This window comes from Aphelocoma coerulescens, chromosome 3, assembly GCF_041296385.1.
Source record: "Aphelocoma coerulescens isolate FSJ_1873_10779 chromosome 3, UR_Acoe_1.0, whole genome shotgun sequence".
NCBI lineage: Eukaryota > Metazoa > Chordata > Aves > Passeriformes > Corvidae > Aphelocoma > Aphelocoma coerulescens.
In genome coordinates this window covers 18,067,666-18,200,455 of record NC_091016.1, presented here as the reverse complement: position 1 = coordinate 18,200,455, position 132,790 = coordinate 18,067,666, and the positions used below count along the sequence as shown (strand labels likewise).

The 132,790-nt window shown below is 44.6% G+C and overlaps 4 protein-coding genes and 1 long non-coding RNA gene across 5 annotated transcripts; 2 read left to right on the top strand and 3 right to left on the bottom strand.

The window, feature by feature from the left end:
• Positions 1-5,458: 5,458 nt before the first annotated feature.
• Positions 5,459-44,576, top strand: LIN9 (lin-9 DREAM MuvB core complex component). Its single transcript, XM_069009280.1, has 15 exons — positions 5,459-5,525; positions 15,251-15,283; positions 16,305-16,399; positions 19,109-19,213; positions 21,088-21,221; positions 25,238-25,363; positions 30,208-30,365; positions 31,462-31,595; positions 32,562-32,681; positions 32,855-32,956; positions 37,733-37,813; positions 41,103-41,228; positions 41,553-41,735; positions 41,855-41,952; positions 43,226-44,576. Exons 1-15 carry the CDS (start codon positions 5,495-5,497, stop codon positions 43,329-43,331), a joined length of 1,632 nt encoding a protein of 543 aa, XP_068865381.1. The 5' UTR covers positions 5,459-5,494; the 3' UTR covers positions 43,332-44,576.
• A 1,984-nt stretch (positions 44,577-46,560) lies between these two features.
• MIXL1 (Mix paired-like homeobox) lies at positions 46,561-47,896 on the bottom strand. The gene is made up of 2 exons (XM_069009282.1): positions 47,609-47,896; positions 46,561-47,532 (listed from the first exon to the last, which is right to left on the bottom strand). Exons 1-2 carry the CDS (start codon positions 47,894-47,896, stop codon positions 47,116-47,118), a joined length of 705 nt encoding a protein of 234 aa, XP_068865383.1. The 3' UTR covers positions 46,561-47,115.
• A 22,477-nt stretch (positions 47,897-70,373) lies between these two features.
• Positions 70,374-87,804, top strand: ACBD3 (acyl-CoA binding domain containing 3). The gene is made up of 8 exons (XM_069009281.1): positions 70,374-70,654; positions 77,575-77,716; positions 78,726-78,866; positions 79,574-79,732; positions 81,167-81,341; positions 83,791-83,983; positions 84,645-84,929; positions 85,703-87,804. The coding sequence occupies exons 1-8, from the start codon at positions 70,396-70,398 to the stop codon at positions 85,912-85,914; spliced, it is 1,566 nt and encodes a 521-aa protein (XP_068865382.1). The 5' UTR covers positions 70,374-70,395; the 3' UTR covers positions 85,915-87,804.
• Positions 87,805-102,862: 15,058 nt separating this feature from the next.
• On the bottom strand, positions 102,863-104,578 carry LOC138107156 (uncharacterized). Its single transcript, XR_011149262.1, has 2 exons — positions 104,134-104,578; positions 102,863-103,143 (listed from the first exon to the last, which is right to left on the bottom strand). It is a non-coding gene; the product is annotated as an uncharacterized lncRNA (long non-coding RNA).
• Positions 104,579-111,544: 6,966 nt separating this feature from the next.
• H3-3A (H3.3 histone A) lies at positions 111,545-118,325 on the bottom strand. Its single transcript, XM_069009279.1, has 4 exons — positions 118,257-118,325; positions 116,675-116,829; positions 114,727-114,880; positions 111,545-112,194 (listed from the first exon to the last, which is right to left on the bottom strand). The coding sequence occupies exons 2-4, from the start codon at positions 116,800-116,802 to the stop codon at positions 112,066-112,068; spliced, it is 411 nt and encodes a 136-aa protein (XP_068865380.1). The 5' UTR covers positions 116,803-116,829; positions 118,257-118,325; the 3' UTR covers positions 111,545-112,065.
• Positions 118,326-132,790: the final 14,465 nt, after the last annotated feature.

The following is a 132,790-nucleotide window of genomic DNA, read 5'->3' as shown; positions in this document are numbered from 1 at the left end:
TTTCCAGGACCCTTGAAGGAGAGGAGGATGAAGAGTGATAGATGGAAAACAAAGCTGCTGTCAGGGAGAGAAGGAAATGTGGAAGCACTGGGTAAGTTGTATGGCTTGAGGACAGCTCAACAGAAAAAACTGATTGAGGTTGGTGATAATGGATTTTAAGAGGAAGTAAGGAGAGTGGCCTGTCTTCTGCCTCTTAAGTAGCTTAACCAGTGGCTAATCATTGTTTTGCTTCCAAAAAACCCTTTTGGTCAGGCTCTTAAGTATGATCTTGTCAGTCTCTGAAAGAGAACGTGAGAACTTGTTCAATTTAGTTATGAGATAGATAATTATTTTTCCCCCTCAAAAGAGGCAGTTAACAGTTCCGTTTGGGACCAGGAGTAGAAGGCAGCTGATTTTGATGCTCCCTCTGTTGCCTGTACTAGAGGTGGCTGAAAGTTCCCTGTTGCTCCAACCCAAGCAGCAGCAGGAGTGCTTTGTGCTGTGTATGTAGTGCTCAGTTATAATTGCAGCACAAGCACGTACATCCCAAGCTGTCCCTAACCTCACAAATATGGCAGGAAAAGATACAGGTCTTTTTGAAGAGGCAGCAGGTGCCCTTTGGGGGCTGTAGGAGAGCCCTATGACCGTCCTGCTGTGAAATCTGATGTGAATTCAGGCACTGCTTCTGCTGCCAGCTTGTCTGACCGTGGAGCAGATCCGCTCTCCTGGAAGCGGGCACTGGTGCTGCCAGAGCCAGCGGATGGACAGCCTCTCCCTGGGGCCAGGCTGGGAAGAGCAGCACGGTGACAAGCACTGAAGGCACTGCTTTGGGAATACGAGCACACAGCAGAGCTGGATGAATAGGTAGCCCCATTTCTGTCAAAAGCACTTGAATGGAATGAGTTGTCAAGACATTAGGTCCCATGACATCCTCTGCTTTTTTCAGGGGGGGCATGTTGAGGAATGGCTTCTGATCTAAATGTTAAACTACCAAAAGCAGCAATTTATAAATATTTAACCATTTTATCTTTATTTAGCATGGCTGCAGGCCCTGTTGTACAACGGCTCACAAACATTAAGACAGTCCATGCAGTTAACTGAAGGAAGCCAGCCTAGGCTTACTGGTTGGCAGTCAGTGTAAATTCTTAGTGACTTGCCTGAGTTCATGCAGGAAAGAAGTGGCTGAGAAAAAAAATTAGAGCACAAGTATTAGAGCACAACCAACCTAGTATTTAGGCCATAAAATGATGACATTCTGCCCCTGTCCCCTTTCAGTTTCTAATCAGAGGAAAGGCAGGGAGGGAGGAACCCCCAAACAAATAATTTCTATACAAAAAAGACCTCTGGACACATCAAAGTTTCTCAGTACCATAAATAATTGTACTCCTGTTCTTAAATGAGGCCTGTAGTGTTTGTAACTACTGAGGTCTCTGCTTCAGCTTGCTTTCTGGAAGACTCTTACAGACCTCAGTCTGTGAATTTTGGGAATATAATGATGTAATTGTCTGCTGAAATGTTACTGTAGCCAATTTATATCCCACTTAGTGTTTTGCCCGAATTGCTTTTATGTACGTGTTGAGGCCCCTAACTTAGTCCATTATACTTCGGCTCCTGTTATGCCCATAAAAATAGTTTCCACTGTTGTGGAGTACATGTATCTGAACAAGATGTGTGCTTGTGTGTGCTTTGACTTTCAAGTTAATGCCAGGCTGCTTCTCCAGAAATAGTCATTTTGGAGATGAGGTGGCACCTATGAGAAGAAATGCAGATGTAGGTCCCAGCCACGTTGCTGTGATGATTTTCATTTGTTCTGGTGTGAAGGTAGCTTGTGGGCCTGTGGGCCTTGCAGGTCACTTCCTCAGAAGTGAGATACACAGGGACAGGCAAGGTGAGAAGAAGGAATGACTTCCCAACAGCTCAAAGGGGAAACTACTGCTTCCCTTGCCCCCTCGTTACAAAGTCTAATTTCATAATGTGATTAATGCAGCAGGACTCAGACTTCACAAGAGGGTGCTTCAGTGACTAAAGAGCACACTCTTCTGCCAGCTCTCTGTGCTTTTCTTCCTACTGCCAGGGCCTGGTTAGGGGAGATGAGAAAATGACAGCGTAGCTGTCTCCCGCCCCCTGGACGCAGCACTACCTGCTCCATGCTGACAGGACTCTGAATGCATCGGTCAGTAGGTGGTGTAGCCCATTTCTTAATATCATCTGCAGCAACTGAGCAGCAATGGGAGCATGGAAGCGCTCTCTGCAGCATTTTGGCACACACCATTAGGAGCAGTTGCCTAACGTGACCCTGGTGAGAGCAAATGGCAGCAGTGCAGCCAGTTTAGGGACCTCCCTCCAGCCGTGTCAGGCAGGTGAGTCAGCAGCATCTAGGGCACGTTGTTGGCAGCGAGCACGGATGTTTTCAGTCACCCTGCCTGTCTGTCAGAAGAGTTGTGTCATTTCCGTGTTGCCCAAGTGCAAACTGCAAATTTGCCAGAATGGTAAAGGGATGCACTGAAAATGTTGTGTATTTGTGTGCACACTGACAAATGGCCCTGGCTGGGGTTTGTCCAGTGGGGGTCATGTTTGTGTGACTTGGAAACAGCAAGCACAGGACAAACGAAAAACCAGAACACAGAGATACTGCAGCATTCATTGAAGGCCAAGATGTAAAAGATCCTTTATCCAGGAATCGTAATAAGTGTTGATTGTTACCCTTTCAAAACAGTGAGTGCTACTGGCTTCTGTTAAATATTTTCCAAATGCAGCTGTTGGAATGAAATGAAGGAATAATCATCATCATGCTGTTGGGAGCTGAATTCTTCCTTCACACCTGTTAATTTGTGAGATGATTGGCAACAGGCATTTGGGAGGGGGCAAATCTCTCTTACCTTTTCATCTAGTTTTATCACAGTTTACAAAGACTCCCTGAAAGGCATTGAGTTTCTTTGATTCCTTCTTCCTCTTTCCCTTGTAGAAATTCACTCTTGAGGGCTGTTGTGAAATGTGATCGTGTTGTAGAAAACTTCTCATCCCTCCCCTGCAAAGCCCTTGCTCAGGGAAAGCTGTAGCGTCAGAGTCGCTCTGGGCAACGCTGCTTTCAGTGCAGCCAGACCTGATGACAAGGTTTACAAAGCACAGCAGCAAAAACCTCACTGGTGATCAGTGTCTTCTGTCAACTGTGGAAGTCTCAGTGTCGCCAGTCTTAGCTGAGCACTAACATACAGCCCTTGGAACAAGGGGAGTGTAGCTGAAATACAGAGAAATATTAGTGTCATTAACATGTTGTTTAACTGGGCCTGGAAGGCCTGGTCCATGTCAGGCCTTTTGGGTGGTGGAGGTGTTTTATTAAAAGGGGAAAACTGTGCAGGGTTTAATGTTTGGGGGGGAGGGGGAGAAGTTGGTGTTTGAAATAGCACAGATTACTGTTTAGTTGTGTTTTGTTATTAGTTTCTTTAGTTGTGCCTACAGTGCTTTATATTTGTCTACCGTAGCAGCTTTCTTTGGAGCTGTGCAGTATGGAAAGCTCTGACTGAAGTGTCTTAGGCCCTCTGGGGGCTATGGGGAGGGAAGGCTGTTTAAATAGCCTTTTAAAATGACCTGAAAAGGGGGCTGGAAGTGCAAGCTAGGCTTTGTATTTTCTTTTTTTTCTTTTTTTTTTTTTTTCTTTTTTTTTTTTTCTTTTTCTTTTTTTTTAGCTCTGCTACAATGTACATAGAAAGCCCTGGGGGGAATTTCTAAAGCATTTCACTCCGTTTGTTTCTTCACTTAGAAACTGGCTTTTTTCCCCTTGAACACAAGGGCAGCATTGATTTTATTTATTTATGTATTTAAAATTGTTTAATAACATGACCTATATCCTGCCCCTCTCAACCTGCCAGAGTGCCTAGTCGTCTGAGTTCATTAGCAAATTAAGAACACAAACTCTATTCCGCCCAGGATATGCATATTCTGTATTTTGTAGAATCTTTGGTTTCACCTAGGTGCTTTCAAAGAGTAGCATGCAACCAGGCATAGCATCCATTTTGCATTACTGTGCACTGTGCTCTTGGCAATATGTTTAAGATGTGACACAAACGTAGCCTTGACTAAAATACACTGTTTATTTATTTTGAAGCTCAATGTGCAATTTCATATTTATTTATATATATAAAAAAGGAATTTTGTTTGGTATAAGTAGTAGTAGATACTGTTATCAAAGCCAAACCTACGTAAAGAGTCTGGTCCATGAGCAATTAATGTGCTTGTGGTTCATGATAATATCTCCATGCTTACAGTTCTTGATGCAGAAGCTTTAAAATTCACTGTGGTCCAGAGATCTAAGAAAACTACACCAAAAAACCCACTGCCGCTGCTTGAAGAAAGCTTTCAGGGCTGAGATGGTGGAGGGCAGGACAAGACAAGGAGCTTGTTAGGCAACAGCCACCCACTGTCAGGGGTTTGTCGGCTTTCCCTGGCACTGGGTGAGAACAAGTGAGACCTTGACCTTCAGGCCTTGGGCTCGGTGAGCATTTCAGCTGCCTCCTGGGAGGAGTGCCATGGACCGTAACAGCAGGGCCAGGGCTGGCTGTGGTGGGATTGTTGTGATCCCTTACTCCTCCTGAAGCCTCACCTTTGCAGTCGTTTATCAAAAGCGACGACAGGGAAAATAGGCACAGTTTAGCAAAAGGCTGTTATTTAATGAAGGAGGATGGATATAATATAATGGGATTGTTTAAAGACTCCAAGCTAGCACAGCTACTTTGGGGTGGCCCTTTGTGCCAGCCAGCACTTCCACCCCTTCCCCCCACCCTGAATTGCCAGTCACCCATTCCCCCTCATCCCACATCATAAGGACAGGGAACTGTTGGGGCAAGTCCAGAGGAGGATCGTGGCAGTGATAAGAGGACTGGAGCACCTACCCTACGATGACAGGCTGAGAAAGTTGGGGCTCTTCAGGCCTGGAGACCTCATAGCAACCTTCTAGCACCTGAAGGGGAGCTGTAAGGAAGCCGGAGAGGGACTCTGTCAGGAACTGTAGTAGTGATGGGACAAGGAGTAATGGGTACAAACTGAAAGAGGGGGAAATTAGGTTAGATATTAGGAACAAAGTCTTTACTGGGAGGGTGGTGAGACACTGGGACGGATTGGCCAGAGCAGCTGTGGCTAGCCCAGCCCTGGAGGCGTTCAAAGCCAGTTTGGATGGGGGCTGAGCAACCCGGGCTAGTGGAAGGTGCCCCGGCCAGTGGCAGGGAATTGGAACGAGACTGGAACAAGTATGATGTCCACTCCAGCTCTTTAACTGTGGCTGTGCGGTCCCGCCAGGCTGCGGGCGGCCCCGCGGCAGCGCTGGGTTCCCGTGACGGCGCCGTTCCCGTTCCTGCCCCGTTCCCGTTCCTGCCCCCGGCAGCGCCGCGCCAGCCCCGCCGCCCGGCCCCTCACGGCGCGCGGGGGGAGGCCCCGCCCCGCGCGCGCGCCCGCGCCCGTCTCCTCCCCCAGAATGCCCCGCGCCAGGCAGCCTTTGAAAAAGCGGCGCGGCTCGTTCAAGATGGCGGAGCTGGATCAGCTGCCTGACGAGAGTGAGTAGGGACCGGTGCCCCCGCTCCCGCCGCCCCGTCGTCCCGTCGTGACACCCGCGCCGCGCCCCGCCGTCCGCCCGCCTCCCTTATTCGCTCCCTCCCTCCCGCCGCGGGCGCTGTGCGGGGCCGGAGCCCGCGCCTCCTCCCTGGCAACCGGGCCGGCCCGGCCCCCCCCCCCACCCCCCCGCCGCCGCTGCCGCCGCCCCTCCCGGGCGAGGCCCCGGCCCGAGCGGCGGGCGGGGAGCTCCGTCCCGAGGGTGCGACCCCCGCTGCCCTCGGGGGTGCCGGGGCTGGGCCCCCCGCCCCGCCCGGGCGGCACCTGCCGGGCGGGCGGGGCGGGAAGCGGGAGCCGGGCGGGGCGCAGTGACAGCCCGCCCTGCCCGCGGGGGTCGGGGCAGTGCGGGGGAAGGAGCGTCCTGTCCTGGGGAAGGGGTGAGCTGCCCGGCGCTCCGGACCCGGCTGTCGCCCGTGGGGGCAAGGAGGGCTCGTGTATTCGTATCCCGTACTGTGCACGGTGTGAGCAGCTCCGCAGGGCTGGGGGTCAGGGCGTGCACACAGGGTGCCTAGGGGGCACTGATAAATGCGCAGGGAAGAGCTCAGAGACCCTATGTTGTGTGTCGGCAGCAGAAACCTGGTTGTACAGGAAGACAGTATGTAAACATGTGTTCTCATGCATACGGATCTGTATATCTGCACCTCGAGTGCTGTGTCCAGTTCTGGGCCCCTCGCTGCTAGGAGGACATGGAGGTGCTGGAGCATGTCCAGGAAAAGGCAATAGAACTGGGGAAGGGACTGGAGCATGAGTCTTTTGAAGAGCAGCTGAGGGGGCTGCGGGTGGTTGTCCTGCAGAAGGGGAGGCTCAGGAGTGACCTTATCACACTCTACAGCTTCCTGAAAGGAGAGTGTAGCCAGGTCGGGATTGGCCTCTTCTCCCAGGCAACAAACGAGAGGGCATAATCTCAAGATTCAGCAGGGGAAGTTTAGATTGAATGTTAGGAGGAATTTCTTCACTGGAGGGGTGATTGGGCATTGGAATGGACTGCCCAGGGAGGTGGTGGAGTCACTGTCCCTGGAGGTGTTTAAGGAAAGGCTGGATGTGGCACTTAGTGCCACGGTCTAGTTGATGTGATGGTGTTTTTTTAAAGGCTGGACTCTATGGTCTCAGGTCTTCTTTAACCTCGGTGATTCTGTGATCTCCATAGGGCTTGGGTGGATGTTGTTTTCAATGAGCACAAGGATTAGATAAAAACTTAGTGTAGATAAAAAACAGACGTGTTGCTGTATATGTGGATTCATGCACAAAGTACTTGAATGTTACAGAAGAGGAAATTATTCAATGTAAAATGTGTCTAGATTCCATCTTGATATGTCCTCTTACAAACTGTGAACTCCTGCCAAGCTAAAACTAGGGCATTTACTAGTTTCAATAGATGTGCACAGAATGGAGTAGACATCTTTTGGTGACACTGTTTTGTCCAGTGCCGTGCAATTTCATCAAGATACCAACTCTTTCTGTATCCAAAGACTCTCAGAGAGAGGTGACTCAGAGTAGAAATCTTGCTTCTGGCTACTCAGTGTGGCTCTTTGTTACAGCTCCAACAACTGTCAGGAGAAAAATTGGTTAATGTGCCCACATGGCCAGTGTCATTATGTTAACTGAACAGATTTATGGAGGATCGTCATAAATTATGGATGGAGCTGACACTCCCGACTTGGTGCAGCTCAGTCGCACAGTGGACGCTGTGCTGCATTTAGAGACTGATTAATACAAGTCATGGACCAATTGACACGACTGTAATTAATAATTAGCAGCGGTTTATTGCTTATTAAATGAACTTTCCCTGTTCACTAGAATGGATGATGTTTAAGTTACTGTTCCTCCATTTGCCTTGCCCATTTTCCAGAGAAAGTACTGTGTGTTTCAAGAAGTTAATGTGAAGTATGAAAAATAACTTTTTCTTCTCTGTCTCCTTTATATTGCCTGTGGTGACATCAGGAAGGTTTGACAGGTCTGTCACTTCACCTGTAGCAGATACCATAGTAGAGTGTGTGACTCAGTTTCCCTTAGGATTGGGCTATGCTGGAGACCCTTGCCAGCACTGCCAGTGTTACAGCCTCTGTTTGGCACGTGAAGCAGACAGTGTGGTTGGTTATGAAGGCAGTAAGCTTCTGCTGTGCTGATCTTGACCTTAAGGTTTGTATTTACCTAAGTTTGGTGCAAGTTGGGGGTGTTTTCCATCAGATAGGGAGCTTCATGTTTTCTGTAGCATTGCTGAGCTGCTAGAACTGTGAATGTTTCAGTGAGTGTTTGCCTGGTGGTTCCATTCCTCTTCTATCCAGTTTTGGTGATCTGGATGTTTTCAAATTATGCTAATTACTGCCACACATAGTTCTTTCATTTCCAGTCCTATACTTAAAGTGAAGATGTAAACTTAGTCCTGACTAATTTAACACTGACTTAATGCAGCTCTCAGTCTGCAGCTTAATATATAAAGGATAATAACAGTAAGCATTGCAAAATTGGTTTTGGAATATTCCTTATGGTATAAAAATAAGTTCCTAAAAAAGTTGAAATAGTTCATGATTAAGAGACTTTGCGATTTATGTATCACCCCTGTGAATTTTCTCCAACTTAGTTTATAGTAAAGTAGTAGACCATAACTGAGTTTTCACATAAAAAGAATTACAGGTAAACACACCATAGCTGGGTGACAAGAAAACTGACATTTTGCTGTATGGTAAGAACCACACAGTTTTACTTTCAGATTGGATGTCTGATGAAGTGGAATTTGTCCCAGAGTACTCTAATAGCACCTGCTTGCCCTCTGGCAGGTTCTGTATGGCAGCTGGGCAGTGACTGTTCCTTAACCCAGGAGTGAGGTGCATGTAATGCACATGGTTCTCTCTTGTGATATGTGCTTGTTTTATCTGATAAAGTTACTATGCTGTTCCTCTCTAAAGCTGGAATTCCATCCATATAAAACAGTAAGAGGGTTCATGCTGACAGCCTGAAATGGTGCATACGTTTACGTGCATTTCTTGTAGTTTGGGGCCTTTCCTGTGCTGCCAGGGAAGAGGCATATATTAATTTGGGATGCAGGTGAAAAAAAGAACAAATCTATGGCAAATCCTTTTGCTGAAAAAGTCCAGAATATTAAAGGTCCCAATTGCAGAAGTGCTTCAAATACTAATAGTTTGATTTGTATTTTGAAGACAAAAAATTTGTTTCTGCAGACTGTTGGGTTGGTGCCCAGTGAGTGACTAATTTTAGTCAGTGCCTTTTTTTCCCTCTTCTTATCTCCTGGTAACTTTGCAGTGGAGGTAAGTGGTGGGCAGCCTTACTGCTGCAGACCAGATGGCTTTTTCTCTCTGTCTCAGAAGAGGGAAACAGTGGATTGTATTGGAGCATACATAATGCTGCCCTGTCTCCTGCTACTGGTAATAGCAATCTGATCTGTGGGCTGTGTGGTTCTAAAGCTTGTGCAGTGAAGCTGAGGGGAGGCTCTGATGTGAAATGAACTTTCTGCTGAGGCTCTGCTAAAACAGGCAGCACGTGCAGGTGTGACTAGAGATTGTCCTGGTCCTTCTGGAGGCAGAGCTCTGCAGAGAACAGCACCAGCAAAGCCACATCTTGGTGCATCCTTTGGCACAAGCCAGTCTGAGGGAGGAGGATGCTGGAACCTGCTCTGTAAAAGGGAGAGAGAGATGCCATTTCTGAAAGCCGGGTGCTTTGGTAACTCAGGGATCATGGGCACAGGGCCGCTGCCAGCAGCCAGGCACTGGAGTGTGGTGTTGCTCTGTGTAGGCAAACTCCAACAAGTGGCAGGTGAATCAAGAAGGCAGGCAGACTGTAGGGGTGATGGGTGTCAGGGTTCAACTTTTACAATACAAATTCTGAAATCAGTGTTTTGCCAAATACCATGTGTTGGTAGACATGGTTGGTACTGTTCATAGGGGCTTTTGTTTTAGGACAGGTGGAAGGGAAAGTGGATAAGGATTTTCTGCATGGGTTTTTATCACATGAGGGGAGGCTGCAGCATAAGGGCAGCACTTCAAGCAGAAATGGTCATCTTTACTCCCAGCACAACCTTTTGCTGTGGTTCGTGGGTCCTCTGCTGCTTTCCTAGACAGCTGCAGGGGGATGTGGCACACCTCTGGCACCTCCATTTTCTAGCCCCAAGGGGCCGTGAGCCCAGTACCGCTGTGGCCTGGATGTTTGAGGCAAAAAAAACTTAGCAGAACTGTGTGAGATTGCAGTATTTGGGAGAAGGCTCAGGGTTAGTTTTGTGGCTGCTATGCAGTACTGACAACTAATAATTTTTGGGATTATTTGTACTGCCTACCTTTCAGATTTTATGTTACCATGATATCAGTGTATTGTCCATTATGAGAACACAGTTTCAAAAAGAGGGCTTTGTTATTGTGGTTATTGTCTACAAAAGTCCTGTAGAAGGGTTCACATGGCTGGAAAACCTACTTCCATTCAGTAGTTAAATTAGGATTTGGAAATACACGTATGCCAGGTTATTAGTGGGCTCATAACATGAGGGAAATACTGACTCATGCTTGAAGTGAAAAGTTAGTGTTTATTTACTTGTTTGCTTGCCTCTTCAGCGAGCCCAAAGTTTGGGGGAAGCTTTAAAAACTCCCCAAAGCCACTTTTCCCTCTGATGTGTGTTTTTTACTTTCAGAATTTTCCTGAATAAGGTTTCCTTGCAGTGGCCAATTGTTTGAGATGCTTCCTCTGCTGAAACAACTTGTGTCGTGCTTGTGTAGATGAATGATCTCTTGGAGGATTAATGACTCAGTCTATAATAAAGGCTCATGTTTCTCCCTTCTTCTCCATGAGTTTCTTCTGTCACATCATTTTTAGTGCCAGCAATGTAGATTAATTACATAGGTTTTTGAGGTAGTCATGCAACCAGTGTTAAAATAACTGCTCACCTGTGCAAATTTAGACAAAATAGCATAACAATCTGGAGAGGAAAGGCTTTACATCATGTAATTGCTGATCTGGATCCTAGAATTTTCTATATTGGTTTAGATATGCCCCTTTATGGCCACACATTAGTGAAATCAGTAGCTATGGAACATCCCTGTGGTTCCTTGTAACATTTATTTTCAAGATTATCAGCTGTTATAAATTCATTGTTAAAAAAACTGAAGACACTTTCACAAACATAATATGCTTGTGTGCATTCCTGTTTAGATTTTCAAATCAGCAGTTGAGAAGCTGCATTTAAACTGCTTTACTTCATCTTAATACTGAGAATGTTCTTCAGGTCATTCACAGCTGCCCATATTGAATTGTGGTCAAACTCCTCCTCTTTTGTTCAGTTACAGTGTTTTCAAATGAGGAGAGGCAGTAGGTGCTTGGTTTTAAACTTAAACCTGTCTTTTGTTTTCGAAAAGGGTAAAAGCTTTTGCGCTCCCACGCCTCAAAGCCTATCTCCACATCAGAAATACTTCAGTACTTTTTGTAGGGTTCATATGGCTTCTAGAGCAGATGGAGGAATTCTTTAAAGTTCTCTTTATTGCAATGCTGTATGTCCTCCCATGAGGTGGGAGCAGGAGGCTGGGACTACAGGAAGGATTCGGGGTGACTGTGTGCTCAGAGGGAGCAGCAGTTCAGGACTGGCGGAGCTGTCCATGCACAGGGACCCGTGCCGGCCGCTGCTGCAGCCTGTGGATTTCTAAGCCAGCCAGGCGTGAAAACATCAGGGCCCTTGTCACGCCAGGCTTGGCACACTTGGGATGATTTTAACCTTGGTGGCTTTTTACCAATTTGGTTTTATCTGGCCTTCCTGAAAATCATTTCTTGCAAGTGTTACAAAACACATAGATACACTTACTCCCGACTCCTAGTTACTGATGAGCTTCCTGTTATGATACTATTTAATACCTCATAATCTAGAACGTGGTTATTTTTATTGCACATCTGTGGTGCACGTATTTTATGGACTCATTGGGGTTTGGTTTTTTTCAGAGCCAGGAAAGGCCATTATAATCATCTTAGATTCTTCATTAAGCATGCTGATATACTTGTGTTTGGAATTTCTGTGCATCAGTTTCAACCTTCCTTTTTAGCTACAGTTTTCTCTTTAAAAATATATTGAACTTGGTTTAAGATTTTGAGTTATAGAGAGCTCAACATGCCTTTTCTTGGTATAGTTACATAAAATCTGTTAAACTGTGCATTCATTGCTAACCTGAATTATCCAATGTAATCTTTCACAAAATAAGTCTAGTTATGCCTTTCCTGAAAAAAAAAAAAAGGGCTGCAGAGCTATTTACCCATCTGAATTATCTTCCTTTGTAGATACTTTGATCAGTGCAGATCTTGACCTTCTTTGGGAAGAACAAGTTTGGAGTGTCTTAACTTTCTCACAATAAGGCACGTCTTTAGATCTTGAAATTTATCTCCTAGATCTCTGCTGAATCTTTTCCTAATTTCACAGACTTAGTCAAGTGTGAACACTGTGTTCAGGTAATTAATTTACTAACAACATATGCAGATCAGTGCTCAGTAGGATACTAGGACATGGCTAAGGTAGTTTACAGTTTGCACTGGAACAGTGTGCCAGTGTAGCCTCCTGAAAGCAGGCCTCCTAATTCCTGAGCCACTGCTGTGCTGAGCTGCCTGTACTTCCTCCCTAGGTTAAGGGTTTTTTTACTCTCAGTATTAAGAAAGTCACCTCCAAAATCCTCTGAACTTGGAGGAGCTGGAAGTAGATTTTGGTTGTAATAACCTGTATGATTCATAGGCCTTATTTCTTCCTTTCTGCTTGTTTGTTTTTTAAGTGTTTCTGGAAATGGAATCTGTGTCATTGTCTTAATAGGTATTTACGTTCAAGTGTGTGTGTGTATTCTACTTTAATCTCTGTTTATAATTAAAACACAGGTTAAAAAGACTGTCTGTGATTATATATTTGTTACTCAGAACAGGAGTATACAAGATTACTGGCATTTAGTGTGAGGACGGTACAAGTCTAATCATTATTTTAAGTAAAGCTTTGTATGGTTTTAATAAACTTAACCTAGCCTGCATCACTTTGCTGTTTTTGTAGTTTTTGAAATGCTTCTATCTGTATTAAATGTTGGTTGTTTTTTATTATAACACATTGTTGCTTAGATCATCATCCTAGTTTCTGGTTTTGTGGCCCTGGTAGTATTGCCCAACTAAATGGAAAAAAGTAGGGAAGTTTACCATATTCCTTGGAGTTTGGTGTTGTTGTAGGTAGCCCCTAAAATCAGTATAGAAGAACTTGATAAGAAAAGCCATATTGTGTCATATTGTTTACCTCTGAGGTAAAATGAAGCTTATGGACATGTCCATTGTCATTTCGGTATCCTACATGTATTCTAAAGCTTTAAGCTACAGAAGTGTTGGTGTCAATTTTCTGCACTTCGTTTAACTTTTGGACTTCCATAGATCAGGAATATTTTATTTGGACACTTGCATTCCTAAATAAGGATGCCCTGGATATATTAATTACAGGTCAAGTGAAAACAAATGAGCAGCCCTATTCTAACATGCATTTATGGAAGATTAACTATCCCATGTGGAAAACTCCTTGGCAACTAATGCTGTTTTGGAGTGCTAATCTTGTAAAGCTAGGAAGTAGAGCAGTAACCTTCTGCTGGCCCATCATCACCTTCAGGGGTGAAGCAAAACCCTTAGAGATTAGCAAAGCATCTCAGGCACTTCAGCTGTGAGATTGACACCACCCAGATAAAGCTTTGCTGCCCTTTGCTGAGTGTTTCTTTTCCATTGTTAAGTGTTAATGCTCACCCTGGACTGGGTTGATTGAACTCGGTTCTCATCAAAGATAGTGAGAGAAAGAGGAAAATTATTGTATGTTCAGATGAAGTCCCCGAGATCTTTCAGAATAGTGATCCCTTCTGGAAAGGCAGCATCTCCTCCATTTGACAGTCCTGATGACCGTGCTCCTGCCTCTCCATCCCCAGTGACATGCTCTTAAACTGCGTGTACTTCCCCCTGCACACATTTCCCACCATCCCTTATGTAACTTTGGGGGACACAGTAGTTCTTCACTGTTCTTCATGTTATCATTCAGAGCTGTTCATTCTTGGCTGATAGCAGGCTACCCATGTATTTATGCAAGCAGTATATGGTACTGGATTTTTAGTATAAAATGTTAAAAAAAAATTGTGGTACCTTTAATGTACAGCTTAGTTTCAGGAGCTGAATTCCCTGTGAAACAGATCATTGTAGAATTGTGTTCCTGTCCCAGTCACTGGCAGGTCTCCAACCCAACAAAGGTGATACATCAGAAAAGAAATGTTCAGGAGGGGTGACAGTATAGCCCAGGTGTGTCACTGTGGTTTTGACATGTAATCCCAAATGCTGTAGCTGTTGTAGGTTTGAACATCTTGGGAGATACTGGGGTGGAGGCTCTCTAAACCCCAGTGAGTCAAAGCTAGTTCTGTTTCATATCTTAAACTCTTTTTTTTAATCTTTTAGGGAAAAAGAAACTTTGTTTCCTTTTCTTTTTTTTTAAATTGAAATTTGGTTTTTTAACAGATGGCAGCAAACAAAATACTATGGTGAAAACATAAGAGATTAGGGGTTTTATTGCTGTTGCTGCACCTGTATTCTCTTCAATGGCCCAGCCCGATCCAGAATGCTCAGTACCCTGGAAAGTGACAGTAACTCTTTTGACTCTGTGATACTCTCTGGAATGTATTCTCTTAGAGGCAAGTACTCCTGGCAATGTGAAGTTAGTGGGGTAAGGAGCTAGGTAAAAGGCAGCCTCAATGAGTTTCTGGACCTTTGGACTCAGAAAGTTCTTGGAGCAGCAGTTTCAAAGAGAAAAGATGAAGCTGAGGGTGGAGAAAGTGAGAGGGAAAAGTGGTTGTCACCCAGGAACATAACTAGAAAGATAAAGTTGATTTGAGAGAAAGTCATGAATCTGGGGAGGCACTGTCATGCAGAAATATCTTCCTCTATGCTAATGCAGTTGCTTCGAACAGCTCATTCTTAGAAACACATTTGAAAATTCCCGAGGATGAAGGCCCAGTGTAGTCAGGCCCAGTTTTGTTTTTCCTGGCCCAGGAGCATTGCAGAGGTTCTACAGATACAGTGGAAGGGGAGCAGTGAAATTTTCATGTGTTCATGAAAAGTTTGAGCCAAGTAACAATCCTGTCTGCATTTATGAGATCTGAATCTGCTGCCTTTCTGAATAAAGAGGTACCACCAGGGGGCAACTAGCTATCCATCGTCTTCCTTTTGAGCATAAGCTACTCCTTTCCTGGAAATCCTGGGCAATGAAGGATTCTGAACTGGTAGAAGTCATTAAAAAAAAAAGAAAAAAAAGGTGTTCATTAGTTTTCTTGTCAGTTGTAAAATACATTTGCAACTGCATCAAACAAGCAGCCACATGGGAGAATGTAGTTTGGACATAAAGCTTGTTCAGATTTTGCTGTGTTAAACATAAACATTTAACATCTGAAGTTGTTTTGTAGGTGTGAAACTAAAGGAAAAAACAAAATGTGAATATGCTTTCAAGATTTATTGGTAATAAGCATATAATGCTATGCTTAGTGCCATGAAGGGTGTGCTGGGTTCACTCATTCAGCTGTGAAAGATTTTAATATTAAATTCCACTTTCTGCCTGAGAATTAATTAAGAATGAGTAGACTCTGCATAGGTTGTATGGTTTGAAATAGCTTGTGATTTATGTGGACTTTTTGATCTATTGTAGGTTCTTCAGCAAAAGCACTTGTGAGCTTAAAAGGTAAGAAATTAATATGTTATTTACTTGTACCCCATCTGACTTTCAGGTGTACTTAGTTTCTGGCTTCAGAAAGTTCAAGAAAATCACAGGGTTTTTTGTTGAAATGTGATTGGATTTATTGTAGGTGTTTGTAATTCTGTAGAATAATAATCCTTGGCAGTTGAAACTACATATATTGTGGTGTATTTAGACATTGCTCTTCTGGGTGAAATTCCTGAAATGTGTTTTTTCTTCAAAAGTACTGCCTAGGCATCAAGTTTGATGAGAAGATAGGGGGTAATCTTTCATCTCTTGGGGATGAGATATGGGAAAGATTCTTAGTGAGAACTGTACATGACAAAATTTACATTAGGAAGGCATTTCACAATTTCATTGTGTTCTCTGTCAGCAAGTTGTGGGCTAAATAAAAAACCTGCTGCTAATGTTTTTTCTTTGAAATTGTCTTCATGATCATTCATACAAATTTTCAGTACTTCTAATTTGCCCAGTAATTAAAGCTTCTTTATGTATTACAAGGCTTTTGTTACACAAGGAAGAAGGCATGGTCTGTTGAATATATTGTAACTAATGCAGATTTGTTGCCATAAAATTTTATTTACTTAGTGTACACCCACTTAATAATTGTCTAGAACTAGAAGGTGTCTGTGTCTTGTAGAGCTTTGTTTTGTCCAGGTTTCAGTTACAGCCACAGTACAACTGTTGATGTTTGTCAATCTGACAGTGGAAGTAACTGATTCCAGCAAAGGAGGTTTCAAGAAACACAGACATTGTCACAAGTGAAAAATATGTTTATGTTTCTCCTTGTACTGAAAACCTCCTTCAGTTTTTTTTTTAATTAGTGTTAAGAACAATTTAATAAAAATACTGAAATCTAAAATGTGTTTTTTACTGAATTCAAAGATGTTGCCAGTAAAAAAATATTTTAGTAGTCAATGATGTTATATTTGCTTTTTGGACAGTAGTTATGTTAAAACATACACATACATATATGTATATTAACGATGTATTTTCTTCACAACAGAGGGAAGTTTATCCAGTTCGTGGAATGAAAAATATAATTCTCTGCAGAAAACACACATTTGGAAAAGCAAGAATGCTGGTTCTGCAGTGGAAATGGTAAGAAGCAATAAAAAGCTTCAGGATTAGTAAAATATCATACAGTGAAACAAATGCAAAGATCAGAAAAAAAGGCTGAGATTTATAGTTTTGTAATGTCCAAATGTGAAACTATGTCCTTCACAAGCACTTTGCACAGTTTGCATATGAGATGAAAACGTATTTTATAAATGAATAATCAAACAAATTAAATTGCTGACCTCGTTCAAGATAGGTCAGAATAATTTCCTCTCTGTTTTTTGTAAAGTAAGTGCTGTGTGAGTTATTTGTACTGTATCTGCCACATTGAGCTTAGGAATCACCAGTTTTGGTCAAGTATTTTTGTATGTCATGAAATATCTGACTTCTAATTATGGCTGAGAACTGATGCACAAAGGAAAGGAAAGGAAAATGCCATAATGCACTTCCATCATTGTGCCTTCTGGGGGGCAGATTTTAATAAAAGTAAAGGACTCTCAGTGAAATTTGTGTATTCTTAGAACTTCCATAGGAGGCCTTACATTAAAGAACAACCTTGGGATGGGGATATGAAATGAGCCTGCAGCTTCCAATGGGATGTCTGGTGTTGGGGTTGACCATTTCACTCTTGTGGTTTGGTTTTGCTTAACTGTTTGTTTCTTGTTCTGTGATCTTCTCCTTGGTATTTATTATGGTAGGATTCATACAGATGCACATATACACACATGTTGCTATGTGCTTATGCTAGAGAACATAAGGTCTACAAAATGCAGTTCTAGACAGAGACCAGAACTTTGTGAAGACCTTAATTCCTGCAGTTCATGTCACAGTTTTCAGCTGCTCCCCAGGAATGCCCATCATCTCACAGAAGCAAGCTTTACTGCTAACTTAGAAGATCACATGTGCTAAAGACCCAAAGTGACTGGCTGTAACATCTCTATAAAAACTTTGTCAATCTTTAGGTATGGTGGCTGTAGGATGTAAAAATACACTGTCAAACTCTGAATGTAGCTCAGTATTCTGTAGAAAGCTGGGGGAAAGATCAGAGCATAGTCTGACATCTTGGCAGTGACCCATGTTGCTGAGATGTGATGGAGTAGTTTGAGTTTACTGAATGCTGAAAGTTTTGATGACATGTTGTACACGTGGTTGAAAAAATCTTTCCAAAAATGCCTGACCTGTTTAGCTACCGTGGATGATGCCTCTTTGCAACACTTGTTATTTCGCTCTGGTGTGAGGCACAGCCTCATTTTGGATAGTTCTTTGGAGCAGAATTTGGCAGTTTCTGTTGAGAGTTGTAAAACAGTGTGCTTGGTCTGGATCATGATGATTTGGTTACCTTGTCAATATATAGTCCCTGTGTCCAGTGTGTGTCTCTCCCAGTTTGTAACATCTACCAGGAATGAGTGTCTTCTTCTGTGTGCTGCATATGCTTAGATGTCTATCACATACAGAGCACTTCTGTTACTTAAATACCCTTGTGTAGTTCTTTTTATAAAATAGATATACTTTGGAGTAAGAGAGGCACATGTCCTGGGAAAGCCCCATGTTCAGATGGCATGGGGCAGACAGATCTTTAGCTACCACTGATTAATTTAATAGAAAATCTCTTTTCAAGCAGTTAACCAGTCATAAATGTATTAAATATCTTTCTTAAGTGTAAATGCTTGTTAATTTTATTTAACAGTGTTGGTTTATTTTGTCTCTGACTCCTATGAAGGGCTCATATTTGTCATTGGTATTCTTCATGTTGTGAGTGTTACAGATCTCATACCTGTATCAATTTGTAGCATTTTCATCATTGCACTGAAAGAAGTCAAATCTGCATTTATTCCGCCTTTGCTCATCACCTTTGTAAGAAGTATGAAGTATGAGGGGTGTGGTCTTGGGGTTCTGTAAAAGAGCCCCATATCAGTCATGGCTGGCTCCTGTGCTGGGCCACAGAACCTTCATGGAAGGAAAAGGAAAAGCTGCTTCCCCTCAGCACTGACAGCCAGTCACAGGTTGCTCTTTCGTCCTCACTGAAAGCAGGAGTCTTTTGTCATAAGGTCAGATGTTGAGGAATAACTAAATGAATTTTTTTCATTACACATTTGCAATATCATTTCTTGTTTTTAGTCAGCCTTCTAATTCTTTCTGAGCTATAGCAGTACACAAGTAAATTTCACTTAGCATAAATTCTAAATTCTTTTTTTTGAGATTGTCACATAACTTATTCAAGATTTAGTTTCTTCAGACTCAAGCTTAGCATTTTGCTATGTAGATACTTCCAGTGAGTTAAAAAAACAACACACATCACTTTATTAGAAAATTCTTGCTAAAATTCTGTGCAGCTGAGAACATACAAAACAAATACAGTGTTTGAATAAACCTTTTTTGATCCAAAATTCAAAACAAATTGTTTAAGAGATGTACTACTTATAACCAAGGCAAGCTAGGATACACGAATGTTTAGACACCTAACTCTAATGGAAACACGTGGGAGTTAGGCTCTAAATACTTCTGTGAAACTGGGCCAGCACTATAGTAATGGTTATACTTAGAATTGGAAAAGCCTGGAATCTTGAACTCCTTCTTCTCTGTCCTTAGATCTCTAAGTGCTAGGAGGCACTACTGATTGTGGACTGTGTGCCTGAAAACCAACAGGTGGCAAGAGGAGAGGCATTTCATTCCTCTCACTGTGTATTCTCTGCATGATCAGAGAAATCGGGGTTTTTTCTTGTAATTCATTCCTAATTTTGTTTCTTACAGCCCTTCAGAAATTCAAAGCGAAGTCGACTCTTCAGTGAAGAAGATGACAGACAAATAAACACAAGGTCACCCAAAAGAAATCAGAAGGTTGCAATTGTTCCACAGGTACCTACATACATGTATGGAGATATTTTTACCAAAAAGGGGAACAAGCCTATCTGTTTTAGTTGAAAATTGGAATATATTTGCTTTCCAAGTTGCATTTTTGGTTTATGAATCTTCTTGTGGGGAAAACTGTTGCTAAAAGTAAGCCACAATTCAATCCTTACAACTGGTTTCCTCAGTTTGTTTGTGGGAGTACCTGTCCTTTGTGATCCTGGTCATGAACACCCAGAGCTAGAAAGAGTTCCAGACTAATTTCCCATCATGCTCCTGGAAACAATCCTCTCCTGTAGTCAGCATAAATTTATTCAGCTTCAGTTTAAAACTGCCTAAGTTTCTTGCACTGATTACATAATGGAGAAGGCTCCTATAGAATTTAATGTATCCCAGCAAGTTAGGCACTTGCTCTAGATTTGTAGCCTGTGTTCATGGCCAGCTTTACCTTCTTGATTCTGTAATGCTGAAGTCCTCAGTTCAAAGAGCTTGTTTTACTATCCTCCCCTTGATTGTCAACTCCTTGATACAGCACGAAAGAGCAGCTGTAATTTGTCAGCCTTTATTTGCTATGATAGAAAGGGCAACATCTCTTAGTCTCAGTGAATTGGCTCTGTAGTACCTCTGTCATCCACATCACTTCTCTGTGCCATCACCATATGAGCCTGAATTTACTTCATTGAAAAAGTACTATTTGAATACTGGTCTGATTTACCTTCTGAGCTGTGCTGTGCAGTGTCTGATGTGAAAAGCTTGGCACTTGCCATTTAGCTGGGTCCATTTTGCCAGAGCTGAGAACCATGACATTTCTCTTCATTACCATGATTTCTTAAGAGTACAAACACTTGGTAATGTTCTAAGCCCAGTTGTTTTGTGCTTAAATGTCTGATTCAGGAGGTCCAATGATTGATAGATAAATATTTGTGAGGGACTGCAGCTGTTGTAGTTCACAGATCTTGCTGTCCCACAGGCTTTGTTTCCCGGAGTTCCCGTGGGAGAAAGGGGACTTGTATCTAGTGCAGCAGGAGCCAGCAAGGTGCCTACCTTATGCTTTATCCTACTGTAGTAGGATAAAGTAGTAGTAGTATTGCTGCTACTAAAGTCCAAAATACTTTGAATGGTTGGGGAAGGATAACAATTGATGATGGCATGGGGACCCAGTTAAACTAATAGTCTGAAAAAGCTGTTATTTTTTGTAGAAACATTTTTCTTTCTGTCTGGTAAGACAGCCATCCTTGGAACAAAATTACAGAATTATTTTTTTATTTATAGTCTTGTTTAAACACAGGTCTCTGTATTATGTAAGCAGTCTAAGACAGTGTCTTTTCTGTGATTTATCAAATAGCTTTCAAAATGTAGTTAAAACTTGATTGCTTCTGTCCATTCTAGTTTCTCTTGCAGTTTTCTAAGCAGACACTCTGCTCAAAGCTTTGGTTGTTACATTCCTCTGCTGGCTTCATCCTCATCTTAAGAAGAGTAAGCAAGAGTAGAAGCTCTAGTGCAAATGAGACAGGTGCTGTTGCTGGCGTCTGAGCTGCAACACCAATTATGCTCACCTGAGACAGTCAGTGGGGCCTCAGAGTTTTGAAGTGTGTATGTATTTTAGTGCTATGCTGTTGTTACCAATAATGTAATTTTCAGTGCTGGAAAATATTTCTGTTGAAAGAGCTTTGTATGGAGATAATTGTATTGATCCTGTTAAAATTTGCAGTCTGTTCTGTTTGATTGCGTTGCTGATATAATGCAGTAAGGGCTGTTATAGATCTGTAAGAAAAAAATTGTCATGAAACAATATGTGCAGAATTTTATCAGAAAAATCTATTTTATCTGAATACTGACAAATACTAGACCGTGTTTAACTGTTTCTTCTTTTTACTACATAGAAGTTTAGTACAACAATGTCCACACCAGAAAAGAAAGTATCACAGAAGATTGGTTTACGGCTTCGTAACCTGCTCAAACTTCCCAAAGCTCACAAGTGGTGCATATATGAATGGTTCTATTCAAATATAGATAAGTATGTTTGCTTTGTATAATTGCCTCTTATTAGTATAGAAACAAGTAATTTTCTGAAATTGAGCTGCGTAGTTCCATACATTGGTTAGGTACTCCAAAGTTCATTCTTAAATTATTAGTAACTGAAAACTATCTTGTTTATTGGTGATAGGTTTTTTTCTTCTTTCTAGTGAGCAATATATGTGCTCTTTGTTCTTTGCAACTAGCAACTTTAGAAAGTCTTCTATGGAAAGCCTTCCTTCATGGATATAATTTTCTTTTTATCACTTCTGCCTACCAGATATCAGATTTTATTCATAATGCTCTTAGCATCTGAAGCAGGAAGTAATCAGAACACTTAGACTTTTCTGAACCCTTGGATCAGTGTTATACAGAGGAGATAGGAAGGACACGGCTTCTTCATAAAGTGCTGCTTTCCTAAAAGGTGTAAATGTTGGTATGAAATATTTTTTCCCCATCATCCTGTTTTTATTGTGATCACTAACAGGGCTTCAGGCTGTGACTGTTCCGCTGTTGTCCAGATATCAGCATCTTTCTTGGATCTTCTAATGTATTTCCTAGACTGTTTCTGCAGTTTGTGCCTTGGAGTTTTTGGCACTTGTTCTCTTAATGCCACTAGCACAGGGGTGTGAATTGTTTAAAAGAACCAATTTAATTTCTAAAATGTAAAAAACATTATTGATGAATGGAGTCTTAAAATCTACTCTGGCTGACTAACAGATGAAACATGACTATTTAATATTCTAAAGAATGGCTTCAGAATTAACAAGCATTATTTTGCAGAATGCACAAACAAAATAATTACTGTTTTTCCTTCCTATTTTAATCACAATTGCTGTAGCTTTTTTTCCTTAACTAGGAAGGCAGTCATAGCAATAGAAAAACATTTTGGCATATATTCATCAGAAGTGGAAAAATGAGATGTCCATTTTAGTTAGTTTTCAATTCATCATCTCTAGGATTTAATTCCTTTGAAAGAAGGAATTTCATGCCTTTCCCCCCCCCCCCCTTACTTGAAAAAAAAAATGAACAAAACAAAAAGCCCAAACCCTACTTACTTCTAGGAGTAATTTTATTGTGGTACATTTTTAATGATGATTTTTACAACAGTCCAAGAATTTTTAGTTTATTCTCAAAGAATTGTCTGTGAAACTTTAGGTCTGTCGGTAGACTAGAATTTGAGTTTAGCAGGTAATTCTGAAAACCTCTTTGATAGTTATCAGTGTGTGCGGTTGTGGTGGGTTGACCTTGGCCAGACACCAGGTGCTCATCAAAGCCACTCTCATCTGAACATGGTACAGAAAACGTAACAAGAGGGTCAAAGGCTGAGATAAGCACAGGGAGAGACCACACCAGTTACTCTCATGGGCAAAACAGACTTGATTTTGGGAAAACAGTTTAATTTATTACCATTGAAATCAGAGTAGGGTAATGAGAAGTAAAACCAAATCTTAAAAACACCTTCCCTCCTCGCTTCCCTTCTCAAGTTTTATTCCCAGTTCTCTGTTCTCTACATCCTACACCCCATAAGCACAGGGAGACAGAGAGTGGGGGTTCTGATAAGTTCATCACACACTGTCTCTGCTGCTCCCTCCTCCTCTGGGAAAGGAATCCTCACACTCCCATGGGAACCAGTCCTTTACAAATTTCTCCAACGTGAGTCCTTCCCATGGGCTGCAGTTCTTCAGAAACTGCTCCAGTGTGGGGCCCTTACAGGAGATGAACTCTTCAGGAATAGACTGCTTCAGTGTGGGTCCCCCACGGAGTTACAAGTCCTGCCAGAAAACCTGCTCCAGTATGGGCTCTTCTCCATGGGTCCACAGGTCCTGCCAGGAGCCTGCCCCAGCATGGGCTTCCCATGGGTTCACAGCCTCCTTTGGGCACCCACCTGCTCCAGCATGGGGCCCTCCATGGGCTGCAGGGGCACAGCTGCTTCACCATGGCTCCATGAGGAGTCTCTACTCTGGTGCCTGGAGCACTCCTTCCCTGACCTTGGTTTGGTGTCTGCAGAGCTGTTTCTCTCAGCTACTCTTACTTCTCTGTCCTGCTGCAATTGCACAGGGTTTTTTTCTCCCTTCCTAACTATGTTATTGCAGAGGCTCGACCACCATCGCTGAGTGGTTCAGCCTTGGCCAAGGGTGGGTCCACCTTGGAGCCAACTGGCATTGGTTCTGCTGGATATAGGAGAAGCTTCCAGCAGCTTCTCAAAGAAGCCACCCCTGCAGCCCTCCTCTGCCAAAACCTTGCCTTATTTGCCTTGCAAATTAAAAACAGCTTGTAATGCTCATAAGATATGACCACATTAAGATATTATAATATGGTTTACTAAGAAACTGTATATCTTTGGAAGAAAAACTTTGATATCTCTTGTTTGGAGTGATATGATTCAGACTTAATGAGAAGCTTAAAAAAGTTTAAAGTGTAGAGTTGTCGACAAAATATGGCTCACTGTACAAGTCTCTGAATATTTTAGTTAAATTATTGCATCCAAAATTGAAATAATCAAATAAAATGCCATGTCTGCTGTAAGTTTTTGAAATATTTTTATTTCTACAACTGTCATCTGCGGTTATTAGATTACTGAAGCTGTTTCATTTGGATTCTCTGTACACTGCTGCAGAGGACTGGTTTTTGTGAAGTCCCCTTGATTTTGGACATGCAGAGACTTCTGAAGTGCTACTTACTACTACAGTGATCACAGGCCCTGAGCAGGTGCACCTGTAACTTGCTTACATCATTTTCCAGAGCTTCTAAGCTTGTGGATGCTGTGGGTTTAGAGTTTGTCTCCTTAAGGACAAGTTTTAGTAAGAACAATCCAATACAGGTTATCTTTCTCAAAAAAAAAAACAAAAAAACCCAAGCAAAATAGTTGTTCTCTATACAGATATCTTACGTTAACAATAGTAAATATGGATAAAATGAAACTGTTGTATGCTCTTCCTTGTCTGTTTCCTGGGCCTCACTGATCATTCTTTGTGTTTTCCTTTCACTTCATGCCACAGTTGCAGATCCTCCGGCTGCAAAACTGTTCTCTTCCATTCTTGCCCGAGTCTCCTCATATCTGTGCACCTTTCCCCTCTCCTGCCACCCCAGACACTCAGTTGAAAGCAGTGTTGCTTCCAAGACCCTCTTTGTTCTGTGCTTGGGTACATTCTTCTCCAAACCCCAGTGCCCTGCAGAGGGTGGAAAAAAGCAGCTTTATCCAGGATGCAGTTATCCTTTTGTTCTCGCCAGGAGGGATCTTTTCAGTTGCACGTAGTCTTTAATGATTAACCTTCTATTAGATGGCATATCTGTTGCTGCTCCCTTGTCTCCTGAGCCTAAGAAGGATGTGGTACTACAAAGACAAATGCAGTCATAGAACAGAGATAGAGATGGGTCATAGCATCAGAGAGAAATTCCTGAGTTGTGTAGGTGTGTTCTCTGAACTGTCACTTCTCTCATACTGATCCTCTGCTTCACCATGGGGTCATACAATAGAAGTCTCACCTGTACAGCTGTAGAGAATGAGTTGGTTCAGTTTCCTGTATTTTGGAACCCTCTGTTGAGAATCTGAGTTACAATTGAGTGAATTGATGAAAAAAGGTACTGTCTGTCTATTTCTCAGTACCCCATTGTCCTTCCCTTTATTCTCAGTATTTCACTCTCTGGTTTCCTTCAGTGTGTTGCAGTATCCCCCTGACACTGAGCTGGCTGTGCTGAAATTCCATTTGGTGCCTTTATATACATTACAGAGCAGGATGAATTACATGCGTTTCTCTGTAGTGACTAGAGAGAGGAACATTTTTAAATGTCAGTGATAGTAAGGTTCAAAGAACAATAGTCCTGGAAACTTCCTGATTTTGTTTTTGCCTGAATTTATTTCAGGTTAAAATTGTTCTTTGAATAGGAATGTCTCATTTATGTGACTAATTTATTCTATTTTCTCAGTATATTTCTTATGACGGATGTTTTTTGAAATCTCGTGACAGAAGTTTACCAAGTGTGGTTAACATAGGACTAATTATGTTTCAACAGGCCACTGTTTGAAGGAGATAATGATTTCTGTATATGCCTGAAGGAATCTTTTCCAACTTTGAAAACCAGAAAGTTGACAAGAGTAGAATGGGGGAAAATCAGGCGATTAATGGGAAAACCACGGAGGTAATTTTATCTTTCTTTTCTTTCAGCTAATACCTGGATGTAGTTTTGATGTTACTGGAATTGTTTCTTTTAAAATAATTTTGCATTCAAATAGTAGAACAAAACAATATCTTAAGAGTAGTAAAACTCATTTTATTAGGTGTTCTCTGAGCACCTCTCTTCCCTCACACACCCTATTCCTTAAATGCATGTGTCCATGTAGTTCTCATGAGTCTATGCTTGAAATGTTCTCTTCCCACTCCTGATAACTGGGTGTCCAAGCTAGGATGTGTTGAAGTTGTTATTGTATCTTCTATACTGCAGTGCTTCCTGGCCTGGAAGAACTGGCCAATTATTCACTCTGGGGTTTTTTTTTCAGTCTATAACTAGCTCTTCATGGGGAAAACAAGTGCACATTTTCACCTCATTTATTTTATTATTGTTTTTAAACCATTTTCTAGATCTTCAGTTTTTCCTAGATTAGCTATCAAAACAGAGAAAAGATAAAGTCACCCATAAAATATTGTCCATCTTAGAGAAGTAGCCAGAATTTAATGAAGGACATAGGGTTTTTTTCTAATTTAGAATTTTTAATTCTTAAACCCTCCGATTCAGCTCAGCCTTTTACAAAACCTACACAATTTAGCCTAGAGAAGGCTAAGGGAGGATCTCATTTTTATGCATAACTATTTGAAGGGAAGACAGAGAGAAGATAGGGCCAGGTTTTTTTCCAGCATTATCTGGAGACAGGAAAAGAGGGAATGGGCACAAATGAGGTGGTAGAATCTCCATCCTTAGATGTAGTCAAAGGTTCTCTGGACATGGTCCTGGGAAGCCTCCTGGAGGTGATTCTGCTGGAGGGGTTGGAGGAGATAACCTTCAGAGGTCCTTCCAAACTCAACCACCCTGTCATTGTGTAAGTAGTGTTTCATAAATAAATCAGCCTTTTATTTCTGTAAATGCAAATACTAAAGCACTGGATCCATTTCTTCATAGATTGCTGAGTCAGATTATATTTTGCATGATGGAGACCATTTCACCTTCTGTATCTGCAAACACCATAAGTAAAAACCATCAGTCAAAGGAAGGCAGCAGAGCCAGCTTGAAAATAGCTCCTCTTAGAAAGATGTTCATGTAGTTTGAGCTCAACTTAGATAGCTTCTCATTCCTTTGTTGTCATGCTTCCCACTGAGAGAGAAATGGTGTGTTTGGAGGTTAAGTCATCAGTTTCTCATTTGACTTTTGCCAAAAGTGGTTACCTCTCTAAAAGATCAGCTTGCCTCATTCAGCAGTCTGGTGGACCATTGGTAAAACTTCAGAGAGTCTTAGAATGGTTTGGGTTGGAAGAGACCTTAAAGATTGTTTGGTTCCAGTGGGGGTTGGGGTCAGGGGATGCCCTGAGCAGGGAACCTTGTCTGGATCAGATTGCAAAACCCCATCCAACCTGGTGGGTTGCAAACTTCCTTCTGGTTTTCAGGGGTTCTTTGGGTTGGTTTTTTGCTTTTTTTTTTTTTTTTTGCCATGGGGAGAGTGGTTTGGGGTTTGATTTGGGGGTTTTTGTTCAGCTATCATAGAGTTCTTTTTTTAAAAAAGAGAGATTCATGCCAAAGGAACCAAAGGTCTAAATGGGCAGGAAATAGTTTTATCTGAATTTTGAAGTAGAAATGTTTGACTGCATAAAGAGTCTGATTGTTTGTTAATGAAAACTTTGAGTTACTGCTTTATAGCAAAATAAAATAAGCATTCCTGTTTGCTTTTTATTTCTTTACTAATTTTTTTTTTAATTAGTGGTAGTCTTCTTCAAGATGTCAGAAGTGGTCTTTGGCCTTAGTTTTAAAAGACTTTGAAGTATTCTAAATAATTTAAATGCTTTTTCAAGACAATTTTGATCTACTTCTAGAGCAAAGATTATTTTTTTTTTATTTTACCATTGTGTTGGAAATTTCTTCTGTCTGTCCTCATCGTATGGAGGTAAGCTGTATACCATGTCAACACTGATATCTCCCCATGAGAGATTTAAAAAAAATAATTAAGACATTTTGCACCCACAGTGTTGATGGCAGAGGGTAATAATGTCTCTGTGTGATAGTTCTCCACATGGTTGTCATCTTTTTTTTTGTTTAAATATATTGTAGTATTCTCTTATGTCTGCTGCTACCTTAAATGTCCTATCACACATCAACAGTGTGTTTGATTGGCACAGCAGTATTCTTCATGAGAGCCTGCAAAGCTTGTAAGATTCCAGTAGACTGTGGGGAAAGATATGCTCCAAGAAAAGGAAGAGGTAATAGTTTTGTGTACTCTGTGTGAACTTAATTGGGCCTGTGGAATAGCAGTGGATATGAATTAAGCTTAGATATGCTTGTCCTGCCACTACATGATGGTGGTGATTCCTCTGTGATTCAAATTCTCATGAGCAACATAAAAACTGAGAAGAATGTTCAGCATCTTAAGAAGTCTCTACAGAAAACTAATGAGATTGCAATTTTGATCTGTACCATAGTTTTAATCTTCATTTTTTCTTAGGAGGCATGAAGATGGGTTAACCTTTATTAAATGCATTTGGGGAACGTTGGGTTGGAGGTTTCCTTTAACAGAAACCAGAAACATATTGCAAATACTTTCTCCATCCATAGTTACAGCATTTGGGACAGAGACTTTTTAAGACCATCTGAGCTGTCAGTAAAACAGTAGTTGCTGTTGTAGGGACCTTTGAAGGTCAGTGATTAGTATGTCAGCATTTGAATTGGTATTTCTAAGGGCATGAGTCAAAAAACATCAGGTGATATTTGCCATTCCTGATGCAAGACCCTGGACGGGATTAGAAGGACTAATATGAAGTCTATATTGCTTTATTTCTTTTTTCTTTTTTCCCCTATTTTGTTGTCTTGCTGTGGTTAGCCACCCTTCTCCTCAATGGAGTTGAAAAGGTCTGACCTGCATTTTGCAACTTGATATTCACAGCCCACTGCAAACATTATTTCACACCTGTTCCTCCCAGTAGTAAATATGAAGTCAATAGCATCAATAAATGACAATATCCAAGGAAGCTCTGCATAAGTGTCCCAACCACCATCCCTCTCTATCTCTGCCATATCCCTTTGCAGATGCTTTAAATTCCTAATGAGGACCACTGGAATAATACATAATTGTGGGTAAACACATTCTGCTCTTCGGTGGTGAACTGGTGAGTGGGACACACACCTGCAGCCTCAATCTACAACAGAATTTCTAGGCTATACAAAGACTAGTGGTGATTTTTGTGGTGATAGTGATTGGAAGCCTCAAATGGGAACCTTCAGTGCAGTGCATTACTGCATTACCTGACAAAAGTACCTCACAGCTTCAGTTCATTCTTGCTTCTGTTTTTTTCCCGTGTCTTGCTTAGGACTAGGATCTCATTATGTTAACACCAGGACAAAGCAGGTGGCCTGTGCCCCATATAGCTTAGAAAACACGTATAAGATAAAAGGCAAATGATCTGTGCATATGGAGTGTGAAACTGCTGGTCAGTGTGAAAGAAAATGGTCTCAGCATCCTGGCCAGCTTAGTGCTTACAGTCTTCTTGTACATAATGCCAGGAAGAGAAATTGTGGAGAAAAGTGAAAGGGCTTTGTGGAACTCTCCCAGTGAGGGGTATACAGAAGAAAACATAAGAATGTTTGTTTCTGCATATAATAAGAGAGTAGTAGTAGATGCAGACTTGGAAAGAGGAGCTGACTGCTTAGTACTGAGTGAGAGGTGACTGAGGAACATCTTGAAGGAATTGAAATCAGAAAATAATTTGTAGTGTAGAAAAGGGAACCAGCAGCAGAATTGACAATGTCTTCTAAAATAACTTCATAAAATAGAACTTCTTATTGATCAGTAATCAATATATAACAGAATGAGTTCCACAGAAAATGTTTAATTTGCATTTGACTGCAGTAAAGCAATTAACAAAGGTGGCAAATTATTTGATAAATAACTTTCTGCAGTCAGACAGACTTAAAATACCATTTGTGCACCTTTTTAAATTACTTCTTTCATTGATACAAGAATGAAGAAACTTTTTTTTAGGAAGGAGTGAGAGAGAGGATTGAGTCCTTAATGTCTTTGTGCATTCAGTATCTCCCTCATGAGTCTTGACTATTCAGTAGGTTAGAAGTGAAAATTAATAAAAAGTAAGCACTTTGGGAATGAGCCTTCCATCCTTTAGATTGCATTTTAAGAGTGACCTACCCCCCAAAATGGGGAGGGGGACTACTACAGATGATCTGATTTTACACAGTAGCCCAAGATCAAACAAAGCTGTACTTCTCAGAACAGTTCATCTGCATAATAGAGATTTTTTGGCTGAGCTGTGCTCTGCACAGGTGCAAGGAGATTAGAGAGAGAAGTGCCCTTTTATGTGCTGAGTCTGGTGCCCTTTCACACTAAGTTAGTTTAACTGAGCTCATAAGCACACGTGAAAGGGATCTGTGTTATCAGTAAGTGCTGGCAGCCAGGGCTCTCACAGGACTCTCTCTCACGTGCATTGAACTGGCATCCTGACTAGGCTGGGGCCAGCTTTAGCTTTGTTCTGACACCAGGTGGACCCTCATAAGAAAAGTCCTCAAAAGTTGTACTCTTTGGATATACTAATGCAACAGCTGGTGTTCCTGAGTATTATTTTAAAATAGACTCTTATCTTAAGAGTGAGAATTTTGAGGAGTAAGATTGTCTAAATGCGTTAAACGAAATTTTTTTCTCTTGAACACATCACCCCAAACCTTTTCATTTTCTCTCACTGATTTTTTAAACTGTGCCAATTTATTTGATGTGCCTTCACGTATATATGTTTTCAGTGATGAATTTAAGTATAATTTTATCTAATTATATTGTAGGTGTTCCTCTGCATTCTTTGAGGAAGAGAGGTCAGCATTAAAACAGAAACGGCAGAAAATCAGACTTTTGCAGCAGAGGAAAGTTGCGGATCTTTCACAGTTCAAAGATCTTCCAGAAGATATTCCATTACCACTTGTAATAGGAACAAAAGTCACAGGTAATTTCTTAAAAATAAACAAAAAAGCAGCCAAGTGTGTTTTGCAAAGATTTTAGTAAGTCATAATACACTTAAAGCACATAATTATTATAAACGTAAAACATCAAAAATTGTATGGTTTTTTGTTAGTTCATTGAGAAGGTGCTTGTGAAGATTAGGTAGTATTTTTAAAACAGTGATAAGGTTTTGAGGTGCAAACTTAGTATGGCTTATTATTTCTGCTGTTCAAATTGTAGGGTTTTTTACATGCCTAGTATATCTAACAAATTTTGGAGAGAGAGAGAGATGCTTATTTTCAAAATATTGAGTGTTGTCTGAGTTTAAAACCTGACCTAATATAAAACTTCTTCCCATAAATATAAAACTGTCTGTTTTGAAACAGATATACAATTGATATTGCATTGTAGTTAGACATGTATGCTAAACATGACATTGCCTTACTAAAAAAGCTTAACCATAACTGAGGAGGGAATATTGTTGAAAACATTCCACAGGTTTTGTCTAGTTTTTTGAAATTTTTAATTCCTCCCTACTGTCTGATTTTGGTCCAGGTGCTTTTCACTTCAGTGTCCTATTCTGGCCACTACTGTTTGTTACATTTTTTGTGTTCAACACCACTGCCCTTAGTTCTTGCTGAGGAGTAGGCATGCACCACACTGCCTCTCCTCACTCTTCTAAACCTGTATCCTTGAGCTGCCTTCCACACTGTCTTTTGCTAAATACACAGTCATCAGAGGATGTGTTCAGAGAGAAATGCTGTGCAAAATCATCTGGAAATTGATTTTTGCCTGCAAAATCTGTCTGTCAGAAGGTATTGGGTATGAAATAAAGGGAGTTACTTAGACAAAAGTGTAGTGCTAAGGATTAGATTTGGGAAATATTTGACCTGCAAACTTAAATTTTGTAAAAATTTGGTAATGTTTCTATTACCTACTTTTTTTTCTGAGTTTGCTTTTTTTTTTTTTTCCATTTAATCCGTGGGCTTTAAGTATACATATAAAGAATTGCTTGCAAAAGATGTGATAAATCTGTTTTTGTTATTTGTATCATAGCATTGCAATATTTGGTTTCTTGGTTCTTTTGTTGTTTTTTTAAGCACGTTTGCGAGGTGTCCATGATGGTCTGTTCACTGGACAGATAGATGCTGTAGACACTCTTAATGCTACCTACAGAGTGACTTTTGACAGGGCAGGTCTTGGAACACACACAGTCCCAGATTATGAAGTTCTTGTAAGTATTAATGACACATTCTAAAAGTAGCTGTAATAAGAAAATTAAATAAAAAATTCCACAATTATACGCTTTAATTAAAAATAAGAAAATAGAACATATTTCACCCAGGTGGTATTGTGATAAAGTGGAAACAAGCATAACAGATGCATGGGAAGTTCCAGGATAATGAACTTTTACTGTTTATGATTTTACAGAACAGGATAACCCTCTGTGATTAAAGCATAATGGCTCAGGGTGGAATAATTTAGACCAACCTATAATAGACCAACTATTATAGGCTCTTATAATAGCCTGAGTTCAATATGAAGAAATACAATGAGTAGTATAAGATCCCAAAGAAAATTCTGCAATGGGATTCTGCCAGGATTTGCAGAAATTTTTTAAGAGACCTTGGCCCTTTGTAATGTGGTAAAGCCAGGAAAGGCTTATGGAAGTTGCAAACAAGTATTATGAGTTGATTGAACTTGATTTTGAAATTTCTTGTGCTAATGAACGTACCTGGGAGGAATTTTTTTTGGTCAAACAATTGGAGATTATTTCCCAGCTCCTAGGCTTTGTTCCTGCCAGACAGTCTAGCATAGACTGCAAGATTTCTGGAGGACCTCACTTTCTTTTGTATCTTATGTGGTGTTGGATCTACGTAATTCCTCTAGTCACTGTCATGGTCTGAGTTTGGAGCCTCTGCTGAACTCCTGTACAGTGGTTTGTCTGCCAAAAGTATTTTTGGAAATCTTCATGCAGGTTTTATTTGCTGGGATGCCAGAACACTTTGAAAACTCCAGCAATACATTAGGATTTTGAAGCTCCTGCCTAAACCAAAAGCAAAATGTTAATCTTTTCATGCTGTTGGGTTGGGGTATGGATGGGCACGGCTAGTCCAGATTCCAGAAATAAATTATGTGTTCCAAAAGGGTAAAAATTAATCAGACACTGAAGTATAGCCTTCCTTTCCCTGTCTGGCAGAGTAATGAGCCTCATGAAACCATGCCAATCGCTGCCTTCGGACAGAAACAACGGCCTTCGCGCTTCTTCATGACTCCTCCCCGACTGCCATACACACCTTCACTCCAGTCTCCAATCACAGTAAGTTACTTTTTTTCATGTGGTATTAATCACTGAAGTATTTCTAATACGTGTTGAAGCTGTTACCTTAAACAGTTTTTGAGATTAATTTTCTGAAGTTACTTAGCAAGATCAAGATTTTAGCAAAGCCCTCTAAAAAGAAGCTATTAATTTAAATGTTTTATCCTTTATAGGACAGTGATCCTTTATTAGGACAATCTTCATGGAAAAACAAAATTTCAGGCACAGATAGTGAAACACTAGGAGGTTTTCCAGTAGAATTCCTCATTCAAGTGGTAAGTGTTAACTGCAGCTCTTAGTTTTGTTCTTTATTGTCCTTTTGTGTTTATTCTGCCAATTCTTCTGCAGTTGAATGGCCTTCTGTTAGTTTATGACAGATACGGTAATATCCAAATTAACTTTTGAAGAGATGTTAATTGTTTTTATTCTCCCCTTCTTAATTTTCACACTTGTTCATAACCTTTGAAATATTGTGCTTTTCAGACCACAGAGGTCTTCGAAAGTGTCTTATTTTCCGAGCTCTACCATTTAGTCTTAAAAAAAAAGTATTATTTCTACGTGCAAACCTTAAGACTTTTTTATTTATTTAAAATATACTTGCATTGTGCAAAGTACATTTGCCTATATGCATTATTATACATATTTTATGTTATGTAATGTCCTACCCTCTCAGAGAAGAAAAGCAGCTCTCATTTCCATGCAAGCAAACCTTCATGTTATAGATAGCATAACTACTATAGATAGCATAACTACACTTTTTTGTCTTCACCTTTATGAAATAATTCCTCAGTGGTTTTGGTACACCAGTTCAGAAGAGCACAGACAAGTAATGTTAGGAAGCTGAGCTTCACTGAATATTAAAACACACTGAAGCGTTTTCCAGAATGATGGAAGAGTGTAATTGCTCATGTTGGCTTAGCTTAAGATCAGTGATTGGAGTCTTTAACAAGGAAAGCAGTTTTGAACATGCCAAAGGAGATTGGAATGATTCATGTTTAAAATATTAAGAACTGAGAAATAATATTACTGAATGCCTCTCAGATTTTAAAGTCTGTGTAATTGGTCAAAAGAATAAATTTGTGTCTGCAGCTCACATGACACTAACATTTGGGCCATTCAGCATAATGCATTTTATTTGACAGAATCATCTATTCAGCTTTTTTTAGAGGAAACTTGTATGAAGCTCATTTTGAAAATGGTGGCTTGGCATCTAGCTTAGCTAAGAAAATTTAAAATAGACATAGTTGCTATAACATGAATTATGGTAAAATTGAATACACAAAAGATACAGTCTTCATGCAGCTAAACAGTATCTGCTGCTGTCCTCCTAGACGAGTCACAGAGTATGATCAGTGAAACTAGGTAACTAAGGTGTATTGAGCTTTACAACTACTTGGTGATCTGTTTATGATACTGTTTCTGTATTTTAAATATGAAAACGTGATTTGTCAGTCATGTTGGGTTGTATATTACTGCTGAGTGTAAGGAAATCTGAGTTTTACAAGTATAGGTCTCTTGCTTGTATTACAAATGGTGGCATTTTACAAGGATACCACATTAATATGTATTTTTGCTTGAAGATTTTCAAAATACTTTGAACAAAATCAGTCCACAGATTTTTGGCATTGTGTCTATTTGAGCAACAACAAAGAATCACAGGGCTTAAGCATTTATGGAAGGACTGGAAGCATTATTTTTAAGAATCAATTTTTTAATTAGAAGTTTGAGGAGGTACTGGAATTTGGTGTTGTGAAATACATGAGAGTGGTGAATGCTGATTATTGATTGTGCTGTATTCACCAGTCCAGATGTATTTCTATGTTAAAGCTCACTGCTCAGGATGTTCTAGCTTTTCTGATACATTGGTACTCTAAAAAATCAAAACCCTGTTTTGATTTAATGGTTATTCAGGAAGTAAATGGTCAAAAAACAATTGATTCCAAGAAAACTTTCTGGAAAACCATTGCCAGGCAGTTATTTATAAGACCACAAAGAAACAATTTTATGGGAAGAATTTTGGACAGAACACACCTTGAATTAGGTTTCAACCCAGCCCCTTATTTCCCTTCTCTGAAATTAATTTGGTAGAAGAGGAAGTGTATCCAAAACCATGACAAGTAAATGTTAGGGGTTTATAGGTCTTTACCTATAACTTTCAGTTGCAAACATCAGGACTTGTAATAAGTATTTTAATCATTGTTCTACACTTAGTTTTTTAAAATCTTTATATTAATTACTACTTGCTACATTTTGACATCTGAGACTGTGGACTAACAGGTATTAGAAACAGACTGGCTCAAAAATTAACATGATATTAAGAATAAAGTCAGCAATAAATGAGTCATAAATTTAAAAAAACCCTTTCATGCTTAATTCATTATGTAATGCATCCTTAAATATTTCATACACTTACGGCAGGTCAAAATCGATAGATTGCATTCTTACATTCTAGTCGGTATTAAAATTTAGAGGGTGTTTTTTCAAGCACTGAGCTACAGCTTTTTTATTTTCCTTCCTCCCTGCTTCCTTTTTTGTTTTGGGGTGAAATACTCGATTAGAAGGCAGCACTGTAGGACAAAGCAGATGTTGGCAGGGTCGCTGCATGCCCGGTAGAGGGAGTGTGGTGATGCAGCACGGGCACAGCAGTGACCTGGTGTCTGCATGTGAGGAAAGGAGGGATCTTCCCGACTTAAATGCAGGAGGAACAATCTGAAAACGGGTACTCGATTTTCGACTGTTTTCTCCTTATGAAAATTTTGAAAATATTCCATAGTAAGTTATCACACATTTCATTTTGAAAGGCTCATTTTATGTCTAACAAATGAAATCAGAACTGAAAATCTAAACATTCTCATTGAGTTTTTCCTTCATTTCTTTTAACGTGAAAAAGCATTGTACTAAAAACTTGTTTCCAGTTTATTGAGAAATATAAATTACAACAGTAAACAGGATGAGTTATGCTGAAAATAGAGCTGTTAGGCAAGAATTTCTCAAGACAAATAGGGCTAGACTGAATTACAGCATTCACTGATGATACTGGCAAATGAAAATGGAGGTCTATGTAATAAAGTGTACCCTTGAGAGAAAGTTGGTGGGCATGCCAGATTCAGTGAAAGTTACAGTTTTCTTAGAATCAGATTATCCTGATCCCTGGAATGTATCTTGGAATAGGATGAATATAATAGAAAATCCAAGCTCATCAAATGGAGAACTAGCACTCTGCATCCTCACATATGTCTGCATGTCAAAGTAGAAGTTAAGAATCAAATGCCTTGAAAATTCAGGGAATAAATTATATATTCTGCATTGATTTGGGGACTCATCAACTTCATGAAGGAGAAGAATGTGTTAGGCCACTGCTGGATAGTGATGACAGCAGAGTTTGACAGGTAACTTTTTGGCAGCAGTGGCAGATGGTGTACAGTGCTTTTCTTCCTCCCAGGTGTTTTATTGGCAACATGAACACTTGTGTGGTGTGTTAGAAGCAAGATCAGAGAGAGAATCCAGCTCACAAGTAACAATTTTAAACCTTTTCGTTCTTGTCCCTTCTAAATTTATTTCTTTGTCATTATCTCTTCTGTGATTGGGTTCTTCATGCAAAATGCAAAGAGCAAAAATGCAAGTGCTGGCTCAGCACAGGCACTGGGGGACAGCACAAGGACAGAAATGAGCAGCTGGAACTGGGAGGCTGATAACCCATGCAGTGTTGCCTCTGCAACATGCCTCTGACCATGGCTCACCATCAGCTCATAAGATGCATCTGGCAGAATATTTGGAGTAGAAAGAGAGAAGTATTGATGCCATTTTACAGGTTTAGTTTACAGATGTGTCATTCAGAATACTGTTACAGGCTTCCTGTGCTCAAACACAGGAAAGATGTTGGTGAATGGAAAAAAGATACAAAAAGGGCCACAAAAGTTTAAGAGATGAAGATCCCTTTTTGGAAATAGAGTCTGGAAAGGCTCAAGTTGCAATTAGTCCAGTGGAAAAACAGTGGGGACGAGATGCTTCTATTGTCTCTGAATAAACAGGGATAAATACAAGGAGAGAACACTATATTTAGCTGAGAAACAGGTTTGGCTGTTTGGCAATATGGAACAAATTGCTATGAAGTGAAAAAGAATGCATTTAGCATGGAAATTCCCAGAATATTCCTCATTAGCTGAAAGAGATCCTGGAACAATTTTCTGATTAGAATTTCTGAGAGCAAGCAACCTGGCTGCATTAAGACTGAACTTAAAAATCACAAAAGGGATTATATATAAATCAGATGTATGTTGAACTAGGAGTTCCTATTTCTCCCAGTCACATATTTCACTACTAGGATGGAGTTAACCCCTCTGGAATTCATAAAACCTGAAAATTTTGCTCTGTTTATTCCAGTAGTAAAAGTGCTGCTGGTTGTAGTGAAGCTAGGATTTCTCTCAGGGCCCTAGAGTATGAATAGTTTTAGGAGTGATGTGTGTGTTGAGAATGCTCCCAGTGATTTCCACTTCAGCCTACTAGGTCCCCAGGGCAGGAGACACAGGGTATTCCCATTACAAAAGAGGGAAATGGAAAGCCCAGAGTTGTTCTGTATAACAGATCCAATCTCTATACCAGGTTTTACTGCAGGAGTTTACACAAAGGGCTGGTGCTCAGTCGAGGGCACAGGTGAGAACTGTGTGGAAAAAAAGATGTAGTAAGGTGAGTGATACTAATTGTAGTATCATGACCGTAACACCCTTTGCTCTCCTTCAGCCTGTAAAAAAAAAAGGTTCTTCAGCCTCTAGCTGGCCATAAATTATATTGGGCTCTTCCTATAGGGAATTTCAGCTGGTGGATTTTAGCACTCATCAATTTAGGGCACTTGAAAACGCTTTAAAAATCTCTGGAAAATCTATCATTTAATTTTAATTAATTTTTATTTCTGCATCTTAACTTGATCAACAGCTGCGAAATACGTTTTTAAATTATGAAAGAAACAGGTATGGTTTTTTATCTTGAAGTTCTGTGGCATTTCAAAACTGCTTAAGGACCTATTCTTTCTAAAAATAGTTCCTTTGTTTTAGACCAGGTTATCGAAAATCCTTATGATCAAGAAGGAACACATCAAACAATTGAGAGAGATGAATACGGAAGCAGAAAAGCTGGTGAGAATGTTCTCTTGTTGGTTCTTAAAACAGGATATGCTTTAGCAGCTAATGCAAATAAATACAATTAGGAGTGTAATCTAAATAAAATCTGTATTTAATACTTTCTATGACATGAAATGTCTTACTGTTTTTAAAGGCAAGTCAGAGAGGTCATTGCTTCAAATATGATTCTCCTTTGAAAGCATTGTGCTTTGGAGACTGATTAATGTTAACATTGGGATAGCACATGTCAGTTAACACGTAAAGTAAGGAAATACTATGTACTTTGAGAATTTGGAGTACAAGTTTATATGGTAAGACATTTATGATAATACTGTTTTGCAGATGGTACGGGCTTATTATCTCAGCTTTCTGGTTAAAGCAGTTACTCATTTCAGAGATTTTCTGTGTGAAGTTCTGAGTGCCCTTGACTGGCATTTAGAGTTACAGTACCACAGCAGCTACTGCATAGTTAGCAGCAGCAGCAGAATGGTTTTTCTTGCTAACTTTATCTAATCAGCAGTCAGTAAATCAAAATTATAAGAGTGGCTCTTCTACCACCCATGGCTATAAATTGAGAGCAAAAAGCTCTCAGTCTCAACCTTCTGCCAGCATCCATCCAGGCTGTTGTCTCTGCAACATCCAGAAGGTTTGTGGAGAGGAAAAGGGGTCTCTTTTATTTCTTGAAACAAAGCAGTTGATTTTTTTTTTCATGTGAAAGATTAGAGTGTTGAAGGATGTGATTTATTGTGGTGAGATGTCTCTCTGTGCCTTCAAAGATCGTGTGCATTCTGTTACTCTGCTTCCTACTGCCCCATCCCTGTCTCTCTGTAATTTTCTTCTATGCCATGATGTTGTTCTTCAAACCTTGTTATCATTTCAGTTACTACATTATTTTTCCTGCATATCAAATATTTTGTCTTTTAATTTTATGTGTTAGTAATAAACTAGATGCAAAGAGAAGTAACTTTAAAACATGTCATTGCAACCTGTAACTCTGATAATGAAATTTACAAACTCTTCTTAAAACAAACAATTTTTTTTGGAGATATTTGTACTTTTGCATAGATGAGGAGATCCAAAGGAGTGACAGTAGCCTTCCTCTAGCAAGAACCCAGATGTTAGCTCAGCTACCAAGTCCTAAATAAACTGTGCTGTTACTTTTCTTGCTCTTCTTGTTCCACAAACTTGAAAGAGCAAAAAAGCAGTGGGAAGGGAATCTAGAAATAGATGCTAAATTTGAAAAATGTTAGCTCAATTGTAACCTGGATAAGGACTTTGAGATACTTTGAAATTCTTTGCTGCTCTATTTCCTTTGTAAACCAGCAATCATAAAGCACCATTACTATTCAAGGCTGTCCTGATAAAAATAGAGGATGTGATACCTTCCTATTGGGCCATATTCTTAGCCTGTCTTCTAATCCTCTTTGTCCCTTGGCAATCCCATCTATGTTTGTGCCACTGAGTATGTGTTGCTTCTTTAAAATATATTTTCTTTGAATGAGAATCTTTTTCTGGCCTCACTTCACTTCAGCATCAATAACATACCAGAACATGAATAAAATTGAATCTTTTGAGCTTACTCAGGTGTACTTTAATTGTCAGACTTTGGTAATAATTCATACAATTGTCATTTGATAATTGTTAGAGTAACACTGCTGTTTGGTTTAAAGTAATCCTTTTATGAAGACTTCTGTTTAATGATTGATTCAATATAGAAATAAATGGAACTGACAAAAATCAGAAATGGTACTGAATGTAGGCCATTATTATCTGGCAATAATAATAAATTTAAATTTACACAAGTCAGGAGATGCCTTCAGAGGAGATATTAATATATGCAACTGCACTTTTTCTGTCTCATTTTTCTTGGCATCGCTATATCAGTCTGGGTTGCAGGCTATAAACAAATTACTGTGTACATAAAACAGTAAACATTTGGATAAACAAATATGAATTAAAAGGACCTGCAATAAAAACAAGGTAAGGGTAATGCTGGTTGTCTCAGAGAAGCATTTAGATCCTTGGTGACAGAGGTGTTACCTGCTTCCATCTACTGAAAGCCGTCCATCTTTTGTCTGCCAGTTTAGCTGTTCATCGGTGTTTCCAGGTCTTGGGTTGTGCCCAGGTCAGAAATAGTCCTGGTGCTGAGAAATACTTCTTTTGTCATCACTAGCATGGAATGCCCTTAGCCTTTCCTCTCCAATACAGAATTCACAATTGTCTGCAGCTTTCACAGCTAACCTGGAGTAATTCAGTCTGCTCTAGGGGAACTGGTCACTGGAGAAGGTCTGAAAGATTGGATTTTGGATGTTCAGAGCTGCAGAAAGTATGCCAAATTTATACTACTTTCCAGTGCATTCTGAAATTATGGTGTTAGTTTAAAGCCCTGTTAAGTTGGTATTCAGATTTGTAAGTCCCTGGAGATCATTTCAGTGATTAAGTTTAATGGGGAGCTTTAAACTGAACTCCTAACTGAAACCTTTTGAGTTTTTGACTGGAATCCTCCTGATGAAGGCTCTCTTGACTTGCAATTTACTTTATCTTGTGGTATAAAAACTACAGCTACAAGTTTTGATTGTAAGAGGTACCTGTATCTCAGTCTTGTGGCTGGGACTACGTCAAGCTTCTCTTGCAAGAGGCAACTTGTAGAGGAAGTTTTGTAATATATTACATGTTTTGTTTCAATTTCATAAATATCACCCAAACAACATCAAGCTGTATTCTGAAGAGTGTAAGAAAAATGGTACTGTATTTTGGTATTTATTCTTTTTGTGGAAAATTGTGCTTACAAAATACTGTTACCAAATATAAGCTCTAGTAACTTTCTTTTTTGGCAGAACTTTTAGCTGTAACAGAAGGTATGTAGCACTGAGTCATCCTCAAGTGACCAATAACTTACTAACCAAATGTGCCTCCCATCCTGCAGCAGAGGTGGTCGAGGCCATATTGTCCTGTACTGTTCCTCTGCTGGCAGGATAGTTTTCTGCTCAACCAGTAGAGAGAAGCCATGCCCAGCTACTGGAGAAATCAGCAGGTCAGACCACAGTCATCTTCTGTAGCATTTACCACCATAGATTATTGTAGCACTTCAAGAAGGGAATAAAAGTATGGTTGTTACCTACACAGTTTCCCTTGGAGTTATAAGTAATAATACTGTGTTTTAATATTTTGTATGTTAATGTTTTTCTATTTGACGCTGGGATTTCAAATATCTCAATATAATTTTCAAGTAAAAACTCCTTTTGCTGAGTTCAAAATCTGTAACTGTATAGTATTGCATTAATATGCTTTGTGTTTTCCACAGAAATCCTATTCCATGCCAATAGGCATTGAGTTTCAGAGGAGATATGCAACTATTGTGCTAGATCTAGAACAACTCAACAAAGACTTGAATAAAGTTTTGCATAAAGTTCAACAGTATTGCTATGAGGTAAGATTTTGCTGGAATCTCTGTGTACTTGGAGGTTTTGCTCAACCTAAGTAGAAAATAGAATTTCCTGGGAGTAGGGCATTAGGTGGGGGTCACACTGAAATGAAACTTTTGGTAGCTGTACTGGATTCCTTCTCTGTGTCTGCCTTTGAGCAACAGGCACTTTTCCTGATACTTGTGGCCTGTTCTTAAGTAGACATATCTAAAGAACAAACACTGTGTACTGTGTACACATGAACTGTCTTTGAAATCATCTCATTTCACACATCCACCAGATGCAAAGGACATCTTCACTCTTAATTTCTCCACACCGTATCTCTGCAGCTTGCTCCTGACCAGGGCCTCCAGCCTGCTGACCAGCCCACGGATCTGAGGCGCAGATGTGAAGAGGAAGCTCAGGAGGTCGTCAGACAAGCAAATACCTCATCAACAGGACAACTCTGTGTTGAGAGTGAAAATTTAACTGATCTTATCTCTAGACTTACAGCAATATTACTGCAAATTAAGGTAAAAAGTTTGCACAAAGCAGCTTCTCCCATACAATACACAGTATTAAAGCTTTGCCAGTTTTTGTGCTCAACTGTGAGAAATACCAACTGTGAGATTTTTGTTTTCTTCTCCTACAGTGTCTAGCAGAAGGAGGTGATCTGAATTCTTTTGAATTTAAATCACTAACAGATTCATTAAACGACATTAAGAATTCAATAGACTCCTCAAATATCAGGTATTACTTTTGGAATATTTAATTCTTAATTAAATACTTCGTGATAGTAGGCAGTTCTTATTGTATTTTAGAGGTGAACATTGATTATAATTAAGGTGTTTAATCTGCTAACTTCTGCTTATAGGAAGGGTTCCATCTAAAAGGGGGGCTTCTTATAGGGAATGTGAAATGAGCAGTTTTCTGTTTGAACCTATCAGTGAAATAATATGTTAAAAAGTGATAAATTGATGCAGCAATAACTAGACTTTCTTGTACTTTAGTAATTTGTGACAGCCAAAAACTTTTTTTAGAACACTGTCAGATTTTGAAATCCCACTAGTAATACAAGTATCTTACACCAGAGAACAGCACCATTTCATTATTCTTTTGGCATACTCAACCTCTTGTCTATAAATGTCAAAAGGTGGCATATGAGACAATTAGAGGTTCTGAGCAGCTTTCATTGGCAAGATTTTAAGCCAAGAAACAGAAAAGTGGCCATGTTGTGCCGGATCAAAGGCCAATCTAGTCTAGATGGGCCATTTTTCAACAGTTGTCACAAGCAGGTGCCTGAGGAGGCATCATAAAAATAGCAAGAATGTGGTAGCAAGAGCATAGTGATACTTGTCTGGAGTACCCTCCAGCCTCCAACAATTTGTGACCAGCATTTTATGCTGCTAAATTAAGTCATTTAGAAAATAAACCTAAATGCAAAGTATTTTTTTATATCCTTACTACTTGTACTACATAATAATGGGAGGCTGTACACATGAATTTTTAAAATTTTTTTCCAAAGGTAGTAAGATGGCCTTTTGATTTTAAAATAGTTATTGAGAAATGCTGTTTTATAGCATTTTTCATTAGGAAAAACAAAACCAAACCTCAAGCATTAGTGAAATTACTTTATAATCAACCCTGCAAATTGCGTATTGGAATTGATTCAAGTCAAGGTTGATGTACCCAGCAAAGAAAGTGATGATGTTTCCATTTCATGGTACTTATTTTGGCCATTTTAGCATCTCTTCATAATACTTTAATTTCACTAGCTCTGGTCATGTTAAAACCTTACTTTAAGTGCCCAAGTCAATAACTCTTGATTTCATGCAGCTGTTTGTGCAAGTTCTGTTTTCCCTTATTTCTCTGTCAAGTTGCATTTGTGTGTTCTGCTCTCCGATTCATCTGAATTTTTGTACTGGCTGTGTTCACCTCTTGATTTTTTACTGTAGAGATATTCAGACACAACTCTTACATATGGGCTTTAACACTTCTTTCTTTCCTTCTTTTCTTCCCATAGTTGTTTTCAGAATAATGTTGAGATCCATGTTGCACATATTCAGAGTGGTCTGAGCCAGATGGGAAATTTACATGCTTTTGCAGCTAATAACACCAACAGAGACTGAAAACTTCCTTTCAAGTGTACAGCAAGTAGTTCTGGAAAATCATCTTCCTTTCTATAGGCTTCACCAAATACCCTAACTGCCAGAAGAAAAGGGAAGAGAAAACCTCTCATAAAGGACCCTTTTAAATATATTGTATCTGCTTCTTAAGGAAACCAGCACTACTGGCCAGCGTTACGTTAGATTTCTCCATTTGTTATTCACATGCAGTAGTTTTGCTGACTGGTAATCTCTTAGTAATTGCATTGATTAGAATAAACTTGAAAGCATATTTTCGTATAATTTGAACTTCGTTTTTAAAAGTTCAGATTAGTTCTGCACACCTCTTGCTGTTGGATCTCCTGGTATGTTAGAAGTGGTGAAGAGGAAATGGCTCGAGTTAGTAGCCACATGGCAGGTCTTTGTTGTGTAAAGCTCCACCTCTGTGTAGGTCTTGAGAGCTGCCAGGTCAGCCCTTGGGAAGGCGAGTGTTCCTGATCTAAGGAAGCAGCAGCAGGGTACAGCCAGCAAACATAAGCTGTAAACTGGAGGATATTGGGCAGGTCTATCAATCAGTCAATGTCTTGTTGGAACTCTTAATTTATCATAACTTATAGAAGGAGTCTAATGAAGGAATATAAAATGTAACTTTACAGAAAGAGATTGGTTATGGCTTTTTCCTTTCACACAGGGCAAAAGAAGTGCTTTAGGTGGTATTTTATATAAGTGACTGGTTAAACGTATTTCCAAATTCTTGTTTGTTTTGCACAAGTTTTAAATTAGATTACTGGTTATTCAACAATACTCAGCATATATAAATATGAAGATTTTTATAATTAAAGATAACCAGTGAGGTAAACTGCAAAAATAAGAAGTGATAACCTGCCTATACCTTTTGGAATGTTAATCTTGTAAAAAGTGTGTATTGGTTTGTTTAAATAGTCTTGTAAAGCTTCTGTGTAATGAATTGTTTCCAGATATCAATTTTCAGAGATAGCTGTAGAGATGTTTTTGATTCTTTTAGATGCCTCATTAAATAAGGTCTTTTATATGTTAATGTATAAAGAATATGTAAACAGGATTATTTTCAATTTTAAAATTTTGTATAGTTTAAAGATGCTTCTGTATTCTGTGTTGGTATTGTGCCACTGCAAAACTTTAGTGCAGAGTTTATATTTAGCTAAATTTGTTCTGTTAATTAAGAGAAATGCATAAATCTTTTATTCTCAATGAAATTTGTAACTGAATAAATTGACCTATGAGAGTTGATATATTTCACAAAAATGCAAACTTTTTTGCAGATGGTCTCAGGTCATTTTTTTAAGAGAAGCTAATTGCTGAAAATGAAATGTTATGAGGACAAGGTGAGTAGCTGTTTCAAAAGGTATTAAAAATTTTACAAGGGATACTATAAAATAATGATAAACAGTAATTTAGCTGAGTTACCCAGGAAAATTTACCTCTCAGAATGCAATAGAACATCATAGTGGTCCCTGCAATTGCTTTTGTAATTATGTCACTCATTATTTTGTGGTGTTACCATCTGTTTGATACAGAAGACAGAAAGGAGTCCTCTCTCACCACCCTTTTCATGTAAACGGAGAAAGGTGCCAAAGCCTTATTTAAGGTACATAAGTTTAGTCAGACAGGAACTAATCTGATCTACAGCTAACTCAGGAAGAAGGAGCCATCTCCTTGCACCCCTATACTCATGTGCCTGCTGCTCCCTCTGCACATCTCTGCTGTGATCCCATCCTGCTCTGATGGGACTCAAGCTCAGCATATGCACTGAATGCTTTTGAGGGGCAGGACTTCCCAGTACTAAACACCAGGAGGGTAATTTGGCCCTGTAGATAGCAAACATCCCAAACTGAGGGAGAGAGAAGTTGTGAATGCTAGTAGATACCAAAGGGTTTGGGAACCTGCTTTACATGACAACCTTATTTCTTACTGGACACAGAATACATTGCAGTAACCACCACACTCCAATCTCAACTCTGATTCCTTAGGTGTGATGGTTTTTACATGTGGATACCTAAGTGTGCTCTCCAACATGTTTTCTGTTGATGTAGGGTTTTTTTAATTTTTGCAGGGTAATAGATCATAGAAAGATCTGTCATTTGTGATAAGTGTCTCTATGTACTTTCACATGTCACTTGTGCCACTCATGTAGGCAATGTGAATATGCACATCTTTTCTTTGAGAGGCTGCATTTCTCCTTGGGTACTGATGTGTTGGATCAGAGTTAATGTTGAATTTTGGTGACAGTAACAAATACAACTGCTTTTGCTGAATGTGCCCTAAGCGTAGCTGGAGTCTCAAGAGCACACTGCAACCACTGTACCTGAAGTCTGCAGGAGCAGAACAAGTTCCTTTGATTTATTATAATCAGTAAACTTGAATTTACCCTGAGCCCCCAAGAAACCTCATTTTCTGTCTCTTCCTGCAAGTGCTTGCGGTTTTCCTGACCCCCAACATAGCACCCAAGTCCACTTGGGACAGATGGTGTTTGAGGTAATTGGTTGGGTTTTGGTTCGTGTTTTTTTCAAGGGTAGCTCTGGGGTTTTTTTGATGGAGAATACTAAGCAGCAGCCACTATGCTACTTCACCTTACAAGCTTGCAGTCCAACCAGCATTCAGCTGTCCCAGATCTCACAAGCACAGGTATGTTATGGGGTGGCACTGAGAGATTTTGTGCGTTAGTAACCTTATTCTGTGGGCTGTGATTCGTGTTACAGAATATTTCTGCCACCAGTACATGGGTCATTTTTCCTGTGCTTGTGGCATTCGGGTGCTCTTCCATAACTGATGTCTTACAGCTTGCTCTGCTAGGCTCTAAAGTACTATTTTATAAGGAAGAATTTGGGTTATCCTCAAAATACGTACAGAGTAATATATCCTTCCTCAATGAATTGAATTACAGGAGAGACTTCTGTTATTACTAATTTTGCAGTACAGAGCCATTTAGCCCACGACCAGTCATGTGAACAGCTTCTGTGTAGTCCCTACCTAAAGCTAAAGCACCCTTAGAGTGTCCACAAAATATTGCCATTTCTCTTAGTTTAACATTAACCTTGGCTGAAATGGCAGACTGGAGGCTTTTGTCCAAGCACTTGAGATTTGGGGGTTTATATTCCTTAGGCCATAAATTTCCATTTAGGGATGGGGGTGTTTGCTTAGGGTATATTTAAGACAAATGCTGACACAGGAGGTTTAAGGCAGCTTCTGTAACCTGTCCTTCAGGCCCCTTAGGTCTCTTATTGATGTCTACACTGCAGCCGTGGCTCTCCAGGACCTGAGAAGAGAACCTGCAGCTGGGATATCTAACACTTCTCTACCCCACTGTCAGCCAAGGTAAGAAACCTTGCCCCTGCACCAGGTACACACACAAGCAGAGCAAAAATTTAAACTTTTATTTTCCTTGGTCAAAAAATCACAACAGACCATCACACTCTTTTCTAAGACCAGCCCCCACCCCCAAAACACAGTGGATTGGGTTAGCTTTTTGGCTAAAAAAGGTTAAATAGATACACAAAACATGGTAAAAGAAACCTTTAAATACAGTGTAAAAAGATGCCCTCAGCTGATGGAGCCGACCCGTATCTTTCTTAAATAAATAGGTAAAATCAGTTACTACCGGATAAAGTGCAACAGTGGCAGAGCAGCAGTGGTGAGGTAGCGCGGTGTGTGACTGCTCCCCGCCCGAGCAGCGCACCGCGGGACGGGGTCCGGCGGGAGGGCTTCGCAGCGCGGCCGGGAACGCGCCCTTAACCTGTCCCCGCCCGGCCGCGGCCCGCCGCGGCGGCGCTCAGAGGGCGCGGAATGCGCCGAGCGCGTTCTCCTCCCACTCCGAGCCCGACTCCGAGTAGCCGCTGGTGTCCTCGGCGTCCGACACGGGCGAATACTGCTCGCAGAAGGCGCGGGCCGGCGGGAAGGGGCCGGCGGCGCTCCCCGCGAACGGGGCGGGTTCGGCCCCGCCGGGCTGGCCGGGCGGGAAGCCCTCGAAGCCGGGGCCGGGGGGGAAACCGGCGGCCGGCGGCCACGGGTAGGGAGCCGAGCCGTCCTCCGTCCGGGCCACCCCGGAGAGGGCGCAGCGGGGCCGCTCCGGAGCGCGCAGGGCGGCGACGCGGGGCGGCCGCGGGCAGCCCGGCGGCGGCGCGGCGGGGCCGGGGCGGGGCGGGCCCCGCTGGCGGCGGGACTTGGCGCGGCGGTTCTGGAACCAGACCTGGGGAGAGAGGGCGGCGGTGAGCGCGGCGGGGCGGCCCCGGCGCGGCGGGCGCGGCACAGCTGGCGCCCCTCACCTGGATGCGGGACTCGGGGATCTGCGTGGCGTCGGCCAGTTTCTCCCGCAGGTAGATGTCGGGGTACATGGTGTCCTGGAACACCAGCTCCAGCGTCTCCAGCTGCGCCGCCGTAAAGCTGGTCCGCTTCCGACGCTGCGAGGCCGCCGGCGCCCCCTCCGACGGCTCCGCCGGGGGAAGCGCCCTGAGGGCGGGCGAGGCCGCGCCGGGCCCGCCGCCCCCCGCCCACCTGCCTGCGGGGAAGGCGGGCGGCTCCGCCGGGGGCTCCCCGAAGCGCAGCGCGGCCATGGCAGCGGCGAGGAGGGGGCCCGGACGGCCCACCGCCCTTTATAGCCGGGGAGGGGGGCTCGGCAGGGGCGGGGGCTCGAGGGGGCGGCGCGGCCCCGCGGGGAAGGTGAGCTCCGGGCACCCCGCCGGGCCCCGCGCCCCAGGCTGCCGGTGGGGAGCCCGGCTGGGGCGGCCCCTGCCTTGCTCAGCCCAGAGGACTCAGCCGTGGCCGGGCACCGCAGCCCTACGCGTGCCCGACGGGGATGGGTGATGGCTGGCAGCCCTCGACTCCCCGCACGAAACATGGACAGCAGGAGGGAGAGGGGAGCGGGCTTTGCATCCGCTCGCCGTGGGCAAGACACCTGGGTGTTGGGAGTTTGGCACCCCAGCAAGGACCCAGTGCGGCGGCTGCGTTATTTCTGGTACAACATCTGGGCCGATAGGGTTATGGAGTTCACTCCCTTCAGCTATTGGTGCGGAGGTAGATGTCCTCAAGCAGCTGTCGGCTTGGGCAAGTAATGGATCGTGCATGGTGTGAGACATAAAGCAAACAGAAGTTATCTCCTCCCGTGGCCGCAACTGCTCCACTTGCAGTGCTTCAAGTGCCAGCTGTGAGGGCGGTGTACGGCTTCCTGCTGTGCCTGCTGCTGCAAAAACATCTCTTTCTTTTTAAGATGCAAGTTAAATGCACCTGGAGAGTCACAGCAGCTCAGACAGGGCAGAGGCAGACGTTGGTGTCATCACCTTTTCCACAACCTGCTAATGCCTTTACACATCACATTTGCACATCCCGTGTGCTTCTGCCATAACTGATTTCCAGACAGAGAGGCCTCGTGCTGAAATATTGCCTGCACACCCCAACACCACCAAGGCACTTAAAATGGTTTGTCCTTATTTTACTTTTTACAACTGTCTCCCAAGAAAAGTGACTTTGTACAGAAAATCGTGTTAAAATTGTTAAAAGCTTGTTTTGGAAGTTTTGTTCCTAAAACATTTGTACCTTTGTCCTTTTACATGTGGAGCAGTCCAGATGCTTTCATGACTGAAGTTTCTAGGTTGTTCCAAAAATCATGGACTGTAGTCTGCAGCCAGCAGTCAGAAACATGAGACTTGTACAATGTTCTCAATTAGCAGTGTAACAAGAGGGCACGATGGTGAGAAAGGGCACAGGTGAGTGGTGATCCAGAAAGCACAGACAGCATAATTTAAAGTTTTCTGTGAAAGACTTGTGGAGGGTTGAATTACTCTGCAGATTCCGTGCAGATTTAGAAGATGCCACAGGTGGCAGCAAAAGAGAATTATTCCAGATTATATTTACATGATGAATGTTTTACTGTATTTTGCATCAAATAAAATTCCTGAAAAACATAGCAGAGGTTTCTTTCCTGTGCAATGAAGAATAGAGATGTGGCATCCTTTAGGTTTCTGAAGGATTTAATCCTGCTTGGAATTATGCCATTATAGGAATATTGACTTCAGTTTCTAGGATTTGGTTAAGGTTGAGTAAGTCCATCAGACAGAGAGAGCAGGTTTTTGAGGAAATGTGTTTTTTCACACACATACATGTGGTTTTCTTTCAGCAGCAGCCCAGGCTTAAGGAGCTGCTGGCACCACAGGCCCCCCACTGTTCACCTCTGTCCTGATGCCTTCCTTTTAGCTAAACGTGTCAGTCCACACAGTGTGATGAGGGAATTAACCCCAGTTAAATTAAGTGCACAGTAACAACAGTTGTTGTTTGTTGGTTGGGGTTTTTTTTATCCAGATCTGGGATTCCTACCTGTTGGTTACCAGCAGGCCCTGGGATGGCTGTAAAAGCGAGAGGATGCTGCCAGATGGAGCAGAAGGGAAATGAGAGGATCCCATCAGGGACTGCCTTCCAGGACTGCCGCCACCTGGATCTGATGCTGAGCTAGCAGAGACCAAAACTGAGACAGGCTGCCCAGGAGCATGGTGGTTTTCAGTGTCAGACTTCCCATTAAGACAACTGTCAATGTATATTGAATAGATACTCAGGAAAAAGTGAGTACTGGGAGCTAATAGACCTGTTCCCAACTCATAGATCTGGAAATGGGCTGACTCTTTGATCTCTGGCTGCTGTGACATCCTTCAGGCCAAAAGCCTCCTCAGTTCCCTTGCCCTTTATTGTTCCAGAGGTGTTCCAATAGCTGTCTTGTGACAGCAGCTGACATGCTTCCCTTGGTGAAGGAAAGAATGGTGAGGCTTCCCACCATAAAGCTTCTGGAAGCTTTCATTGGGAGACACAGATGTAACAATTGTAGACTTTTTTAAAATCTACATTGTTACAATGGCAGAAAAATAACTTCCCCACACTGCATTTTGTTGCAATCGATGTTGCCCATGAGTGCAGCGTGACCGGTGGCTCTGCCATGTGGAGTAGAAATCCCGTGTGTCTGAACTGTGCAGCCCAGGATTACACACACGGGCTCCAAGGTGTGGGATTCACGCTCAGTCTCTTCATTACCTGGCTGCAGACAATTGCATTTTCTAGCAGACATGCCTGTGAGTGGATGAGGCTGCTGTGAGCAGGTCAGGCTGTGCTGCCTGCCTGCAGGTGCTGACTTCTGTTTACTTCTAGTCTGCCTCAGTTTCCCTGTCTGGGCTGGCTGGCTGTTACCAGCATGTTCAGCTATCTTGGTGATGAGTCCTTTTCTGCTTACCAGTGGTATGTGCCTTTGCAAAAGCAAAGCAATTCTGGAGCAAAACCAGAGCCCAGGAATCATATTTTCCCTTTCCCAATGCTCAGAACATCACACACTAATTTAGTCCATGGGATCCTCGTGGCCACTCTTCTGTATTGGCTTGGTTTGAAACAGATCTAAGGCTGAATAAAAGCAAGGGGGATAGTGCTCTGATTGTAAAGGAGTGTGCTGTTAAGTGGAGATCACAATAGGAGGCTTTTGCCTCCTCCCAGGCAAGCAGGATGCCATGAAAGACAGTTCCTTGCTTCCTTCTGACAGTTCTCTTCCAATGCTGGCACACTTCTCCACAGCTCCCACAGAGTATCATCCCGCTGATGTTCTAAAAGCCGTGCCTGTGGGGTAGTGCAATGTGCCTCCTGCAGCAAGGACAAAGTGCTGTGTCTGGATTCAGCAGTTTCCTTTCCCTGACAAGTAGTTTTCCATGCTCCTGTGCCCCTCATAGTCTGACAAGGAAGTTTCTGATGCCTTGTAGGTGCCAGCATCTGCATGGAGTCATACCCAGGTAAGGGCTGGAGGCATTCAGAAGACATTCAGTTTTGTCCCTTCCTGTTCTACAGACTTGTTTTTATTTGTGTCCCACCAAGGCACAAAGGGGGATTTTGTGTCTTCCCTCAAGAAGCAGAAGCTACAACAAAAATCCAGAAGTGGCTTGTTTTTTGAAATTAAGATGGCTAAAACTGAGAGAGCTATCTCTAAGGGAAAAGCAGACTGCCTTGTGTTGATATCAAAAATTACAGGCTGCTTCAGACACTGTTCATTTACACTGACCTTCACTCTATTTGTCAAGAGAGAAACTTCTTGTGCTTTTGTCGGTGTTGGGAGTGCCTCAGCACTGAGGAACCTGTGCCAGGAGGGCTCACAATACAAAATGTGCCTGTTCCTGCAGTAAAATGGTTTTAAGCTTCAGCTGGAAAACATGCTCTCACATCATTGCTGCCAGCTCTGAGCACCCAGCAAGGGCAAGACAGGCTATGAAGCACAGAGATTGAGGAGGAGCAGGGGGAGATAGGCCCTGTGGCAAGTTTTCCAGCTAGCTGGTTCTTCAACCTTTTGCATGTCAAGCTGAGGAGGTTCTCTCAGGCTCTTGGGGCTACAAAGTCATCTTTTAATGTGCAGTTTAAGATCCTGCATTATGGAAGCATCCCAGAATGCATGGCAAGAGGAGGCAACAGTGTGACTCCCAGTCCTGACTTTGCTGACACAGCCAACACACCCCTTTAAATAACTAACATGTGAGCAGTTCTGCTGCTCAGCCCTGGAGGGCATGGGACACCAGGGGTTTTGCCATGCAGTGATTTGTAAGCAGCAGTGCAGCCTTGGCTGTGTTCAAACTCCTCTGGCTTGTCAGATGTCACATCACCTTGTTCCTTCTAGGGCTCTGCAGTGACACAGATCTCACATGGTATTTTGTCATTCCAGCAAGGCTTATTCTATTTTTCTTTCTCTATTTTTCATGTCTTCAACATGAATTCTCTGGTTGCTGAACCCGAGACTGAGGTTTTTAGTAGTGGAGATTTAGCAGCCTTTTGTCAACCTGACTAAATTTGCAAAGATTTGGTACCTTGGAGATCTCAATTTCTACATCAGTTTAAATTGAAATTGGCCAAAAAGTTCAAATCTTATCACAGAATCATAGAAAGGTTTGGGTTACAAGGGACCTTACAGATCACCTAGTTCCAGCCCCCCTGCCATGGGCAAGGATACCTTCCACTAGACCAGGTTGCTCAAAGCCCCATCCAGCCTGGCCTTGAACACTTCCAGGGATGGGCATCCACAACTTCCCTGGGCAACCTGTGCCAGTGCCTCACCACCCTCACAGTAAAGAATTTCTTCCTAATATCTGATCTAAACCTACTCTCAGTTTGAAGTCATTTAGCCTTGTCCTGTCACTACATGCCCTTGTAAAAAGTCCCTCTCCATATATTAGGACACTGACCAAAAAAAGGGACAGTGGTCACACAAACCTGATTTCATTAATTTAGAGGAAGTTTAAGAAAAAATAAAACCACATTTTTGCTGTTAAGGCTTAAGTTTAAGCTGTCCCTGGATAGCTTGTCCCTGAAGAAGCAATCCCTGGATAATTATCTCACAAATTAAATTAATTGTAGTCCAGACACATTTTTGTGGTTGCATATATAACTACATCTGCTCCAGAGCTTCTGCTGGCAGGAAAATACCATATAATTTCCAGCTTCTCTAGTAGGGCTCTGATAGCAAAAATTGTTAATGCATGCTAGGCTTAGGTTTTGAGGTTTTTTCATTCTGCCTAAGAGGAAATCTTTATATGAATACTTAATCTCCCTTTGATTGCTTCTAGTCATTGTGACAAAGCTCTTTACAGCCTCCAAATGCTTTTAGAGGTTTATCAGGTCTTCCCAATGTACAGACACAAGATCTATATATTGAGGCCCATCCAGGCTTTTAGGTAGAGTTCTGAGATCTTACAATGATGTCATGTCTTTAATTTAGAGTTGTCATTTTTCTAGTCCTCACAGCTTTAACAAGGAAGAGCTTGAGCAGGGTGGGCTGTGTATACTCCTCACTCTGGCTCGGTCTGCAGATGCCTTGAAATATATTCTTGAAAGGCCTGAGCTGCCTGTCCATTATGGATATTCAGCTGTGTCCCTGAGAGCTGCTCCTTGCCAGAGCTCTCTACAGAGAAGAGGGGGCTCACCTTTCTGGTGAGCCCAGGGACACAGTGAGGTGGATACAGTCAGTGTCTTCAAGGTCAGAAATGTGACTTGGCCATGCTCCAGGCTGTCCCAGTGGGCACCTGGGCACTGGGGAGTGAAAGGGAGATGGTGCTGTCACAGTGTCCTGAGTGTGAGCTGTGACCAAGGGGCTGGGCTGAGCCCCTTTCAGTGCTTTTGTCCTGATAGGGGTGCAGAAGGTACATTGGGCACATCTCCAGTGTGATGGAGCCCATGGCATTGGAGAACCAGAACAATGTCAGAGCCTGATGACATCAATCCCCAGCACGGGTTATTTCAGATCACCAAGTGCAGGGCCAGGCTTGCCCAGCAGCTCTGTGCACAGACAGAGGGTTAAAATAAATGCAGTGTGACAAGAGGTTATGTTCTCTCTGAAAGACGCCTGTCTTGCTTGGCTCAGACCTGATTACCTCTATATATGCATGGTCTATGCTCCTTTGAAAATTCAGCTGCCGTGTCTCCTTGTTTTTGGCCATGAGGAACTAATAGTATCTTGTGACTTTAGCCCTGTGCTTAGGAGGGGGATGTGACTTGGTGGGGTGAGCCATTTCCTGAGAGGTGTGAGACGTGACTTCAAGACCTGCTGGTGCCATTCGTGTATTCTACTCCGAGGAGTTGATAAGAGCTTCAGACACACAGAGAGCCTTGAAGGAAGCGGTGGGGGAGGCGGGGAGGCGTAAAAACCCAGCAAATGCATATGAAAAGATCAAGGGGCTGTATTTGCTAAGTCCCAACAGGAACAGATTTGGAGCAAGACGCCCAAGTTCAGAGAGGACCCAGACACAGCAACAGGGCAAGAGCAGAGTATGTCTGATGGCTGGCAGCTGGCTCCGTACCATCGGAGGGAGAGGAAGATTAAGGATTTGGGACTGGGGGGAAGATAAGAGCAAATGGTGGGGGAAAAGGGAAAGGGCAATAGGGAGGAAGGTACCTGGAGACAGGAGGGGCTGGTTGAAAGAGCAGGGGATATTTAGTGTTGAATTTAGATACACTTAAACCTCAGCTTACCTTTGGGTTTTGCAATACCCTGAGAACGGCAGGGTGCATGTACCTGGTGCTTCTGCAGTGAGAGGGCAATCCCACCAGGTTTGCTGTGGCAGAAAACCCTAGGCTTAAACAAATCTTCATTGCAATTTGTCTCTGTTCCCTCTCTGATTATATAGCATGTGTTATTGTGAGAGAACCTAAAGTTTCTATTTGATAGAGTTCACTGTATTGCTTTGCTTACTCACATGCTCTGAACAAGGTCATACCAGACTCTTAGAGATATTTTCCTTAATGAAGATTTGCTGAGAACTGTTGGTGCAGGTGGTTGTGTATACAAAATAACTGCATTATCCCAATTCCCAATAATGTTTAATTAATTCACTGTGAAAGCAAGGGAATATATCTGCAGATGAACAGAAAAAGAAAGAAGGATAAAGATAAGAGAAGAGCTAAGGGAAAAGACAGGACCATGTTTTCCTCCTTTTAATTCAGCACCTACTTATGAGAGGCAGCCTGCCAGGGTGCAGCCAGAATATACACACAGAGCAGGGAAAAACAGAGGGATGGATAGCAGAGAGGCCACATCCTCCTCTAACAGCACTGGATAACAGCAAGAAAAACTCCACACATTCCCCTCTCTTCCCTTTTCAGGCTCCTTGGCCTTAGCAAGCAGTGTTAAGGCATTATTTTGTACCTTTTCTTGGCAGGCTCTTAAACCCTTTTCATCATCCCCTGCATGTGGTAAACTCTTCCTTCTACTCCAACTTAACAAATGAGTCACAAGATTCTCTGTTTCTGTCTTGCAGTGTTTGGTATCTGAGAGCTGCTGAAATTAATGAATTTTTATGTAAATGTTTGTTTGTTGGTTGGTTTGTTACAGCTTGTGTCTCATGGTTATTGAGAAAAGGATCCAAATGTGAAGCCAGGTTTGCTCCAGTGGTTCAAAACCAGAAGACAATACATAGAACCAGAACTTTTACAAGCATTCCTGGTATGCTTGGATGCCTGTTACAATATGAACACAAACCCACTATCTTTCTCTGCCCTTGGCTGCCCTGGTGCTATTAAAATCCACCAAGTCTTCCCTCTCTGAGTGGTATTGACTGGAGAATCCTTCATCTGGCTTCCCTGTGCATTCCTGCTGCTTCTCAGGCATGTGCCAAGGTCAGTGCTCTGGCTTCAGTCTAATAATTCATTCTAAATATTTCCCACCCTCTTTTCTGATTAGTTTTGGAAACGACAGACTTTTAGTCTCATGTATCATGACACTTACAACAAAACCATTTTGGTTTTTCTCTTGCATTTTTTTCTGGGCTCTTCAATTTCACAGGCTTTCAAGCTTCTGTACAGTTTGGAAGATTTTCAGGTTTAACACGTGGATGGAATGTGGGAAGTTTCACCTGAGCTGGGGTTTTGCAGTTGATCATTAAATCAGCAGTTCCACATGATCATAGCTGGGGAGTGCAGTGGTTACTATGCCATTTGATGAAGTCATTCTCTTCTGTGCATGAATTGACTCATATTTCTTTGCTATTTAAAATCACATTAAAGTAAAGTGCCACACAGCACGCTCGGTAGGCATTATTTTTGTGGCTTATCCTGACTTTTGTAAGCCCACAGCACAGTTTTCAGGTATTTGACTCACACAGAAGCTCCATACATTTGCATAGAGCAGTATCGCCATCCTCCTCTCCCACTATCCATCCCCCTGCCTCAGCCATCCCAGATAAGTTGTCTGATAGCATCCTGCATGTTGGCCCACTCCTCTGGCAAAGGCACTCTCTGAGGCATGTCCCTGCCTCAGCCTGCCCCCCGAGCTGCCCTGCTCAGGCAGCTCCTGCCCCAGACCTTCAAAATGCCTCATTCTCTCACTCCCATTTTAAATGACAGCTGGTTTTCTTCCCCTTTTATTCAAGCTCAACTCCTCTGCTTTTATTTCTGGCAGGGTTACTTTTCTATTTGACTTTGGCTCTGTTTACCAAGGGCACACCCTTGTCACCTCCTTATTCTAATCCTCTCGTTTGTTGACTAAGGGTCTTCCTCTCTTTCCTTTTATTGGTACTTTTATCTCTTTCTCCATTATCTTTTGGTCCCCTTGATTCTTACCCCTCTCAGTTGCATACGACCAAGCTTATTTTACACATTACTTGGGGTATCTAAGATTTTCTCCTTGACAACTTTTCTTCCCTGCCCCTGGAAGGTTCTCTGTGCTGCTGGACACGTGCCAAAGAGCAAATACATTTATTACTCCAGATGAGTCAACTGCAATCCAAGATGGAGAGTGACTCTGGGCAGCAATGATCTCTGCAGCTCTCTACTGCCATCTTAGCCATCCCCCACATCTTTACGAGACCATGTTTTTCCTCTTTTGCAGTCATATCTTTGCAGCTGGGAGACTGTCCTAAGGTATTTGAGGTAAGAGAAGGTTTAAAGGAATGCTGAGAGTTTGCTGCAGGTGTGAGTGATCAAAAAAGGGTGCAGCAGCGTCATAGCGTAGGTTTCTATTTGCAGTTCCACCGCTGCTGGCCTCTTTTGTCACTCACTGACAATGCCTGAAATATGGCTGTAGACAAAATCTTTATGACAGTGGCTGGAAATTGCAAAGCTGGGCAGGATATCACATCAATCACAGCATGACCTGGGTGTTTTACATCGTGTGTGTCTTGGTCAGTGCCAGCATAGCAGTGTTCATGGTTTTCTAGCATTTCAAAAAGGCTGTATTTCCCTCAAATTTTGCCAGGATAAGGGCAGAAGTAAGAAGATAAGGAGTTTCCTTTGATTAATCTCTCTTGGTTGAGCTCTCCTTCCTCTGTGTTTTGTATTTTTATCAACTACAAGGCAGCAAGAGTCCTGGCATGTACAAAGCAGTCCAGGAGAAATAGGGAACCTGCTGCGACTAAAAATCCCGACAGACGGATGCTACCTGCCCACAGAGCTTGATTTTGCATCTCTTCCGCCAAGTGGTGATCTTTCCTCTGGCTGCATGGAGCAGTCTCCTGCTTGAGGGACCAGGATAATTTCTAAGAGCCATACAGGTGCCCAACCAAGCCCCCCTGTATGTTGCACTCTGTCCTCACCTACTTGACCTGACCTCCTTTATTCCAAACAAGTCTTTGCATTTCAGCTTTCCACAGCAGCAAGTTAACAGCATATACCCAAGTCTGGGCTGTCCAAAAACACCCACCAAATGCCACTGTAACTTGCTTGTGGCTCCAATGCTGAAGAGAGGTGTATGGCATGCTGGCAGAGACACACAGGGCTGTTCCTAGAAGATGTCTGTTCCGGAGCTGGATTGGTGCCTGCTTCCTGCTTTCCATTCTTTATCTAATCTTAAAGCAGTGCAGCTTCAACCAGACTCCTTTGGCTAACCAAAGTGCAAAAGCTGGTTTCAGGTGGAAATTTTCCTTAGAGACTATGTAAAATGTGTAGGCACAAAGAGCTGCAAAAGACTGGCTCATTCATTCCACGTCTGAGTGAATTCTTTCTCTGTCCACACTGCCCAGGGTCACTTGTCAAACTCTGGCCAGTGTTTCCAGCAGCTGGAGAAACCATGGACCACATCAAACAAAAGTAAAGACTTACCTTTTTTTTACAACAAAAGGAGAGCCACTCCTGTGAAATCCTCTCCAGATCTGTGGGTCCAGGTTGCTGGTTTTCTCCATGTAGGCACGTAAAAATCATGAATTGTGAAAAAAAGGGTGATGAAGTGCTCTTTGGAGCACTTGCAGAATAACCATGGTTTAAATAATGACTTTTTTTTGTTTCTCTGGGTGAAGTTTGAGCCATTTTGGAGCTGACCATTGAACGTTGCTATGAATAGGAAGGGGAGCATAGCATAAAGAGGACAGCAACAACCCTGAGGCTGGGAGACTTGTGTGGTTGCTGGTGTCATATGCTTAAGCAGAAATTCATTTGACTTTTTGGAAGGGGAAGGCAGTGGTGGTCAGTCCTGGCTGCTGCGCTGGGTACGTGCCGATTCACTTGGCTACAAGGATAATGTATTTTGCAGCTGAGAGGAGGCTTGTGTCTGGGCAGTTCTAAGGAGGAATTGTGCCATCACACCCTACAAACAGCAAACAGTGTCAGATTGTGAAAGGGCTTGTGCCAGTCAGTTTCACCTGTGATGTTTTTGGCAGGCCATCTAACCAACACCCAGGGAAGGCTCACAGACTGGTGATGTACCGTCTCCTCACATTTTGCAGTCTTTCCTGGTGAAGGTAGGCTAGACATCTCTGGCTTGGCCCCTTGAAGGGACTTCTTGCCAGGACAGTGGGTCCCTGTAAGATAAAACAGAAGTCAGGCAAAGAGTAAGATATTGACATTTCCCCATGAGGTCATTTAGGATCCCAGAAGAAACCGTATCTAAAAACCAAACAGTCCTTAGTCACAGACTCAGAGAGGAGATGCAGTGCATGTAAAGCTGTGAAAGCACCCCAGGAAACCCAGGCCATGGAGTATGTCCAGCTACAGAGTAGCAGAGATACTCAGGCACACACAAGCACAGACTGGATTTTGACATTTTGGGGGCTAGACTTGAGTCCTGGATAAGCTTCAGTTTTGTTTCAACTAACTCAGCTTTGTTATTTTCTTAATAGTGAATACAGTGCAGAGCTCTCTCCCAAAAGCTCTGGAAGCTGCTGGTCCAGTCCAGAAAGGGGGCTGGGCGTGTGATGCTCCTCTCCAATGATTTTTACTGCACAGTAGCTTTTTCCCAGGTGCCAGCAGCATCCTGGTGGCACCAGTGGTAACAGTGTAAAAGCACTTGGCATCTTTCAGTTTGGACAGTCATTCATGAGGCACTAAGACAGCTACCTACAGTGAGGTACTACAGCTTTGGTCACTGCTGACCTGGGCCAGATTTGATTGCTGATCCTGAGATGAGAGGTTTCGCTCTGTCATTCTCCTCCAGAGATTTCTGCTCTTTCTGGAAAAAAAAATATTCAAGGACATTTCTAAAGGATGCAGGAAAAAGAAGCAAACACATCCCCAGGCTTTTTCTTCTGTGCTGATATTGCATTGCTTCCTCTGACCCTCTCTCTTCCCAGCAATGCATAGATTTCAGGTTGCATAGGCTGGGTGGAATATATTTTAGAGCAAGACTCTATTTAGCCGTGATGTCAACTGCAGCCAACTATAAAAAGCTCAGTAATGCTCTTTGAAAGTGTAACAGCTGCTGCTCTGCGCAGTCCCTGGTGTATTACAAGTCCGCCCTACTTCATGTTCACACAACCAAAATAAAATACAATAGCAATCATTATATAGTTCAAGGAATTTGGGACATAATCTCCCCAGAAACCAGGAGGAATTCAAGGTTAGACAAACTGAGTAATTTTGCACAGTTTGTTAACAGAAAGGTAATTTTACCTCACACTGACTATGTTCTGTCAGCGATCCCTACACAGAGATAACAGAGCAGCAAACCTTCCTTTGGGCAGCTTTGCTGGGTGTTGTTCACATACACTTACAAACTGAACTCTTGCATGGGGTGAGGCCATCAATATGTTACCCAACATATGAAACCTATTTTCATCCCTAACTGGATTTGGCCATATATTTCAAAAAACACTGACCAGGCTAAAATTTCCCATCAAAGCAGGAAAGGAAACTATTGAAGGAAACAGGATTTATTAATCTAGAGTGAACAGATAGCAGTGAATGACTGTGGAATTGTGCTAGCACTGCACAACCTCATAGTACTGGAGAGGTGGTTTTGGCTGGGTCTCTGTTAAGGACAGCCCTGAAATGGTGGGTGTTGTAGTAAAGCCAGGGTTTTTTTCCAAAATCTGAACAATAAACATTCAGGAGTGATCCCCACATTTCACTGTGGACTTGCTTCTGTTGAAGACTTTGAGACATCTTCCAGGCATTTGTCTGCTTTGCTAGAAAATGGGAAGGTTGAGCAACCTGCCCACAGTCATGTGAAAGTCAGTGAGTGGCAGAGCAAAAAGGTGAGCCTGGCTGTGCTTTCCCCCTTCCCTGTAGTTGTTGGCCTGTGTCTGGTGAGCTGACATTACCAGTGGCACATCCAATTCCACTTTCTGAAACCAACTGAGACAGCTCAAATAATATGAGTCCAGGAAGCAACAGCTACATAAAAAAGAAGGAAAGTTTCAGACAAAATCTCATGAGTGCCCAGTTTGCTGTAGTGGTTGCTTGAAGTCCTGCTGGGCTGAGCCGTGGCTTGGCAGGGCCTGTAGAGGGGACCAGCCAGGCTGAGGGACAGTCCCCTCCTGCCTCACAGAGCCTCCAGCTCCTTTCTGCATCCTTGACAGCACTAAACAGTGCAAAGTGGCTGCAGTGTTGTAGGCAGGGTGGTTTGGTTTGTAGTGCAGATAGGCCTTTGTAGTGTGGGTGGGCAGCAGCCTGTTCCAAGGGATGTGCAAACTTCTGTAACACGGGTTTGGAGCAGCCGTGAGCTCACCAGTCTGCCAGGAAGTGGTTGGCTGCCAAACACGGCTGTTACCAGAGGTGGCAGGACAGTCAGGCAACGTGAGCAACGTTTTGGCATCAGCCAAAGCCATTGGGATGGAAACAGACACACCACGGGATGGGCTTGGCATGTCTCTGAGCACTGGCTGCACCCAGCTAGTGTTGGGATGTTTGATCCCTGAGGAAATCAGAGGCACCCAGAAATGAAAGCAAGCAGTCTCCAGTCAGACAGAAAGCTTGGGAGGGAGCCAGGGAGCAGCCCTGGTGCCCATCCTTCCCTCACGCCCTGACGGCTCTCTGGAAACCCCCTCAGGCTCCCCCACCTTGCCAGGGCTCCTGGCTGTTTGCTGTTCCGTGGGGTCACAGTGTGAGCAGGAAAAGGAGCTGGCTGGGGAGGTGGTTTCTCCTGCCTACAGATACACATGCAAACACATGCTGTATGCTTGTTTAAATAAAGTGATGCTGAAGAAAGGTGACTTGTGTCAACACACAGAGACTAATTTACATGCTACAGTGTGTAGCAATATGCTGTCAGGTAAGAGCTGGCACATTTTTCATGTCCAGCCATGTACAAGTAATGGTATCACAGAGGGAGACAAGTTGCTGTGGAATTAAAGGTTGTGGTTTTTTTAATGGCACCTAGGAAACAGGATACTGGAAATCCTTGAACATTCAATAACTTCCCAGACAGTGCCTCTAACAGTCTGCAGATTATTTAAGATTTTACTATATCCCTTGACAACTAAGAGCTCAGTTCTTTATGTATTGAGCAGCCTCCATTCTAAGTAGGGACAGCTGAAACTTTTTGCAAAGCTTTTCTCTACCTTTCTCTGAGGATTTGTGACAACCAAGTGGCTTCCACACTTCTAGAAGGGAGACTGGTAAATTGTTGGCCATGGGCCCATTTGATTAAAGAAGAGAAAAAACAGTCCTGCAATCCTAGACAGGTGACAAGATGAAGCTGTTTGTCTCGTACAACAGCCATGGAAACCTTAGGCTCCCAGTGTTCTGACTCCCTGGCTATGATTTTCCACGGTGACCAAGTGATTTATTTAATCCTTTAACTACTTCTTTGTAGTCTCAGATCTTTGAGGTGTCAGGAGGAATCATCAAACCAACTCCTGCAACACATTAGAAAGGAACATCTTGTGCTGTGTCACTGGGGAAAAGAAAAAGGACTTTCTTTCAAAACACATGTTTTTTCCTCTAATATATTTTACAAGTTGAAGAAAACAAGCTCTTTCAAAAAATGTAATTAACTGAAAATTTGGACCCCTTTGCAAAGAATGTGGTCCCAAAGCTACCATCTTGCTTCTTTCACATGTGGTTATAACAATTTTCTTCTTCAGATCTTCACGATTTTCCAGCCCTTCTGAAGGATTTTTCTCCTGTCTCTTAGACGACAGATCAAATTTGTTAGATATTTGTTAGATATTTTGCCTCTAAGTAAGTGTTATTCTTATCAAACCCGATCATATTGGACAGTCTTACTTATTTCTGTGGGATATGGGAGTCCTAATCAGGACCAGCCCCTTCCTGACATAAGCACTTAAGCCAGGGGACTGGACTATTCTCTCAAAGTGATCAACAGTGAGATAATTACATTTTTGTACCCAAAATGTAGTGAGGGGGGTTGGAACAAGTAGCCACTGACCTGCAAGTGGCATTTCACACTACAGTGATAAGGTTCAACCCTCAAAGATTGCTACTGCCCTCTTTTTGGATAGAGAGGCTTAGCAAGAACCAGCTATATGTCATGGCTAACAGGTTATGGGTACACTACCAGTGGTGCCTGGGACTCCATCCAGCAAAGAATTTAATTCCCCAGGTTTTGACCTGGAAAGAAATGTCAGTTGATGTTGCAAATATTAGAGCCAGTTCTCTAGCTGGAAAATACCATTGTTTTGTTGTTATATAAAGGCTACTCAAGAATTACAATGATGGGCACTCTGTGGAGATCTGTAATAAAATCAACACCATGAGATATTCACGTACTTTTGATCCTAAGGGCATGTCTTTACTAGAGATATGCTTTTTGCTGTAGCTCAGTGAGGTTAAAGACACCCTCCTCCTGCCTATGTGTGTATAGCTACACCTTAATGAGGGCTTTTATCAGCAAAAGACCCGCTTCTTAACTCACATAATTGTGCTGCTAAGGCTCCTTGAGTGCAGCTCGGCTTATAGAGGTTCTGCAGGCGGAAGGACGCCAGAGAATTGCTCCTTTCATCATGATAGCGTTTTATCTCGGGGGCCAGTGCTGACATTCTGAGTGTTGTTAACCTCTGCTGCTTTAGGACTGGTGTGGAGGAGCCCATCAGCACTGAATCAGGGATTCAGATACTTCTCTCCTGGGAATATTGTTCAGGAATCTAGCTGGTGAGATGTACTGACCTTGGTTAAGCTTTTCCTTTGAGAACTCTTGCCCTGTTTTTCCCACACATGCCAGCCATCCCAGACCCCACTTAACAAGGTACATGATGAGGTCCCCAGTGGATGACTTCATGATTACTTTAAATTATATGTTAATATGTTGTTCCCCTCCTCATTCAAAGGTTTCATTATCTTGCAGCAAAGCATGTGAAAGGAAAACTATTCATGTCTCTCTGTATTTAAGAGAAAAACGTGTGACTTCTTCAGCAGCAGTTCCTCCCAGTCATCAGCAAGATAGGGACCAGAAGGTGTGTAAATAAACTACAGACAAATTTAGCTGAAGGGGCTGGGCCAGACTATGGATATACTAAACATGGCAGTGTTGAAGTCTGGGTTGGTGAAAAGTAAGGGTTTGGCAGCTTAAGCAGATCCTGCCTGCCAGTCCTTCTGCCATCTGCCCCATTCCCGCTCCTCTCTTTGCTGCCTTTTACTCTGACTATTGTACCGATTCAGTTTATGGGGCAGGGCTGTGAAGCAGATCTGGAAATAAAGCCGAGAGAGAGAGGGAGAAGAGCTGTAAAAGAAAGGAGGCTGCATCTCACTGCAAGCCAGTATTGCCACTGAAAGCCCCTCATACCAAAATACAGCCTTCTGCAATGATGGCGAGAGGAGCCATCTGTAAGCCAAGAGAAGGCACAGTTACTAGTGCAGCCCCTACACAAACTTAGCTTTGTGACTCTGGTTTGCAACAAAGGATCTTGCTGCTTATGTCCCATAAAGACAGCCTACTCACAGACAGAGAGAATGGGAAGTCCTGGCTCAGTAATTTGTTCTGTGCTGTCCATTAGGAAACTAAACTGAAAAGGCTTAACTCAAACTTTCCATTTTTGTTCACTAGCCTCACTCTCCATAATCTGCTCTGATTTTATTATCCTCGATAAGAAATAAAAAGAAATGAGAGGAGAAAAAGATGTCAAAAGACTATTACCAGTCTGGTGAGTCCTGTGTGATTCTCAGCAGTTCTGCTGTGCAATACATTTCAGTCTGTAGTTGTTGCCACTGTGAGTAACTTCCAAGGTCCACAAAAGCCACAAAGGAACAGAAGTCAATAGATTTAGTCCTGCCAGCCTCTCCACTAGCAGTCCACAAATCAGAAGAGGTTGAAATTGCCTGCTGGAGTGCAATTCTACTCACACCAAATAAGGGAGATAAAAATACACTTCCTGTACTGAAAAGATGTTCATTAGAGCAGAAGAGCACAGGTAGGGAAGCAAACTGTCTAGTGATCTGACTCTGTCAGGAACAGCAGGATGGCTGGATAGGCGTGGCTGCTCCTCAGGCTGCAGTTTGGTATTGCAGCTGGGCTATGTACAAGCTGGTTTCTGTCTCTGTTTCCCGTTTGCATTGCTTTCCTTACGTTGCATTTAGTGGCTGTGAGGCCAGAGGGTTAATCTGTTCATCTGGCTGACAACAGGGGCAAACCAACCATGCCATAAAAATGAGGAGTTTTCAGCCATATCAGCCAGCTGGATCAACTCACCCCGAAGCCACTCCACTGCTAGATCCAGTGCAAGGGAAAGGGCAGGAAACGCAGCTGGGAGCAGCAGTGGAGTGCAACCACTGCTATTTGGCATTAGCTTATGGCTGTAGCTGCTGTGCCCAAAGGGACAACCTGCTCCATCCTCGTTTCCCTGCTCCTGGCAGCACGCTCTTGCTGCTGCCAGTGGTTTCCCGACCCCTTGGTGAGCCAGGCCTGCTCTCCAAGCCAGCAAAGAATTAACCCAGCTGCTTAAAAAGGTGAAGAGGATTGCTGAGAGGTTCAACTAGCTTAAGAGCTGGCAATCAGGATGTGTGTGGTGTGTGGTTGGAAGCAGGCCAGGGCTGCAGACATTTCATGAAACCTCATTCTCAATTTAACTCAAAGCAAGAGAAATAACCTCAAACAACAACAACATAAAAAAGTGAGCCACAGCTGGGAACCAGCCACATGCTCTCCACTAAAGAGTGCATCAGATAATCAGGTGAAGAGGGACAGGTTTAATGTATCCTTTTGAAAGGTGTGTTATCCTTCTGTTTGCTGAATAGAAGGAGTGCCATGGATAGCACCATGTATTGCACACATAGCCTTGCTCTTACCAAGAGAGGCAGGAGGGGCAGCAGTTTTGCAGAGAAATCTCCTCTCTGCCTGTCATTTCCTGTGTCCCTGGACAGCTTGGAGTACCAGAGGTAGATACACTTCACTCGAAAATAAAGCCAAAAAAGGAAAGGACACGGGAGGGAAGAAGCTGGTATGTAGCACAGCAGAGAAGAGGACATGTCTGGAACATTAGAGCTCAGCATCAGGTGTGTGCCACCTCTGTCCCCTTTGGGGACACATGTTAATTTGGGTTAGATCTGCCACAAAGGTACAACTCACTTTCTGGAGGTGTTTTAAAAGAGCATCCATCGGTGCTCTGAATTTACATGGCTAGAAATCATTCATCTGGCTGTTGGTTCACAGTTTTTTCTGGGCACATAGCCAAAAATGCAGTTGCTAATTGTATCTATTTCTCTGTTCTCTCTTCTGTAAAATGACTTTATTAGAGGAGTTGGTTAAATTCAGGAAGTGCTCAAATTCCTGGCCATATCTCGTTTGGCAAAGACTTGTAGATAAAAGTGCTGTACTGCTTCTCCCAAGTGCTGTGCCTGTGAAGGGTGTGCCTGTTTACACAGTTACACTGCAGCAGAGGTAATCATATCAGCGTGGGATAATGGAACTGGTATCACTTCATTTATGAGGCTGAACTGCTCTTTATGGTCACCCGTAGCTGGTAGAACTGTGTCCATGCTACGGGATGGTTGCTGTCTCTCAAAATGGGAATATTTAGTGAAGATGGACTTTAGCACGTGTATGTTTCCTCAGGAGTCACTCGAGCACCCTGTCAATAAAGCTGATTTCAGCAGGATTTGCTGACATGGCTAAAAAGGTATTGCCAAGATCCTACACCCCATTAACTTATTCTGCACCTCATATAGTAAATTAGAGAAATCAGTGTGAATAAATTACTGCAGAAATTACCATAAATTGCTACAGAAATTCAAGACATTGGAGTGTGATCCTCGACTTTAACATGTCCTGCACATCTAAAGAGTTACTGAGAACATCTGCTGTCTGTCACACGTACATCAGGGTCACCATGAGCTCCTAAACTTTAGGAAAAGCAACAAGCAGACACAAAAAGAGCAGTTTGGTGGTAAATGAGGTTGAGTGGTCACCAAAATGGGCAACAGTGGCAGATGATAATGATGATTCTATGATTCACTCTAAGTCCTGGGAAAAGATACTTTCCAACATGCTTCCAAAAAAAGTCAATTTCTATAAAATGACTGTGATCAAGAGAACTCTAAGGGGAAAACAAAAATATACTCTTAGTCTGGATTGTATCAGACATAAGCACAAATAAAATTTGTTTTTCTTCATGTTTCTAGCAGAGTTGGGAGTCCACTACACTGTAACAGTGCCTCCCTGGGTGGTTTTACAGTGTCAGATCGGCTCCTAACCAAACAGCTTGGCTCTGTCGTGTAAGGAAAGGCATACAGACAAAGAGAAAACCCTTAATTAAACTAAAAGAGCTTGAAAGTTTCTTCCTTCTGGTCCTGGTTCTACTCAGCCAGTACAACTCTCATGAATAGAAAATGAAGACAGTAAGAAGAGGAATAGGACTGTCACATTATGGAAAAAGGTCAATCCTGTTAATACTCACAAAAGAAATTCAATTTCCAAACTCTGAGGAATTTAATTCATCTATTAACCTGGTCACCCTCCCAGAGATAGACACAGCTTTTCCTTTCAGGCACTCCACTACTTCCCAGCTGTGGGAGCTCTGGGCTGGTACTGATGGTCACACCCATTTTATTGAACGTAGCCATTCCTGAGAAACTGATAAAAATATTTCCTGAGTGGGAGATTTGCATTTCTGAGCCCACAGCACAGTGCCAGAGATGTTCATTTGAGATAATCAAGTATTTAGCAGTCATTGCTGCAGCGAACACCGCGTTTGGCCACATCTCTCAAAGCGGGGCTCTTCCTCTGTTAGACACCACCACTGTGGTGGTGGGACTCCTCCAAAGGACAGCCAAAGCCACAGGCAGCACACAGGTTTCACCCAGGGCTGTCTGGGAGGAAGGGCTGTTGCTCTGGTACCTGCAAGAGGTAGGCTCCTCACACTCCCACCAGCAAGAGTGGAAGAGCTGTTTGTTTACATGAGCCCAGTGCCCTATCAATGTTTTAGTTCTTCACTGTATCATTTCAGTGAGTAGGTTGGTATTTTTAACTGTCAAACATTCAGCAGCTTGAATTAAATAATTGATTTATTCTCTAAAATTTTCTAGGTCTGCATTTCTTACTGGAGAGCACTGCATTTACAAGACCAGACTCCCTCTCTGGGACTTGTATTTCTTCTGTGTTTCTTTTCCCACACAGAACCTGCTGTTCCAATAAATGAATGAACTATTTCCTGGCTGAACTTAGCATTTTCATCTTATCTGTGAATTAAGCTAAGGGTTTTCTCCAACACATAAATTATTGGGAACTATTTTGTCATAATCATGTGGGAAATACATCTTAATTTACAGGATTGATGAGCAATTCACTGAAGGTGTTGCAAGTCATACTGGTTGCATGCCAGGGAACAGTCAGCTCATATAACCATCAGTGCAAATTCAAAATTTTCTTCTAGAAAAATGTTCCATCATTTGTTATTACGTTATCCCAGACCAGGACTTCCTGATTTTTCCCCAAGATTGAATTTCCATTTTTTCTCTAAAATACAATCTCACAGCTCTTCCCCTTCCTACACCTGATCAGACATTTAGCTGGTTGCACATCACAGCATTTAGTGACATCACAGTGTAACAACAGTGAGTTTCCATATTTATCCAACCTGGAAGCACCATGAAAGAGAGCAGTGCTGATGTAACACGTCCATTCCATGCTCTCCAGAGCAGCTGTGCTAGGAGAAGGTGCCAGCTCACATTCCTCTTGCATGGTAGAGCAAAGCTGGCACAGGAGAGAGGAATGGCCTCACATTTACTAAGCACACCAAGCGTTCACTATGGGAGACAGCCTGGCAGGAGATAAAGCAATTTTCCATAATTATTCCCAAAATCGGCTCGTCGACACTCTGGATTTAGCTTGGCCTCCAAACACACAGACAAACTCAGGGCTGCCTGGTTTTGGGCCAGGCTCCTTCCATGAAGCTGAAACACCTCTGGTTTAAACAGTATAGAAAGGGAGTATTTTCTTCCATTTGAGTGAAACAGAAAATCGGTAGGGATCAGTCAGAACTTCAGCTTCTCTTACTCCAAGGATGCATTTTAAAGGTAAAGAATTTAGAGTTTCCTACAGCAGGAACTATGGATCAGAGTGTAGAATTGATGCCAGAAGAAAATATTTATGAAGTGCAAACTCCTCAAGCCAAGCAGGAAATGTGTCAGACCAAAACTTTGAAAGCTGAAGTTTCAATAGAAGTGATTTATAAATTAACTATTAAATGTTAAAGTGAAGCTGGATATGAGGCCAAAGTGACAGACCCATAAGGCAGGGTGCAGGCTTGTATGAGGAGATAAAATCATCTGTTCTGCTGTTAGACTGGTCTGTGAGGTAGCACCAAATAGTCTACAGAGAACTGTGTGCTCTGGAGAGCTCCAACCAATAAAAGGGGATGGTACAGCCTCATTCTGCAGTCTTTGGCAGGAAAAAGCAAACCATAACATGTTACATTTGATTCTCAATAAACAAAAATGCTAGTGAAAAGGGTACAAAGGATTTCCAGTTAGCTGTAAAATTTATTTTGACACTTAGGTGACTCATTATCCGAACCAAATTCTGCCCCATGTGTAGTAAACAGTGCCCTGGGTGGCATTCAGTCTCCCACTAAATACTAAGTGGAAATGAAGTAATTTAATTTAAAGCTTTATGTTTCTTGTCCCTTTCACTCAAAGGCTTCAAAGCACTTTGTAAGTGTGACAATAAAATTTCTTCAACTTTCCTGAGAGATCAACAGATGTATCCAAATCCACTTTGAATGGTAGATAAACTAGGCAGAATGACAAACTTCAGGGGATAACCCTAGAAGGGGGTGCAGTCTGGGGGGGGGAACAGGTGAGACCCACACCCCTGAGTTTCAGGAGGCTGCAGAGGTGTGCAGTTCTTTTCCTCAGCACTGGCTTCACGAACCACCAGACATGGATGTGGCACTTCCCAGGCATGTAGCCTGAACCTTGGTTTGGCTGAGAAGTCTCTCTCAAAATTCCGCAAGGAAGATTGTGTGTGCTGGGAATAAACCCCCTCAGTCGTGTACGAGAGCAACTCTCTCCCGTTCCACAGCACACAATAATAGTATTATTGTAAGCGGTGTTTCACAGTCACAAGGGAGTGAGCTAATTGCAGATACAGCTCTTGGAGAAGTAATTGCCTTGTGCTCTTTTTTCCTTTCTCTGGCTCATTGCATTCCTCTCCTGCGTGAGGCCTGAAGCATGATTTCGGAGTGAGGAGGAGGTCAGTGGCAGACCCCACACCACCTTCCAGCTGGAGCAAAAGGCTTTCTCAGAATCATAGAATTGCCAGGGTTGGAAGGGACCTCTGGAGATCACCCAGTCCAACCCCCAGCCAAAGCAGGGTCACCTGGAGCAGGTGACACAGGAAATCATGCAGGTGGGGTTTGAATGTCTCCAGAGAGAGAGACTCCAAGATCTCCTTTGGCAGCCTGTCCCAGTGTTCTGCCACCCTCAGTGCAAAAGGCTGAGGTGTTGAGGTGGAACTTCTTGTGTTACAGTTTATGGCCATTGCTCCACGTCCTGTCACCCTGCGGGCACCACCGAAAAGTCTCGGCACTTTCAGGTGTTTTTATGTATTCATGAGATTCCCTCTCAGTCTTGTCTTCTCCAGACTTAACAGGCCCAGATCCCGCAGTCTCTCCTCATGAGGGGGATAACGCTGCTGAAAGAACATTATCCCGTCTATGAAGTAACCAAGAAGCGCGGACAGGGCGGCCGGCGGCGGCTCCCGCAGACAGTCACGGCCCGGGATTCCCGGGGTCCGGCAGCCCAGCCCCAGGAGCAGGCAGTGTCCCTGAGGGGAGGGGGCGAGGGGGCCGCCAGCCGCCTCCCCGGGCGCACCCCGCGGCCCGGCAGCCGCGGCGCGGGGCGGAGCGGGGCGGGGCCGTGGGCGGGCCCGGAAGATCCGGGTCGGAGGGGACGGGAAGTCGGGACGTGGCCGCCGCAGCGGAGCAGGAGGCGGAGGGCGGGCGGGAGGCGGCGGAGGATGGCGGCGGTGCTGAGCTCGGACCGGCTCGAGGTCTCGGTGGACGGGCTGACGCTGAGCCCCAACGCCGAGGTGCCGCCCTGCGAAGCGCGGCCGGCGCAGGGCGAGCCGGCGGCGGGGCGGGGCCGAGCGGGCCCCGGTTCCCCGGGTGCGGCGGAGGCCGGCGGCGAGGCGGCGGAGGAGGCGGCGCTGAGCCTGGAGCGGTGCTGGGGCTTCGCGCTGGAGGAGCTCTATGGGCTGGCGCTGCGCTTCTTCAAAGGTGAGCCCGGCCGCCGGCCCGGCCCGCACCGCCCCCCGCCAGAGCCCGGGCAGCCACCGGCACCGGGGAGCCGCGGGGGGCAGCCCCGGGAGGGCTCGGTGTGCCGTGGCGAGCAGCGTGTCCTGGCGGCCCGCGGGGATGCGCTTTTCCTGGTGCCGGACGTGAGCCGGGGCGGGGGGCGGGAGGAGAGGCTGCCCCGGGCCGCGGTGTGGCCGCTCGGCGGGGCCGGCGGGCACTGCCGGGGGTGTGCAGCACCCGGCCTAAAATCGGAGCCACAAAGCTCCGTGCTGGTGGCACGGGAAGGGAAAGCTCGCAGACGTGGGCGAGGAGCGCTCGCCGTGGGTGGTGCCGCCCCTGCTGACAGCCCGCGTCCTGGCGGGAGGTGTCGTGCCTTCTCCTCAGCATGCCAGCTCCAGGGCTGGCTGTGCTGCTTCAGGACGAGAGGACACAGCCTTAAGCTGCGCCAGGGGAAGTTTAGGTTGGACATTACGAAGAATTTCTACACAAAAAGGGTGATTGGGCATTGGAATGGGCTGCCCGGGGAGGTGGTGGAGTCACCGTCCCTGGAAGTGTTTAAGGAAGGACTGGACGTGGCACTCAGTGCTATGGTCCGGTTTACATGGTGGTGTTCGGTCTTAAGTTGGGAGTCGATGTTGTCAGAGGTCTTTTCCAACCTAGATGATTCTATGGTTCTGTGTGCTGCCATGACTCCAGGAGGCAGCCACAGAATACCTGGGGTAGAGACCTGGAGTGTTTTTCCTGGGATCCCCTGCAGCCAGGTTTGCTTCTGTGGGAAGCTGGAGTTAGCTGGCCACACTTGGTTTCCTCCGGAGGGGGAAGTGGGCTGTGGTGTTTCGGGGGAAGAGCTATGCTCACTGCATTGAGCACGTTTCAGTGATGTGTCGCTCCCGTGGCTCTCAGGCACACTCTGCTTCAGGTGGAGCAGGGAGCCCAGCCGCATGCCTGCACTAGGGAAGGCAAGCTCTGCACTTGGAAAGGTCGGTCTTGTGGCAGTCAATTGCTAGATGACCTCCCAGAGAGGCTGCCTCTTCTAAGGGCACTGCTGGCAGGTGGAAATGCTGCTGGAAGGACAAAGTTGTGTTTTCTTCACATTGGCTGACCTGCACCTGCTAGCTGTTAGGAGCATGTAAGGCTCTAAGCAGTTTTCTTAAGCCCTGGTTCTTTGACTCTGTTCTGATGCCCTTCCACAAAGCAGTTATTTTGTTAGCATGCTAATACACAGAGGTATTATTTCTTTGAGCTGTAAAAAAAGTAAGAGATTGTAAGATCTTATATTTTTTTTCCTCTTTTATCATAGGTTATCAGGTTGTGGAAGCATTGTACTTAATGTCTCTTTCTCCTTTCTGTAAAAGAAGTTGCTCAAAAGAGTTCTGGTTTTGTTTAATGGTGTAGAAAGAAATGTCTCTGCAGTAGCAAATTCCTTGTCTCAGTCAGCTGTGGTCTTCTGTCTTGGGTTGAATACTCTACAGGAACCTGTGTTTACAGTGTAAAGTGTGTTTACAGTGCAAAAGTGCTGTGAATGACTTAATCTGTATTACTGCTATGTAGATAAGCAATAACCTATATCTATTTTATCACATGTTTTAACAGAATTTATGTTCTGACTTTATCTCCTCTTGAATGGTGAAGTCTGTGGGGTGTTACTTGTGTGTAGGTTCCAGTTCCTTGCCTTGTACAGTCTTAGCAATGGTTTTTTTGTGCTGTCTTTTTAATCAAAACTTAATATCGACATGTTTCAGCTTACTCCCACTCCTTTTTTAGCCTTCTGAAATTTCTTGTAACTCAAGGATTTGCTCATAAGAGGAGAATTTTCCCCATTCAATTGTACTGTCAATCTTTCCAGTGAAAACCTTGTTTCTTTATCCTTATGGCTGGAATAACTCACTCAGAGTCATTGCCTATCATTTCATCTGTAGATTTCTTCCTGAAAGTGACATAACACGAAGATTTTTATTTATAGATCTGATGGGGAGCTACAGGAGCTTGTAATACTTGGGTTACTGATTCTGCCAGCTTGTTCTGTATCTGCGCAGCTCCAAAAATAAGTGGTCTCGTTTCCAAATTATTTTCATGCATCTGCTGTTAGAACAACTGTGCAAGTGGGCACACTTGGTTAGCAGCCCCATGCATGCCAAGGAGCAAACAGGGATTCCTCCTGTACTTCCAGAGGCCATATATCTATCTGAAGGGTGCCCCATGTTAATAGGTCAGTGCTGAGACCTCGTTTCTGACCATTCTTCTAAAAACTCCGCTAATAGTTAAGCAGCGTCTTTTCTGCTTCAGTGTGCAGCCTGAGTTGTCTGTAGCTCAGGGTGTACTTTCTTCCAAGAGAAGTTGAATCTGATCAAAATACTTCGAGTTTGCTTATTACAATGACTGCTAGTACTTGTCAGTGGTGGCATAATGCAGCTAACAGAGTTGCTCAGAGACAAGACAGGATGAGCGTGTGTGTAAACAATGTGCAGAGCACGACAGAAACTAGGCTAGGATATTAAAGAGACTCAAAAGCTACTTTATTCTGTCTCTGATAAAGACAAATCTAAAGCAGATCTAAAATGCTTTACCCTGGGTCACTTCACTGTCAGGCCTTAGGCTGTGCTGGAGATGTGCACTATCTTTTTTTTTTTTTAACATTCATTATGGCTTGTGAAGAGAGCTTTTCAGAATAACAGAGGCATAGAAAATAGATGGTAACCGTGTTCCAGTACATTTTTCTGTGGGAAATAAGAGCCTTCTTTCCCTTCCTGCTCTGTTAAGCCTAGTGCGGGTCAAGCAGCATTTTGGCTGCCATTAAGAGGCTGCTCCACTGTGCTGGATCCAGTGTGCAGTGGAGAACAGTCATGTTACAGTCATTGTACATTTCTTTGTCTCTAGGACTGCCTGTAATTGTGAGCCCTGGGGCAACTGGCACAGTAGAAGTGTCTCTGATTATTCTGCTTATTCTGCTTCCTTGGTACAGGTTATGCCAGTGAAGGTAACCTGTTCAAGCTCTGTCCTGAAGCAGGAGAGGGTGGCTTGCATAGGTCTGCCAGCAAATCTATCCCAGGATCAGCCCGGCTTTGTTGTTTTCCACATCCTGTCATTGAAATACCAATGCGGCCAACCTTCAATATATGACAGTCCCTGAAGTGTTCGTGCACTGTCTAAAGTGATTTGCAGTGCAGCACATCTGAGCAGACAGTACACAAACCATATCATTTTGGTATCTAAAAGCTCTCCTGGAATGTTAAGTACTCTAATTTTCTTTGACTGCTCTGAGTTATTTCCTCTTATCCTAACAAGAATGCATCTTCAGCCTCAGCAAAACATCATTCTCAATTAATTGTTTGACCTCTTTTTTTTGAGCACTAATTTGATGGCATGATTGTAATTCGTAAGTTAAGTAGGCTCTTGTTTTCAAGAATATGAAAACCTCTATAATGTATCTACATTTGTGAAGTTGAGCTTTGATCATATTTAATTGGAAGGGCCAGTCAGTAATTCTTCTGTTGATGCAGAACACACTTTCAGGAGAGGAGGATTAGGAGTGTAAGGGTGTACTGGGATCTGCAGGCAGCAGGTCAGTCCTCACACTTCTCAGTTTTGGTCTCACTCATTAAAACTTTGCAAATGAATAGAATTGACATATGTGATTTCTGCTTTTAAAAGCTATGAGGTGAAAAACCACACTTCACAAACTGTTTTCTAGCTGCTTCTAGATGACTCAACTGAATGCTGTCCCAAGGAAATCAGGCATTTAGAGTGGGTGTGGTAGGTGAAGTTGGCGTGGAAGGTGCAGCATGGTGTGCTGTGTTTCTTACAGGGGGAGAAAAACTGAAGTTACACTGGACTAAAAGTATCTTGCACAATGCAGTCTCTTAAGCATATTTCTTAAACTCCTTTATGTCTAAATATGCGGGTTTTTATCAATTCATGTCAATAATACAGTGCCACATAGTGACAAAAGCCCCTCTCATTACTAGTAACAGCTTCATCTTTCTGTTGTGGTTGAAAACTGAGTGCCTTCCTGGCCTTGTTGGGTCAGGGGTACCGGTGGCATAGGGAAGGTTGTACATTTGCTGTATTACTGCTGTGCAGGTCCTCTGGATTTCTCAGTATGTTCCCTGGAGCTCTTTGATGTTCTTCCACTTCCCGACAGCCGTATGAGGTGTGTGGGTAATGCCTGCTGAAATGGTGCGTTCACGGATGCTTGCATACATTTGGCACTTGTACTTGTCTAGACACACTAATGCTCCTTTTGGCATATTTGACTTCACAGATGAGTTCAGGTCCTCTGGTTCATTTAAACACCAACAATTCCAAATCCTTGGGATGATTATACAGTGTGGTTCATGCTGTAGAGTTTAACTGCAAAATAGTATGAAACTTAACTTCACTGACTGGCTACAAGTGGTTTTCTGATAATTTGCTTCTATGCTACATTATCTACAAGTCACCGAAAGCCTGTCTTGTGTTTTTCTCCTCTGTCTCTTTCCCTCTCTTATTTAGCTTGTTTGTTGTTCTTCCCTTGGGTCACCGTTCTTTGTAAATGCAGATTTTGGCTTCTCACAGTAATTAGGGCATGAGGTCTGACTTCTCTGTTCTGTGAAAATGCAGATGTGCTGTGCATTGCATGGGAAATGAAGGTTTTTTCCCTTCAACTCTCTTCAGGAGTGAGTTCAAATACTGATGATGTAATCTGGCTTAGGTAGCAGGTTAGTACAGCAAATAGCTGTGTGTTTTGCCAGACAGATACAGGTACACAGGTTGTGAAAAGTAAACTGTGCTATAGGGACCCCCTTGAGAACCACACTTTGCTCAGAAGCCTGGCAAAATTTCAGTGTAGTACCTTTGTCAATTGACTTGCTTTGTAGCACACTGCCCCAGGATATTAAGTATTGCTTAAAAGTACATGCTGTTTATTGAGGCTAATGGAAGTGCTTGTTACCTAATAAGTAAATTCTGAGTTGAGTGTGAAGAATTGAGGAAAAGCAAAGAGGCTCTTTGGAAGGCCTGAGAGCAGGAGTTGAAAGCTTGAGGTGATTTGCATCCCTTAAGGATCACAAACTTGGGGTGGGAAGGGACTGCTGGGGATTGTCAGGTTTAGCCCTCCTTTTCAGTTCAGGCTTCATGGCAATGTCTCCATTTGGGTTTTGAACATCTCCAATCATGGAGACATTAAAACTTCTCAGGGCAACCTGTTCCAGTGCTCAATCGCTCTCAGTTTAAAAAACAAAAACAACATCATAAAAAAAACAACTTAAAGCAAACAAACAAAACCCCACAAAAATGCTTAAGTGGCATTTCCTGTACTTCAGTTTGTGTCAGGTGCCTCTTGTCCTTTCAGTGTATAACACTGAGTAGACTCTGGTTCAGTTTTTACATGCACTGCCCCCCACTTTCAACCCCACCAGATATTTTTGGAAGTAGATATTTTTGTGGAGAAAGGCTTCTGTTTGTGAAGCTGGCAGCTGTATTTGCTGTAAGGTTGTGTGACACTGGGGCAAGAGCAAATACTTGAAATTCTGCAAGAGCGATATGAACTTCTAGGAATGAATAATAAGTAATTTAATGTTTGCCTTCCTAATCATTTGATTGTGGCTTCAAAACAAATGGCATGCATGTAGTGGTTCCTTGTGATGTCTCAGCTGAGTAAGTCCAGCAATGTACTGAACTTTCTCTGTCAAAAATAGTGTCTTGCTGTGATCTGCAAGCACTTTGCTGCTGGGATTGTGTCTGATTTCCAGAAGTATTTGCTTCTTTTCCTGTTAATAACTGTTCACAAGTGTCAGCCAAGCAATTTTGCAGTGTGTGTCAGCCTGAAATTTAGGTGTGGACTGTTCGGTTTGGGGCTGTAAACAACTTGCTCCAAAGGAGAACTGGGATTGAGTGGCAGCTTTGTCTCCAGCTCCCAATTACACTGAGAGCAGTGCAGTCATGGGAAGTGACAGTCTTTTACCTCTGGTAGTAGCTTCCTCATTTCAGCCCTTCCAAAAGGAGATGGTGCTTATTTATTTGTTTTCCTCTTCAAGAAAAATGTCTTTTTCTTAATGAGCAGTGTAGTCACATACAGCAATTCCTGTTTCTTTGATTTGTTTTGACAATTTAAATGTGCTGAAGTAAGTCCTAGCTGAGTAATTCATATATCATTTTAAATCAATGCAAGTATCTTCTTACCAGTAAAAGCGTGGTGGGATCTAACCGAGAATGCTTCAGAAGATGTTCCTGTGGAGCCACTGGAACATGTTCAGGCTTATGTTGCCTTCTTATTGTCAGAGTTCACTGTATGTGTTCGTGCTGATGGAGTCAGCTGCAAGGCTTTTCATTGTGAGGGGCTATTCCAGCTGCCTTGGCCAAGGGCAGCAGTTGTATTCCCTCAGGGAAAACTCTCCTTGACTCCTAATTTTTCCTCTCTGCAGTTTCCCTTGCCTTCAACCTTGGTTGTTCAGCTTTCATCAATGTGAAGAGCATGAAAGGAGAGCAATTTATAAATTTAACATCATGTGTTTCTTTATGGAAAATCCTTCCTGTGCACACTAGAGTAGACTTGGCAGACACACTTGAATTCAGTTAAGGTTTTTAAATATTTCGGAGATATAGATCCATATAGTGTGACGTTCAACAAATTAATGTAAATATTTATGTGATAACTGACTCACTAAGGCTGACTGTAGATAGTGGGATGCAAAGCACTCTGCACTGAAGTTTTCATTAGCTGAAGTAGATGTGTTTCTTCTGGACAGATCTGTATTTTATTTAAATAGAACTGACTTAATTTGTCTAACCTTTTGTGACTTGACTTTTTAACTTTTTTCTTTTTTTTTTAATGGTGAAAATCACGGTAATGGTTATGCAACATCCTCATTCCTATTTTGTGCTTAATTAGTCACAACAGTGAAATTTTCTTTTTTTTCCTACAGAAAAAGATGGCAAAGCCTTTCATCCAACATATGAAGAAAAGCTCAAACTTGTGGCACTGCACAAGCAGGTTCTGCTGGGACCTTACAACCCTGACACTTGCCCTGAAGTTGGATTCTTTGATGTGCTGGGGAATGATAGAAGGTAAAAGGGCAGGTGCTTTTGTTGGTCTTAACTCTGCTTTTCCTGGGTGAAGATAACATCATCCAATTTCTACAAGTATGTGGGTTATCTCCTGTATGTCTATGCTAGTGGGAAGTGAAAGTGGCCTCTTTAAATACATCTTAGAAGTGTTCAGTACAGGAACAGAAGATTGTTTGGGATTTTTTTTCAACCACACTAGAAGCTGCTGTGCTGACAGTCCAGTTTCTCATAACAGTCTAAGATGCATTAATGTGCAGACCCCTGTTTCATCCAAACTCCACACCATGGTTACAGCTGGCCAAGCCTTTTGCCAGTGGTAGCAGCATTTGCCATAGGTTGTCCCAACACCAGAGATAATTTCTGAAGTCAGATACCTAATGGATTCAAACTCTGAGTAAATCTTTTATGGGACATGGGAAGTCTCAGGTATGTCTCTTGTGTTGCTTGCAGCTCAGGCTGTACTTCTCATGTTCATTGTTGCTCTTTTTAGTGTTCTAGAGTGAAGGCAATGTGCAACACAGCAGTGGCTTCTCTGAGGTCCAGTACACTGCTTTTGCACAAATGGATGCAGTTTTTCTTAGGAAGAACAAGGCTGTTTCTTTCAACTAACTGAAGTGCTGTAATCAATAGTTGTTACTGTGTTTGTTCATTCAGGAAAATGTATGCTTTTTTTTCCACAAACTGGAGTGGAAGAAGGTTAAAAAAATACTTTAGGTTCACTTGTAGCTGGGAATTTTTTGGACATAGTTCAGCATTCAAAGTAGGGTTGATGGGATGTATGAGATTTCATGTAAGAGCTATCTCTCTTTGAAAGAGTGGCTCTTGTGCAGGCAGAAGAGAACATTTTACTGTCTTTGGGAAGAAGCTGTTGGTTCTCTGAAACTGCACATGATAAAATTTGGTTCCCAGTCTCCCAACTTTTTCTTTCTTTGCTGGGCTGTCAGAGCTCACTACTACTCACTACAGAAAAGAGTTGAGTCTGTTATTTCAGCTGATTTCTCTCTCTCAGGAAGGAATGGGCTGCCCTTGGAAACATGTCAAAGCAAAAAGCTATGACAGAATTTGTCAAGCTCCTGCATAGGTGCTGCCACTTGTTCTCGACATATGTCACTTCCCACAAGATAGAGAAAGAAGAGCAAGAAAAGAAAAGGTAACATTTGGGTGCTTTGATGTTGGTATCTATGAAATGTGTAACTCTTGGCCTGTGGACAGTATCACAGCTTAGCTTAGGTTGGAGCTGTCTTGGGAAGGGAAATGCTTGAAGTGTAGGTGGCTGTGGTATCATTTGATCTCTTTAAGCCTTATTACTTTGCCAGTAGTGAGCAGTTGTTTAGGAGTTTTAAAAATTTTGCTGATACTGTTATCTGCTTAAGAAGAGCTGCTTCACAAAATGTCTGTGGACTAAATATACAGAGAACATTAAATTGTCAGGTTTTAAATTTTATTAAAATTTAAACCCCTCATATGGGTTAGCAGCTTGACAAAGGCTGTCTTATTATTGCTTCCAGATGTGATTATTAAACCATGATACCCACATCATTACTGAACATGTGCTAAAGCTTGGAAGATATGTTTAAAGCTTCCAGGCAGCTTTTTCTGCTGCTCTCTGCTACAGGTAGCACAGTAACAGGTTAGCATGAATATCAAATTGTAACACAGAATCTCCCCTTGTCATGCTGCTGAGTGCAGTGATGTGGTTTTTTCATGAGACACTTCTCCAGGCCCATTTAAGTGTGAGGAGATGATACCAAACAAAAAGCCTCACTGGGCAGGCAAAAGGCAGGTTGCAGCATGTTGAAAAGAACTCATCCTAGGATTGTAGGAATGCTGGAATGGCTTATTGAGTGGATGTTGCAGAAGAGAAGAGGAAGAGCGAAGGCGGCGCGAAGAGGAGGAGCGGGAGCGGTTACAAAAGGAAGAAGAAAAACGTAGGCGAGAAGAAGAGGAAAGACTGAGAAGGGAAGAAGAGGAGAGGAGGAGAATAGAGGAGGAACGACTTCGGATGGAACAGCAGAAGTGAGTAGTGGAAACAAACAACACTTCAAAGAAAATAACTGCCTTGCACTTGAGACAATTGTATACTTGGAATATACAGTTCTGATTATATTTCATTGTTCCCATCACATCCAGATGCTGAAAACACAGATCTGGCTTTGCACACGTGATATTTAGGAGAATAGTAAAGCTGTTCCACATCAGTCAGCAACTATTTTCCACAATAAAAATGTCTTTGCAGGGGGTGTCTCTGAAGTAGATCCTGTGCTTGCTATGTAGTGGTTTTGAGAAGGGAGCAAATAATTAAACCTCAAGTTTTACTGCTTGTTTAACATGGTGAGAGCCAGAGGAGTGTAAGAGACAGACATAAATTAACATATACAGTCGAAAGTGTTGCACAGTGCTAAGTAACAAGAAGTGTGGTATGCCTTGAAGTTGAGGGGGTTTTTTACATGAATGGGAGTTGTGTATTAAGTGGTCATAGCAGGTTACAGAGATAAAGAGTTTAGACAGAAAAGGAATGTGGATACCAAGTGTATCTAAACTGGTCACAGTTTGCTGAAAAGCAGTAAATCTTGCTCTTTGGGATATTACACCAGTCTAATACTGATGCTTTAGAACATAATTTTTGGGGATGGAAGAAGAGTGGGAAGGAAAGAATTTTTCTTGCAATTGTGTGATACTTCTTCCTTCCTCTGAAACATTGATAGCTGGTTACTGAAGGATGTAACATGAGACAGGCCCTGGATCTATCTAGTCATTTTACCATAGAGTTCCTGTTAGTTCTTTGGAGAGAGGAGAAAAACAGCCTGTGCATATGTAACCCATGTGTTCCTCCTAAAGTTTCAGCAGTTGAGTTTGCTGGAGATGCAGATGCCTCATATGGCAGCATTTTTTTTGTTGTTCCTGAATTAGGCCACTGTCAGTCATGTTTTTCATACTTGTTTGCATACTGACCAGGGAAACTAAGATAGTAATGTGATGTGTTTTTCTTAGATTCACCAAAAAGCATTGGTGTGCTGTGCTACAGCAGGATTGTTCTTACCAGTATTTTTAGCAGGTCTGCTGGAAGGGTGGTTTCTGGAAAAAGCATATGTGGATTTTTTTCCTTTGCTTGTTTGAGAAATTCAGTCATGTGGGTTTTTTATAGCACTACCTCTTTATCAAACTACAGATTGAGAATTATGTAAGAGCTCTTGTTGTTTTAACATTTGATGTTTCCAAACACTGGGTGGAAAATGTTGCTCCCTTCTTTAGGTTCTCAGTGTATTTTTAGGCAAAACTCACATTTGCATTAGCTCTGGGTTCTGGTCCCTTACACATGTAGGTTTATTTCACCTGGGTTTTGCAGGAATGGAATGAAATGACTGAAGGGGCCTCAAAGGCAGTTAAGTGCAGGGATTTCTTTCCCCAGTGCCCTGAGCTGTTGGTAACCGTGCTGTGCTCCCCCCGCAGGCAGCAGATCATGGCAGCGCTGAACTCGCAGACGGCCGTGCAGTTCCAGCAGTACGCGGCCCAGCAGTATCCCGGCAACTACGAGCAGCAGCAGATCCTCATCCGGCAGCTCCAGGAGCAGCACTACCAGCAGTACATGCAGCAGCTCTACCAGGTCCAGCTCGCCCAGCAGCAGGTATGGCTGGCCAGCTGGGGAGCCTGGGCTTCGTGTCCTGGGCTGTCACTGGGATGCATTAACTTGCCTGCTGTTATCGCCTTGGAAAGATAATTGCCACAAGGAGAGCTACTGTCATAGTGACTAGTGCTGCTTCAGGTTCAAACACCAAAGCCCCTTTATTTGTTTCATCTTTTGGAGTGGTTTTCTGAAGCAGCTGTTAATTAAGAAAATTCTGAGCAGTCTTTGCTAATGACTTGGCGCAATGTTATTGTTGGAGACCAAATGTGAAGTGCTCTGCTGCAGCGTTGGTGATGTGTGTGTGTAATTTAATGACACACCAGTGCATGTGAGCGTGAACAAACCTCTTCAGGTGACTCTCCTGAAGGTCTGTGCAGAGCAGCAGGCTGTGGTCAGCCCTGTGTTCCTAGCTCAGCGTGCATGCACATCACTGTAGCAGCACTGCTGGGTTGGAGCTTGCTCCTCCCTGCCAGCCTGAGCACTGCTGACTTCTCTCTCCTTTTGCATCTATTGTCTGACTTTAGCACCTGATGAAGTTGCTTGCCTGCGATAAGCTGGTTGTGGTTTGGGTGGCAGACAGACTGTGGCTGCCAGCCTGAGGTCTGTCCTTGAGCTAAAGACCTAAACTTCAGTAACTAATTTCCTGTGGTGTCATTTGTATTGTGTTGAGGCTGATGCCCTCAGCAAAGAAATGTCCCAAGAGGGGAGCCATGGGAACCTCATGAAGTTCGAGCCCCTGCACTGGGTCAGGTCTGGGCACTCCCCAGTATCAGTACAGACTTGGGGGTGAATGGGTTGAGAGCAGAGCTGGGCTGGTGGATGAAACACTGGATATGAGCTGGCAATGGACTTCTGAAGCCCAGGAGGTCAGTCATATCCTGGGATGCAGGAAAACAAGTGTGGCCAGAAGGCAGAGGGAGAGAGGTGATTCTCTGCTCTGCTCTCATGACACCCTGCCTGGAGTGCTGCATCCAATTCTGGGGTCTCCAACACAAGAAGAGCATGAACCTGTTGGAGCAGGTCCAGAGGAGGTCACAAAGATGCTCAGAGGGCCGGAGCACCTCTCCTATGAAGACAGTATGAGAGAGCTGAGCTTGTTCAGGCTGGAAAAGAAGCTCTGGGGAAACCTCACTGCAGCCTTTCAGTACCTAGAGGAGGTTTATAAGAAACATGAAGAAAGACCTTTTTACCAGGGCCTGTAGTGACAGGATGAGGGGCAAAGGTTTTAATCTGAGAGAGTGTAGGTCTAGATTGAACATAAGGAAGACTTTTTTTTTTTTTTTTACAGTGAGGGTGGTCAGACACTGGCACAGGTTGCCCAGAGAAGCTGTGGAAGTCCCATCCCAGGAAGTGTTCATGTACAGATTTGATGGAGCTTTGAGCAACCTGGTCTAGTGGAAGGTGTCTGTTCCCATGGCAGGGGTGTGGAACTAGATGATTTTTATAGCTCACTTCCAAGCCAAACCATGATTGGATGGAGCTGAAGTGCTGTAAGAAAGGCAGAGACTTCCTGCCCTGTTATAGTTTCTTTGGACTTCCCTCATGTAGCTTCCCTAACACTTCCAAGGAATACTTCATTTGGATGCCTGTGACTCAGCTGCATTGGGATCTGTTAGTGCAGTCAGAAAGTGCTGTTCTGCTTACAGATCAGCTTCTGATGCAATTAATTTTGGAAAGGCTGTATGCAATAGTTTTGTAGAAAAGTTCACACCACATGACTTTCTCTCAGGACACAAAACTGCTGTAGTAGAAAGTTAAATCTGGACAGCATCTCTGCAATTGCTTAAATTTGAAATCTTAACTGAGGTTTTTCTATATTGTCTTCATATTCCTGCAGGATACCTATATTGCACTTGTTCATCAAAATCTCGTGATTGCTAGGTTATCCTTTAAAGAGTGGTGCTTATATCTTTTCCCTGTCCCAAAAAAAAGCCTGTGTTGTCTCTCTGGACTGATAACGAGGGACAGGGAAGTTGCTCAAGAGAGTTCTCTGTTTAACTCAGAAATTGACAAGTAGCTAGTAGACTTTCAATCCTCAGCTCTCTTTAGTCCTGGATGAGCTCAGGCTGGGTGGAACCTTTCCAGCCAGCAAAAAAAAATTCCAGCAAACAAGCCACACTTCCAACTTTGAAAGAAATGTTATAGGAATGAAAAACTTCCATAGTTAAGTTCAAGAGTATTGTGTGTACCCTAATTAATTTGAAAATTGAATTTTTTGGTTCAGGTTGTATCCACCAGCCTAGAAGCAAGTGACTTCACATCCCTTGGTAGTACTGAGTAGATGCAACTGGTTAATGTGTGCTGCTTCTGGTCTTTTGGGTCAAGCCCTCTTTTGGGGTGAAGGGAGAGGTTTTCTCTTTAAATTGTCTTTATACCTTCTGCTGGAAGGTGTAAAACTGGCATCTTGTGAGGGTTTGGTTGTACTTGACTTAAATTCCTGTTGTTTTAGGCAGCCTTACAGAAGCAGCAGGATGCAGTGGTGGCAGCAACAGGGACACCCCTGACTACTGCATCGAAGGTGAACAGCCCTGCCCCAGGGGACACCCCATCCATTAATGGGCAGGCCAGTGCACATGCAGACAGCCCTGAAAAAGAGTTGGATGCAGAGGTTTTGGAAGAAGCACTGGAGAATGGACCAAAAGGTGGGACTAGCTGAATTTCTTCTTTAAAAATAAATAGCAAAAGCCTTTCTTAGGGTTCAGGTGTTTAAGTGGGGTTACCACGGTTCTTTGTTTGGCTTCATTTGCCTGCAGAAAGGCTAGATTTGATTCCTGGGGCTGCTGTCTCTCATGGGAGAATAATATTGCAAAGGCAAAGCTCAGCTTTGGGAGGTGAGGGAAAGAGGAAGCAGCAAAAGCATTTCAGCAAGCTGATGGGATCCAGAGCCTCCTTTCACCCTCGACTTGAAGGAAAGGAGCATAAAAGTTCCAGCACAAAGCTGTTCTGGGCAGAAATATGCTCAGTTTTATTTGAACTGGGGTCAAAACTGTTTAAAGTTCCTTCTAAGTGAGGGGTTCTGTGCAATACAGACCTGTCACCTGTAGCTGTACATTTGCCTTCTGAGGCTTTTCTGCATAAGCACTGTTGGTTTAAGTGTGGTGGGTGGGTGAACTGGTAGCACTTAGTAGTGTTACAACTAAATTTGCACTGTTTCATACATTTTTTCAGAGTTCAGACTTGCAAAATTAATTGGAAGCAACTTTAATTCTTGGGGCCCTCCAGTGCTCCTAAGGCACATTTAAGTATGCAGCATAAGTAACTAAAACAAAACCTAACTGGAGTTATTTCCTCCCCTCTCTCCAGATTCTGTCCCAGTGATTGCTGCCCCATCCATGTGGACACGACCCCAGATAAAAGACTTCAAGGAAAAAATCCGTCAGGATGCAGACTCTGTGATCACCGTGGGCCGAGGAGAAGTGGTTACAGTCAGAGTACCAACTCATGAAGAGGGGTCTTACCTCTTTTGGGAGTTTGCTACAGACAATTATGACATTGGTTTTGGGGTGTATTTTGAATGGACAGACTCCCCTAATACTGCAGTCAGTGTGCATGTCAGCGAGTCCAGTGATGATGAGGAGGAAGAGGAAGGTAAGCACGCTAATGTGTATAAACTGTCAGAGTTTACTGTGAGGGAAGCCCCCATGGATGGTCTTGTGTGTAATCTCCCACTTTCCTTGGCTTCCATCTGGCTGGAGTCATGTTTTTAAAGCAGCTGAGGCTGGGGAAATCCTTTTCCTAAGTTAACTATTCAATAAACTAAACTGAAACCTGTGCTATAGTAGAGCACAGCAGATCTGCGCTCTGAAACCTTGGGGAAAATCCCATCCTGCTGTTCAAGAGATGTTTCTAGCCAGGAAGTTTCTTTGAGGCTGCAGCAAAACAGCTTCAGAGAGCAAGTCCTCATGGTGGCTGAGACACAGGTCACAGCCTTTGCCTGTGGGGAAGTCCAGCATACCACCACAAAAATGTTTTGAAATGAGCATGTGATTTGCTTGGAAGGAGCTGCCCTGACTTAGGAAGCAGTGGCTTTCTGGGTATCACTACCAATAATCTGGGGTAGTCAGTGGAGGGTGGTTGTCTTATTGAAAACTGGAGTTTGGCATCTCTACAAACTGACCTGGCTGTGCTGGGGAGATGGGTGTGGTGAGTTTCAATATCAAACTGTAAAAATCATGATAAAGTGAGCATGTTTGGTGTTCTTCCTGCTTCTGAGTGCTTCAGCCCCAGCCTTGGTAGGAATCTCTGCGGCTCCTCTCATTCCTAAACTAACAAAGAGGGCCTTGTCCACTAGAGGTTAGTCTGACTTTCTCTTGTAAAGCATCCACCCATGTTCACTGACACCCTTTTTTTTTCCCTTGCAGAAAATACTAGCAGTGAAGAAAAAGCCAAAAAGAATGCCAACAAGCCTCAGCTAGATGAAATAGTGCCTGTGTACAGACGAGACTGTCACGAAGAAGTGTATGCTGGCAGCCACCAGTACCCAGGGAGAGGAGTTTATCTTCTTAAATTTGACAACTCCTACTCTCTATGGAGGTCAAAAACAGTTTACTACAGAGTTTATTATACTAGATAAAGGTGTGGCTGTGTCTGAGGCTGGGCTGTGCAGAAGATGTCATTTTATTTGGAATTTTCTTCAAGCATAATGGATCTTTTTGAGTCTGTGTTTTATCCTGTCTGTATCTGTATGATTTGTGTGAACTTCTAACAAGTAGACACTGGGATCTTCCTGCTCCATGACACTAATGCATATTGCATTGGGCTTAACACAGGATCTCCCTAACCTTTTTGGGGATTGGAGTCGTTGGCTCCAGTGCTGAGGTCACATCAGTTGCACTTGTTAAAGCCTCATGAAAAAGGGGGAGGGAGTTGCTGGCTCACTGGCTGAGTGATCTGATGTTTCCAGGTCTGGATGCCTTGACTAACTCGTTAATGGTTAATTTAAAGGTCCCATCAGTAACTGGTAGATTTGGATGCAGTTTGCTGTGTAGCAAGTTTCTCTTAACTGTAATTGAATGTCAGATTTTTTACACCATTAAAACTTGAAACTTTTAAGTTTATGCAGTTTAGAAACAAGTTGTCTCACTTCTGTCCTCATCAAAGAAGAAACATTCAGTTCCTTAAACCAGTGTAGTGTCTCAGACAAGGGTGAACAACGTCCTGAAAGTACAGCAAATAACCTCTTCTGAAGGTGTAAACTGAATGATGTTTAAAAGTACATGTAACAAGGAGAACCTTAATCTCTCCCCACTGCTAACCCTAGAATAAAAAAAGTCATTTTTTGATGCAATTGACTTTGAACAGGACACAAACTACTCCTGAATTTAATGGGGTTTTTAATGGGGTAGACAAAAAGAAAAAAGGCTACAAACTTGAAACCAGTTTTCTGCACAATGTTCTGACTTGGTTTTGTAAGACCTGAATACGCATGTTGTGCATCTGGAGAGCAGTCAGTCACTTTTGATAGAGTATAGGAGTTAATGTTGCACTAATGATGGAAATCACTGCCACTCCATTTTAGTCTGAACTGGTGATAGTGGGGTGCAAACTTTCTGCTTTAATTTGTAACTGTGGGCGGAAAGGCCAGGTGCACATACAGATACTTAACGTAGCTTTAATGTCAATTTCATATGGTTTGGTTGGGGCATTTTGTGTTTTGTATAGTGCAAAAAACCCGCAGGTGGCTACTTGGCTTGAGGCTGCAGTAAGAATCCGCTCCCCCTGGAGCCCAGGGGGGACATGTTGCAATAATGACTTGTGCAAGTGCTCTCTGCATGGGTGATGCACCTTGTTACTGAAAGGAAATGGTTGCTTTGGGTCTCAGACCAGCGCTTGCAGTCAGACTTCCATTGATCAGCTGCAGCATGGGCAGTTCCATGGCTAATGATGTTGAGTTGGCGGGGTTTGTTTGAATGGTCAGTTTGTACATACATGATACTTTACTTTTCTCATACCAACCATGGAGATACTTCTCCTAGAGTGCTTAACTTGTCATCTTGCTTTTTGGGTCAGCAACACCGTACCAGCTTACAGCTAGTTAGTGCTGCTTTATCCAAAAACACTGTACAATGTTCTGCTCTTGTGTACATACAGTATATAAACCATGAATTTAGAAAGTACCTTGCTTTTAAAGGAAACTGTATTTAATGTAAAAAAACCAAAAAAAACCAACAAAAAAAAACCCCTTTTAAAAAGGCAGGCACTAATATATTTCTTCTGGTCTTCAAATTACTTTTTTTTTGTCCATACAAAAATGTTACAACTTTTTCCTCTAAGAGTATCTGTTCTTGGGAGCGGTGTTTGTCGCTTTAAATGGCAGCACTTACTGTCATGTGTTGGATGTTAGAACTTCTACGTTTTCAGACTTTTTTTTTATTGCCTCTGGCTGTTGATAGTACAGTACAAGTGCGATTTCAAGATACCTTGAGATAGTATTTAATCCTAATTAAAATACATTTATCTGTAATGCTGTTGGCTTTTTCTTAATTTGCAAACCTTGGCATTGCTGTGTATGGCTCTTGAGCTACGATGAGCTTGTCATCCTCTCTCCCATATTCAGAGGTTCAGCACTGTGCTCACACTGTGGTCAAAGGCTCTGCCCAGGAATGTCAGTGGCTCGCTGGATGGGGCCATCTGTCCATACTGGAAGAGCCCAGCTTAAACTGCATCATCTCTGGGTTGTGAGTGGGTAGCAGAAGGGGTTGGATGTGGGCAGCTGAAACCTGTAAGCTCTCTTCTCCAAGAGAGTCCTGAAATCCCTTGCCCAGAGGGCGAGAGACAGGACCATGCACGGCTTAGACTGAACAAAAAGAAAAGCAAGGACCTAGAGGCAAAAAGGCAAGTTATGCTGAGGTCTGTGTCAGCCAGAATCTCCTTTCACTGCTTACCTGCTGCTGGTAAGTAGCTTGTCCTGGAGCTGAGGCCAGGATGTGCACTAGTTTGGTCCCAGAGTTCACCTGGGGAGCAGAATTCTCTTCAGAGAGAACAAAGCAAGTGCTGTGCTACTTGCATGAGAAGCAAGATGCTGAGTTGTTCGATGTACCATAGTCTGGGTATGCTACAAGCTAGTTTCACATTAAGTGTTCAAGTGCATTGAAAACCAAAGCAATTACAGCAGCAAGCATGCCCCAGCTGAGCCTATTTTACCTGTCTCATGCATGTATAAATTCCCCTTTCCCCAATTAAAAGGGAAGCACTGTGCTCCTCACAGCTCTCTTTAGGCAGCTCCCTTTCACCAAAGAATTACTATCAACACTGTGGAGTGAACAGAGTCCCTGGCAGCGACTCCAGGTGATACAGCAGCAACAGCTTGACAAAGCTCAGTTCTGAATACACTGATCCTTTGAGAAAAGCTAAATAACCCCAGGGAAAAGCCATTGTTAGAACAGGTTCTTCGAGGCACTTTCGTGGGAGACAGCGAGCATGGTCCTCCTTGCCTCTGCTGTCCCAGAAGGATAAGCAGTGCACTCAAAACAACTTGCTAATTTAAGCCACTTGTCTGCTCTGTGAAATTATCCTTTGCCTATCCTCTTTGCTGTCCTTCCCACCCCTTGGCTTTGGCACTTTCTGCCTTGTGCTTTGCTTTGTCAGTCACAGATGAGACGCTGTGATTTAGAGCAGCTGGGTGCAGCACTGAGGTAACTGGAATGGGCAGGGACATCGGACTCGGGGCTCTGCTCTAGAAGGAGCCCTCAGGGGCAGGTCAGCCGTTCAAGCTCCTCCTATTTGTGTGTTGCTTCAGGAGGTGTAAGAGGAGGCTGCACAGACCTGTTGAAGTACAAAGAAGTGAAGTATCCACCCAAGTGCCAGCCGTGCTCCAGACTGACAGCTCAGGATAGTTGTTATCCTTTTTAATCCAAAATATGAAGGCTTGAAGCTCTCTTCTCTCGAGTACCTGATCCTGCAATCCACATCCCTTTCTTTCCACCCCCCCCTACAGTCCCAGCACAAGGACTACAGGGGAAGCTGGAAAAAGCCCACTCTAATCCCTCCCATCCCATTGGACTCATGTTCCTGTCACTCCTGCCTCTTCCTTGATTTCCTCTGCCACCTTTGGCTGCCCCAGCCCCACACTGCGGGGTCTGGGCCAGCACCTTCCATACAGGTGCTACTGCCCAGAGGTGCCAGCTGGAGCAGGAGCCCAATGAACATGCATGTGCCCCAGGATTCCTGGAAATTACAGTTTCTCTCATGCAAGCTGCTGCTCCCCAGCTATTTCTGCTCTGCTCTCCCCCATTCCACCTCCCCACCCAAACAGTTCAGTCCCTAAGCCCAGCTCCCGCTGTTGGTTCATTTGCAGACCCAGCTCAGCAGCAGGAGCTTCCAGCTTTCACAGCCAGCCTGTCTGTGCCTTTGCTCCTGCTCGCTGCAGACAGGCAGAGTACAAAGGGACAAATTTTAGGGCTGGGTCACTGCTTTATTTGCCACACAGGTGTGTAAGTCCCTGTGGTAACGTTGGTCCTGTGCTCTGTGACAGCAGCGTACTGGCCTGGGGCTCTGGTGTGCTCCAGCCCAGTTCAGAGGGCAGGTTACAAATGCCAACCACCTGCTTTTGGGTCCATTGCTTTAAAAAATAAAACTTCTAAACTCACACCCCAGTTATACCCACCACCATGTACTGGAAGATTAAGCAAAGCATGAAATGCCAACCCAAATCTTTCCCCAAATACGTTCATCTGAGGCCTGCCACTTGGACATCAGAAGTTTTATTGAAACATCAGCCTGCCTTAAAGAAATATATTGAACTACTTGGACTAGTATAGATATAGATATGGACATGCAATATAGATATTGCATCTGCAAAGTTATCATCTGTTATCCTAAAAATAAGAAACTTGCAAGGAATGAGGAAAAACAAGGCAACACTGGTTCTCTATAATAAATTCTTCTCCTGGCCCCTGTTATTTTCATGTTGTACCTTCTCCGTCATGAAGCTGGTGAGAAACCTGCTCCTTTTAATCAGGGAGCTCAACACTGGCATGCAGTCAGATTTGGAGGAATAATTCCTTAATTCAGCCTCCACTTTAGTGTTTTCCTCTGTGTTGGACTTCAGGTTTCCTACATGTTTGTTTTCAGGAAGCAGCTGCTGGGTGCTGGCCACTGCTCTCACCTGACCTGGCAGCTGGTCCGTGCTGTGTCCAGGAGGAGGTTTGATGTTATCCCTCACTGTGCCTTTGAGCAAAAATTCCCCTTGGCTGTGCTCCCCTGATGGAGGAGCAGGTCTGAGTGGAAAAAGCCGATTCCCTTGGCCCGGACAGGTCACCACTCCCTTTCCCCAGGGATGTTTGAGCCGCTGTGCCCCCCCTCCAGGCCTGCTTGCAGCTCCTTTCCTGCTGTGGCTGCATCCCCAGGCACAGCAGGAATGTCCTGGGGAAGCACATCCAGGGCTGCTGGAAAGCTCAAACGTGGGCTCTCCCCCTGCACTCCTGATGATCTGTGGGCAGGAGAGCGGCCACTGCTCGCTCATCGGAACAAATGCTTGGCCCTCTGCCACATGTCATTAATGGTCATTAGTGAAATACCTGCACAGCCATTAAGGACGGCACGGGGTGCCTGGGACAGCCTTTAGGGCATGTGGGAACGGGCTCTGCTCTACGGACTGAGTGGCAGCTCTGCCCACAGGGCTTCGGGGAGCCCAGCAAAACCCTCTGCTGCCCCAGGGCTGGGCATGGGCCCCTCTGGCTGTGACTGCTCATGAGACTGGGGTAGCTGTCACCTTCAAACCCTTCCCGTGCCACACGAGCACTCAGCTGTGACCCCTCTGTGACCCAGGTGTCCTTTCTAGACCTGCCTGGATGGGCCTTATGAAGGGCTCTCCTTCCTCATAGAAGGCACTCCAGGTCCTCCTGCCCTTTGCAGTAGTTGGCATTGGAGGGTTGCAAGTCTCAAATCCCATCTGTCAGGCTCTGTAAAACATGGGGAAGTTATTTGCAGCCTGTGTCAGGACAGTCAGAAGAGATCACAGAGTGAGTGCACAGCAAGTTGCAGAGTTTTGCTCGATGCTTGTTGAAGTTGGTTCTGGCCTGAAGAGAACAGAGATTTTTGATGTCTAAAAGAAAAAAAAAAAAAGTGACATTAAAGCTTGGATTGCTTCATGCCCGGGGAAAGTGACTTCATGAAGGCCTGGTGATGGGAAGAGCAAGGCAGGAAACGAGATCAGCTGTCCCTCAGGCTGTGCCCCAGGGCTGGGCTTTGCCACAGAGGGAGCATCTCAGCACAGCCCCGGCACAGAAACCACCCCCTGCCCCAGCCAGCTACACCCCACAAATGCCCCCTTTGGCCTGATGTGTCCCTCAGTGGGGAGTGGGGACCCACAAGGCTGCACCAGCCCAAGGTGGGGCAGCCTGGGTGATGTGAGGCAACACTGAGGAGAAGCAGCATCCTTTGCAGGCACCCATCTGCAGCTGTGATGAAGCTGTGCTGAGTATATCCATGCAGCTTGCTCAAGCTGGCCAGGTGATTTTCCCCTGGATGAGTAATCCTGTTTTCCTAGAGCCTGTTGACAATATTTTTCTTTGGCAAAGGCTCTCCCAGGGGTTCTTGTGCCAAAACCAATTTTTACAGGTAGTCTTTGGTAGCCAGCCCACAGGTACTGCATAAACAGGGGCTGGGAGGGGGAGTGCCCCCTCCCAGCAAGGGACCCCACAAAGAGCCACTTTTCTGCTCAGTGGGAGATGGGCCAGGTTTCCCTTCCAGCCTCCCTGGCAGGTCTTGCGGTGGCCACAAAACAAATGAAAACCATGGAGGAGCAGGGAGCCCCTGGCATGCCCAGCCCAGGCAGGGCTGGCTGGCCTGGTGGGTGCCAGCCTGGCCAGTCACAGCAGTGCCACAGCAGTGCCACAGCAGCCTGGTCCAGCCCCAGCTGTTGGTGGATCCCCTTCCCAAGTGGCAAGGGAAGAGCAAAGACTAAAAACAGTGGAAAAAAAAGAAATCTCATAAGGCTCCAGCAGCTGTTTCCTGCATTTCTGTGCTTTTGTAGGATAGTGTGTAACTTGTTGCTGTGGGAGAGCTGGGGCTTGCTCTCACCGTGGTGCACGCTCTGCAGCCAAAGGGACAATGCCTGACGATGCCACCTTGCTCTCAGTGCCCTCATGCCCCCAGGGCTCTCCAAAAGCCCCAAAATCACCATCCCCACTCAGACTCACCCAGCATGAGGATTTCAGGGACCAGGTCACATGGGAGATCAGGGCGCAGCCTCATGCATGGAGCAAGTGGGAGGTGAAGGGAAATACCCCAGCACTGGAAGTGGTGTAGCAAACCTGTTGCACAGAGGAGCTGCTTTGCCCAGCCACAGGAGCATTTCTCTTAGCCAGGCTTGGAAAAATCCTGGTCCTGGCTTCAACCCCGCAGTTGTTTTTAAGGCAAGGAGCTGCAGCTGAGTTCCTGCTGGGCCTACATCCTCTTCATTTCCCTGCTGTGCTCTGCTGTTGGCAGCACAGAGTCCCCAGCAAACTTACCCAGGCAGGCTGGGCAACACCCGGGGCTGTGGATGTACACACGGTGCCAGTGCACACCTTGGCACACATGGACAGCGTGACTAAAGCATCCCCACAGCCCCACAGAGGGCAGCAGGCACCTCCTGCCTGCCCACCTCACTCACCCTGGGTGGACACAGCGGAGCACCCAAGTTTTCCAGCCTGCTGTTAGGTCATCTCAACACCACAGTTTGGCTCTGGATGACAAGATCAGCCACATCTGGCACTGGGAGTTGGGTCTGAGTCAACACCAATATTTGAAGATGTGTGCAAATGCAGTTTAAAAAGAAACCCCAAACCAAACCACCCTAAACCAGCTACTGACCTGGCTGGCATGAAACTGCCCCCCAAAGGCAGCAGCAGCCTCCCCAGGCTCAGCATAGCCCCTACCAGCACCCCACACCCACCACCACCTGCAGGAGAGAGAGGGAAGCTTCAGCCAGCCAGGCACAGAGCAGAGGCAGGACCCCTCCTCCAGGCAGCAGCTGGGCTGAGCCATCCTGGCAAAACAAGTCCCACTGCCCTAATTTCTCATGGTTTTTCATACCTTAGCCATAGACAGCATTTAAATTCACTTAAAGTCACCATCAGGTGAGGTTTCTGTTGCTCTGGCACACCAGAGCAGAGTTCCACGTGGCTACAGGGGCCCAGCCCAGCAGCAGGCAGCCCTGGGGGAGCGAGTGGCTGGCCCAGCTCTACGCCCCAGGGCCCACCCCGTGGGTTTGCCGGAAATTTTCCCGATTTTCCTTGCTGGAAAGGACTGGGAGCCTGGTGTGTCCGGGCTTCCATCAGTGTCCCGGCCCCTGCAGCAGCCAGGAGATGTGTCCAGGCCGGTGTGTCCCACTGGGCTGCTGTTCTGTGTCCCACACGTGCTCCTGCGGGAGCGCAGGGACCTCCGGACCAGGAGTGCTGGCCAGCCTGGCACGGCTGCACTCGGATGTCAGGAGCCAGGACCCAGCACAGCCCAGCACAGCAGCTGCTTTTTGACCCCAGTAAAAAGGGGGGAACAACCCCGTTCTGGCACTGCAAGGAGCAGCCTGGGGCACAGCCAGAGCCCGTGGCGTCCCAAGGGAGGTGAGAGCTGCTGCTGTGCTCCCGATCAGGGGCTCCTGGCCGGCTGGGTACGGCCCAGAAGGGTTGCTGGCATGCCCTGCCAGTGAGGAACCCCCAGCTGCAGAGCAGGATTTGCATCCACCCGAACACCAGCGCTGTACAGCGAGCTGCTGGGATCGTGCCATTAGATGGGGCTATAGTTAAAGAATTAGGATTTGTATTTCAGACTCCGAGTAGGACTTGCCCGGGGTCAGCAGGTAAGTCCTGGCCATCCCTGCCTTGGTCTGACGCCCTGAGACAGGAGGTGGATGCTCCTGGGGTACAGAGGGGTGGCAGGAGGGATGGGAGTCCCACAGAGTCTGTGGGAAGCTGCAGGTGAGAGAAGTTAACAAATTTCCACTCCAGGTGTTGCAGAGTTTATCCACCCCGATTCCTCTGTAATACCCCTTGTTTTTCCCTGGTGTAGAACACAGACCACAGAAATGGCAAAGGCCCCTGGCAAAGGCAGGTGCCTGGTGCTAGTCTGCCCATGGGCTCCTTTTGGCTCACAGAAGGAGTCTCACCAGTTCCTGGCCTAAACTGTCAAGGCTGCAGGTGCTGCCTAAATGCTTAGGGGAAAAAAATAATAATCCAGCTGAAGACTTTGAAGCTGCAAAATAACACCAAGCTGAGCAATCCCCAGGGGAATCGGCATCTGTGTGACACTGCTGGAGAGGATGAGACATGGAGCAGAGCTTGCCCAGGGTTTGCCAAGCCACAGTGAGAGCCCTTTGCCATGGGGCCATCCCATCCCTTTTGCCATGCCAGCTCAGGTGCCTCTGTGGTGCTGGAAGAGACATAGGAGGAGTTGGGCTGGCCCTCGTCCCAGGAGCATCAGCATCTCTGCTACCACAGCAGGAACTTCTGGATTACAAACCACAAAACCAAAGTGCAGGCGCGGCCACTGGCCTCCTCCATGCCCAGGCACATTCTGTGTAGCAGAAATTCACTTCCCAGCACACAAATTGCTGCCCCTTTGAGGACATGAGCACCCAGGAATAGCTCTTGGCAATGCTATCAGAAAACACCAGGATTTTTGGCAGCTCCCACATCCTGTTATTTGTGGGAATAAAGCCATTTATCCAGGATGAGAAGAAGAAGGGGTGCCCTCAGCCTGCACCCAAACCCATTCTGCTCTCCCAATACCTGAATGGAAGGACATTGAGCAGAGCAAGGGCCATCCCAGCCTCTGGGAAGGATGGACCAGCCTGGCTGAAAGCCACTGTCCTTCACCAGGGCGGCCACACCAATGCCTGGCCATGCCAAGCACATGGGGCATTGCCCAGACAAGCACTGGGGATCAAAAAACAGCCCTTCCCATCTTTCATAAAGCACAAAATCCCAGACATGCACCAGAACAAGGAAGGCCAAGGCTGCCCGAGCAGGCAGCACACGTGCCTGTGTGAGGGGGGTGAGCAGGAAAAGAAATAGGAAGTGGAGACAAAGAATTTCCGCAACATCCCTCCAAACCGCTTCCTGCACGTTGGGAGTCAGGAAACACTCACAGGAGAGATGCCCAGCCCAGGCTGAGCAGGGCCCCAAACAGCCCCTGGGGAAACAGGCTAAACACAGGCAGTGAGATGGAAACTCACAGCCCACACCCACAGTAAAAATCCCATTTGATGTATCAAGAATCCTGGATTTGGGAATGGCAAGTAGATGTGCACTTCCCCTCAGAAAACAGATGGACCAAACTCTCCAGGATCCGTATCTACCCCCCACCTCAGCACAAAACCCCTCCCAACAGCCCAGTGAGGAGTAAGCTGCCAGGAATGCCACTGATCCCCTGTGAGCCTGCAGGGACACCCTGATTTCAACACTCCCCCTTTGCTCCAGGAGAAAAACAGAGACATGTTACTTGTGGGTTGAGAAATGTCATGTTTGGATAAATAACTCAGTCCCAACCCAAGGGGCAGAAAGGCTGGAGCCCCAGGAGATGCTCCTAATTCCTTGAAGCAATCTGGGAGGAGCTGGTGGCTGCCTGGTGCAGTTCCCTGCATCCCACAGCAACAGGTGACATTTCACAGCCCACAAAAGCATTGCTGACCCAGGCATGGCTTTGCAGCCAATTGTAGGCAGTGTTTTATCTGCTCCCATGGAAAGCTTTGCATTTAGCTGCGTTAGGAAGCAGAGCTGCTTTTGCTTCCTGGGCCTGCAGCCCCTGCTCGGTATGGGCAGTGCCTGCAGCTGGCAACTCCTCCTCCAGAGGCAGGGCCTGGCCTTACAAATGTGGGACTTTTACATATTGGAAAGGTGTGTTGTGAGAGCACCTGTGGGATAACCTCTATTTTATACATGCAGCTTTGACACATTCTGGGGTTTTTTTCTTTCATTAAATTTCTCCTCATTTTGTGGGCTATTCGTTTTGGGTTCCTACTGGGTTTTGTGGCTGGCAACCCCCTGCTCAAGGCTGCTAAATGAGAAGATTTCATTGGGGCTGGTTAAATAAACTTCTTCCTATCAGAAGGGAGCATCTCTCACACGTGGGGTGGGACCAGCCTCTGTCACCAAAGTCAGGGTGGCACAGTAGGGAACTCTGACATGAGATTATGCCCTTTTTTTGTCCCCCTGATCTGTTTGGCAGGAGATGGTTAATGCCTGTAGTCAGAAGCCCTTCATTAGTCAGCTCATTAGTTAATCACGCTTGTACGTGTGATTCCTCCTGCCCCCATGCATGTGACAAGGGAAGCTGAGGAATCCATGGGAATTATTTAAATCACCCATATCCAAAACCTAAGGCTTAAATACCCTGACAGGCAAAGGAGCATTAATTCATACAACCTCCCAGCCTTCTCCCAGTGTCACTACTGTACTCCAAAATATTAATAAGCCCTAAAGCAATAATGGTTAACACTTCAGCCAGTTAGAAGGGAGTGGGGGGGGGGGGGTGTTAAGCATTAATTTGTCAGGAAGATGACAAGATTATTTACACCATCAGAAAAGCAGCTCATTAAAGCTGCCCTCATGCAAATACTTGGCCATGCTTTGTTGTAGGAGCATAAAGCAAGGGGGCTGCTCCTGACAGCAACTTGCTGCAGGGTTGCAGCAGAAGAGTCACAGCTCAGATGAGACAGAATGAACAGCAAGGGGATGGGACCTTCTGTGAAAGAAATCTGGGCACAAGTGAGAGAGACAATGTTGCAGCTGCTTGGTTTTACCCAACCTGTTGGGCAGGATGTGCCAGACGTGAGCTGACAGGATTTTATGGCTTTGAGATGTTCCCCCTCTCCTTCATGCAATGAACAGCAGAGAGGATCAGCGTGTTTCAATCCCATTGCTGTGTGCTAAGATGCAACCCTAGCCCTAACCCTAGCCATTCCCCAGCTGTGGGAATCCCCTGCAGCACACAGCCCTGCCCTGTTACCTCTAAGGCACCCAGCCATGCACACAAGTGATGCAGGAGGTGAACCACATCCTAAAGTTCCCCCAAGGCTTTACCCAGTGACCGAGGGATATCTCCAAGCTTCCACTGTCAGAGAAACCTCTAAGGGTTTATTTTAAACCTTTATTATCTTAATACATAATTCCCTGATGCTGGGCTTGTGCAGAATTTCAGCAACCACGCTGCACTCTGCTTACACACTGTGCACCCGAGGAAGGCATTTATTTTTGAAGGAGACCACGTCACCTCTTTAGTGTCCAGTGAAAGGATTCTGAGGTCCTCAGGGAAAAGAAACTTGAGACCACAAACTTCCAGACACAAATTACTCTGCCTATGCATGGAAGGAAAAGGAGCAGCCTCAAGTAGCAGCCACAAAAAACCCAGCAGGTGCCACAGCCTGGATGCCTGTCATGCACAGAGGACCTAACTCTGCTGCTGGTGCCAGTGGCACTGGGGAGGGGGGAATGGGGTGCAGATGAGCACTTCCCCACTTGGTCACTTCTAGGGGGAATTGGGCATTTACTGCTTTTAAATAAAGCTGAGAGTCTGCCTCTCTGAGTGGCAAGGGGCGTCAGAAGGGTCTCTGGTGCTCTCTGTGGATCCAACACTGTACCAAGGGTGTGCTGGGATGGGCAGGAGATGCGCTGCAAGCTGGGAACCCTCTCTGCTCCATTTCACCCCCAGGTTTGCATTGTTTGGCACTGGGCAGCACATTCCATCAGGAAGGCAGGTTGGATGAGAGCAGCAGAGATGCTCCTCACACAGCAAGGAATGCTGAGTCCCTGAGGATGAGCCTACAGCCTCCACTGCAGCTTCTGTCTCAGGGCTGGGCTTCCCACAGGGCACTGGGATCGTCAGAGGGATCATCCCAGGAGGGTGAGTCTGAAAAAAGCAGTGGATTTACCCTTGTGACTGCAGAGCTGCTGGGGCTTCACTCTGTGCACCCGAGCTACCCCCACCCAGATCCCAAATTCTCATGTGGCCCTATTGCCACTGCCCCCTCCCCTCTGTGCCCAGTGTCCCAGCTTCTCCCAAATCATGCTCACCAGGCCCCTCTGGGATGCTGAACTGCCTGGTTTTTCTAGGAGCTGTTCAGTACCCAGGAGGAAAAAAAGAGAGGGGGACTGGAGTCCTGGTGAAAAATATGGTGGCAGCAAAGCGCTGTTATAGCCACAGCATGGAGTTATTAAGGAGAGGCAGGGAGGAGTAACATCTTTTATAGGACCAATTTATAGTGTTGGGAAACAGGCTTATGGGCACAGGCACCCTCTCACAGGAGAATGGATGTGCTTCCTCTCGGGCAGAATCCATTAAAGGGATGTATTTGGACAGGGTGGTGAGGAGCAGCAGCACAAAAATCCTAAAATAGACACGACAATGTTTCTTTCTGCCTGGCTCAACTTGAGCAGGAGTTTCTGCTGCTCCTCCAGCAACTTGCCCAAGGGGAGAGGTTTCCCTCCAGCACCATACCCACCTCCATCCCAAAGCTGGCCCAGTGTGGTGGGCTCAGGCTGCAGGGCCGTTCCTGCCATCCAGTTCAGTGATCTGCCATTTCTGGAAGCTTTAGACAAACACTGTACCCCTCACACGGCTTCCACGCTTCTCATCTCCCCTTGTCAGCCTTTGCATTATGTGTGTAAATTCAAGTGATGCCCCTAGCAGGAAATTTCAAGTCCCAAGGAGTTGGGTAATGCCCAGGGAAAACCAAATCACAAGGCAGGAAAATTATGGGGAGTGGGAAGGGGAGGTGTTAGATGCTAAATTCTGATTTGCGGAGTCAGACAGTGAGCAGACACGGATGGAAATGAAAGACTGTTTTTGTCTTGTCTCTGAAATCCTGTCCTTTTTTATAGCCAACTTCTGCTGCAGAAGGGAGATGGGATGGGGATGGGACTGGGACTGGGAGGGGACTGGGAAGGGACTGGGAAGGCAGGAGATCAGCAGTGCAGTGCAGCTGGAGGTCCCTAAAGCAGACTGCAGTCCCCTGGGGTGACATCCAGCTTTTGTTCCCAACTCTGTCCCACTGAGCTGGATAATTAATTCTAGAGCTTTTATTTAAATTCTGATCCAATACTTGTGACTTTTGGCCCATTCCTTGCTGTTGCCATCACTCCCTGCCCACCAGGACATGCCACTCCAATACAGAGCAGAGAAACACCTTGACCCTTGTGCTCCCAAATGAAATATTTGGCATGTTCCCTGCCATGCTCAGGCAAGACAAATATTCTTTTCTTTGATTTGTTTCAGACATACCAGCCATAAAGCTCAGTTTCTGGCCTCTTGTTTTCATGTGATCAGACTGGCTCAGAGGAAGGCAGGGATCCATCTTTCTCTGCGCCTGGTAGCCTCAGCACATCTCTGAGCAAACACCCTCAGTTTCTTCCCCTTGCTACCCAAAATCACCTCCCAGTCCCATCACCTCCTCCCTTCCAGCTCCAGCTGCCATTTTCTCCAGGTGAGCCACCAGTGCTGGGTGCTCAGGTGGAGCTGCAGTGACCTTTGCTGTCTCACGGTGGCCGAAGCCCAGCCAGGCGGGTGCTGGGATGGCCACTGCCCTCAGAAGCACTGCCAAAGACAGACACTCCTGTGAAAACCTCCCCTCGGGCCCGAGGTATTCCATGCTGTTGGGAATGGAGCCCAGTGTTCCATTAAATCAGTTTTTTTCCTGCACACAGGCACTCAAAGACATCTCTGAATTGACTCTGTGCCCCAGGCAGATTTTGTCCCATATGAGTCTTTCACCCTCGATATTTTTTGCCTTATTGCTAAAAGAAAATTGTCCAAACTGACCTCATGCACACCAAATAACTCCTCACTAAATTCCTCAGAACCACTGCTCCCTGAAGAGGTGCATAATGAGCAGGAGCAATTTTCAACTACTTTAGAAAAGTAATCAGTTACAGAATCATCAGAGAAAGGTTTGGGTTGGAAGGGACCCTAAAGATCACCTACTTCTGACCCCCCTGTCATGGGCAGGGACAACTTCCACTAGAGCAGGTTGCTCAGAGCCCCATCCAACGTGGCTTTGAACACTGCCAGGGATGGAGCATCCAGAACTTCTCTGGGCAACCTGTGCCAGTGCCTCACCACCCTCACAGAAGTAAAGAACTTCTGACCAGTATCTAATCTAAATCTACTCTCTGTCTAAATCTAATCTAAACCTACCCCCAGACCCTTTGTCCTTTCACTACAGGCCCTTGCAAAAAGCCCTTCTCCAGCTTTTTTTAGGTCTCCTTTAGGTACTGGAAGGTGTTACAAAGTCTCCCCAGAGCCTTCTCTTCTCCAAGCTGAACAACCAGCTCTCCTCACTCCAGCAAGTCCATGTCCTTCTTACACTGGGGATCCCAGAGCTGGATGCAGCACTGCAGGTGGAGTCTCACGAGGGCAGAGCAGAAGGCAGAATCCCCTCCCTCAGCCTGCTGGCCACACTTCCCTGCTGCAGCCCAGGATGAGGTTGGTTTGCTGTCCCTCCGAAGGCACAGCAAAGAGAGTGCGGGCTGGGGAGCAGGACTGGGCCGAGTTCCCATGGGAATGCTTCCCACATCCTTGCCTTGCTGTAAGTAGAGTACCTGCAGCTCTGGTGGCACTCTCTGGGTGGATGTAGGACTAAGGAGAAGCCCTAGGATAGGGCATACCCTGTTATTGTGATGGGAAGCTGAAGCATTTACCCAAAACAGCTCCAAGCATTGTCACCACAAAGGATGCTCCTTGGGCCAAGCAGGGGAAATCAGTCTGGGATCTGTGACTCCTGCAGCATCCTGTGAAAGGCAGATGCTGCCTGGTGCAGCCCTGAGATGGTTTTTGCTGGAGCATCCCATTGTGGTCACCATTGTACTGCTGCTGCAAGGAAAACCTTCCACAGGAAGTACATGGATTGAAGCGGTTCTGCTCGGTGCTGGATTTATTCTGGAACAGCTTTAATAGGGCACCACTGCCCTTCCATTTTCTTCCAAGAAATACTCAGAATTTCCCAGCCTGCTGCACAGATGCTCTGCTCTCCAAGTAGCCATTGCCTGTAATTTTGACCATTGTCTTTCTTGCACCTGCATAGAAGTCATTTGTGCAGTTAAAACAACTTAAATGGGAACACGAGGGGTCACTTTAACAACTGCTTGCATAGATGGAGGTGGGAAGAGTGTGGCTAACCTGGCCGGGGGAAGGCTGACCTCTCCCTGCTCTACTCCTCACATCTCAGATGGAAAGGAGCAAACCACCTCCTCTCAACTGTGTCCAGCACAGGTAGAGTGGTGTTTGTAGTGTCCCCAATTAACTAGAGCACATCTACACATTAATTAGCTCTTTGTGCCCAGTTATTCTATTTATAACCTTTATTACATCCCTCTGTCAACAGGACATCTCCCCATCACTGCTGCCTGGGGGTGAGGGCAAAGGTCTCTGGATGGATGCGAAAATGGGAGCCAAGATGGCTCAGCTCATGGCTAGGGCTGAATTTCTGCCACAGAGGTGCTGTGTAACCTTGGAGAATAATAACAACAACAGAAAATAATAAGCCTTTCACACAGGCAAGTTATGAAAAATTGAGCTGCTTCTGAAAGAAAGAAATAGAGAGTAGCTCAAAGGAGAGTTAAAGCGGTCACCTCAGCTGTGACACAGCCGCATAACACCCAAGCTTCCAGCATATTCTTCCAGCATTCTTCCTTCAGTGCCTCTAAAGCATCCTTTCAGCCCATTCCACCTCTGCAGCTGGAGCCAGCCTCACACACACTCAAATATCCTGGGAGGGAGCATCCCTGCAATCCAGCCAGCAGCTCCAGCACAGCTGCTCACGCCGGGTTTGCAGCCTGGCGTTGCAAAGGCTGGAGCTTCACAAGGGCATCATTGGCTGTTGGGGAGGAGAGAAAATCATCTTCTCCCTTCTCATTTCTGACTGCCTGAAATGAGGTCTGGAGACTGAACATCTGCTTAACGTGCCAGTCAGGCAGGGACACGCTCCCTTCGTTTATTGCAGAGCCACGGTCGGTCGCAGAAAGCCGAGTTTCCATGTATAGCCTGGAGACACACACATGGCCCTGGCTTCCCAGCCAGAGCCACAGCAGGGCAGGAGAAGGAAAGTAGCAGAAAGAAAAATGGGGATGCAGACTAGAGCAGAACACCCACAGAATGTCTGAAACCATCTAGCAGTGTAGGTCCTCCAGTGGCACCTGAAGAGTGGGGTGGCTGCTGCCTGTCCCAGCTGGGGTTAAGCCTCTGCCTTCTGAAATCCAAGCCTGGCATCAGAGGTATGGGGAGATTCATGGATCACAGTGGAAATACAGGAGCAGACAGCACAGCCAAGTTCGTTCAGCAGAGCAGAGTGATAAACAGAGAGCAAACAGCCCATTGCATGCTAATTTCCCACGAGGATCAATTAACTGTAGTTAAAAAATATATTTTTAATGCCATAATCTTCAACTGTCACTGGCTGACTGCAGTCACAAAGTGGAGCCAAAGATATTGGTTCCTCATTAAAAAATCCCCATGTTTTTGGCTGCTAATATCAGCACCAGGCAGCCCTGCACCCAACAGAGACACAGGAACCAGCACAGGGGACACCAAGAACAAGTCTAATGCCAAAATGGTGTTATGACATTTTATTAAATAAAATATGCTTATTTAGCCACCTCTAAATAAGGTGGGTGTATTTCCCGCTGTTTGAATCTGTTCAGCTATGGAACAACATCATTGTCAACATCTAGGTGATCATTTAAAGCAGCAGGGAGCTCAGCAACATTGCTGAAAGCTGGTTTCCATCAGCAGAAATGCACTCCTCTTTGAGCTTCCCAGGAGAAGCTTCTATGGTCCCACCTGAATTCTTGCTCTGCCAACAGTGGAGCACCAATCCCAGCTTTCAGAGGACCTGCAACAGGAGGAGGGTGCATTTCAGGAGCTAAACCCCTCATCTCTGGGGTAAATCTCACCTAGTGGTTGGTGGCCCTTTGGAGTGTGTTGCAAACAGTTACCGCTGTCCCAGCCATGCTGCAAAGGCATAAAAGCAGCAACCTCATTTTTAGAAGAGAAAACAAAAATCCAGAAGTGATGTAATTTGCCCAAAAGAGATGAGAAAGTAATTCTCAGGGCAAGGTGGGGAAGGGAAATCCTGCTCCTGGGCTCATGGAGAGAATTTGGGTGTCTGTGCTGACTGCATCCCAGGGAAGCTCTTCTCAGGGCTCATTTTTTGCATGTTGGTGTCTCCATCACACTTTTGCTCCACCCTGTGCTTTGTTGTACCGGGTCCTGAGTTTATTTGATATGGAAACACTTCCAGCATGCTCTTCCTCAACCTGTGAAGCACTGGTCACAGCTGTGGCATTGTACAAGTACCAGTGGGTAAAGGCTCAGTTAATTTTATTTTGACTGCCTCCACCCTGAAGCTCTAGCTCAATATCTTACTGAGTTTTACTCAGGAGCTGAGATTTGGCACCCTGGTCCAGCGGCTCCCTGCACTCACAGGATGCAGCAATAGGTACTCTGCGAATCCCCACATCACCGGGATAAAAGCAGCCACAACTCAGGACCAACGTATCATAATTAGGCCAGCTGAAGAAGTGATTAGTACCAGGCTGCATCTTGAGGATGACAGTAGCACCATGGTGCTAAATAGAAGTGCTTCTATGTGGTGCCAGTCAGCTCACAGTGGATCTTGTCTGCTGCCTGTTTACCTTGCTTGAAAGTGAGCTGCAGACAGCGGATCCATCTTCATCCGTCCCACAGTAAAACACACAACCCCACAAATTTGCTGTCACGAGGGGAAACCACAGCTTTGTGTATCCCCAAATCCAGCCAGGAGCCTATTGGAAGTGGACACTTGCTCTGCCACTGGCTTTACTGCGCCCCATTCCTCACCTACCTCACACACCATCTCTGCAAGCCGGAGGCTGGGGCAAACACCTTGATTCTGAGCTGCTCTGCAGAGCATGTGCTGGAAAACCACAGGATGGAAGGATGGAAGACTGGTGGGGAAACAAAATTAATTTTCTCGTATTTGATAAAAGAAACCCAAGAAAGAAGTCATCATTAGAACTGTGCTGCATCTGCCTTGACACTGCGAAGGCAGCTCTCAGAGGAGGTGAGGAGAGGGCAGGACAGAGCAGGTACATGCACAAGAGGAAGAGAAATCACTGTTCTCCACGTTGCAGCCCTTCATAGCCTCTAAAGAAAGTGTCTGGGCTGGGCCCTGGTGGCTGTGGCCTGGGTGATAAATGTGAGCTCCACAGTTTGGTCGGTGCCATTTTAGCACTGTACATCAGTAAAAAGGTTTCTTCTTTCTGAAGAATCCATGCAACTTTTGCCACTTTAAAAAAAAATACAGAAAAGGCAATATTAACAAGTAAACCTGGGGCAACTTACCTTTAACAACCCTACAGAAAAAAAAATTATAGAGAGTTTTATATACAAAGCTAGCAGCAACCTTCCATTGTAATACTCCATTCCTCTCCCCTTGTGACGTTGGTATGAGATTGAGGAAATGTTTTTCTAATATGCCTAAATATATAATTATCATAAATATATTATAATTTAAACATTAAAAAAAGCATCTGCTTAACCTCACATGCTTAAATAACAACACATTATTATTATTATTATTATTATTATACATTTTAGTACACACATATATAATTACATATAATTCACAATAATGTATTTACAATAAATATATGTATATATAACACTGATTTTTTAATGCCTGGGAGCAGTGGCAGGAGAGGGAGCCTGTGCATGTGGCAGAGCCTCTGCTCCCTTCAGGCAGGGAATGTGGTGGCACTCCTGTTTTACAGGGAGCAGGGCTATGGATGTGCAGAGAGGGGCAGGGCAGTGCAGCAGGGGAGAGAGGAGGCTTTATGGCAAGGATGGAATTATGCCTCTCTGGTTTGCAGAGAGAGCACACAAGTCACAGTGACATGGAATTTGAGCAACCCAGGTTTCCCTGTACTGGGGACACAGGCTCGCTGTGTTCCTTCCATGCTGGGAGCACATTCCCTGCCGGCACAACAGCAGGGCAGCAGGAAGGCCAGGGCAACCTCAGGAGCAAGGTGCCAAGGCCGACGGCACCCTGGTGTTAGCCCTGTGTCTTACAGGATCTCTGGGGCTCAGGTGAGGCAGAGCAGGGGGACAGTTCAGTGCCAGCAGCAGCAGTGGAGCCAGAGCAGCTTCTCCTCGGCACGGCAGGAGCAGATGTGTTCCTACGGAGCTGCTATGCCCCGGCTCCACGATGCTCCCGGGTGCACTATAACCCTCGTGTGCACCCACAGCCAGGGCTTTCACATTACAGAGAGTGGCTGCTGCACGCTGTGCTCTTCCAGCAATATCCAGGATGGCTTTAAAGTAGCCTGTGAGCTGTTGTGAACTTGAATGCTACCCTATTAGTGTTTATTAATTTATTGAATAAACACCAGCGAGGTTAGATGCTGTCTGTGGCTTTGGCTTCTCTTTTCCACAGCATTCAAAGCAATTACTTTCATGAAAGCAAATGATCCATTTAGCTGGAGAACCTATAAGGCAGAAATGAGATCAGATTCCTGAACAGATGTGCCCTCCTCTAGAGGGATTCGGTGTCTGCGAGGCTTCAAGCTGACACCAGGCAGAAAACATCTCTTAACTCCCCTACCTTTGAGCTGCACAGCAGAACTGGAGGTTTTATCAAAGAACCAGTTCCACACTTCAGAACAAGGGCAAGCACCATAATTTTAAAGCATTTCATGTCCCAAGGAAGGGGAGGGAGGAAGGATGTCTTTCTCCTGGGGATGGGGATGGCATCACCATAGAAGCCCCAAACCCCAATCCACTAAAATGAGTTCCTCCTCCTCGACAGTGCACAGAGAAACGCTTTCGCTCATTTTTTGCACACACAGACCTGAAGAGGGGGCTGGAGGGAGCCCACAGCTCCTGCATGCCCACACACTGTGTAACGCTTTCCCTCGGCTGGTGCTGTGTTGTCTCAGGAAACACCTGAGCTCCCCACCCAGCTCAGTTCCACTCCAGTCAGGAGCAAGTCACAACTCCCTTGTGTCAGTTCAGCGACTGCTCCGAGAGCCAGCAGCACACCGCGGCTCAGGTCATGCCCTGGGAACATGGCAAAACCCTCCTGGAACCATGGACCTCAACCATGCCAGGAAGACAGTGCATCCATCCACAGCAGGATCCCTCAAACCAACACCTGGGACTGCTCCTGTTGTTCGCATCTGCCTGGTGAAGTCCCAGCGCACAGCCTGTCCTCCGGGGAGAGCAGTGGCATCCCCGTGCTCCAAACACTGCCCACACCCCCAGGACCTGCTAAAGAAGTCTCCCCTCCTCTGAGCATCTTCCCTGGCCCACGCCCTCAGCCCCAGCGAGGTGCAGATGGCAGGAGGTACAAAGGAAAAGCCATCATCGACAGCCCCTCTGGGCAAAGCACGTCAGCAAGGCAGCACACGGAGCTTGTGCCGCTCCTGCCAGCTCCCTGCCCTGCTCCACAGCCGAGCCAAAGCCCGAGGTCCCAGGGATCCGCACGCCCGAGCCTGGCAGCTCTCCCGTGCCCCGAATTAGCCGGCACCGAGGCTGTTTGAAGCGGCTCCAGCCTTCAGATGCAGGGACACGCAGCCCCTCCGCGGTAACCGGTCCTGGGGCCGCTTCCAGCTGGGACGCCTCTCCTGCCATCCCCGATTCGTGCTCGCGCTCCTCACGGCCGGCATCCGTGCCCATGTGTTCACCTGGCAGCATTCCCAGCCTCGGGCTGCCTGACAAGGCCTCAGCTGCCAGGTAGTGATGCATTGGGAGAGGGAGGCCTGAGCAGGACTGTAAATACTGTTCCTTCAGCCTTCCTGCTCCTCCAGCACACGGAAAAGAAAGGAACCTCTCGCACCTGACGATGACTGCAGTGTTGTCTCAGCCTCTCCTCAAAGCAGCCACAAGATGAAGGCAGAAGGGGGAATATACCCCTCACCAACTCAACAGATGCTGAGGAAAACTAAAGTAGCTGAAATCACAGTCTCTTGCAACTCGAGGTTGGCAGGAGTGGAGATCAACTGTTCAGGGGCAAAGAGTGATGGGGGCAAACCCAAGGATCAGCATTTATCACCGAGGTACGTGGGATTAGCTCTCACTCACTCTGGGATGTATAGGCCACAGACATTTTCCAGCTGGGTTGTGCTTGGGATGCTTCCATGAAACAGCACATGCACCGAGCACAGTGAGGTGGTGAGGGGAGCTCCTCCCAAGGGAGTGGGGCGAGAACGCTCAGTCCTGACACCATCGGGAGACACAAGTGGTTTCCAGAGCTGTAGGGATTTTTTTTTTTCTTTTCTTTTTCAGGATTTAAAATTTTTTTTTCTTTTTTACTTCTTAAATTTTTGTGACATCACAGGAGCTTTCAGTATCATAAAGCACCCCTGCTGCTAGAGGCCCTGCTGTGTGTAATAGCCTGCCTGCAGGAGGAGATGAGGGGGATGCTGCTGGCAGGGGACAGTACAGCAGAGAATGTGAGCACACATCTCAAACCATGAGCTACATATAAGCCTACAAATGTGTTCTCAAGAGAGATGGGCAGAAAATCCAGGCTTATTTCCTACTGAAGAGCAACTATGACATTGACTTGGAGAGCACACACCCCCTGCCTTTGACCCCAACCTCATCTTTTGTAGGATTTTATCCCAGTGTCCTGATCTTTGGTGTTACTGCTGCAGAGGGGCAGTAAGGCTCACCATCAAGGAAAAAGCAGAAAGCTTCAGCCTAGGTGTGCTGCAACTGAGAGCATTCCTGAGCCTCAGTATTTTGCAGTCATTTCTCAGAATCAGACAACTGTCTTCATTTAAAAAAAATAAAATCTTGTATGTTTATTTAGTTGTGATCATGTAACAGCTAATATTCCCAGGAAGGCAATCAAAAAGGCAGCTTCCATTAAGATCAGCCTATGCAGTCCTAACACTCCCTTTTTAACACTACTATTGACAGATGTAAAGCTTTTTACACACTGAGCTATTTTTTGACATCGTATTACCAAGGTCAAAAGATCAAAGCCGCCTCACAGATTAAAAGAAAAAAATACATAAACGGTGGCTTTTTGTTCAGCAAAATACTTGCCTGTTTAGAGGCCGACCTGCCACAAACAAGTCTGCAACATCTACTTTGTGCAAGAACATCTCACCACTGAGGATGATTCATTTTACATGGGAGTAAGACACAAGTAAAAGCTGAGCAAAAAGCTCCCCAATATCATCCTGATCTGGACCAGGGAAAAAAAAAGAGCCCAACAACTATCCTGACACTAGAATTCCTCCTCTTCATCCCAGCCTTTGAAACCAAGTTATACAAAAAGTGTTACTAAGTTCTTATTCCTATGAAGGCCAAGAAAAGTAGGGTGTTTGCTTGCCAGAGTAAGAAATGAAATTGCAGTGAACAAAATATTTGACCAGAACACTGCCTGTACTTTATTAAACCATGAAATTTAAAATTAAGCTCCAGAAGATACATGGAAGTAACCCATCACAGTGTCCCAAGGGAGGCAGGTGTGGCAAGAAAAGCTGGTATTGGAATGGTAGCATGGGCATGAGTTTGGATTAAGTGTGCTGTGAGACTGAACCTAAACTGTGCACTGCAAGGGAAAACGGGTGTTCTCTCCTCCTGCCTGCTCCAGAGCAAGCAGATATGCAGAGTCCAATTCTGGCTAATTGACCAGAAACAGTGGCACAGGGAGTATGGATGTGAGTGAGACTCACTGGTTTCAGTCACATCAGAAAGTGTAATCTGGTCCCTGGATTAGGATCACCTAATAGCTACTGCCAGCTGGGATAAAGGGCTGGAGGTACACAGCCCAGAGATGCAACACTAAAATATAGGTACACTAATATTAGTTACTTTATATTCAGCAAGTTGCTTTCCTAAATAAAATCTGAAATGCTGGGTTTAAGCTCCATGTTAGCCAAGCTCTCAAGAACTGCCAGTTGAATTTGATAAAGCCACACAAGAGGGACTGATCTTGTGTCTGAAATTATTTTCCACTACATTAATTTTTGGCTCTGGTAAGCCAGTTGGGGTTTTGTGTTGCTAATACAAAGCAATCAACTCAAAATAAGGGTTTGTACTTACTTTGGGGGAAATGGCAGGTAAACACAGCTGTTAACATACAAATATAAAACAGAGACCTAAAACCCAGCTGATCACATACATATTATAAAGGACTTCACCAAAATAATTCAGAAATTGATTTGTGGACATACATCAAACAATGTCTTAAAGAGATGTTCAGCTTCTGAATAAGACTGTTACTAACAAGGAGCCACCTCAAATCCACCCCTCCACTCAGTGCAGTTAAACTGCTCCACAGAAGTACATCCACAGGACCACAGCTCGTTTCTAAGTATTCAAAATCTCAGCTGTGCCTGAATTGACCAGGGAACAGCAATTGGTATGGGGGGGAAAAAAGAGGTAAACTATTTTAGAAATGGAAGTTTCTTGGCACTGATACAGACACAGACAGCTAATCAGTAACAGGATTCATGGGGCACCTCTAGGACCACAGATTTCAAAAGGGCCAAGTTTATCCCTAAGCTGCAGGTATAGCATTGCACATAAATGTTGTCATCTACTCAGACTCCTGATCCCTTCATCTTCCCTTAGGATTTCCTCTGCCTTGAACAGTTTAACTGCTTTGTCAGTAAAACTGGGATATTCCTCCCCCCAATTCTCTCAAAGAGAAACAACTCACTATTTCATTTGAGAATCAGAATCTCTAGATTTTGTTTCCTAATATACCTAAGAAAGAAAAAAAATGAAGTTCCTTATCAGTACTTCAATTCCAGGTTATTAAGCAAAAACCACCCAAAACTACCCAGCCCAATCACATTTTTGTGTAGGTGCTTGCAGCACTGTTGACTGATAGGTGAAACAGAATTCTGAAGTACAGGACAAAACAAGTAGTTAATTATATTGAAAAGCACTGATAGCAAGTTTAACAGGATTGTTATCAAGTAGACAGAAGTGACATCTTAAGTCAGTTAAGTCTCAGTTGCTCACCTTTTACATTTCTGTTGTTCTGGATGCTCCAAGACAGGTCTTCCTTAACTTTCAGTTGATAGCTATGAACTGCTTGGCATCAAAAGGATGTGATCACATTTTGTCTAGCATTAGTCTTGCCTCTGACAAGCTACTCCATTTAAATAGACTTTACTTCACACAACCCTGGCAGACAGCATTCATTACCAAAGCCGAGCAAGTTATGAATAATGTGATTTATTCCATAATTTTTGGCTGTCTGTTCAAGATACCAAAGCAGATAATGTATCTCTATTAATCCTCTTTGGAAATCTTCAGACAAATTCACTCGTGTTTAGAGCTCACTCAAAACCTCTTGAAAGAAGTTAGCAGCGAATAAGCTCTGCAGGAGCCTTAGCATGGAGGTGAAATCTGTTCACCGCCTACGTATTTTCTGTGGAACTCATTTCATTATCTGCAAGAGCTATCAAGAACTACAGCACATAACTCGTTTCCAGACTGGTCTGCCAGAACCCTTAAACAAATTTCAGGGGGAAAAATTAAAACCAAGTTGTCACAGGGTGTAATTTCAGCAGTAAATTTCTTCATGTGTACTTTCGTCAGCAATTGCAGGAGAATATAAAAACTCAGTAAGTTTTAAATGTGTGATCCTGCCCAAGTACTGCTTCTGTGAAGAATTGTAACAAAAATGGTACAAAAGTGTCTTTTAGATTGGAGTGTACAAACTGAAACCAATCACAAGTGGACTAAGCTCTCAAAAATGCTAGAGGGTGTGACTGAAACAGAAAGGTAGTCAACCAAAAATGGGAACAGCTACAAGCCAAGAAACTAACAGAGTGGAAAAGGGTAAAAAAACCACAACAAAAAACGCCCAAGAGAAATAAAACCCCCAAACAGAAAAACCCCAGCCACTATACCACTTATACCATACTAAAACCCCATGAAAATTAGAAATGCTTCCAAATTCAGCACTAAATCAAGTAAGAAAGGAATTGAAATGACAACAAATTGCTGCTTCTTAGCACTGTAGCTCAGAGAGCTCGGTTCAGTTCTAGACTCTACCTGGTACTATACTCACCAAATCTGCTTTCCTGTGGAGCAGACAAGTTTTACACCCTTAAAAGAACCTCACATACACACTACTTCAGCCAAGTCAGTATCCCCAGCGTTTCCTAGATCTGCTCCAAGGAATTAGGCCATGCATTGAAGAGAAAAAGGGGAGGGAAAGCTGATCACTTTTTAATCAGTATAACCCGTGTGTAATATTCAAAAATCAAGACTAAAAACAGGCATCATTTAATGTATTTTAATAGCAAACTTACAGGAACAGCACAGAAGACAGACAACATTAAAAACATGTACTTGCATGTAGGACAACTCAGTTAGAAAAGTATAGTGAATGGATGGAATCTACTGTATGATAAAAATGCTACAAACACCATTTAGTTGCCATTGATAAGAAATTTACTTGTTTAAAAAAATCCAAATGCTGGCATTGTCCAGAAAAATTTGACAGGTTTATTTATAATTTTTTTTATAAAGTTGTTTTGGTGAAGAAGTTTCAACAATTCATTTTTTTATTTTTTTGACCACATTGATTGTTTTTATGTCCCCTTGTTTATATTAAAAATCCACACACAAATGAAAATGGAAAGAAAACTTGCCAATACCCAATTCTGTCCCCTATTTTTCCACTTGCAACCATATACTTAAGGTACCTTTTAACCCCATGGAAAAAATATCTAACGTTCATTACTACCAATAACAGGAAGAAGATTTTGCTTCGAGAATGACAAACCCATCGTGGTGAGGTTTAGGCACGCTCCCCACGTATGCGGCGTGCTAGCTGGATATCTTTTGGCATGATTGTGACACGTTTGGCATGGATAGCACACAGGTTGGTGTCTTCAAACAGGCCAACCAAGTAGGCTTCACTTGCCTCCTAGTGTGGAAGAAAAGAGGTAAGAACATTTTCACTCTCTGAGCAGCAGGAAAAAAAGAGAATCGTAGTTAAGAATTAAAAGTACAGTGTAACATGGCATTAAGTTGAGGTTTTGATCTTTATTACTTGCAAACACCAAAAGTTTTAGATTTTCAGAAACTAAAATCTTCCATTTTCTTATAAAGCACCAAAACAATAATCTGTGTCTAAAGTAGTGTACTGCTGCCATTTGGTAAGGACATCCTCCAGAGCACAATGGAACTAATATTCCCGTGGGACTCTCACAAGATAGGAAGAGGTTAAATTATCAGAAGGTTAGTCTGTTTAGGAAATTCTCCTTTCAAAGGCTGGGTTACACTGTTTGAGGCACTTGTCTGCTGCCTCTTCCAGAGTAAGAGTTACTGAGCATCAGGTAAAATTGGCAGGTGCCAGGGAAAAGAAGAGCAGGTATTCCTTCCCAACACACAGCTCAGGCACACAGCTCCTTCCACAGATACTGAAGAGGTGGCTTAACACAAAAGCCAAAAATTAGCAGAAAAAAAATATACTGAGAAGTATTAGAAATAAGAGAACTCCTTTAGTTCAGGAACTCCTCGAACCATCCAAACCAGGACATCAGGGAATCACCATTAGACACATGTCCTGTTCCTGTACTTTCTTCCTGTCTATCCAGGGACACGGCACAGGCCCTCACTATCACAGAAGCTTCTCACACCTGTGAGAATCAGGGGTCAGCACCTGGGAGCACAAAAACAGTGCTGACCACAGTGGTTTTCCCTGTTACTGAGCACCTGCAGACAGGATTCTGAATTAGACAGATGCTCAGCTGGACCTAAATATTCTCCTGACTCATGTTAAGTTAGCTGCTGCTGAGCCCAGCACAGCAATGGTAACTGTTTACACACTTTTGGGCTAACATGGAATTCTAACACCTATCAATCTCCTAGGAAGCATCTTTGCATGCCAGTATTGGACACAGTAACACCTGGGCTGAGAAGGTGGGAATGATGGGGCTCAACTACAGAAAGGAGGTCGAGGTCACCCTTCCTACAATACACACAAGAGAAGAACTTGTGTGAACCCCTTCATTGCCAGGAACTCCAAGAATCAACTTACTAGATTCAAAGATCCCATTTAAAAACAAAAGATTATCCAATATGAAGAAAGAAGGATATTTACTACAGCAGATGAGGACTGTAGTAATTTCAGACACAGTAGGTTATGAGAACCCCTAACAAAGTTTTGCCAAATCACTACATGAAAAGTTAAGACACTTCACCAAATATCCATGCTGGCACAAACAACACGGTACCCAAGGGGTTAAGAATTTGGGTTTTTTTTTAAATTTTACCTTTTTAGGTTTTTGTTTTTTCAAATATGCAAGCAGAACACACTAGGAACTGTGATCAAGTTCTATACCCACAACTCCTTAATGCAAAACCAGGAACATTCAAACCAGGAGCCTTGGGAAAGTGTATTACCTACTAAATTTTAATAGGCAGTTCTAGATGAAGAGACACACAGATAAACCTCCGGATTTAAGAACTGCCATGCAGTATAACTAAAAGCAAAATCAGCAACTCTGCAAACACACACAGCCACCTCTTGAAGCTAAGCATATGCCCAAGTTTATGGGCTCTCATGGCAAACGTCTTGGCCCTTTATCAACTGAAGTCATTAACTAGAAAGAGACCATTTTGCCTGCATGTCAGACAGACTACAATTACAGATAGGTTCTGGAACAATCTCTCAACAGCTAAAAGAACAATAAAGACCTATCTTTAATCAGGAGTGTCTTTTATCATGAGAGGGAGATGTTCCCATGATAAGAACTGAATCTTGTGGGGGGTCCTAACTTAGATTCAGGAATTTGGGCCAGAAGGAGCAATTAATATTTTACTCTCTGTGTACTCTAAATAAGTTATGTAACTAATATATTAAAAAGTGTGTTTAGCATCAGCTACATCCTAGGAAAGCAGCTATCTCCCTAACTGTGTTTAGATGTGGCTTACTGAACTGTTTTCCTTTAAAGAGCATTCGAAGACACCGAGACGTCCATTAGGACACCCCAGAAGCAGCTTTATACCATGCTTCCCTCTCCAACTGCAGAGCTTCCAAAGGCAGGGCCTCCAGCAGAGCTCAAGGGCGGAGGAAACATGTTTTCCTTAAGCATCTTAATAAGATGCGCTGTTCTCACTAATTGAGGGGCTATTTAGAAAAAAACAAAACCAAAGCAGCCCCCACAAAAACACACTTAGAGGCTCTGTAAGGAGCTGTTTTATCCTACAGTACCCACAGGCATTCCCAGGCCCTCCGTGGGCAAGCCAAGGTTGAGGTGCGCATCCCTCCCGACCCGTGCGGGCCACGCCCACCGCGGCAGCCCCACCAATCAGAGGGAGCCCAAACTAACCCTGGAAACAGCCTGGCCAATGGGGGCGCGGGGCGGAGCCCCCCCCGCCCCGCTCCGGGGAATCCCGGCTGCGGGGGTGCTTCCAGCCTGCCGCGGGACCCCGGGCTGCCCGCAAGGCTCACCTGCAAAGCACCGATGGCAGCGCTCTGGAAGCGCAGATCTGTCTTGAAGTCCTGAGCAATTTCACGCACCAGACGCTGGAAGGGGAGTTTGCGGATCAAAAGTTCAGTGGACTTTTGATAGCGCCTGATTTCACGCAGGGCCACAGTACCCGGCCTATTAAGATGAAATAATGACAATAATAAAAATAATTAGTATTTAAAACATCTTCTGCATCACCTTAAAAATAGGGGTTCATCCTCCAGACTAAACCAAGCACCATACACTTTTGTTTTTCCTAGGAGAGTTCCACATTTACAATGCAAAATCAGGTCTGCTGTGGCAAAGGGTCACTGTCTTCTCGCCACCAAGCTGTGCCAGCTTCCACTGGCTTCAACAGGGATCCCTCAGGCAGACTCCCCAGGCCTGACTTCACCAAGGGAAGAGTTGGCCAACGGGTGCTGTCCACCTGACACCAACACAGCTCAGTGCAGACGTGGCAAGCCACAAAGCTGCCCCAAGTTCAGCTGTACCACAGGCACCCTCCCAGCGAGGGGCCTGACAGCAGTCCTGATTTTAAGGGAAAACTGGTTCTTCTTCCCTACTGTCAGCATTCACAGAACTAGCATAATTTATATTCTCTGTTATATTGTCAGTTAAAAGTATCCAGTGTATTTCCTCGTGTTAGTTTTGGTGTCAGAATAACAAATTCAGATTAGCAACATATGTTTGCAAACATGATGTCCGTCTGTGAAAGTAATGTATTTATTTCTGTGGAACCTTTGTCTTTTCCTGCTCCAGCTTTATTACTTTTGTTCCAATTGATTAATTCTGCCTCACACCTAGAGCAAGAGACAGAGTCACAGAGTGGGTCAGGTTGGAAAGAACCACAGTGGGTCATCTGGCCCAACCTCCCTGCTCAAGCAGAGTCATCCTAGAGCTGGTGTCTTAGGATTGTGTCCAGATGGCTTTTGGATATCTCCAAGGAAGGAGATTCCACAACCACTCTGGGCAATCTGTTGCAATGCTCAGTCACCTTCACAGTAAAGTTCTTCCTCATGTTCAGGTGGATTTTCCCGTGCCTCAGTTTCTGCCCATTGTCTTTTGTTCTATTGCTTGGCACCACTGAGAACAGCCTGGCTCCATCCTCTTCAGACTCCTCAACACATTAATAAATCCTCTCGGACTTTTAGATTAAACTCCCTATTCGAAACCCACTTTTCCCCAATCCACGTTTTCCCCAAGGAATACCTACACCTAGCCCAAAACCATCCTCCAAGCAGAAGCATGGAGGCTGCACGGAGCCAGGACTGGAAAAGGTCAGGACTCGGGGGCTGTGTGACAGCTCTGCCGCCGACTCCGCTCCGGCTCGGGTGCCCCAAGGCCGGGTTTCGGGACGGGCGATGCGGGAGCCCCGGCGCATCCGCGGGTGCGCGGCTCCCTCTCGCGGCGGCTCCGCGCCCTGCAGGGCCCCGCGCCCGCCCAGCGCCGCGGCCGGATCCAGCCCCGCGAGTGGAGCACGGAACGCGCCGGTAACAATAAACTTGGCGGCGGCGCAGCCCTGCTGCGGCCTCTAGATAACCGCGGGTACAAAATTATAAAAATTTAAAAGAACCGCCGAGCCGCGTCCGCCGCGGGGGGAGGGGTGTCGATTTTGGAGGCACCAGCACCGGAACGCCCGGAAAGGGGCTGATGGCAAACGCCGGGGGTCGGTGCCGCCCTGGGAATTTCTGGTGATTTTTGCGGCTGGCAGGAACCCGCGCCTGTTAATTTTTTTTTTGTTGTTGTTATTTTGGCGGCAGGCGGGCGGCCTCGGGAAGCGGAGCGCGGAGGAAGCGTGGCGGAGGCGGGGAGAAGCGCCCCCCGCCCTATCGGTCCCGCGGGGTGGGGGGGGAGAAGGAGGGATTTTTTTGGAAGGGGGGGGGTTGCCCGGTAGCGCCCCGCGGCCGCCTCTGCGCGGCGCTGCGTTACCTGTAGCGGTGCGGCTTCTTCACCCCGCCAGTGGAGGGCGCGCTCTTGCGGGCGGCTTTGGTGGCGAGCTGCTTGCGGGGCGCCTTGCCGCCGGTGGACTTGCGGGCGGTCTGCTTGGTACGGGCCATGCTCCTGCCGACGTCGCTGCCTTACACCTGCCGGGGGGAACGTGGGCAGACGGGGCAAGGGGGAGGTGGTCGCCCCTCTCGCCGTGCGCCCCCCGCGGCACCTGCCCCCGGGGTGGGCGGCAGCGCGGCCCCCGTCCCGCGCAACGCGTCCCTGCCCCGCCAGCCCCGAGCGCCGAGCCCGCGGCGGCCGAACGCCTCCGACGGCCAGGCGGGCATTAAAAAAAAAAAAAAAAAAAAGGAACCCACACCAAAAAAGGAAAAAAATTAAATTAGAAATTAAACGCCTGCCGATCGCGGAATATTAAAATACAGCTTTTTTGCCCACGAATTCAATATCAAAGCGGCGGCGGCTGAAGCCGAGCGAGCCGCACGGCAGCAGGCGCGGAGAGGCGGCTGTCGCCTCCCCCCGCCGGCCGCCCGTCACCTGCCAAGTGTTTGCAAATACCGCCCGGCAAACATCGGGGGGCTGGCACCGACCCGCCGCTCCCACCCGCCGGAAAACCTCCTCCGAAACTGCGGAGCGGGGGAGATCGGAGCGGCAGCCCCCGCCGGCCCTCCCCGGGGCTGCCCGGCGCTCGCCGCCGCCCGCCTGCGCTCCCCGACCCGCCGGCAACCGCAGGCAACCCGGCGTTTATCGTGCGAAAAGGAAAGGGGCCGGATAAAGTGCAAGAAAGCAACAAACTTTTTTTTCGGGGGGTTGTTTTTTGGGTGCCGTCTTTCTCTTTCTGTGTAACTGCTTCCCCAAGAGCTGCCTCGCTCCCAAGCGCCTCTCACAGGCAAACTCAGCTCCCAGAGCCAGAACAAAATGGAAACAATCACGAAACGCAGCCCTAGTCCTTTTGCAAAGGAGGAAAAAATAAATTGCAAAAAATAACGCCAAAAATATCGCCAGGAACTCCAAACCATGCGGGTGCAGATGCAGGGGGAGGCAGCGGAAAAGTTTGTACTCGAAAACCAAAAAATTGCGTTGCGTTTGGGTCGTTCCTTCGGCGAATTTCTTTCCCTTTTTATTGTTTTTTATGCAATAGGAAAAAAAATATGGTCGGTGACCAGAGAAAAGAGACAAGATGGTGAAGCTGAGCAACAACTGTGGGGAGCAGGGGAAGGAAGGCAGGAGAGTTACCCTGGGCTGGCGAGCGGCTCCTCTTTGCGACCGCTTCCCGGCCCCGATCCGGGGGATGTCGGGCTGAGGAGGCAGCTAAGGGGCTGGGGAGGCCGCTGGTGGGGGTCTGGAGCGGGGGCGAGGGGAGCAGAGGGGGGCAACGACCGCGCGAAGCGGGGCCGGGGGTGCCGGCGGAGGGAGCCGCTCCGGCTGCGCCGGGAAGGCGGCGCGGCCAAGGGGAACCCGAGCTGCCGCCGCCTCCCGAGCGCCCCAAAAGTTTGTGGGGAGGGTCGGGGGGCAGCGGCGGGGGGTGTCGGGGCGCGGGGGGCGGCGGGCGCGGCGCCAGACTTACCCCGTCCGCTGGGCGAGCGCGGCTGCCGTGCGGGAGGGAGGGAGGGAGGGATGGAGGGCGGGCGGGCGGGCGGGCGCAGGAGGAGCCGGAGCTGCTGCGGCTGGCGCTGGCGGCGGCTCGGAGCACAATTGAAAGATGGCTGCCTCGGGAGGGCCGGCCCCGCGCGCCGCCCCGCCCCCCGCGCGCCGCCCCGCCCCGGCCCGCCCGCCCGCCAATGGCGCACAATGGAGGGAAGGCGCGGCCCCGCCCGCGGCCCCGCCCCGCCCCGTGTGTACAAACACAAAAGGCACGCCGCGCGCGCGAGGGGATTTCCCGTCCCCGCGTCCCCCCGTCCCCGCGTCCCCCTGTCCCCGCATCCCCCCGTCCCCCTGCCCGCGGCCCGACGGCGGCCCAGGACACCCCGCGCCGGCAGCTCGCGCCCCCCCGCTCCGCCCGCAGGGAGCCAGATAGGCCTGGCTCTTACCCTCACCGACGTACGAGGGACATCCTCGTCCCCCGGAGTTGGTCCTACTGGGTTTTGGGTGGGTTCTTTTTGGCTTGGGCAAAAATCGTCCAAAAAAATCTGTCTTGCGGACAGCAGGGTTAGGGAAGTGATTTTTTCCCTTGTAGTCGGCACTGGCGAGGCCACACATCGAGTGCTGCGTCCAGTCCTGGGCCCCTCACTGCAAGAAGGACATGGAGGTGCTCGAGCATGTCCAGGAAAGGGCAACAGAGCTGGGGAAGGGTCTGGAGCACAAATCTCACGGCGAGCTGGTGAGGGAGCTAGGGGTGTTTAGCCTGGAGCAAAGGAGGCTCAGACTCTCTGCAACTCCCTGAAAGGAGGGAACAGCCAGGTGGGGGTCGGCCTCTTCTCCCAGGCAACCAGTGACACAACAAGAGGAAATGGCCTCAGATTACACCAGGGGAGGTTCAGGTTGGACATTAGGAGGAATTTCTTCACTGAAAGGATGATTGGACATTGGAACAGGCTGCCCAGGGAGGTGGTGAAGTTACTGTCCCCGGAAGTGTTTAAGGAAAGACTGGACATGGAATTTAGTGCCGTGGTCTAGATGACAAGTGGCGTTCAGACCAAGGCTGGACTCGATGATCTTAGAAGTCTTTTCCAACCTAATTGATCCTGTGATTCTGTGATATTTTTTCTTTACATAGAAGCAAAACAAAAAAATTCTCCCTGTAAGCCCACCCAGCAAGGATCTACTGTGGAAGGGCCATACTTGGTCTGTAAAATGAGATACAAGTACCAGGAGGGCACTGCTGGGGATACTTCTGACTTGGAAACACACTGCAGGCACAAGGGTTCACAAGGAAAATCTGCTGTTGGGGAAGGAAGAGGAGACTCATTTCCTGCATCAGTGCTGTCCCATGGTTTCAAGTTTGAAACACAGCTGTTGGAAAAGCAACTGTAAGTTTAGCACTATCATCACCAGCATATCCCAACCAGTTATATCAGCTGCCACGATGTTTAATGAGAAAATTTGCTCTTTATTTTCTATTAATGTCAGGATCAAAATGCCCTGAGGGGAAGTAACCTGCACTGTAATACAACTGAACAGTCACTGGCAATTGTCTTAAGCACATCTCAAGTCCAGAGTCAGATTCTCCGCTCACACAAACTGGTGCCACCATCTTGTCTGTCATTTAGGCTTTAGAAGGAGCCGTATTTGATTTGCAAAATCTTTATTATGGATGATGATGCAATGCAGTTCTGTGTGGAGACATGCAAAGCACCTCCAGCGGCACAAATGGTTTAGCCATGTGAGCATTTACTTGGGGCTAATCAAACCTGACAAGAAAGAGAGTGTTATCATGGGCAGAACACCCTGCTAAAACAGATATAGTCTGCATTAGTGCTCAGATAAATACAACGGGATGCACTACACAGAGATGACCAGACATGCCTCACATACACCTCTGACCCTACGGTGAGTTTATGAGAGGTCACTGTCAGGAAAGAGAAACCACAAAGGGTTTTATTTATACTTACAGAAGTTTCGGTGGATTGATATATCTGTTGATAGAATTTTATGAGCGAACAGCACCTTACTGGACAGTCAGAAAGGGAACTCTGAGCTGTGCTGTATTATACAAAAAGATTATTTGCAAAGGCTCTGTAAATTCTAAAAGCCAGGCACCGAAACTGGCATCAATTCCCCACATAACACACACATCCCATGATGAGGAGCTGGAAAAGTTAAAAGAGGGCAGCACTAGTTCCCAGCCGCAGGAAGCTGCCCGCAAGAAGCTGCCCAGAGATTAATAATCCATAGGTTGTCCCTGTCAGTTTTAGTTCTGCCCGCTCGCGGAGGTGCAGAGGAAGCGGCCGCGCTTCCAGCTCTCTCCGGCTGTTCCCGCGTCCTTCTCCCGCAGGAGGACCCGCTCCCGCCGCGCTCCCCGGCTGCGGCCCTCCCCGGCGGCCGGCAGGGACCGAGCCCCGAGGTCACCGGCGGGGACCGGAGCCCTCCCGCTTCGGGGCTGCCGTGGGTGGCACCGGACGTGCCCCCGCCGCCATTGGCGGGAGCGCCCTGGAATTCCATGACGCCAGGCGGGGCGGGGCGAGGCTGTCCCGGCCGCGGCGCTGCCCCCTCCCACAGCGAACCACTGCTTTCCTCCGGGAAGCCGAGGGGCCGATCGAGCCCTCGTGTCTCCTGTAGGGCTGCAGAGCTGCTCCCGCCCTGCCGCTGGCAGCTCTGGCTGGTTTCAAACGCGTAAGGAACACCGCAGGCAGGACTACAGCGTATTGTCTGCTCACTGCCCACAGCGGAGCCCAGCGAAAGCCCGGAGAAGGAAAAACTATTCCAGTATTATCAGGTTTTGCACTCTCGTTTCGTCCTCGCTGATTAATGCCATTAAACTCGTGCTTTTCCAGGGCTGTAGGAAGAGGTACGGCCCTTTGAGCTTTACCACAAATGCTATTTGAGTGCCCACAGGACAGCGCAGAAAGAGCTGGCCCAACTCTAAAAATACTCCAGACGTTCATTTTTCGCTGGCAGCACTGATAAGCATTTGCTCCTCCCCTCCGAAGGCCTTTATCTCTGCAGACCACAGGCATCTTCCACCCTAAGGCATCCATAAGCGGCCATGAGGAAATCTAACCTAATGAGATTCCACTGGTTTAGCCGGCAATAACATGCCAAGGACAACTGCAGTACTTCATCCTCACCCAGCGTAACCACCGCTGCTGCAAACATGGCCAGATTGCTACAGGAAAGAAGATTAGGGTGGAAAACAGCTGGTGCAGATTGGAGCCAAAGAAGACTCAAATGATAATGAATAGAAAACAGGAACATTCAAATCAGAAGTTGTTTTTAGCACCTTTCATAGAAGGTAGACAGCCCTCATTCAGCAAAAAAGAGGCAAATTTCCACTGCTTGTACTCATTTGGGCTGTCGAAGTTGCAGACATTTTTCAAAATAATCTCTTTCAGTTTTCCCTTGTTGGGAAACTCTCATCTTGCCCGGGAGAGTCTGGGCGGAGGAAGGCAGGCACTTTTCCTATCAGGATACATTAGTTGCAACTACTATATCACGCTGAAAATACTGTTTCAAAATGTTACTAGAAAGAAACAAAAACACAAACCAAGCAAAACGAACACATTGTTGCTTTGGGCCTTTCCAAATAGCGCCTAGTCCGCTCCCACTGCCAGTGTAATGCACGACTGGCCCAGTTGGCCAAAGAGCTACCAGATCAAGCCCAGCAACATTACAGACTGCAGGAACATCTACAAACAACTGCAGCAGCTGCTTCCCTCTGCAGCAGCACAGATTACAAGCCAAACAAAACACAGCAGAGCAGATGAAGTTTGCCTTTTTTGAGGTTAACTGGACGAAAAAAAAAAAAAAAGGGAGTCCAGAGTATGATCAGAGTATGGTGGGTTTTAAGCAACTGCAGGTTATCTTTCAGAATCATTTGAAAAAGGCTTTCCACTACAAGAGACATTCACAGTTTGTCACCAAACTCCAAAGGGTCTCTGATCAAAGAAGAAACATTTCTTTCCTATCCCCTCAAAAGCACAAACTATACATGCAAATGACTTAGTCTAGTTCCAGCTCAACAGATAAAGATCCCCTCCTATCACCCAGGGAAAATTGGGGTTGTTATTAGTTTTATGTAAAAAGCTACTCAGACATTTCGGTGAGGGAAGGAGCATAAAAGACTACCTTTATTTATCTCCAGCCTCCACCTGACTCCTACTTTCATTCATCTCCTCCCAGACGCAATTTCCCTTTCCTGTTCTCAATCAGATCTATCTCCCTCCTCCATGGAACCTCCAACCAACCTTTGCACTCCAGATCTGCAAGTTCACACCCATTCCCTGCCCCAGCACCCAGCCTGGTGGCCATTTCCTTATTTCATATTCCCTACACACCTCCTTGACTCGTTTGCTTAGCATCAGTTTTCTCTTCTTCCTGTTTTTTCCTCCCCATTCCTATCTTGCATCCTCTTGATTCTGATGCCAAACAGTTCCCACCTTCCCCTAGTTTTTCAGCCAGCCCCAGTCCCATACCTGCTGTGTTCCCTTCTGCAGCCCCCAGGCTGGACAGCCTTTCCCAGCCAATTTCAATTCCATCCTTAAAAAACACTGGACTGTGTTGCTCCATCCTCACTCCAGGCCTGGCAGGCCTGCCACCCAGTTTCTGGTTGTGGCTAACTATGCAATTTTCTCCTGGAAATTAAAGTTAAATGTCAGTACAAAATGCTCACAAGCTTTAAAAGTATCTTCCTCTTAAAATGCATTTTGTTAGAATTAAAATATTTGTAGCCTTAACTTAGTATCAACAGTACATTTGGTGCAGATTTAAATGTATCCCTAAATAATCATCTACATAAAAGATGAAAATACACATTTGCTGTTTTTTCCTAGGAAGCTACTAGGGGTGACAATCACTGGGATTTGTTAAGGAAAGTACAAGTCACCTAAAAACCTCAAAACAAGTTACAGTAATTTTGTCTCTGCGTAAATAGCTTTCTGTTAGCATTTGTTTTGAAGGTTTCTATGTCATGGGTTTGTAGACCACAGAAGTTACAGCACTGTACCAGCAGCCATTCTAATGCACAGTTGTTTGATACTCTGGATTGCCTATCACATAGGACACGTTTCTATCCTTTGGAATATTTATATTCTCTGTCAATACAGACACCAAAAATACACTGGCCAGAACTAGCAGCTGTGTAGTACACCTATCTTTGGAGATTGGCACCCACTGGAAATACAGATAAGGAGAAGTTGTGTAGTAGCAGTAGTAGTAGATACAGCTTTTTCCTCACTTTTATCGTCTTTTAATAGTGCCTTTTACCTTTTGCAGTTCTCTGAAATGCTTCACATATATCAGACATTATGGCCCCACTGTTCAAAGAAAATTCTTTCATACATGTTTACTTTTAAGCAACTCTCAAGCTCCACAGATTACTATGGAGGATTCATAGTTTTGAATTTATGCCCATGCTAAAGTGTATCCCTGAAAACTGAGCCCAAAGGAAAGTCCCCCTGTTTAAATAACAATGAAAGTGTACATGTGTCACATGAAAAAATTTATTGGAATTCCTGGGTTCTTCAGGAAAGCTTAAAAGAGATAGCTACTGTAAAATGCAAAATTATCAGTCTGGACAAAGGTAGTTCTTTTCACACTTTGAGCATCACATATGTACAGGGGATTCAGGACAACCTATTTTGGAGACAAAGTGCCTTTTTCTAATGTCTCATAACCCAAAAGCAGTAAATCTGTTTTTTTCTCCAAACTTTTTTTGTTAATTAACACTGTTTCAATGAGAAGTTTTTCCCAAAAGGCATTTCAAGGACAAAGTTCTAAGAAAGTGAAAATAAACCTACAATAGCTCAGAGAATAAGATTCAGGACTCTTGGATTTTGCTTCTCTTTTTGGATTACCACTAATTTTTAGGGGGCTTGGTGAGTTCAACTCACCTTTTTGCATCCTCTCCTACAAAGACTTACCAAGCTCTTAGTTTCACTGAGTATATGCCTGCTTTTATATAGGGTCTCCTGGCTCTAATTCCTTATGTATCATCCAGGATTCTCTTATTATAATCTCATTTGTATGGCCTATTATTAACACACATGCACTGCTGGAACTCATCTCTCATCCTTCTAATGAGGTCCCACAGAACATGAAAGAGTAAATAACATTACATAAAATAGTGCTAATTCTTCCTTTTCTTTGGTCTAGTGAGTTTCTTCTGGTGGAAAGAGTCATAAAAATCCTGTACGAGCACCCTATAATGACATCCTGAAACTCCATTCCTATTCCTATCTTGTTTGCTTATTTGTTTGTTAATAGCCTTTTAGATATGCTTAATATTTTATTATACTTTCTAAAAGAAAGTAAAAAAAAGTCCATTACCTTTTGAAGACTGGAAGTTAAAAATATCTTTAATTGCCTGATACAGAGCTAAGAACAGTTCCAGGTACCTACAATGCATTGTAGCTGTAACCACAGTCTTCATTTCTTCTTATCAGCTTTGAAGGACTGACATGCAACAGTTCAGTATCTTAAGGTGGAAGCAGGACTTGCAATAACACACCAAAAAAGCTGTATTCCTATTACACTGGCACTATAGAAATCCTAAATAGAAACCTCTTGTCAGGAGAACTTCAGCTTCTCATTGACTTCTCCAAGCTTATGCCCTATCGTCTTCCATTTCTCGCGACAGAGTTATGCTTTTTTTCTTAGATGCTGCCACTTTGGAGTGCACTAAAGGGTTAACTGAAACAGAAACCAAGTCCTAGCACCCGATAGGGAATAGGCCACAACAGATAATTGTGAGGTTATTGTACAGCCTTGCCAAAGACTAGAAATTGTATGCTATGACAAGCAGTATCTGTGATTTTTTAGATAAAGTATGATCAAATGCCATAATATAGTTCAGAGATACGATGTGAAATTTAATTACAGAAATATGTTAAAGGCATTGTGTGAAAGGACTGGTAGACGAGTAAAAAGAAAAGGGAGTTTATTCTCTGTAATGACAATGCAAGAATCTGGAATTTACTGTACCTGCCTGAGTTAGTTTGCATTGACAGACACATTTCAAGTGGGTTTTTGCAGGATTTTCTGCAGAATAGGGAAGAACAATTGTTCTGGGGAATATTTCTTCCCAACATTACAGCACAATAAAATTATTTAACTCATTTTAGCTCTCCTGGTTCTTCACACATGACTAAGTTATGGTAACAACCTTTGCTGCCTTTGGAAGCATTGTATTGTACTGTGGAAGGAACTGGGTAGGCCATGATTTTCTAACAGAGACTGCTACAAAATCTTTTCTTTCCAATACTTCTGTGTTATGGGTTCATTAAAGCTGCCAAGGAGAAACAACCAACACAAGCTCTAATTGGTTCCCAAATAAGATCCCTACTACTACTACTACACTGATTTACTAGGAACTCCTGTTGTAGAAGAATTCCAGCAGGCTGATTTGCCCCAAGGCTCACACATGCTGGAGAATAACCCCCTGCAGGCTTGCACGAGGGAGGGGAAAAAAAGGCTCACTCTTTTCCACCACCCATTAGGCTCACATTGGCTTCATTCTGCAGCGTTGTTCTTGTAAAGGATGCCTCTTTACACACTGATGCAGGATGCAGCCCGTGCTGACACTGCCTTGAAAGGCTCTGAGAGCTACTATACTTGACACAAGTAAAAGATAATATAATTTATTTCATTTCTTTGCTCAGTGGGGTAATCTCATGAGATACAAATCTCTTCTTCATGAGGGCCCTGGGGATAGCAGGCAGAATGAAACTCAGCCACTCTTTAGTACAATGCAAACAGCACAGACCAAAGTACTCAGGCTCCAACGGCAAACAGCAGACCAAAATACCAGCTACGACACCCTATATCTTAATTTATTTGGAACAATATTCTGTAGGCTGGTTGCTTTCAAAATAGATCTGCTTGTTCCTCGTAAAAACATAAGACTGTCTTGAAAAGGCATTGATGCTTCATAAGCCTCATTTGTGATGCTTCCTCAAGCCTCAGCTGAGGAAGGGTCTCAAAAATGAAAATACACATCTGAGGTCTGGCTCTAAGACAGTTGAGAAGTGTTCGAATGTGTCCCATCTTTCTTAGCAAGTATTCCCAAATCTCAAAACCCACTTCTGGAGAAAGTGGTCTCCTGAGAGCAGAAAAGGGAGGGGGAAGATGGAGTAGCAGACATTATATCTTAAAGCATCAGCAAAGAACATGAAGTTATTTTCAGTCTTATGAGACTACAGAGCTTTGGGGGTTTTTAAAGAAATGAAAGCTTCCTATTTTCCCAACATTCTTTGTAAGCTACACACTCTGTAGACTCTACTTTTCTGTACAATATTTTTAGATTATTTTTCTTCATTTCTCCTCCTCTTCTTCTCAAATTCACATCTCACAAGGCATCATGGTATGAAAACTGCAGTTGCTGTTGAGAATAGCACTTTATAAGTAGCACTACTCATTAGTTTCCTAATGCTTAGAAACTTCTGCAACACAATTCATGTTCAAGCCTAATAAAGAATAATTTGCCCTGACTACTCAGTGTTCAGTATCCACAATTCCAGCTGAGAATAAAAGGATGCACAGATATTCACTTCTGAAAATGAGCTCTAGTGTGCCTCTGACTACATACTCAGGTGTGGGCAGCCTAATTAGAGGCTATTTTTTAAAAACTCCCTTAAAATGTCCATATAGCTGCTTTCACATCACAAGGAAGAAAGTGCTAGAGCCAGAATTAGAAGTTCCTGTCTCCCAAACATGCTCTGACCACACATCTCTTGTGTCAGAGAAGGGGGCCGGAAGCCAGGGTGCACAGGAGCGATGTGGCAATAGGTGGTTCCTTCTGACCAAGCAGTGCCTGTCAAGCCTCACTTGTGAGTGCCACAAAGCTGCTTTCATGGGGCCCAGCTGCCTTAAAGGAGTCCAGGGGTCATTGGTGTACGAGAAGGATTTGTCAGGCAGCACCAGTTCGTCATACATGACTTGTATGTCTTAGTCAGCTGCTGACAAAATTCCCTCTTAAGTTTTACGGTGAGACTGGGGAGTTTTAAAAGTCCTACATCCCTTCAGACAGGTGATAACAGCAAAATCTCTTCTTTTGTTTTCGAATTCTAAAGAAAGTGTCAGACAATTGTACTTGCAGGCACAAGCTTGATCCCCTAACAACTCCGAACTCATCAAAACAAACAAGCAACAGAAGGTAAATGAGAATGCACAAATTTAGCATGTGCTAACATTGCATGATTCTGGCAAATCTTACATTCCATGGGGACTCACTACAATTCTTGCATGCTAACTCTTGGCACTACAACTTACAGTGTACAAGTGATGTTAAAATACAAGCCACAGTGTGGGCAACTAAAGTGGAGAACATCAGTTGGATTAAACATGGACTGCAGGGCACGGATCTCAGGACAGAGGAAGAGAAGCAGCACCACTTGAAACCTCAGCAACAAAGAACCACAGGAAAGGCTGTCAGCCTGTTTCCCCTGGGCTATAAGGCTTCCAGGCACAGCTTCCCTGTTGGCACTGTGTCCCACATTCAGCAGAGGGGCTGTGCTTATGCAGGATAAACCCCCACTGTGAGAGGGAGTAATTTATTAGATGCTACTGAAGTCGACATTACACACTTTATTCCATCTTGAAGTTACATCCTTTGGCCTAGCCCTGGCCCACAATGGACAGCAAGCATTCCTGGGAGTCATTGTCACTTCCCCCCTGCTAAAAGAACACAGCACCCTTCTCCCTTGGTGCATTGAAGGACAAGCTGGCTGTCTGGCAGTCCTGAATTTTGGGATGTGGCTCAGAAGGCCTGGAAGATTGCTCGTGCCACATCTGCAATATTTAAAGTTCTTGGTTCAGAGAACCATGAGGTCACCTGTAGAACGTTTACAGGCAAAGGGCCACCTGCACAAACCAGGAGTGAACACACACTGGAGCCATGCCTGGGTCTGCAGATGTGAGGGGGGTAAAAGTGGCATGAAGGCTTCTCCTGACAAACTGTTCCTGTAACTTCCTGATACAAAAGAACATGAGGGAGAAAAAAAACCCCCAAAACAACAAAACAACCATAATCAACAAGATTTTCCAACTGTGACTTTCACACACTGGCAAGACTTGTTCACAGCCCTGCTTTGAGAAACAACCAATCTGGCATATTCTGACACCGACATCACTTCTAGGCTAGAGCCCAAGTCAGACAGGAACACGAAGGAACAAAGGCACAGCTGTATCATCATCGTGTTCCTAATATTGAAATACAACCATGTGAGGACATGATTTTTCCAGGCCTCACATACACATGACTTAAGAAAGATCCTCAAGGGGCATAGTGAGCTGTATTGCAAATTCCTCATAGATGACACATAATTACTTCTGTTTTGGAAAGGATTAGAAGAAACACTGGAGGGGAGTCCAACCAGTGGTATTCCCTGAACATCACACTAACAATTTAATTTCAATTGCATGGGTGCAAAAAGATACTGTGTAAAGAAAATGACAAATTATTACAATATCGATCCAACAAGTTACATGTCTGTAATCCTATAATGTCAGTATTCTCCAACTCAAACTTACAGTATAAAACAACAACAACGAAAAACCCACACACATTTTCCCTAAATCAATATTTACGTGTTTTTTTCCAAGAGAAACAAATACAAACCCGCATCTGTTATTATTATTCATTTGTAGGTCCTCAGCAAGCTAGCAGAACATTCCCTACACAAGGCAATAAATATTACTACTACAAGAATGTTGTATAAGCGGGGCTTGTACGATCCAGTCAAAAGGCAACCATGTCAAACTCAGCACCCAAAGAATGAGGTCTCCCTACACTACAGACTGGATCCTTAACTTGGGGCATTTCTCCCTCAAGCCAATGTACTTTTGAGAATTTATCCTAGCTGAGGATCTGACTCATAACACCTGATCAAAGGTCAAATGATCAGTGTCACGATCTGCTTTAAACAGGATTTATGAACACCACCATGCCACAGACTGCTGAGCACGTGGTATCTCTGCTGAACATAATCCAAAAGGAGGGCTTACCCACTTGAAGCACTCTGCTTGAAATTTCTGTCTTTTTAGACCTGTCCTGTGTGCTCTCCCTTTTGTTGCTGTCCTCCTTTCCTCTTTCCATTCCTTTGTAATGTCTCCTCAGGTAAACCGAAAGCAGGCAGACGTGGGTGGGGTAGTATAATTTGGGAGCTCCTCCCAACTAATGGAAATGCAACTGCAGTTCTAGCAAGGAACATTTCCAAATCAATTTTCATCTCAGTTGAAAAACAAATGAGGATACCTGATTTTTTTTTTTTTCCTTCAGCTGATCATTTCAAGAAGAGTGTCAGTTTGGTCTAGGAGCTCCAAATTATTGCAGACAGTGTCTGCATGATGGGATGAAAAGTCCACATTGCAAAGCCATACAATGTTCCCTCTCTCTCTCCCGTTTCTTAAAAATTTTAAGGCATAGGGGTCTGACAGACAATAGAGATCTACCTTGTATATACTATACACATTTCATACATTATGGTCACTCTTAGCTTTGGATTTTTGTGAAGTTGTCAAACATACAGGTGCCAATTAGGAAACTAGAATCCAGTCCCTACACAGAGATTTAGTAATTAAGCACAGTGTCTCTGCGAGCTGTAATTAAAATCTTCATTAGAGGGAGAGCAAAAGTAGAGAGGCAGAGACCTCTTTTTGGCATTGTTTTCCTATAAAATATACTGTTCACTGCAATGACCCAATCAGCACTCTCCAGCTGTATTTGGTTAAAATTAACTAGAACAGACACCAAATCTAGGCATTCAGACTAGCAATGCAGAGAAAACACAAGGCTAAGGAGCTCTTAGAACCTGAAGTGTTACCTTCTACAATATTACCTGGGTGTCTAATTAGTCAATTCATTTCAAATTATTGCTGCCAAATTTCAAATTACTATTAACAACACTACCAAGGCTGACTGTACTGAAGATATTTATGGCCAAACAAAGAGGGACCTTGGTTTCTCAGGTTCTTCACATGTATATGTGCAGAGCAGTGCATGTTCCTCCCCTGAAAGAACTCACACTTTAAATATCCCTGCATAGGATGGAGACAAAGGTATTAAGCACAACAAAGGGACCAATGTGAGGGTAAAATCTGATTTAGAATTACCTTAAAATCTTTATTAACTCTAAGTATCTGCACTAGTAACAACTATGGGCTATGAGAATAAAGAAATCCAGCTACTCACCACAGACTTGTTCAGAGATTGATATCCAGGCATTCCCTGTGAGACAATAAGTATATTAAACAGTAGCTATTGCATTCCTACAATGTATAAGTAATATTTCCATTTCTCCCCCACCTGCTCTCAGTCCAGTATCAGATATCTTAACACCCTCTCTCCCCATTTCGCCGATGACACCGAAACTGAAGCAGATGACTATTGACATTTGGCAGGAAACTGCACTTGCAAATATCAACTTAGATTCATTACAGTTAATGACATTTTTGCCAAACAATATGATGTAATAGTGTCTGAAGCCACATATGTTCCCTCATGTCATACAGCTTCTTATTGTCCTAAGAACATGCACACAGGTTTCTTTTCATCCTGTCCTGATCCCCCATACAAAAATAATATGAAAGCATGTAACGCATTTAATTGCAAATACATTATGTGGAATTTACCCTTCAGGATACCATTAAAATGTAAAAGAAAACACATCCAGATGATCCAGTTCCATATACTTAGGATAGTACATGACTGACTGCCTAGCAGACAAATCCCCCACTATTAAAGGACATGTTTTCAAATTTTGGAAGCGGCCACAGTGGACAAAATTCACTTTTGTTAGTATCTCTGCACATTTAGAATGTTCTAAAAGGAACATACGCATCTGTTTCATACTTTTAGTGAAGTCTCTCATCCTTTCTCTTACCTGTGTCTAGGAGCAGTTTTAGAAGTAAGAAACACCAAATTCTCCTCAGAACAAATTTTGACCCATCCTTTGCTAATGTGGGCACCTCGTGAATAACTGGGTTTGTGTTCTTCACTCCCACAGGCATCTTTCAGGTGTCATTAGAAGACAAGGGCCATCGAGTACCTTACTCTTTCCTCCTTACAGTCTTGCATAATGTGATCCTGCTCTTGACAGACCGTTAAGAAACACCGGGAAGCACTGATACTACCATTGAAATGGAACACACTGGAGGAAACAGTGAGGGTGAATGAATGAACAAGTGAAGCAAGAGCAGTGCTATGACAGTTACACGACTGATGGTTCCAGATAGACTGAAAAATCTGTGTTCCATGTTAAATCAAGTAATAGATTTCAAGCAGATCACAGCCTGGTCTCCCACGTTGCATACTGCAGGCCACAGGACCCCACCCACTATGTCAGGCATCACACACATGGATGAAATATGAAAAGGATGGGTGGTCTCATCTCTTAAATTATGTCAAGAAAGCAGCAAGTTTTAAATTCTAGACTTGATCCTTTGACTGACTAGAGAAGGTAGTATAACCAGTTTGCCTGTGTGTCACCATTCAAATAGTCAGAGTACTTACTTATCCCACAAGAATACTGTCAGGTTTAATTAATTATGTCTGTGAAATCCTTTCTAAATGAAAAGTGGCAAGTATGATTTAGTAACTAAGTCTAAAGCACCACTGCAGAATCAGAGAGTGTTCATTGTTTTATCAAGAGAATAACATTTCTCATAAAATACATTTCAAATAGGAAATTATAATAACAGCCCTTTTGACTTATTTACACTTTTCTGTGAGGAGCAAGGCAATAGAATTTTGATGAGTTCTAGGAATAGAAGCATAATCAAGAACAAGAGACACAGGAACACTCGCCCACTGACATGAACGTGGCACCAGCTAAACGGCATTGCATAAATCCTGAGAGCAGGGTCTGCTGTAGGGCTGAGCTGAAAGAAAACCACTCCTCTGCCTGCTAAATGCTGCTTGCTTGTAGTCTGACTGTGTGCAAGGATCTGGGCAAGTCTCATAGATGCAATCACCCAAACCCAGACCCCAGCACCGGACAGAGAATGGCATTAGTAGCCCAAAACCACCTGTTAGGTGGTGATGTACAATCTGCAAAGGGCCTGATCTGTGTCAGTATGACTCCACTGCTGTCAGCTCTCCTGCTCTCAGGGTATCACAGCTCTAACCTGCAGGCAGAATCCGGGTGTCAGAGTTAGGAATGACAGGTTGCTGTCATGGATGGGCATCTCTCAGGATGCAGTGGGGCCTCTTTTAAGGTCTACTTTTCACTGTGATGACATGAAACCCCAGAGATAAAAGAGTAGACTGAAACATTCAGAAAAGCCACGACTCAAACAACCCGTGAATTACAGTGATTCAGAACATCCACAGGGCAGTTCAGCAGCCCAACTCTTTCCTGGACAACTCCACCTATTTGCCCTGAACTGGCAAGCTCCACACCCTCCATGCCAAGAACAGGAGTTTCAGAGGAGGAAATTATTCATGCCCTCAGAATGCAAGTGAAATCCCACAGATCTAAGAAAACACTTACTCATCTGCATATGTATACA

What these genes read in the sequence shown, in the direction of transcription:
- LIN9 (XM_069009280.1), top strand. Translation starts at nt 5,495, where the DNA reads ATGGCGGAGCTGGATCAGCTGCCTGACGAGA. An exon ending in TTCTATTCAAATATAGATAA is followed by an intron (nt 21,222 to 25,237) that starts GTATGTTTGCTT and finishes ATGTTTCAACAG; the next exon opens with GCCACTGTTTGAAGGAGATA. An exon ending in CAATATTACTGCAAATTAAG is followed by an intron (nt 41,736 to 41,854) that starts GTAAAAAGTTTG and finishes CTTCTCCTACAG; the next exon opens with TGTCTAGCAGAAGGAGGTGA.
- MIXL1 (XM_069009282.1), bottom strand. Translation starts at nt 47,896, where the DNA reads ATGGCCGCGCTGCGCTTCGGGGAGCCCCCGGCGGAGCCGCCCGCCTTC. An exon ending in TCCCCGAGTCCCGCATCCAG is followed by an intron (nt 47,533 to 47,608) that starts GTGAGGGGCGCC and finishes CTCTCTCCCCAG; the next exon opens with GTCTGGTTCCAGAACCGCCG.
- ACBD3 (XM_069009281.1), top strand. Translation starts at nt 70,396, where the DNA reads ATGGCGGCGGTGCTGAGCTCGGACCGGCTCGAGGTCTCGGTGGACGGG. An exon ending in GTGCTGGGGAATGATAGAAG is followed by an intron (nt 77,717 to 78,725) that starts GTAAAAGGGCAG and finishes TCTCTCTCTCAG; the next exon opens with GAAGGAATGGGCTGCCCTTG. An exon ending in CTTCGGATGGAACAGCAGAA is followed by an intron (nt 79,733 to 81,166) that starts GTGAGTAGTGGA and finishes CTCCCCCCGCAG; the next exon opens with GCAGCAGATCATGGCAGCGC.
- H3-3A (XM_069009279.1), bottom strand. Translation starts at nt 116,802, where the DNA reads ATGGCCCGTACCAAGCAGACCGCCCGCAAGTCCACCGGCGGCAAGGCG. An exon ending in AAGAAGCCGCACCGCTACAG is followed by an intron (nt 114,881 to 116,674) that starts GTAACGCAGCGC and finishes TCATCTTAATAG; the next exon opens with GCCGGGTACTGTGGCCCTGC. An exon ending in CTGCCATCGGTGCTTTGCAG is followed by an intron (nt 112,195 to 114,726) that starts GTGAGCCTTGCG and finishes CTTCCACACTAG; the next exon opens with GAGGCAAGTGAAGCCTACTT.